Source organism: Gigantopelta aegis, chromosome 4 (assembly GCF_016097555.1).
Source record: "Gigantopelta aegis isolate Gae_Host chromosome 4, Gae_host_genome, whole genome shotgun sequence".
Classification (NCBI taxonomy): Eukaryota; Metazoa; Mollusca; class Gastropoda; order Neomphalida; family Peltospiridae; genus Gigantopelta; species Gigantopelta aegis.
In genome coordinates, this window is record NC_054702.1 from 77,965,733 (window position 1) to 78,096,996 (window position 131,264).

Here is a 131,264-nt window from a genome sequence, read left to right on the forward strand (position 1 = left end):
ATGTGTATGTGTTTTTGTGTGTGTAAGTATGTGTGTATGTAATAAAATGTGTGTGTATGTATGTATGTATGTATGTGTGTGTGTGTGTGTATGTAATAAACTGTGTGTATGTATGTGTGTGTGTGTGTGTGCATGTAATACACTGTGTATGTGTGTGTGTCTGGATGTGTGTATTTGTGTGTGTGTGTGTGCGCGCGTGTGTGTGCGCGCGTGGTGTGTGTGTGTATGTATGTATGTATGTGTGTGTGCGTGTGTTTAAGTATAGATATTCATATTATAAACAAGACCATGTATTTAATATGTAATTTTAGCCGCTAGAAAGGCTCTGGTAGGAAATTATTACAATATCAAAACACCCAGCATAGTTAATATAATTTACCGTTAGAAATTACTACTAGGTGTAATACTTGTGTCTCAAATAACAAATAGCATCATCGATCATTAATACTCCTGCATGTTACGTATTACAACGATTTTAAAATAATTTATCCGACTGCATCACGAACGTATGTTTTTTCACCTTTCAAAAGTTCAAGTGTTGAGGCTTGACAGCGTTTTTAAATGTCCTCATAATTTCACATAGAAATACACTGATTTTCACAGGAAAATTATAAAAAAGTGTTGGCGTATTGAGCAAACAGAAGTTTTGAAGCCACTTATAGTATATTTTTATTGTTAATATTATATCCACTTTCAGACACATATGAACCGTGTGCCCGGGGCCTGGGATAAGGGTGGGGCTGGGGAATGGGGCCTGTGCTCCCCACTTCAGGACAAAAATGTATGTTTTTTGTTTGTTCTGTAAATACAAATACAAATGTGTCTTGTGCCTAGAGATTGAGGCCCTCTCACTAGAGAATGTGCCCCCTCAATATAACTCTGCTAAAGACCTTTACTATAGGTTTGCAAACAAAACGTACGTATGTGGCCCCTCCGATCCATCGTATTAAAATGTTTCAGTTGCCACATTTCTTAAACAGTTTTCAACAGTAGGGCACACGTCTGCCAATAATGACCATAAACTAGCTGGATTGATATGCAAACATGTGGCATGGACAAAATTTGGTTGTTTAACGACACCACAAGAGCAATTTATTTACTAATCAATGGCTATTAGATATCAAACATTGATAATTGTGACACGTAGTCATCAGAAGAAACCCACTATAATTTTTCCATTAGCAGCAAGGGATCTTTTAAATACATTTCCCCAACAGACATAATAGCACCTATCACGGCCTTTACTACATCAGTCGACAGTAGTACACTTCACTGCAGATAATGACCATACACTAACTGGATTGATATGCAAACATGTGGCATGGAGAAAGTTTGTTTAGTTTAACAACACCACTAGAGCAACTGATTTATTAATCATTGGCTATTGGATGTCAAACATTGGTAATTGTGACAAGTAGTCTTCAGAGGAAACACTCCACAACTTTTCCATTACCAGCAATGAATCTTTTATATACATTTTCACATATACAGGGCTGCACATATCACGACCTTTGATATATCAATAGTGGGGAACTGGTTGGGACGGGGGAAAACAGTCAGAGAATGGACCCATCGACGGGATTCGATCCTTCGACCCAAGTACATCAGGGGACTTCTCTACCAGCTGAGCTAAGCTAGACTCTACCCTGTGACATGGAAAGTATATAAATATAGTAGAGAATCCCCTAAACGTATATTTATTATCATTAATGCTTTCGTTTTTTTAAATATTATTTTTATTATTATAATTTTTTTTTTTTTTTTAAATTCTGCAATACGACCAAACCCGAGTAGAGCGGCGTTTTCGTTATGCGGTTTGTCGCACCGACTTGTTGCATGCGATTTGTCGTGAGAAATAGGACATGTTCTAATCGGTACGACTCCGACACAACTTGTGGTTCTTAAAGTACGATTCGATGCATGCGACTAATCACACAATGAGAACGCCCCTTTAGGTTACGTGTACATACATGAAGACATTCGACAACTTCGTGTATGTGTACTACACAGAACACAAACAATTTACAATCTAGATTTGCTTTTCTTCATCATCATCATCATCATCATCATCATCATCATCATTTCCTGTCATGCCTAGTGGCATTTAGGGCAGCGACGAAGTTCCTCCACGCCAGTCTATCCCTTGCCAATCTCTCCTTCATCTCTATGGCCTCAGATTACAGTTATCTTCCTATTTGGTTGTCCAAAATCTGGCAATTTGTCCGCGCAAGTAGTCTGCTGTTTGACTGTGATTATGGCAACTATTTGACTGAAGTGACAGGGGAGAGCATGTAGTTTGTAAACATGTGTAACTTGTTGACATTGAAGACTTGTTTGTGGTAATTCCGGCCCATGCAAAAGTAGTGCTTTTTGTGTAAAATGGGTCTACTCCGGCCTGGTTTAGAGGGTGTGTCTGTTTAAACCAATATGCTGGGAGAAAGAGCTGGACAACAGGGGTTGTCCTTTTCAGGGTATGTGTCCCCCAGGCAGGCAAAGGTACATACAAAAATCCACGGGCCTGCTGATATTAATAAAAAATTATAGCCACTAAGACTATATAGAAACATATAGCGAAATTAATTGTGGTCCGAGGCCTGATATTTCCACTGTTCGGCGCCATGTTGTTTTCGGACGTCCTCTCTTTCTTTTCCCTTCAGGGGTCCAGCGCACTGCAGTTCTAAAGAGTGATTAATTGTATTTCAGTTCTGTCACACCCTTCAATTAATAAAATTATATGATAAACTTTTATTATGACGATTTTAATAAATACATATATTCTAATTGTTGACCCCCCCCCCCCCCTCACACACACACTGAATTAAATTTTACTTACAATTAAGTTAATAACTTAAAAGTACAGGTATTGTACAGGGCTCTTAAAGGGACATTCCTGAGTTTCCTGCATTGTAAGATGTTTCCGACTAATAAAATATTTCTACGATTGAACTTACATATTAAATATATTTTTTTGTTTAGAATATCAGTGTCTGTATATTCAATGTGTTTCTGGTCATCTTACTATTTGTAAGAAGCCCAAACTGGATTTTGTCTTCAAATAATTTCGTACGTACGAAAATATTATTTTTAGGAAATAAAATGAAATGTAACCTAGTACAAATATTACAACGACCCAGAAACACGTTTAGTATACAACCACTAATATTTTATGCAGAAAAATGTATTTGATATGTAATTACAATCGTTAAAAAGTATCTGTTAATCGATAACATCTTAAAAATTGCAGAAAATTCAGGAATGTCCCTTTAACAATGCATGACAACTTAGTTACTATCCTTTTTTTAAATCTTAAAGTACTTCGTAAACACCATGTGTGTACTTCCCCGTATTATTCGACCAGACAGATTTAGTGTGACGACTGTAGCTATTGATCGTTTTCTGTTCTAGTTTATGGGTGTTTCTGTCTTGAATGCATGAGTGTGATTATTTACACCAGGACCCATCCCAGTGACATCTGACATAACAGGAGAATATATAAAATAGAAGAAGAAAAAAATAAATAACATCATTTGAAATGCATCAAGACATTTAGCTAATTCTGAATCCCTGCTGTTTGGACCTACGTAAGCACTCGGTTTCTTCCACGGGAGTAGTTAACTAACTTTACGACCTGTATCCAGCCAGGTGTTCCCACTGTAACAATGAACTTGCCTTTTAACGATACCTGTTGTATATCACATAAACTGTGAGAGAATAAACACTCGCTGCGCCCTACACCGATATGAGTTACTTGAGTAGCAGATTAACAGTTCCCGTGTGGCCGGCCGAACGCATATAACGGTGATTCTGCCAGACCCGAGCGATGTTCAGAGAACCGTCTCTCCGAGTTCTGTGTGATGACGAGACTCGCTCGGCTCTCTCCGAATCGCACAATGGAAGAAGGTCTTCAGTTCGTGAATGCCACTGACTGGGCGCATTGGCCAATCCTGGCGAAGAAATTATTGTCTCTCGGCTAATGAAGACAACTGGAAGACTACTGCTGCTGCTATAGTAGATATATGAATACTAAAACCTATCAGACAGATACTGAAGTGTTCAGTACCGCGTTTTCCACTCAATTGCATCTTAAGGTAAATATGGATTAACATTACACAAACACATTTGGAATTATTTCTCAGCTGAAGTTTGCGTTTGGATACAAGAACGTTGAATACAAGTTTATGACAATGGATTTTTTAAAGAAAAGTTTAATAATTTGATTAGTTTTTCTAAGAAAACTACGTAAAGTCATAACAAGAAACAACTTTGTGTACTACACATAGTATGTAGTATCCAAAAAATGAATATAAAATATTGATATTCACGGAAAATTATTTTACAATTTTGTTTACCACCCGGTAATATCATCTCGACTGGATTTATTATAGCTGGCTGGACTAAACATTCTTTGAATAATTCAAACAGCTGGTTGTAATGCTTCTCAAAGAACATCCGTTTCCTAATCAAGATTACATTTTAAAGGCCGCTTCGATCTTTCACACCTGGAGTAGAATCCATTTTATCTCAGATAATGTTACTTGGATTGCACCTACACATTATCACTGCGCAAACATCACCAGTCTGTTACTAACATTTTAAAGTTACAGTTTTCATCAGGAGTACATTGAAAGGAAAACATTGCTAACAACATAGAGGGTCAGAGTTTCACATTTTCGTGTTTTTACTTGCCTACACCACGGATATTGCTAAAGCCAAGGCACATGCACAGTAATGAGTTTAAACGATTGACCAAGAGAATACCTTTGTACAAGGCTGTGGTCCGAAATTTTAGTAATTGGTGGTGTGTCAAGGAAACATCAGAGAAGATGAAGACCTTTATTTTTAATTATTAATTAACTGTGTTCTGTTACACATGAACGGCGTTCTACTCTTAATGGAGACACAGCAAATTGGAAACCTACTATACAATTAAAATGGATAATTTATAGCTTAACAAAGTTCAAAAGTTAAAACAACAACAACAATAACAATTGTTGATTAAACCATGTGATTCATCGTACAGTTTCTGTTCAAAACATTCAAATATACCGGATACTTAAAGGTGTCACAATGAATTACGTAACACCACGTCCGATTCTGTACCAGTCCGTAAACACCTCATACCAAACAATAAACATGATTTTCTACAGTAACAGCACGGCTGGAGATTATAACGATACTTTGTTGCCCCATGACGCCACGGATGACGAAATCTGTAACGTGATGTCACTTCCGCACCGGGACTACACGCAGATCCCGGCGGTGACATTCATGATAGTAATCCTCTACGTCGCCATCATCGTTCTGGCCATCACCGGCAACTTCCTCGTCATCATGACGGTGTGGCGCAACAAACACATGCACACCGTCACCAACTACTACATCGTCAATCTGGCCATTTCTGATCTATTAGTGTCGTCCATTGTGATGCCGTTGAAGCTATTGGAGTACACGGCGCCGTGCCACTGGCACGTGTTCGGTAGTGACGCACTGTGTTCCGTCTTGTACTACCTCCTGCCCATCTTCGTCTTCGCCAGTGTGCTCACCTTGGTGGCTATATCTCTCGAGAGGTAAGTAGTTATAATTGTGTCCTTTTGTATATTTTCAGAATTACGCATCGTACAACATTCCTAGTTTGGCTGTTTTTTAAATTTGTTTTGTTGTTGTTGTTTTTTCTCCTATTATTAAAAGCAGACACGGCCAATAATAATAGCAAAACAACAACAACCCCCTAAAAAACCATAAATAATACACCCCGAGCCCCACAAAACCCCCGAACTCCTCCCACAAATATATAATTCCAATCTCTAAAAATCCCTTTATTATAAACCCTTGGATTGGTTAAATTCGTATCACGTGATGATAAAAACTGGCATTCATAGCACCATGAATCTCATTTTAGCACTATTTTTGGCTATATAGCCGGAACTACTTTATGAATTATGTCAACAAAGGAATCCCCGAGGAATTTCCGTGAGATTCTATTTTTAGACATCAAACAGTAATCGTCTGCCGTCAAACTTGTAAACATCTAAAAATCTTCACATATAAATTATACCATACAAAATAGGTCGCTTCAGACATTTTTTTATTAAAGGTTAAAAGTTATTGAAATTACTTACGTTACATGTTTATAGTGAATTCAAAATCCCACAGCTAAAAATCTATTTTGTCGATCCAAAAAAAGTGTATAATTCCAATGGAATTTGGTCTTTTACAAAAGCGATTTCAAAAACAAAATTCAGTCAGTTCATGCCAACCATTAGCAGTAACGCGCATTCAACGGCATTGTAGTATGACGTACACGGTACACAACACATAGCCACTGCGATCCAATCTTTAAACGACTCGGGTTTTGAAACTAGGCATATCATGTACATGTCGGGACACAGGAACGAAGCTTCAATTCGAAGCTACAACAGAGAATGTTCCACTTTCCAAAAATGAAACATCAGCATGGCACTGTCAAATGTCACGAATACTTGTGTCGCACCACTTGAAGTCACACATGCCAAAACCATCCTGTGTTGCCACTTCCACAATTACAAGGCCAGTAAACTCAGAAACTCGCGACACACCTGTTTCATCCATTTCCGGAAACATTGAAACCACTTTCTCCATGTCAAATCTATCAACACATGGAATTTTCACGCACTCAAATATTTTATAACTGTAATTTCAACGTCGTAATTGGTAAATCTGGACAGTAATCAAAAAATGGCGCCCATCCACAGTTCGTAGTTAAATATTCATACACCAACCGCTTCACATATAAATTATACCATACAAAATAGATCGCTTCAGACATTTTTATTACAGGTTAAAAGTTATTAAAATTACTTACGTTATATGTTTCTAGGGAATTCAAAATGTTTCTACTTGGTATTGATATTTAATGCAAAAAATTAATATGAATTGTATTAATGATTGTAACATTGTCATTCTCTCATTCGGCTATTGACGGAAAAAGCCGAAACTACCATAGGCATTCCGCTAATGTTGAGTATGAATTTCGTGTTAATAAAATAGTAAATAGTTGGAAAATAGAGTTCACTTTTTATTTTAAAGAGGTTTACATTAATGACATGGTTATGTGTTTAGAATTATAAGAATTGAACGTGAATATTTTTGAGTTTCATGCTAGTATGAAACGCAAAACCGCTTTACACACTTTAGTATGAATGGCTTCGCGCTAACGCGCTACGCCATTCATACACTGTCCCCCCCCCCCCCTCTAAGCTACTACCAGCACCCCTCCAAACAACAATAACAAAACCCCCACCAAACACACAAATGAGAACAACAAAAACAATGACAAACTTCCACCAATGCAAAAACAAACCAAACAACTATGCAATAAAAAAAGAAACAAATACAACACTACACCAAGCCGTGGTAAAGTACTAAAACAATGAGTACATATATTTCCTATTAACAGAGTGCACTACTAACAATGTTGGTGTTTTGTGTAGAAGCATTATAAAGAAAAATAATTTCATTATCGAACAGACAAACATGTTGTAATTGAGTGATACGAGACTAACCCTTGGCGTCGTTAGAACCAGATTAATGTGATTACAGAGTGCAATGCTGTTACAAAACCTCACACTGTTAATCAAATACAGACACTGTTACTTTGTTTCATTAACAGTTAAAAATCTGTTTCTAGAGACCAAATTACACAATTTATGACATAAAACGTCTTTAAGCAATTACATTACATAACTGTTTAATGTTTTGCTTTCTGGTGTGATAAAGCAAACACTTCGATAAAAATATCGTTTGAACGAGACTAATTCTACCATGATTGTGGCGAGGTGACGCTAAGGTACACCTCCCAACGAAACTGTAGAAATAAAAGAAATAAATGTTTTATTTAACGACGCTCTCAACACATTTTATTTACGGTTATATGGCGTCAGACATATGGTTAAGGACCACACAGATTTTGAGAGGAAACCCGCTGTCGCCACTACATAGGCTACTCTTTCCGATTAGCAGCAAGGGATCTTTTATTTGCACTTCCCACAGGCAGGATAGCACAAACCATGGCCTTTGTTGAACCAGTTATGGATCACTGGTCGGTGCAAGTGGTTTACACCTACCCATTGAGCCTTGCGGAGCACTTACTCAGGGTTTGGAGTCGGTATCTGGATTAAAAAGCCCATGCCTGGACTGGGATCCGAACCCAGTACCTACCAGCTTGTAGACCGATGGCCTAAACACTACGCCACCGAGGCCGGTATAAACTGTAGAAAGTACACCCTATATCAAGAGCAGTAACCTTGCCACCCACTCCACTACCACCCCAATACAAGTCCAGATGACATGATACACGTTGCCTCCACCGATTTACAACCACGGTTAGTTAGTTCTGTCATGTCTTTGATATTGTTAGGTCGGGATGGTAGGGTGTTGGTCACAGTCGGTGTTGTTGGTGTTGGTGGTCGTAGGTGACGATCGTCTAATTTGGACCCCAGCATTAACAAAAGCTATAATAATAATACAAGAATGATTACTTGTAGCCGTCTATGGGAAATTTCAGTACGGTAAAACTTGGTTTGTAGAATACTCGGAACCAAGCTGGGACTTGAAGAAAACAATATCTTTTTTCTGTTTTCAATTTTCTAAAACAAAACCCCAAACAATTAAACATTAAAAATTACAGTATAATGTTTTTATTTTCAGTTGCTTGGGCCAATATTTTCTTAAAGCAGAATTAAATGGATTAAATCGGACGTGCACGTCCGTTTGATATTTTATGTACGTCGATCAAGACTTGATTGAAATTTGAATAACTGTAAATGCAAACCGCTGATAATCGGTAGTTTGAAGCAGGTTTCCTCCCTAACATCGAGGACGAGACGTAGCCCAGTGGGTAAAGCGTTCGCTTGATGCACGGTCGATCTAGGATCGATCCCCGTCGGTGGACCCATTGGGCTATTTCTCGTTCCAGCCAGTGCTCCACAACTGGTGTAACAAAGGCTGTGGTATGTACTATCCTGTCAACCCATATCCGGAATTCCGAAATTAATGCCAAATATCCGGAATTTTTTCCAAATTCGCTATCATTATTTTTTTTGGAAGCGACCATTTCTGAATATATTTTAATTTAAATTTTCTGTATTTTGAAATCCCGAGTTTATGAAACAGTTTATCATTCTGCATTCTCCATTGTAACCTTTAACTGTTGAATTTTTATATTAACGTTGATCATCACATTGTTTATGCATTTACCATAGTTTGACACCCAATAGCCGATGTATTTTTCGTGCTTGGGTGTCGTTAAACATTCATTCATTCAATCATTCCATTGCAAACTGAACTTGGTATTATCGACTGTTTCGTGCTATTACTAAGACGTTTGTCTATTGGCTGTATTTGTCAACAGCCGACCAATGAAAATGTTTTTGATAATCGAAAAACTGAAGCCATGTATGAAATTTGTCTTACTTCTTATGTAGTTTATGTATTCATTCAAACACCATACAGTAATTACTACGGGACAAACATCAGTTCTATGGCGATGCGTGCAATTTCGCCACGGTGTGTAAAAACCTGAACATATAACAGAACACTTGCGATAGTACGAAAACAAAAGAAACGGATCCACAATTCTCTTCTTAAGTTCTTTTCGTATAGTTTCACGTGCAACATTTCACTAAACACTATTTGGCTACCAGTAATCAATGACAAATTCATGACATTAATATTAATTAATAAATATACCTACCGATCTTGTTTTATTCAAGTAAGTTAAACTATAAAAAGTTTAAATTTTTACACACCATTGTTAGATTTTGCCGCGACAAGTGGTACTCTAATAGTAAAGTAAGCGTAATGTAGAACGATACCAGTCTCAATGTGGGTACCAGACGTTTCGTCCCCGATTCAGTTAACCACAAATTAGTTCGACCCCACTGATGAAATAGTGCAAATGTGGCAATGTACCTACATAAAAATAACATTGGTCCCAAGTTTGTCACTTTATTACTAATCTGTAGGTGGGAGTGAAATTGTACTACACTATTTGCTAATAAAGTGGGTGGTTTTTTTGTAGGTTTTTTGGGTGATGATTTTTGATGTTTGGTCTCTCTCTCTCTCTCTCTCTCTCTCTCTCTCTCTCTCTCTCTCTCTCTCTCTCTCTGTGTGTGTGTGTGTGTGTGTGTGTGTGTGTGTGTGTGTGTGTGATAATGCTGTTAATTTGCTGTACTGGGTATAGTAACTTTATTTACACTGATGAATATATTTATCTTGTTTTGTAAACTAGGCAAGCCATAAGGTAGGGCTATGCTTAAAAAAGAAGTAGAAAAATTCTGCCACTTATATGGATTGATTTATACTTTTATTATTGAATACATAACATCCCAATAAATAATACAATGTTGTTGTAATGTATCTCTTTGGTTGTTGTTATTTTTTAAATATGTGAAATATGGCGCTGTTTAAATTATTTTTTATATTTTTGAAAATGGTGTTTTCGCGTACTTTAAACTATTGTTTTGAAAGGGGCGTTCACGCGTTTAAAAATGAAAATACCAGAAAATTCCGGAAAAATATTTCCATTAGGTTGGTCGCCCTGATATAAAAGATCCCTTGCTGTTAATCGAAAAGAGTAGCCCACGAAGTGGCGACAGCGGGTTTCTCTCTCAATATCTGTGTGGTTCTTAACCATATGTCCGACGCCATATAACCGTAAATAAAATGTGTTGTGTGCGTCGTTAAATAAAACATTTCCTTCTCTAACATCGACACTGGACAGTCAGGCCCCGGTGCTACGTGCTTGAACCGTAACTGGGTCAAATGACGGAAACAAAATTGTCATTATTCTGTTTGCTGTCACGAGATTCCTCAGTATAACATTGTCAGTTACAGTTGATAACGGGTGGCAGGGAAGATGATCTTGCAATCTTTAGCATTTACCATTGCCCGGAGACTCCTAGATCCAGACCTGTCAAGTGGTAATGGCGTGTCGTTGAAGCGCTTGGATAGCCCGTAAATCACGAACAGATTGGCATTAGTCTACTAGAATCCGTCCTAATCGATACACGATACAGCCTCTTTAAAAAGCCCGTAGCCTCTCGTCATCCCCATTTGTCAATGAACGTGGCTATACCACGAACAGACAGCGGCCCTTGTTGATATGAACGATAAGCAACGTGGAGCAAGATAATAAGAACTTGTACAAAAGGCGGACGAGAACTCCCTGAGGCATGGACATTACAGTGCCTTACCTGGAGGAAACCAGTCTAGAGAGGAAGGCTTATCACCCAGAAGCAGGCCCGTAAGAACATTATCTGGGGCGCAATATCTAGTGGACGGGAAAGTGCCGTGTGTGTGTGTGTGTGTGAGTGGGTGGGTGGGGTGGGGGCACAAGCCAGATTTTTACCACTGTTATATAAAGTAGGACAGAAAATAACCCGTACATTTTCGTCCTTACCCCACCTCCGCGGGTTTCCTCTAAAAAACATATGTTTGACGTCCAATAGCCGATGATAAGATAAAAAAATAAAATAAACTTTCTTTACCCCACCTCCCTAATACACACGGACCTGATAGGTTCCTAGTTCCTAGATAGGTGCGGGATACAGTCCAGTGTAAAAGCGCTCGTTCCAGCCAGTGCACCACGACTAGCTTATCAAAGGCTGTGGTTTGTGCTATCCTGTCTGTGGGATGGTGCATATAAAAGATCCCTTGCTGCTAACTGGAAAATAATCTCTAAGACTATGTCAGAATTACCCCATCTTTGACACCCAATAGCCGATGATTAATAAATCAATGTGTTCTAGTGGTGTCGTTAAACAAAACAGACTTTAACTTTTAACTATACGCGAAACATCATCTAATTCACCCAGACATGTTTCAAATCCTTCTTGTATACAGTGGGGTGGTGATGGTGGTGATGATGGTGGTGGAGAGACACGAAATAACCGATGTACACGTTACTTTATATCACCGACAAGTCGTAAAGATACGATATATCATTAAAAAAAAATACTAGGCACATAATGTAAGTTTATACTGTTAGTACAATTTTGTGATACGCTTTTGAGTACGGTGTCTTATTTTAATGAATACCTTTAAAACATGTTACGGGGGCGGATTAATGGGGGTTTTGCCAGTTGCACGGACCCCCCTCCCCGGCTAAATAAATCCCCAAACAACCCCACCACGTAGATCTAAATTACAAACATTTACATATTGTTTCGGAAACCCCTCTTACCTAAAGCATAATCCGCCCCTGATGTACTTTCCTTTTAAGCTCATTTAGGTTAAATATATTTTCTCAAATTTACGAGGTAATCATATCGTAATTACGTGTGTATGTTTAACAACACTGAACTTTGATTTATCAGATGAGATAGTTAACTGCGTCTGTCGTGCATGTCGTAATAAACACGACACTGCAAGCAGCTCGATACTGTTTTCATCTTATTATGTTTCACGACTTCCTAACTTGATACATATTTAAATAATAAAGGCCATAATTGCTTACGGCGTCAGTAATTCATAGAATCTTTTGTAAGCATGTAACACAGTTATTAAGCGTCTTGTAGAGTGGGAATTTACGCAAAGTCAGATTAAGCTTCGTATAGTGTAGTGTGACTGTGCAGAGGAAAAGACGACAAAGAGACTTCGTTTTATCGCAAAATATCGACCTTAATTTCACAGGCTAGGAAATCAGGTGAAATTTGTTTTGCGTGGCCGCACTCAATGCTATTCAAATGGTTGCTTTTAAGTTTATAAAGATTGCAACTCATTTTATTGTGCTAAAATCTTAGTTGAATGGACGAAGTTAGTGGCAATTTCAGAACTCCGAAGCACACTTAATTTGATTAAATTCGCAGATGTTTGGTCTATAAGTAAAACCCGTGATAGTTAAAAAAGACATATAAACGCACTCTCAAAAAAACCCCTCCAAATTAACAAAAACAAACAAAAAATTAAAGAAAACGACAACAACAAACAAACAAAATCAACAACACTAATAATAAAGAAAGACAAAAATAATGAAGAAAAAAAAGAAAAGAAAAAAAAAGAATGAAAGAAAGAAAAAAGCCAACCCAGCAAGCATGCAGCACTGAACATCCATATTAATGTGTGTACATGTTACAAAATGCTGGCCATCAATATGTTTGTATTGAGCGTGCACTTTGTCGTTGTTGTGACGTAAACGACGGGTTGTAGCTCACTTATAAAACTCTCAACAGAAGTGCGATAGGTCGCAGGGTCGATCGCCGTCTGTGGACTCGAGTTTCCCCCCAATCCAACAAATGCCCCACGACTAGTATATCAAAGGCTGTAGTATGTCCCGTCTTATCTGTGGGATAGTACATATAAAAGATCCCTTGCAGCTGTTACCGGCTCCGGTCGGACTGCTGGTGCTCCCATGCACCTGCCAGTGCAGGCGGTTCACCCTCCAACCCACCCCACTCCTTTCTTGTCCTGGACGGAGGAGCCGGCCGAGGCCGGTGCCTATGCCCAGAATAGGAGTGCGCTACAACAGCTTGCTCTGAATGAGCACGTTAATTCTCTTGACAGTTATTGGGAGGAGTAGTCCATGCGGCGGAAGCGGGTTTCCTCCATCTCTTTCGTTCTCTCTTTCGCCTAAGTGATACAATAATCATACGTCATAGCTATAGTTTAAAACTGAGCCGAGGCGTCATTAAACAAATATTTCTTTCCTGGTTGGAAAATTAAAACAATATCGGACATTTCTAGTCAGTTAAAAATTGATTAGCAACTACTGTTTCACGGTTTAACATTGTGTAGCGATCTCTGAAACTTGCGTAGATTGAACTGACGAACGAATGCTTAACACCCAGGCACCAAATCATCAGCTAATGAATGAATGATGGAATGAATGAATGAATGAATTAATAAATGAATGAATACATATTTAACTACACCCCAGCACAAAAGAACAAAGCGTATATTTGATATCAAAAGTAAGTATGGAAATGAATCAATGGTGCTAATATTATATCAGTAAAACTCTACAAGTTAACTTAATGTACGGCTGTTAGGATAGTGTCAAACAAGGTACATTGATGGGGAAAATATAAACACTGCTGCCTGTGTCGGTTGGATGACTTAATCAAATACAGATTTATTAACTTGAATGCTATGGATTTTGTTTCTTACTCCTCTACCCAACTCATATTGCGCCATTAATTGGTCAATATTGTTATGAGATATTTCAAAGAAGATGTTTCCTGCTTTCAGTCTCCAGACCTTCAAAGGGCGAGATATAGCCCAGTGGGCCCATTGGGCTATTTCTCACGACTGGTACATCAAAGGCCGTGGTATGTGCTATCCTGTCTATGGGATGGTGTACATAAACGATCCCTTGCTGCTAATCGAAAAGAGTAGCCAATGAAGTGGCGACAGCGGTTTTTCTCTCAATATATTTGTGTAGTCCTTAACCATATGTCGACGCCATATAACCGTAAATAAAATGTGTTGAGTGCGTCATTAAATAAAAACATTTTCTTCATTTCCTTCCAGTCCTTCAAACAAGTTACATCGATGGGAAAAATGAACACACATTAATGATTATTATTTGATAGATCATACACAGGGTGTATGTTTTTATGTAGTTTTCTATTTAACTGGTTCGTATATGAAAATAGAATGGTGAATGATTAATTGATTGATTGATTCAGATTGAATGGAATCCTGTGGAAATGACTTAATTAACGTTCTGTCTTTCTCGCTGCAGACAGTCGTTACGCTATTGTTACCGGCCTCGGTAGTGTCGGATATCGGATATTAAAGGCTGGTAGGTACAGGGTTCGTAGAGCGAGTTTTAACGACTCAGTGGGTAGGTGTAAGACCACCACACCCTCTTCTCTCTCACTAACCACTAACCCACTGTTCTTGACAGACAGCCCAGATAGCTGGAATGTGTGCCCAGGACAGCGTGCTTGAACCTTAATTGGCTTTAAGCATGAAAATAGATTTAAATGACATGAAATACGTTATTGTTACATTACACAAATACAAAGAACACGCAGTGTGATGGTTAGCTAACGAGAGGATATGATGGAAAATCCCGCTATAACGACATCTTTAAAGTGACAGGCCCTAGGTTTTAAACACTGCGGCGTGTTTCTCACTACTAGAGCCGTTTTGATAATTGAAATCCGACATCACGTATATTTTAGTGCTAGATTATCCATTTCCGTACTTCCGAAGTGTTTCTAGTTATCCTGGGTTTTCTAACAAGACGAAATGCATGTTTCATGTTTTTAAAAATGCACGTTCGTCTGAGAAATAACGATTATAGATATGAGCTCTAGTCTGTTTTAAGAGTATTTCTCCGTTGAAACTTACAGACTTTTGTTTCACTCCATTGTAAGTTTACTGAAATGTGCTACAGGTTTGTAGATTAACGAAAATTAATGTCCATTTCCACGGGTTGAAACTGAAGTCTACAACTTTAATTACTAGCTGTAATTGTATAACCTCAGTAAGAGATATTAACAACTGCACATTGACTATTTATTCATTCATTTTATTTACCAAAGCAAGTTGCTTAGTTTTGCATGTACATTCGATTTACCTTACAATGGCTACGTGAAATTCAGTATACAGTATGTTAATAATAAAGGTATAACAGCACATGCACAACTTAGAATAACATACTTAAGATGGACATAACTGTTTGTAAGAAATTAAAGATAGAGACAAATAGTTTTAGTTATTACATGGGTCAGAGCCGGTTTAAGGATCCGCGTGGCCTGTAGCACAAATAACAGCCGGGTTCCCTTCCCAGGATATATATTTTGCAGCCCTCTCAGGGAGAGGGGAAAAATAACCTAAGGAAAATAAATATACACATTACCGTGGGGCCCGTAGCACGTGCTACATGTGCTACTGGAATAAACCGGCTCTGTTAAGGGTGTAGAAAATTATAAAATAGACTATATAGAAATTAAAAAAAGAGGAATATCCTGAGTTAGCTTGCATTGTCTGACTAACAGAGACTTTTTGATGACTGAAATAATATATTAAATTTAGTTTCTTGTTTAGAATAGCAGTGTCTTTATAAACAAGGTCTTTGTTGCAAGTCTAATATTTGTAAAACAAATTAAATAATTTGATAACTATTGTTGCTAATCGAAAAGAACCAATTTAGAAACCACCAGTGTCCTTACAGACACTTTGCATGTATCACGAAGTGCATTGTGACGTTTAGATGTTGAATTTCATGATTCTTTCATATCCCAATATATCGTTTGTTGGTTTTCTATAATACAATTTCAAGCCTTGTACAGTTTAATTTGGATGTCAGTATATATTAAAAAGTAAAATGAAAAAGGCCTGTTACAAACATTAGCAGATGATCACAAAGACACTAGATCTACATACACTGGTATTCTAAACAACAACATGTATTTACTATGTAATTTCAGTCGTCTTAAAAGACTGTAAGACGGAAACATCTTACAATGGCTGCCAAATGAGAATAGTCCTTTAATAATGTCTTTAATTCAGTGAATCTACGTTCAAAATAGACCATATTACAACATTATGTAACACAGAGAAAAAGAAAATGTTCAAACTACAATATAAACAGCCATGCAGCAGCAATTATTTTGAATCAGGAAGTGGTTTTTGTATAACTGAATAAAGCAGGGGCTGGATGATTCGTTAATAAGACAAATTAGTTCTTGTTTGTACCCACGTCACGCCAACTGCGAGACGGAATCTGTTCGAGATTGATAACTTTATCAGCCGCTAATAGACTGTTGCCAATTATGTGTCATCAAACAACCTATTTTCGTAATATCGTAATAACGTGTACTAATTCCAGCGTCGTTATGAATTTCAATACACAAGCAGATCAACCACTTTTAGCAAAAAAAACTAGCCTTTTGAAGGTTATATAACAACAAAAACTCAACAAACTCCCCCCCCCAAAAAACCCCCCCAAAAAAACAAAAAACAAAAACAAACCCCAACAAAAAAATTCAATGCTTTTGAAAGTGACGCAGATTAATATAGTAGGCGGGTACGCAGCGACGAAACCCGAGATACCTGGCAAGAATAGATAGGAAAACGTGAACAAAGCCATTCAAAGAGATAATTAAAGACGTTTATAAAACCACAAATGCGCAATTAAAGTAGATCTCCGCCCCCAGGTCACGCTTAGCAAAGACGTAATATATAAGAGTATTAGAATATTATTTAAAACCACTATATAACTCACTAGGAACGTATTTTTAAAGGGCAGTTATCTCTTATGACATTCCAACTCCATGAACTCGGAAATATCGAACAGACGTTGAATATAGAATACTATACGAGTTTTCGCTAGATGTCATTTTTACGAAACGAGTGAACTTCCCAAACGTATCTGACCGAACGAAAGTGAGGTCAGATACGTTTGGGAAGTTCACGAGTTTCGTAAAAATTATATCTAGCGAAAACGAGTGTGGTATTTTATTTATTACCCTCCTTTAAATCACGCAAATTATGAAAAATAAATAAATCAATCAATCAATTTTGTAGCCTATTTCAAGACCGGATGTTGATTTGCATAACTAGCCGGTGCACGACTACGTACCGCCGCATTGAGAAATAGTTCGTTGTACTTCCGCTACTTCTCAGTGACGTTTTCAGGGGAGTGGTGTAGACGTACTTCCCCATAAATTTTCATCGGGTTTCATTTTTTTATTTAAAGAAAGCTGTAAGGTACATGCATCAATATATGGTTATTTTCATATTGGGTGAAAAATGGGTAAAACTAATGCATAATTCCATATTTTAACAAAACGCTCCCAAGAAACAAATGTTCCCGTTACCCCACTGGTTATGCTAATAATGATGTATTCACAAATCACAACTGACAATAACAATTTGTTGACCAAAAATCCAACCAATAAGAGAATAACAAGTGTTTTTGCAGTTAAAAAAGTGTAGCTTGCAAAAGCAGCTGAGTTCACGGGAAAACTAAGGTCGACGACAGTCACTTTTCGCGCCCTTGTTTTGGCTTTCTTTGTACACAAATATAGCATATCTTACCGTAATTTCACTTGAAATCCATATTTAGTAAAAGGTACAATTTTTCAGTCACAGAATTTTCTTCAAACACATTAGATTTTTTCCAGCATTCTTAAAAAGGAAACGTCATGTACCCAGTTTGTGGTTATTGTAAGGTGCAAAGTGACGTCATTGGAATTCTGACGTCATTCAAATTCAAAATTAGCTATATTATTACAATGCATCGCCACATTAAAATAAAAACTGGTCTACTAACCTTGACCCCTGTTAAATTTCTACAACAAGCAAACAACTCTGTTTACAGGTCGGTATATTTTACTTTTTCATAATTCTACAAAAAATATTAAGTTTAAGTTTAAAAAAATAAAAAACTACCTTTTGTCAAATATATCATATGAAAAAATTAACGTTGGATATGTTTCATTTATTGTGTACGAAGCCAAAACAAGGGTCCAAAAAGTGACTGTCGAAGACCTTAATAATGATGAATTCACAAATCACAACTGACAATAACAATTTGTAGACCAAAAATCCACATAATAAATAAAATGAATATGTTTAATTATTGTTCTATTCATTCTTTTATTTTTATTTTTTATTTAAAAATATTTCTCGCGCGGTCCAGTTTACATCAACTTTTAATGAATGACATTTGTAGTAAAAGTTGTGGATGTTACTGACCTTGACATTAATTATGAATGAAAAAAATAGTCCCGTTATGCTAATAAGGTCGCTGTCCAACCAATCGAAATTGACTCTGTTCCCTGTTGACAAATCAAAATACAGTTTGTATACGCACCTGGTGGTGCGTACAAAATTTGTACGACACCGCTATATCTTCACCAGGAGGGTAATAATTAGTTATACGTACGAGTTGTAGCATAGTGACGAAACAGTTGCGATACGTCATATGATCGATCACGCGTGCTCTACTCGACGTCACCCTTTCTTAGCACTGCTACACAACTAGTAATAGTGCTTTAAAGTCCTTGGGTGTCACTACACAGATGTCATCTGCCATTGAAACCCATGTTAAACTGCCCAACTTCAAGCGAAGATTGCCCATAGAACGGGTTCTCGTTGGCACAAACAACATACACCATTGCGAACATACATTATATAAGCATTTATTTTCACTCCAAAATTGAGAACATTTCCGTCTCAGTGTTTTGCTATATGACTGCATCTGGCTGTAGTACCGGTCCGAACAGGTGGTTCATTCACCGATTCACTCCGGCTGTCACTTGCGCTATATACCCATGTCCCAAAAGGTCGATGCACAATATTACAAAATAACATGGGCAAAATACAGCCAGAAGGCTTACCATTAAACATACATATTGTTTTAATTCTTCACCATTTCCTAGAAGTGAATATGTGAACCATAACATGTGTCACAATTAGGAACTACAGTAGACCATGATGAATGAACTCTCACCCGGAAGTGATCTGTGTAGTGAGACCTTGGTATGTACCGTCCTATCATGAGAGAGTGTATTTTGAAATAATGTTTGTTGCTTTTTTGTTAGAAGTAACATATATGGCGAAAGCGGATTTTCTAACTTAAGTGTCAAAATAAGCATATATACCCTTTATTTAAAATATAGTGAAGTGTCATTCAACAAAAACTACTTTCCCATCTATAGTTAATATTTAAAAAAATTAACTCTTCGCTTTCTGATTTCTGCGTGTTCGTGTGAATGCGCATGTGCACACGCATGAGTATTTGCTGTTTCCTAAATACATTTACTTCTAATAGAAATTATAGCGGATTTCCTCACTAAGACTGTGTCAAAATTATCAAATGTTTGACATCCAATAGCCGATGATTAATAAATCAATGTGCTCTAGTGGTGTCGTTAAAAAAAAATGTTGTTTTTCACTAACTGTTAACATGTATTACATTATGGTTTTGTTGTCTTTTTCATGAACGTAATATGCTAAATTCTGGAAAGGAGAGAGCGTACCTTTAAAAAAGCATTCCTTTTAAGATTTCTGAAACTATAGTAGGCTATATTATGTTGTAGTGAGAATGATAAAAAACATATTACCTGCCAAGCTATACTAGTATCTGGTACTTGTCATATTTGAAATCTCAAACTCTCTATATATAACTGGTTACTTGTCCAACACAGGGAAATAGCCATCAGATTTCGTAACACACATTTTGTAGAAACTGTGTCTTGCCGTTTATAATTTCAAAAATCGATACACAACAATGAGAACAAATAAATATATATATATATATATATAAAAAAGAAAGAAAAAAAAGAAAGAAAGAAAGAAAATAAAAGAAATAAAGAGAAAAGAAATAAAGCTCGCAGTATCAAATAGTTTTACCGTAATTATTTACTGCACGTTTTTGCATTTGATGGTACGGATGATTAATAAATATGTAAGTAAGCAAAAAACCAGAATAAACAAATAAACACAGGACTTGTAATAGGAAATCTGTCACACACACACACACACACACACACACACACACACACACACACACACACACACACACGTATATACGTATATATGTATGTATATATATGTATATATATTGCACAGCTATTTACATTGTGTTTTAATTCACCTCTTGAATTTTTACATTGATGTTGATATTTACTACATTTTTACATTTACCATAGTTTGACGCCCAATAGCCGATGCATTTCGTTAAAGTTTCAGCACGTGAAAATGGACACAAAGTTTAGTTAAAAAGACATTCCTGAGTTTGCTGCATTGTAAGATGTTTCCGACTAATGAAATATTTCTACGATTAAACTTACATATTAAATATATTTTCTTGTTTAGAATATCAATGTCTGTACATTCAATATATTTCTGGTTGTCTTAATATTTGTAAGGCGCCCAAACTTGTGTTGAAAAATAATTTCCTACGTACGAAAAAAAGAGAAAAGGAAATAAAATGAAATTTAACCTAGTACAAATATTAGAACGATCAGAAACACGTTTAATATACAGCCACTAATATTTTATGCAGAAACATATATTTGATATGTAATTACAATCGTTAAAAAGTCTCTGTTAGTCGATAACATCTTAAAAATTGCAGTTAATCTACAAACCTGTAACACATCTAGATACAGTTATAATAGAGTACAACTGAAGTATGTGTTGTTTAAACAGGGAAATGCTGTCTAAAAATACCTAGAGCTCATCTCGATAACTATTACTTCTCAGACGAACGGGCGTTTTTAAAATTATGAAAAATTCTTTTTCGGGTATTGCAAAAACCTGGATGGCCAGAATCACTGGAGGTGTACGAAAATTAATATAAAATATAAATAATTCTTATTTAAATTATACCCCTCCAAAAAACCCCAACAACAAAAACAACAACAACAAAAAACCCCAACAACCCCCCAACCCCCCCCAACCCCCCCAACCCCCCCCCCCCACCCCCCACCCCCCCCCCCCCAACTAAAACCCCATCAAACACCAGTGTTTGTGACTTTAAGCATTCATTCATTAATTTTTGATAGGAAGTAAAATAATGGCTTATGTTTAAAACATAGCAGGCCAATAGAAATGTGTCCTTCTAAGAAGAACTATGGCCTGCTGGAAATATGACAGTATGTGGTTTAGGATTGTGTTTGAAAAATTAGAATATCTGAGATGTATTTTGGAGAAGTATGGAATTAAAAAAATCAAAAAAATCTTGAGCTAAATAGCAGATCGATGAGATAATCGTCCGTGAATGTCTCTTGAAAAGTGACGTGTGATTTTTGGGTCGTTTTAGCAGATGAATTTCTATGTCACCTTCTAGGTCCAAAACAATGGACAGCTTTTCGCTTTTTACAGGCTGTTGTTTCGAGCCCTGAAATATATATTAGAGCGGATGAAAAAAAAAATTGTTTTGTTTAACGACACCACTAGAGCACATTGATTTATTAATCATCGGCATTGGATGTCAAACATATGGCCATTTTGACACAGTCACAGAGATGAAACCCGCTACATTTTTTCCATTAAAGGCAAGGGATCTTTTATATGCACCATCCCACAGACAGGATAGCACATACCACGATCTTTGATATACCAGTCGTGGTGCACTGGCTAGAGCGAGAAATAGCCCAATAGACCCACCGACGGGGATCGATCCTAGACAGACCGCGCATCAAGCGAGCGTCTTCCCACGTCCCGCCCTGTAGAACGGATGATGTGCAGATCGTATAGCTTACATTAATTGCATTGTCAGGTCTTGATCTATACAAAATCCACTCACAACCTTCTGTACAAAACAATCAAGTTTCTGTCTAAGCCCCTACCCATGCTACTGACAGTGTTCCATTTCCGACATCAATTCCAGTTTTAACATGCGACATTCAGACACGCTGATAGTTTGAAAATATTCAAGAAGGATTAACATTAAAATAACATCTCAAACCCCTGTGTAAAATGTTAAAATGTCACAAGCTTTGGAACAAATACCGGAATTGATTCTGTCAGTGACACACGACCAGTTAATGGTCTTGCGACTTCAATCATTGATCCAACACATTAACTTCCAATACCAATGGTAATGGAATCCTGTCGACCAGTACGTAATGTTCAGTTGCAAAGGTGGGTCTAATGTGGGTACCAGGGGACCCATCCCCCGAAATATATTCAAGTGACTTAACCAAAAAAAAAAAAAAGTCAGTGGATTTCCCTTTTCACGAGTTGGTCCATGTTACCTTTTCCTTTTATTACACCCGCCAAATATCGTGGATCCGCACCTGAGTTGGTATTATTCCGTGGATCCGCACCTGAGTTGGTATTATTCCGTGGATCCGCACCTGAGTTGGTATTATTCTTAAGCTTGTAGGTCTGTTTTAAACAATGTACTGAAACTATGTAGGTGTGAAAGCAATAGCGGATAAGGTACATGCCACAGTGAGACACACACGGACTGGGACGGTGCGTTGTACAGCAGGACGTTCACAGGTGGGAGATGCTGTCAAAACAACAACAGAGATTCATTTACTTCACAGGCCAGATAGGAAAAGAAAAAAATCAAAGTTTGTTTTGTTTAACGACACCACTAGACCATTTTCATTTTTTAATCATTGGCTATTGGGTGGGAAACATTTGGTAATTTTGACATATATTCTTAGAGAGAAACTCCGCTACATTTCTCCATTAGTAACAAGGGATCTTTTATATGCATCATACCACAGACAGGATAAATCATACCACGGACTTAAATATACCAGTCGTGGTGTCCTGACTGGAATGAGAAATAGCCCAATGGGCCCACCGACGGTGATCGATCCCAGACCGACAGAGGATCAAGCGAGAGCTTTACCACTGGACTACGTCCTGTCCCGAGTTAGGAAAAGGAACACCGGTCAAAGACGTGAGGTACTATTTTCACCTCGCGAGTTTTGTGTAATTTGCTTACGATTAGTCGCAAGAAACATACCGACCTTTTCAACTCGGTCACAAATAATCAATACGGATTAGGCGTTCTTAAAATTTACTCTAATTGTATGAAACAGATTATTACTACGCGTCTCATTGTAATGATGCACCTTTAATTAAGCATTTTGTTTTTAAACATAGGCAAGCTGAGCTGGGCAGGCCATAGTTAAACGTAAAACCATCATTAACGCTAAGAGCGTGTCTATGTACAAGACAGACCAATAATTATTTGCCATAGCCGTAACAAAACCCGTTATTACAAATATTTTAAAATTGGAATAAGAATAGAACTTAACTCCTGAAAACGCACATAGAAGCTTGGCCACACACACACACACACACACACACACACACATACAAATAAATAATAATTAAAAACATTTGTTTTGCGTAAAAGGTCAGGTTATATAACTAAAAGCCAAACAGAAGAGTGTTCTCAAGCCATTAGTAATAACGTCCACTAAAGTTTAAAAAGTGTCTTTGTTTTCTTTAACGACACCACTAGAACACATTTATGTATTAATCATCGGCTACTGGATGTCAAAGATTTGGTAATTTTGATCTATAGTCTTAGAGAGGAAACCCGCAACTTGTTTCCCCTTAGTAGCAAGGGATCTATTATATGCGCCATCCCACAGACAGGATAGCACATACCACGGCCTTTGATATACCAGTCATGGTGGACTGGCTAGAGCACAAAATAGCCCAATGGGCCCACATACACTAAATGCATCGACAGACGACATTATATTTAAAGGGACGGCCGTGAGGTTTCAGCCTTAGCAAGACTTCCTTTTATTCCCCCAACAAAATAAACACACATCCTTCTTTTTCTTCTTTTTTAAAAACACTATACTACCTTAATATGTTTTAAATATAAAGCCTTATACAAATAAATACATTAGGAATGACCTTTGACCAAATTATTTAAAATTTCGTTTGGCCGTTGAAAGAAATAATTCTTGTACGAAATTATATCAGACAAAATTCGATATTAAAATACTACAAAACATTATAATGTCCAGAAATGCATTGGTTATAGAGATAATCATATTCTAAGCAATAAAAAGTACGTAAATTGTAAGTGAAAATGGCAATAAACTCAGGATAGTCCCTTTAAAATAAATTCTACACATTGACATCAAATGAGAGCTAGCACTCGTTAAAGATTTTATGGACTTTAGTGTATGACTGTTTGAGACCTGGAGATTGACTCTACAGTTGTTCTAGTGTTTGCTTGACCACAAAGCGAGTTCTTGATGAACTCCATGTCTAAAAGAATGTTGCAATCGTAGGTGTGTTACTGGAACATTATCTGATGGCTGATTATGTTGTAATCGATCAGTTTAAGCAGGCGCGTGTGCAGGGGAGGGAGAGGTTTCTGGGGTCGAAACCCTTCCCTGCTGAGGCAAATGTTTTATGTGTTTTAATACATATTCCTGGGGAACATGTCTCGACCCCAGTATGAACTTCGCTCGCCACAGTTTAGACCCATCCCTACTAATATTCCTACTCACGCGCCCGTTAAGACCTTTTTATATATACCACACACACACACACACACACACACACGAGAGAGAGAGAGAGAGAGAGAGAGAGAGAGAGAGAGAGAGAGAGAGAGAGAGAGAGAGAGAGAGAGAGAGAGAGAGAGAGAGAGAGAGAGAGAGAGAGAGAGGCATATTCAAAATCGTATCTGTCTGAATCCTATATAAACGTTTAGAAAGCCATGACGTAATTATAAAATCAAAAAAACCAAGTACTCCACTTATCACACTACATGTATGGAAGTATTACAGCCATTACCCATTTGTTTAAATCACACCACCATTACATGGTTAAAACGTTAACCGTTAAATACACACCAGGGCCTTATATAATTTGTTAACTGTACATTATAGCGTGTTTATATCTCACAAAGCCACCAGCGAATACCGATTTCTATAAATATAATAGTGTACATTAATTATTTAATTTTGCTGTATTTGCTGTGTCATGTATCTGGTTACTCTGTTTTGAGTGGCTTTTAAAATACAAAAGTACAAGTCATAAGTCATAAGTCATAGTAATACATTATACGTATTGTTTCCCTAAAAGTGAGACGTTAATAAACTATATAGTGAATTGCAATGTACTGTATGCTCGAGTCGAGTTCTATCTTCAATATTGTATTCCTCTCTGTACAAATACAGGCGGTCTCAGACCACTATACAAACGAGCGACCTCTGGCGGTGAACATGTATTATGAGAATGAACTCGCTAGCACAAAAACAAGTTTGTCTGTTTTGAAGATTTAGGTGACTGTAAAGGTCACTGGGTACTTCATTTTGGTTTTGGAACAAAATGCTATTAATTTTTAATGATTTAAATTACTTCATATTACATCGATTCTTTAGTTCCCTGTAAATTGTGAGAGAGAAACGGTGATGGTGTTTAGAATCCTTCACCCTCTTGGTCTTTCTTTCTGTTTGCGTCGTGGTTAGGCCATCGGTCTACAGGCTGGTAGGTACTGGGTTCAGATCCCAGTCGAGGCATGGGATTTTTAATCCAGATACCGACTCCAAACCCTGAGTGAGTGCTCCGCAAGGCTCAATGGGTAGGTGTAAACCACTTGCACCGACCAGTGATCCATAGCTTGTTCAACAAGGGCCATTGTTTGTACTATCCTGCCTGTGGGAAGCGCAAATAAAAGATCCCTTTCTGCCTGTCGTAAAAAGAGTAGCCTATGAGGCGACAGCGGGTTTCCTCTAACACCACTGTCAGAATGACCATATGTTTGACGTCCAATAGCCGATGTTAAGATAAAAAATAAATGTGCTCTAGTGGCGTCGTTAAATAAAACAAACTTTACTCTTTTTTTTTCCTTTAATTTATTTAAAATTTTTATTCCCTTTGAATCCTATTAATGCTTATGCCTATTAAAATGACCAATGTCTTGTGAACATTTGAGGTCTATTATGACAGTCAATTTGCCAAATTAATTTTATCATGATTTTATTTTTTAAACTTTACTAAAGAAACTTAACTCTTCTTTTTTTTACTGTTTGGGGTCTAAGGGCGCCGCCACACGATACGATATCCTGATACGAAAATTGCATACCAACCGAACAAATAGTAATGCTGTCTTGTCACAATCAGTTATTCTTCCAGCTGTACAATCTCGTTCTAGCCAGTGCACCACAACTGGTATATCAAATGCCGTGGTATGTGCTATCCTGTCTGTGGGATGGTGCATATAAAACAAATCCCTTGCTATTAATGGAACAATATAGCGAGGTTTATCTAAATGTCAAAATTAGCAAATGTTTGACATCCATTAGCCGATGATTAATAAATTAATGTGCTCTAGTGTTGTTGTTAAACAAAACAAACTTTAACTTCTTGTACGAGGCACTCGTTTCGTGTGACGTTGCCTCAGAAATGAGCAGCTTGACCCCCAATTTTTTCTGATTCACTTTAAGGGTGACGGGTGGTAGTATTTATATCCGTCGCCGTTTATGTCGATAGGAGTTTTAGCCACACATGTTACTATTATCGGCTGTGGGATTTGATTTAGTAGTATACACCCTGAAATATAATTAACATTGACAGCGGCAAACATTAGTACACGACATTAGTACACGACCGCAAACACATTAGGTATGCAGACTCTGTTATTCAAAACGAAAATACATTTAATATGTGATTTTAATAGCCAAAAAAGCTTTATTAGTCGGAAAAATTACAATAACTACAAACTCAGTGCAGTCCCTTTAACAAATAAGTGTCTACAAGCCTCCTGCAACCAATAACAAGTCTATTTTTTTTAAAGTTTCAGGTGATTTGTTTGTTTGTTTTGTTTAACGACATTACTAGAGCACATTGATTAATAATCATCGGCTATTGGATTTCAAACATTTGGCCGTTTTTACATATAGTCTGGAACAGGAAACCCGTTACATTTTTTCATTAGTAGGAAGGGATCTTTTATATGCACCATCCCACAGACAGGATAGCACATACCTCGGCCTGTAAGGCACTGTAATTGGCCTACCGACGGGGATTGATCCCAGACCGACCGCGCATCAAGCGAGCGCTTTACCACTGCGCTACGTCCTACCCCAATATTTTAAATAGTTCCCAAATTATTTCTTGAACCATAGCACAACACATTTTTCAATTATTACATTATTTCCTGTTGCCTGCGGTTAGTGACATTCCATCTTTTTCGTTTGTTAAATACATGCAACAGAGTTATATATTTAACAACAAAATCTCACTACAAATTGTCATTAAAATAATCGGACCTTGTTAAAGTAAAAAACAAAACAAAAAACAAAACAATTTATAAAGCACCGCTGACGTTTTTATATCACCCCCAGAGTAAATTTGTCCCTTATAATAGATTGTTACTATTCTGTCCTGCTAACAAGTCTCAGTAACGAACAGACTTGCGGATTTATTGTAATCTCGGTGTGAAGTAGTTACCACTCTTGAGAGATCTTCACAGATGAAAAACGTAATTGAATTCTGAGTGAAAAGACGTTTCGAGAATAATTTCAAAACGTTAACTCTCGCTTAACAAAATACAGACAAACAAAACAACCAAGACCAACAACAAACAAACTAGAACCAAATAACCCCAAGAAATTTGAAAAAACTCAACAACAACAACCAAAAACATCAACAACAACAACAAACCAAACACCAGACAAACAAAAAACCTAAAAAAGGCCCAATAAACCCCTCAAAAACAACCAACAAAAAACCCTCCCAACCCCCCCCCAAAACAACAACAACAACAACAAAACAAAACAACAAAAAACAAAAACAAAACAAACAAAACAACAACAACAACCCCCAAACAAACCCAAAACAAAACTATAAAACAGAAAGCACACCCCTCACACTCCAGAAATAAAATCTCAACGCCAAACCACCATTTTTAATAATCCATTATGAAACGTACGATACAATAGAATGATAATATTTGTTTAAAGGGACACACCCTAGTTACGGCCAGTTGTTAACCATTACGGCGTTGTTTTTCGCTATTAAACCCATTTTGTTCACAAATAAAATTGCACTTAACTTACCGTTTATTATTTAGAATATACATTTCCATTCACCTGAAGTGTTTTTTGGTAATCCTGGTAATCCTGGTATTTGTAATACCACAAAATGCATTTTTCGTATTTCTGAAAAACGGACGCACGTTTGAGAAAAAACCGTTGAGCAGACAAGGTCTAATCTATTTTTAGACGGGATATTTCCATTTCAATGTCACAGACGTTGGTATACCACGTGACCGTTATCATTTTGGTTCGGTTTGTTTTCTCGTGCACGGTTCGCGCAATCAACATCCGATTTGTTGTTGTTCATTTGTCAGATTTTTCTTCACAGTTCGTGAACATTTTCAGTAACAATAAAGTTCAGACAAGTAAGTATCTCAATACAAAACGTTACAAACCCTTAAAACCAATAATTTTGCTAAGTCCTACGATATCTGGAGAGGGGATACAACCAGGACAGAACAGTTGGAACATGTCCAGGAGAGGTGAAAAGAACGCACCCCAAGTCTGTGAAATTTGTCGTGACGTAGGCATTGTTGTGCTTCGAGCGACATCTACCGGTGACATCAGAATACAAACTTTCAAAATTATTTCAAGCAATTGGGACATGGGGATTCCCATGGTATTTATCGATATAAAACCTGCTTTTTCACTCCATTTGATAAAAACGTGATCTAAGTGTGTTACAGGTTTGTAGATTAACCAAATTATAATTTATTTTCGCTGAATGGAACTAGGGTGTGCGGCTTTAATGTCATCTCAGGACATTTTAAACTACGGCTATTTGAATCTTATTTTTGCTGACATATTTAGAGGGACAGAAAAAGGAGACACTTTCTGGTCCTACTGGCCTGCTCTTCACTTAACAATTTTTTTCTTTTAAAAATTCTCAGACAACCAGCATTTGGAAAATAATTATTCCTTTCCTTATCCAAAACATCAGAGTTACGTATCTTTACTGTTACGTGTAAACTGCAGTTTAAGCTGCTACAAACAGCAGGACAACCACAAATACATAGGATTTACCCAAATTAATAATTTAATAATCAAAACCCAACTGTTGTGTAAGTTATCGGTAAAAAAATCGGCAACAGCTGAACATAATTTCCGCTTCCTAAAAAAATGTTATTGTCTTTAACAACGTGTGTAGTTTATAGATAATGGTACCAGAAGAATTCTGATAACAAACCAATTATTTATTTCTTCTGGTTTTTTTTCCAACTGAATCATGCATTTAGAAGACTATTACCGTGGGCGAAAACACCAGCTTAGTTTGCGAGTGAAATAAAGGTCCATATAATTAATGCCATTGCAGGTTGATGTACGAACTAAGATGAGTTAAACCATAAGTGATAAAAATAGTTTAATAAAATAAACAAAGAGAGAGAGAGTGAGAGAGAGAGAGAGAGAGAGAGAGAGAGAGAGAGAGAGAGAGAGAGAGAGAGAGAGAGAGAGAGAGAGAGAGAGAGAGAGAGAGAGAGAGAGAGGGTGAGAGGGTGTAGGGAGAGAGATAGCTTGGGGGAGAGAGAGAGAGAGAGAGAGAGAGAGAGAGAGAGAGAGAGAGAGAGAGAGAGAGAGAGAGAGAGAGAGAGAGAGAAGAAGAAGAGATATATGGAGAGAGAGAAAGGGGGGTGGAGGGAGAGAGATAGCTTGGAGAGAGAGAGAGAGAGAGAGAGAGAGAGAGAGAGAGAGAGAGAGAGAGAGAGAGAGAGAGAGAGACAGACAGACAGACAGACAGACAGACAGACACGTAGTAGCCAGCTGATAATACAATTAATGAAAAAACCCAGAACTAATGTTGGTGATACTAGGAACTAAAAGCCTACTCCATCACTTAGTACAACTAATGATGTTTTCCTGGTTGCTTTGTCTTTCTATACGTACACATAAGCCCGGAAAATGCACCGCTACAAAATGTAGAGACCGCACTACAAATGACAAGTAAGTCTGCGATTCAACAAGTTGTTTTCTGTTAATACAAAGTTACTTAGTATAATTACTATTAGTGTAACTCCACCATTAAGTTTTCTAAGTTCCCTCTCCATCTTATTACATCGTTTGCTAATGAAAAGCAAGCACAACTACAGTTGTGCCAGCATTGCCACCATTCGATATTGAAGCTTGTTTTAAAAGATATAATGTTAATTTTTTTCTTAGAGATGTCCCGTGTAAAAAGAACGCAAGTCCGTAGGAACCGAGGTTCCTAGTAAGTGTAGGACTATCGGACCTCGGTTGTTTAGGAGCCACCTAGACGATACCTCGTTTGTCATATAATTCTTCTAGGATTTGTATTCATATTAGACTTAAATTCCCGTTACACCAAACATTATCACAATACACAGTACCCATCAAATAAAACAGAATAACTTGGCATTACTAACGTTAAAAATCACTTCAGCAAATTCAAAAGCTATAAAATGACAATATTTTTGTGGACACCCTCTATTGCTCTTATGATCATTTATACAATAGCCCTCATTACAATCATACACCCAGTTGATTGCAACTAAAGCAACTATTTTCCAGCCAAACTTAATTTTACTTTTCTGTCTGTTTCTCATTCAATGGTATCTAATGGTAGGTTAAAATGTGACGGCCATTGCTTTTTCTAGCAAATCAGCGCTCCCCAAATTAGACACGATGGCAATAATCTACGTTCAGATACGTTCACATAAAAATAATCTAAACGAAAATACGACGAGCCTTCACACGTTAATTCAGTGTGCAGCTTTCGTGTATAAAAAGCGTCAATATTTGACAGCGTCTAACTAGCCAGCCTTGATTTATTTCCCGATCAAACGCCTTTGATGCGTGCAGTGTATGAAAACACGACCATCACCATTATTTAGACGACGTTCAAAATTAATACTTATTTGCCGTTCTTCTCTTTGTTTCGAGATCTACCAAAAGACATACAAGACATGCGTGACTGTCTCACTAATTTTCCATTCTTTAATCTGTAGTCATTTCATTTCAACTTATTTTCGTGCTTATATCCAGTTACAGTTCAAGCACGCTGTCCTGGGCACACACCTAAGCTATCTTGGCTGTCTGACTCGGATATTGAGTTAGTTATTATTTGTTAGTGAGAGAGAAGAGGGTGTAATGGTCTTACACCTACCCATTGAGTCGTTAAAACTTGCTCTAGGTCGGAACCGGTAGCCGGTAGCCGAATGCGAACCCAGTACCTACCAGCCTTATGTTCGATGGTTCAACCATTACACCAGCGAGGCTTACATCAATGCTGTCCCGCGTGGACTGTCCTCTCCAGTACTTTGTTGCGTTTTGGCTGATCGTGGCGAGTATTCCACCCAACTTTCATCCATCCTTTCTCCTGTGTTGGACGTACTATATACAATGAACAGGTTAGTACCTGCAACCAGAAAGTGCGTGCTTCACAACAACTTTGTTAGCAAAGCCTTCACATTGAGTTTTGCCTTGACCTTCTATCGCCTTGTCGCGAAGACGGATAATACGCATGCTAATAATATTACTGTGTTATTTACAATGTTGAGTACACGCACGGAATTGTATGATATGATGTTGAAAAAAAAAAAAAACAAAACAACCCAATCAAACAAAAAGACCCGGCAAAATAAAAATCACTGTTACATAAAACAGCACATACAAAAATGCTTCAAATGCACTAAGAAGAATCTTTATTTGTTAGTGTTCTCTTTCTCTCTCTCTCTCGCGCTCTCTCTCTCTCTCTCTCTCTCTCTCTCTCTCTCTCTCTCTCTCTCTCTCTCTCTCTCTCTCTCTCTCTCTCTCTCTCTCTCTCTCTCTCTCTCTCTATATATATATATATATATATATGTGTGTGTGTGCGTATGTGTGTGCGTGTGTGGGTGTGTGAATGTGAGTGTATTTGTGTGTGCGTGTGTGTGTGTGTGTATGTGTGTGTGTTTGTTCATATTAGACATAAATCCCCTTTGCACCAAACATTATCAAAATACCCAGTACCCATCAAATAAAACAAAATAACTTGGCATTACTAACGTTAAAATCACTGTGTGTGTGCGAGAGAGAGAGAGAGAGAGAGAGAGAGAGAGAGAGAGAGAGAGAGAGAGAGAGAGAGAGAGAGAGAGAGAGAGAGAGAGATTGTATTTATGTGTGTATATGTGTGTGGTGTATATATGTATATGTGGATTTGTTTGTTGTTATTGTGTGTGTGTGTGTGTGTGTGTGTGTGTGTGTGTGTGTGTGTGTGTGTGTGTGTGTGTATGTGTCGAAAGAGATTGAGGCAGAGACAAAACGATAGAGATAATATAGATCAAAAGACACAGAGGCAGTTTTGCATGTACTGTATTTTAATTTATATCTCCATTTTCATAGCCTATTCGTTACAACAGTTGTTTGTGATTTAAACAATTTGTTCTTGTTGGTTGGGGTTGAGAGGGGAGGTGGGGTTGGTGCCGAACAGTCTTAGAAGAAAACAACCGAAGAACAAGTTCTCATTTAGTCAAACCAGCAGAGTTATGGTTATAAATGAATTTGCATTGATGCGTCGACATGACTGATACCGAACATATTGCCACTCTGCACACACAATGTGTGTGGTGAGGTCTTGACCAATGTTTGCTCTTGACAATTCACACGACTTAGCACAAGATTGCGATCAATGTCATCATCATCGTCGTCTACCGCCGTGTATGTGCGTGTGAGGATGTCGTGTGGACACACCGAACATATACATACAGCAATCGATTGTCGATTGGCTAATTATTACATCTTTACACTAAGTGAAATTCGCTATCCTCTCACGCATTATAACAGGGTAAACACCGGACCTATACATTAAACATAATCCTGTTCCGTTACTGGTCAAACAATGCATCGACCAGAATGTTCATAGGGGTCTTGTAGATATTTGTGAATCTGCAAAACAAATTGATATTATAAGTTGTAGAAGCATCACGAGGGGTATATGGCTTTTTATGTACCCTCTGTTTGTTCTTTTACCCCGAGCCGAAGACGAGGGGTAAAAGAGCACACAGAGGGTACATAAAAAGCCATATACCCCGAGAGATGCTTCTACAACGAATTTATCTTGCCGATATGTTAAACCATATAGCCAAATAATCAAAATAACACCAGACAATAATTGTTAACAATTTATTAACGGAGCCGTACCACGCGGACGCGAACGAAACCACTTGCCAGTGACGAAAAATAGTTCCATCGATAAACGAGTTTTTAACTTCAAATGTTTGTAATACGAAATTGTCTGAAACAGATATTAATTAAAGGAAAAAACAAACAAAAAAACACAACTTTTTTTTTATCAGAAATGTATGTAGTAAAAAAATAAAAATATTAAAAACCCCACAAAAAAACCCCAACTGTTGCTAATCGCGCATTAATACAATAACACCACGACCGTAATTAGGTGGCCGAGTTCAACATTGCAGCTTTTAAAAGTATTGAAATAGTGTATTTTATAGTAAAAATAAAAATAAATTATGTATATTTGATTGATTATCAATGTTATTTATAATCTAATTATTGCTTTAGCATTAACTGGGGTGGCTGGAAACTGTTGGAAATTACAGACGGGGTATAAGAGAATTCGGCTCCGCCCACAGGGGTATAAGGGTTTGTCCAACGGCAAATAACAATGAGATTAAAGAATTTTACATGAAGGCGAGATAAGTATTTTTAAATGGTATATGTTTAATGTGTTGTAAATATTCATAACACGCTGTCGTAACAAACATATAGCCAATAAATATGTTATTTACTGAGAGCTGAGGTTATTGGTTAGTGACAAGGGAGCTTTCCAAGGGAGGACAGGAATTCTAAAGAGGGACGTCTTGGAACCCTAAAATTCATTAGTTTTTACCCTTTAATCCTCATAGTTTAAAGCACGATTATGCTTACGCGTGACATGAAGACCACGTTTAAACGTAAAGTCGAACATTGACAAGTTATTGATGTCATTTCAAATGTGTAATAATAAAAAATGGCATATTAATTTGAGGTGTGCAGGAACCTATGTGTCGTCACCTCCTTAAATCCTCTCCTGTGTGAAAATGGTTTAATGACATGATACCTCCCCATTGACATATGCCCTTTCTCAGGGAGAGAAGCCGCTACCGAAATGCTAACCCACCGTCATAAAGGCTGGTGTGTTACATGCTGGTCGCTTGAAGTTTATCCGTTTGTCCAATCTATACATGGATAACTGGACTAATTGTCATGATAGTTTCAGGTGATGTCCATATACAATAGCTACAGACTAACTGCTTCAGACCAGTAACTTTAATCTGATGTGGTCTTTCAGTTCTAACGAAAGATGCTTTGAACTCTAATGTTCCTTGGGTCCTCGCAGAAATTATCATTCGTATTTTAGTGACACTCCGCATATGGATCAAGCGCCGTAACAATGTGCTTGTATTCTGATACTGGTTAAAATCGAATTACTGGACAGATGGCAGACATGGCTGTATTTAATGCTGTTTTATAGCTAGGTGCACTTTGAACTTTTATTCCATGAGATGTTGTTTGTGTACAGATACATTTCCTAACGAAACGTCAGTTTAATTAACTGTTACCTCAATGTGGTTACATTACAATTTTATATCAAATAACATTTAAAACATCCAACTGCTAACCAAACTGCCATAGTCATCAAAAATCAATATATCCACCATTGACATTGGTGTCAGCGTGACTTCTGTATTACCCTTCATGGTATAATCAAGCTTTAAAAAATGTCACTTGAAAAGGGAGTATCCTTTATTAAAATCGCCACTGTTGCCTATGGACAAACAAAAATGGCACGCCAAGAGTGTTACTGTTAATTTAACCGAAATGCATAGGGTCATTACAAAATGGCATCAAATCCCAAATGCTAGCCCGATCATCTTTGCTGTGTGCCCTGGAAGTTTCTAATGGACAACTGTACTCATATCCATAATATGTCTCTTGATGCCGAATTAAAAACATTGGGAGTGAAAAACAACATGACATAAGATACAATATTTAATCTATTTTTGTTACTAGATAAAAAAAATTATTTATAAATGTAGAATGACAAACAATATTCCTAAAATGAAACATTTGAAACATACTTTGCAAGATAGATACATAATTGAGAGAAAAACAATATTGTAGTAAAAGCTTAAAAAACTAATTTGAAACAAAATGGGCTATGTACCATTGTCTGTTTAACTCAGTACAGACATTTTAATCATTGCTGTATCACTATATCACTCTTAGGTTACACAGGTTGAGCTGGATCCTGAATGACAATATTGTGTGTATGTGAGTGTGCGTGCATGTCTTGTTTTGTCCTGTTCGTGACTAAAATGATAAAATGTTCACAGGACCCCTGTTTTTTCTTACCTCCCATTGATTTTTCATTTAAAACGAAAAAACCCCAACAACTTTCTATTGAGCTTTCTTTATCATTTTCTACTTCTGAAGAATTTGTACTCTATGCATTTACACAACCAGCGATAGTTTTATTTCATTGGTAATTAATATCTGTATAGTCGAGGCATGGGATTTTTAATCCAAATACCGACTCCAAACCCTGAGTGAGTGCTCCGCAAGGCTCAATGGGTAGGTGTAAACCACTTGCACCGACCAGTGATCCATAACTGGGTCAACAAAGGCCATGGTTTGTGCTATCCTGCCTGTGGGAAGCGCAAATAAAAGATCCCTTGCTGCCTATCGGAAGAGTAGCCCATGTAGTGGCGACAGCGGGTTTCCTCTCAAAATCTGTGTGGTCCTGAACCATATGTCTGACGCCATATAACCGTAAATAAAATGTGTTGAGTGTGTCGTTAAATAAAACACTTCTTTCTTTCTTTTTTTAATATCTGTATACTGAATTGTATTCTTTCCTCTATTATTGTTATTGTTTTTGTATTGCATCTAGAGCTATTCCTCAAGTTACTCTAGAATTTATTGAAAACCTGTTATATGTAATATATCAAGGTCATGTTGACCGTCTGTCCTTTATATTCACCCTGGTTGGAGACAGGTCTTAATGTAACAGGGTTTGTGTGCTGTAAACTATTTATTTTTCCAACTCTAACATTTACACCCTTCTCTACACATGTGCCGACTACTTACAACCCAGAATTTATGACCATGCGCTATGAACAAACGCTTTCAAATATTTTATGCTACTTATCTTTTCATGCCTGATTTAACATCCGGCAAGATACTCCTTTCTGGAAAGCTATCATCTATAAAACAGGTATAATATGCTATAATTACGACTCTGAAGCTTTACTAAGATAGCGTGTTTCTCGCGAAAGGCTTGATGTCTACCGCATTTATCTACACAGATTACGCCAAATGCATCGAATGAGCGTGCAACTGCTTTACAATTATTCACTGCTGATTATGGGAAATGGTGAAATTAAGAGAGAGACCTAAGCCATACTGACCAGCACAACAGCCGGGAACATGTCTAGCAATTGGTGGCATTATCGGGGCTACACTTTAAATCGTCTTTATTTGCTAATCAATTCGGATGGATGACGTTTAATTACAGCGGCGACCTTGCCGGGCTGAGTTCGCCACGCTTGTCGTCCATGTTTATTAATGAAATGACCGTCTGGAAACGAGCGCATGGCCCGAACGGCAAACGATGATGATTCGTATCTTGTTCAAACGGGCAAACGACCATAAATGGTTTGGAAACGGGCAATGTATTCAGATAAAGGGTAGATTCCTGCGTTCAATTCAGTGTGTCACAGTCAGAAATGTAATAAGAGTTGGGTAATTTCATTTTCACCTAAACTTGAATTGTTTGCTTATATCCAAACACGACTCAAGCACGCTGAATTAACAATTAGTTGTTAGTGAGAGAACAGTCGATATGGTGGTCTCACACCTCACCATTGAGCTGTTAACTAGTTCTAGTTCCTACCAGTCTGAAAACCGGTTGCTGAAATACTACGCTACTGTTAGATCAGTTAAACGTCTCTCTCTCTCTCTCTCTCTCTCTCTCTCTCTCTCTCTCTCTCTCTCTCTCTCTCTCTCTCTCTCTCTCTCTCACTTTTCTTTGAGTTTATGTCTCGCTTTTTTCTCTCTCGCTCAAACACACCCACACACGCACGCACACACGCACGCACACCCACACACGCATACACATACACTCGCTGTAAACAAAGGGACATTATTGTTTCACTTGGGTATATGTACTGTATAGGGTAAATGTCAAGATCGTGTGATAAACATGTTACATATATTGTACTAAACAGAATTGTAGTTAAAAAAAAACCCCAACCAAACAATAACAACACTTTATAAGAATGCGGATTAAATGATTTACAAGTTAAACTAGTGTTAATTAGAAAACAATCTAAGCGAAGTACAACCTAAAATTACCACATAAACTTACGAGTCGTAGTTATGGTCACTGAACACTTTCGATGTTTTGATTGACAGCCGATTCTTCTTAGTGCGATAGAACGAGGATCTACCTGTTGTCAATCAAAATATCGATAGTGATGCAATAAACCTACCACGAATACATTTTTATTACCCATATGGGCTCAGATATACGGGGTAATATTTTTTCGATCTCTGCACAGTGTGCAGATTGCTTCTACAGTCACTGATTGGCTGGCTTTAAAAGGACAAGATTTGATTGGCAATTACATACTGCCGGGATTACTTTTTGTTCATTCACGATTCCATTCATCGGTCAAACTATTACTACGAACTTCAAATATTTTTTTACGATACGAACATTTACGGAATTAAAAATCAAAATATATGTACAAATGTTTAAAAATGTTTTTATTTTATTATTTTGACTGGGTTTTTTTTAACTATTCTTTGGTGGATACTGTTGGGTGTGCACCGGTAACGGCGCGTATGAATATATTGTTATGGCTGGTAGAGCTTGTTAGTTGTTACAGCAGCGAGAACGTAAATATACTTGTAAAATCGTTAAAGATTGACAATGGGTAATAAAGAGAATAACCAACTCACTACGAGGAATTACGGATTATCTGTCCCTCGTGAATTAATGCTGTAAAACCCTCGCCAGAGGCTCGGGTTTACAACATTAATTCACTCGGGACAGATAATCCGTAATTCCTCGTAGCTCGTTAGTTATTCTCTAAATACCTTGACTGACTTGTACCACGCCACTAAGTGATGTGTGACACGATAAGGAAGTTTCGCTCAGGTAGGCCCATTAGGCTATTTCTCGCTCCAGCCAGTGCACCACGATTGATACGTCAAAGGCCATGGTATGTGCTATCCTGTCTATGGGATGGTGCATATAAAAGATCCCATGCTGCTAATGAAGTGGCGACAGCGGGTTTCCTCCCTCAATATCTGTGTGGTCCTTAACCATATGTCCAACGCCATATAACCGTAAATAAAATGTGTTGAGTGCGTCGTTAAATAAAACATTTCCTTCTTTCCTTTAAGCTCAATAAGAGGTGGGATTTAAAAAGTGCGGTTATACAGATGTATTGCACACGTTTGCCAATGGATAAAAAATAACCTAAACGGAATACAGCTAAAAGAAAATAGTCATGAAGATACGCCAATCCATGGAGGAAGCCATTTTTCAGTTGACACGACTTTTGAAGAGTTTTTATATTCTAAAATAGAATCACAAACAAAATCTCCTGAAACAAATTCGATGTGCTACGATATTCTTTGCGTGGGTGACACAAGATGGTATCAGTATTAAACTCTAAATTTTGATATGGTGATTTCGTTGATGAAACCTTGTAGAGGCGTGTTATTTTGGTTATCATGCGTCGTCATCTGTTAATTACTAGTAGTATTCATAGTATCAGAAATAGCGACCAGCTAGCTTACGTAGGTGGTGTGATATAATGACACCATCACTTTATTCGCATTCCACATACTACCACAAGTCTGTCTGATGTGCGGATAAATGTCTTGGGAAAAAATTCCATCTTACACACAATATGCCATAATTAGTTAAGAGATGATTAAGTAGATAGTATTGATCTTTTGGAAATAGATACATCTAACGTGTAAACAGACACCATTACCCTGGATGAAACGAGAGGTTATAAATGTAATATGTACAATGTCCTGAGAACATTTTGAATGATCTGTTTTTAAAGATCACAAGAAAACTATGGTGGAAGAGGTATCGGACTGCTCCGACGTTTCAAAGCCATGTCTGGCAATTGCATTCACAGTAAACCTCCTGCTCTCAGAACGTTAGCTCGTCAGTCGTCGACACGATGTATGTGCATGTTAAATCACATAAGTAGTTTTTAATGATGACTGTAAACATGCTCGTCGGTATTTCAATACCAGTAGAAATGTTTTTAACAGAAACCGATCTGAGGCGAATAGACAACAGTTTGCGAGAAGTCGCACAACATATTATAGAATTAAAAGAATAGCTAATATATATACCAGTCCTAAGCAGCTTTCGAAAATGGTTGAGGATGTTAATAAAAAATAATAGGTTAACCTCAACGTTATGCATTGAAGACTTTAGAACATATTTTGAAATGTTTTTACTCATGCTACTGATAACGCTCCCAGTGAAGATTTTGTGATAGATCAAACTATTTATGTATCAGAACTAGACAAAGATATTACATTAGGAGAAGTGAGGAATGCAGTTAAAAGTCTGAAATGTGATACTAGTCCATGTTTAGACGGTGTATGGCAGAAGTCTTCAAGTTTAATGATGATATTTTTAATAGTATTTTATGTGATTTATTCAATGTCATATTTTCGTCAGGTTTTTACCCTGCAGAATGGTCGAAGTGTACAATTGTACCTGTACCCAAAAAGGGAAATATAAATGATGTAAGTAACTATCGAGGTATCGTATCTGTGAATGTTATAGCAAAGATATATTATGTTATACTAAAGGAACGTCTGGAATTATGGTCTGTGAAAACGAACCTACTTCAAACGAACAATTTGGATTTCAACCTGGTAAATCAACGACAGATTGTATTTTTATTTTACAAACTTTATTGTGCTTTTATCGGTTACACTAAGGCTTTTGATCGTATCAACAGGAACTATTTGTGGTTGAAACTGCAAAACTATCGTGCCAGTTACAAGATTGTTAGATCCATTAAAGCAATGTATGACAACGTACAACTGTTCGTTAAATATAATAAAACACTGTCACCAGTCATTTGTCGGTGTAAAACAGGGAGAACCACTGTCGCCAATTTTAGTTTTACTGTTTATTGATGATTTGGTCAGTTCTATGGATATCAGTGAAGCTGATCCTGTACAGTTTAGATATTTGACACGTTTTACCTTGTTGTATGCTGATCTTACTATTCTTATGTCGAAATCGGCCAAAGGCCTACACAATTTACTTAATGGCTTGAATAACTATTGTAACACGTGGCACCTTAGTGTTAACACCAACAAAACTAAAATAATAGTATTCAGTAACGGTCGATAGCCAAAACAGTTGCCTAACGTTTTCTGTAATGGTGTAAAAGTCGACATTGTTAATTCATTCTGCTACCATTGGTATTGATTTTCATTCTAATGACAGATGTTATCTAATGCAAAAGAAAATATCTGAACGTGGTTTACGATCTATGTTTAAGCTGTTTAACATTTTAAAAAACATTAACGTCAATATTGCTCACAAGAATGTTTTATTTGATTGTTATGTCGGATGAATACTTTCATATGGCTCTGAAGAAGTGTGGGGATTCCACAAAGCCCCTGATGTAGAGCGTGTGCATCTGAAATATTGTAAATGTCTTATCAGTTAAAAATATATAGTGAACTGGGCCGTTTGCCAATGTTTATTTGCATATATGAAAGAATGATTAAATATTGATTAAAGATAGTTCCGAATAGAAACTCCATTTTATATCATGTTTACAATATTTTAAGAGTAGACGCAAATAATAACATTTCATAAAACTGATTGAACTGGGCGTATGGTGATAAATGTCTGTTAGATAGTCTTGGTATATCAGATGTCTAGTGGAGTCAAGATCAAGAGTTGCCTTACTTACCTTATATTAAACAACGGATAATGGATCAATACTTACAAGAATGGAACGATCAACGTCATTTTATTTCTAAATTAAAACATTATAATAAGTTCAAACAAAGTTTTGAGTGTGAAAAATATTTATATTTTATTTCATCGCCACACTTAAAACGTTCACTAACCAGACTACGATTATCCTAACATAGTCTATTATGTGAAACGGGTCGATATCATAATATACCTAATGATCAGAGAGTTTTGTACATTATGTAATATGAAAGTTATAGAAGATGAATATCACTTTGTGTTAGTTTGCCCAACGTATAGAGATTTAAGACAACAGTATTTAAATAAGACTTACAATAGATGGCCAAATAGCCAAAAGTTATCGTTATAATTGGTTTCTTATCTGTCCTTCACAGCTTTATACTTTCATGTATTTTCTTCAACTAACCTTCTTACTGAGTCACTTTGTGTTTTTCATTGTATGTTTGCTATAAGTGTTATGTAATACTTTATGCAATAAACTTGTTCTTTATTCTTTATCAAACCGTCGTATAAATTTATCCACATCCATAGCACGAAAAAGACACATGAAGTTAAAGTTTGTTTTATTTAACGACATCACTAGAGTACATTCATTTATTAATAATTTGCTATTGGATGTCAAACACTTGGCAATTCTGGCAAGTAGTCCTCAGAGAAAACCGGCAACATTTTTCCAACAGCAGACTTAGGGATCTTATATATATGTATTCTCCCCACAGAGAGGATATAGCATATATCACAACCTTTGACATACCAGTCGTTGTGCACTGGTTGGGATGGGGGGAAAATCTATGGGTCCGCCGAAATGGTTCGATCCTATGACCCAAGCACCTCAGACGAGCAGTCTAACGACTGAGATAAATCCCGCTTGAAACCCCCCTCCCCCTACACACACACCCAAATTACAACAAAACAAAACAAAACGAAACAAACCAAAACAGAACAGAACCAAACCAAACCAAACCAAAACTACCCCACAAAACACCCCACAACCACCACCACCACCCTTCCCCCCGTCAAGAAAACAACAACAAAAATACCCCCCCCCCCCCCCCCCCCGAAAGAAACCCCAAACCCAACAAAACCTATCAGACATTGTCCCACTGAATTTACTTTTGTGAAAATCCCATTCCACATTGTATACAGTATTACTGATAGAACTATGGCTGACAATAAATGACAGTCTGGTAACTGGAGGTTTCTCGGGTTTGGTTACACCCGTAATGCGTGCTTCATTTCTCAGACCAAAAGGTATTAATACAAAAATAACGAAATATATTTGTATAAAACATATCGAACTTCCTCAAATTTCTCTTGTATCGCTAATTTGACGGATATCCAGACTGCAACAGGAAGCCATACAGCCACAGCAACTGATCCTAGACCCTACATTGATTAATATACTCGTATAATAATTATGAAACAACAGTATTCAAGACGACCACTGTTATTTCAGTGAACACGCACGGGGTGGCCAAAGTAGACCAAAAACAAGGGCCCGTGCTTATAAAACTTTTAGAGTCCAGACTCAATCTCTAATGACGTCACACGCATACAATTTGTATGGCATTGTCATGACATTACTGTCACAGACGCTATTAGAGTCTCGAGTCTAGACTCTAAAGGGTTTATAAGCACCAGGCAAGGTCTTAAAAATCAAATATCTTCAGTAGTTACAATTATACAGAAACAGGTCAGTGGTTAAGAACTAAGAATAATCTCTTCAGAAGCACCTGTTCAGTTGTAGTTTACTCCTGCTAAACTGAGTCTTTCCTTGAGGCAGTGTTAGTGTGAACCGGTCGCTTGTTCTTAAGTCAAAGTGTACTTTGAACAGGTATAGACATGAAATGTTATTTGTATTAAATAACATTTAGAAATGTTCACAAATATTTATGTACTGTGATCTTCAAATACACAAGCGGGAAGAGACGTAGCCCGTAGTAGTAAAGCGCTCGCCTCCCGTTTGCGAGCCTTAGAGTTATTTCTCGTTCCAGCCAGTGCCCCAAAACTGGTGTAATAAAGGCCGTGTTATGCACTATCTTGTCTATGGAATGCTGCATATAAAAGATTCCGTGCTGCTAATCGGAAAGAACAGGCCTCGGTGGTGTAGTGGTTAAGCCACCGGACATAACAGCTGGTAGGTACTGGGTTCGCATCCCGGTACCGGCTCCCACCTAGAGCGAGTTTAACGACTAAATGTGTAGGTGTAAGGCCACTACACCGACTTCTCTTTCACTAATCGCTAACAAACTAACCATTAACTCACTGGCATGGATAGACAGCCCAGATAGCTGATGTGTGTGCGCCCAGGACGGCGTGCTTGAACCGTAATTGGATATAAGCACGAAAATAGGTAGAAACAAACAATCGGATCCGGGTCTATTACTGACAATTGATTTTGAAAAAGCCTTTGATACAGTAGAGTGGGAGTTCATTGATAAATCACTTCAATCTTTTAATTTTGGACATTCTTTCCGTAAATGGATAAACTTATTTTTTCAGGATATCTATAGTGCAAATATAAATTTTGGTTATATTTCTGATTTCTTCAAATGTGAACGGGGTGTAGACAGGGTGACCCTATTTCTCCTTATTTGTTCCTTGTACATGTCGAATTATTGTTCCTTGCGGTAAAACGAAATGAACACATTGAAGGCATACGCATAAATAACCAAAAATGTACACCATATTTCAATACGCAGACGATACAAACTTTACTTTAGATGGATCAGGAAGAGCGTTAACAGAACTATTAAAAAGGCTTGAAAATGTTGCCCAATGTTCTGGACTTAAGCGTAATACAGATAAGAGTGTGGCCATTTGGTTTGGCGCAAAGATAGGTTGAAATCAAAAACTTTGTCCTCACTTACCGCTGCATTGGTCAAAATAACCATTTAAAATTCTCGGAATAATGTTTTCGACAGATCTATGTCAAATGTTCTCTCTCAATTTTGAAAAACAGCTATCAAAAACAAGAAGAATACTATGATTAAATCTCAAATTCTTCCTCTCTTTACACATTTATTCGTCGCTCGTCCTGATCCAGATAAATCGTTTCTCAAGAAATTAAATACACTACTTTATAAATTTATCTGGAACGGTAAGAGGGACAGAATGAATGATTATACAAATGGCGGGCTCAAAATTATAGACCCGTTATCTTTTTGTAAATATATGAAAGTATTGTGGATACAATGACTATTAATTTCAGATGGATTGTGGCAAAAACTAACAGAAACGTTATTGTTAGAATTTGGGGGTAAAAATGTATTTACATTCCAAAAAGATCAAGTAGTTAAAGTTTCAAAATGGATTTCAAATTTATTTTGGAAAGATGTCTTATCTGATTTCGCAATGGCAAAAACAAATGGTTTTCAGAGCAAAACACAAATTATTCAAACATCCCTCCCAAATCAATCGAATTAATTGGTACAACAAAGGCCTAAAAATATAAAAGATATTTTTTCCCCAAACGGGGAAATTCAAAATGTTATATCGCTACAATTTTTTTAAATTTAAATGATAATTATTTGCTTTATTTCAGATTAATTAACTACATTCCAAAACACCTGTTACATAGAGTAAGAGGACAGAAAATAAAATTTGATACCCTAGATGATGATTCTTTAGTAACAAGACTACAAAAAAATAAAAATTGTAAAGTCATATATAATTTATATGTGAATAAAATTCAGTCATCCATGTTTTTAACTAGAGCTGCAAATGGTCACAAAAACTTAATAATGACATTACTGAAACATTTCTGTCTCATTGTTTTGAAATGACTCGAAAAACCATAATAGATATTAAAACTCGGAATTTCCAGTTCAAACTTATGCATCGCATTCTGACAAAAAAATACTTACCTACAGAAATGTGGTATACGAATTTATGTACTTTTTGCAGTGAAGAAGCTGAGTCATTAGAACATTTATTTTTTCATTGCTCTCTTTCTCAAAGTTTTGGCAACAATTCAAAACGTGATTTAAAGATAAAACAGGTTTGATTGTAAATCTTAATATAATCGATATATTACTTGGGAATCCTTTACAGAGTATTTTATTAAGCCACATCATTGTCTTATGTAAAAACATACATATATAGTTGTAAATATGCCAATCGAAATCCTAAATTTTCTGAAGCTACAACTATAATAAAACATAATAGAAATATTGAAAAATATATTTATGCAAATAATGACCATTTCACAAACAAGTGGGATATATTGGCCATATAGATAGTTAGTACTTATGATCTTTCAAAAATACGGTGCTATATTATGACAAAACCAACCAAATATACAGGTGAATGTAAAGTACACAGTTGAGAAACCTATCAGCCGACAACAACGCTAGGGATTATTTATTTATTTACTTATTTTCATTGTCATATTTTTTTTTCTTTCATTTATTCGTTGTTTTTTTCATTATTATTAATTTTTTATTTTTTTATTTTTTTTATTAATGTTATTTTTATTTTTTTTTATTTTTTTTTAATTCCATCTATTACTTCTTCTCTCCTTTTTTGTGGTAACGTTTATTAATATCATAACATATTATTTGTATTATTATATAACGTGTATCCTATAACATTAATGTGAGGTAGTGATACCAGGGCCCCCAACCCTGGCATTACCGTATTTCTTTTCTGGGGACAATAAACGTTTGAATCCCCCCCCCCCCCCAAAAAAAAAAACCCCAACGAAAAACCCAACAATCGGAAAGAGTAGCTCATAGCGCGGTGGCAGCGGGTTTCCCCCTTGTCTGTGTCGTCCGTAACCATATAACCGTCATTAAAATGGGTTGATTGTGTCGTAAAATAAAAACATTCTTTCTTCAAACACACAAGCTGGATGCCGCTCAGTGCTCGAGTGGACTCAATAGGTCGCGGCCTAATAACCGATATGTCTTACACACTCGTTGGCGAGAACGTCATTAGTTATTTACGGTAACACACACCAATAACATACACATGTATATTATCGATGAAAAGACACACAGCTGGCTACTCCTAGGTGACGACTTGGTCGCCACAACCATACCATCCAATGAAAAAAGCACGATCGAAATTAATTGATTTGTGACGTATAAGTTAATTTGAAACTAATTAGTCTGTGACGCATACGTTAGTTAGCGCAAGGGCTGTACATCCTGTGTATATTGTTCGTATTACCATGTTGAAACTTTTAGAAACAAATAATCACTATATGTGCTAAAATGTCAGAATAGTTCTAATTGGCTTTACCATGTTAAAAAATTACTTTTATCACTAAGTTTTGGAGATGTTTGGTATAATCAGCATTTCGGTAGTACTAAGATATTTTTAAAAAGTGTAAACATACGTTTAACTTTAGTGAAGAGAGAGACACTATGCTAGAAACCTCTCCTAGATATAATGTATGTTCAAAACAGAAAATAATTATGTCATATTGGTAAATATCTTAAAAATGCATTATGTTTGCGTTCTCAACATATTTAATTGTCTATCCTGCAATTATGCACCACTTGTCAAATGTTATTAATTTGTATATTAAATGTATGTCTATGAGCCGGAAGGCTTAAAGCTAATAAACTATACTATACTATGCATACGTCTTAGTTAAAAAAAGACGTTTACATTTATTTTAAACGTGGTTTTTGAGGATATGTTAAGAGAATGCTACATTCGTGTCCGTTAGATACCATTATATCTCACAAGTCTTTTTTTAAATTTATATTTATATAATTGTTTTTTTAAACAGATAGAACAGTACATTAAAACACACGCACGCACACACATAGGCAAATAGAGAACGAACGAGAAACAGAGAGAGAGAGAGAGAGAGAGAGAGAGAGAGAGAGAGAGAGAGAGAGAGAGAGAGAGAGAGAGAGAGCAAGAAAAAGTTCCTGTTCCCAAACAAAATTATCCCATATCAACTGCAAATCGTCTCATAATGTTTATAAGCCACCAACAATTTCCTGAAAAAGACTTTCACCTGTCTTCACTTCCATCAATCACACACACACACACACACACACACACACACACACACACACACACACACACACCATGTGGTACATGCACAGGAACGTTTTCCAGTGAATATATCATACAAAATTAAAATCTATTTTCTATAACAAAGTAACATTCTGCATCTGCCCGTAAGGATAACTGTTTTTCTTCACCCCCTTAATAACACCATATTTTTCTTCTCCTGGGGACACTATATCTCACAAGTCTTTTTTTAAATTTATATTTATATAATTGTTTTTTCAAACAGATAGAACAGTACATTAAAACACACGCACGCACACACACAGGCAAATAGAGAACGAATGAGAAACAGAGAGAGAGAGAGAGAGAGAGAGAGAGAGAGAGAGAGAGAGAGAGAGAGAGAGAGAGAGAGAGAGAGAGAGAGAGAGAGCAAGAAAAAGTTCCTGTTCCCAAACAAAATTATCCCATATCAACTGCAAATCGTCTCATAATGTTTATAAGCCACCAACAAACAATTTCCTGAAAAAGACTTTAACCTGTCTTCACTTTCATCAACCACACACACACACACACACACACACACACACACACACACCATGTGGTACATGCACAGGAACGTTTTCCAGCGAATATATCATACAAAATTAAAATCCATTTTCTATAACAAAGTAACATTCTGCATCTGCCCGTAAGGATAACTGTTTTTCTTCACCCCCTTAATAACACCATATTTTTCTTCTCCTGGGGACACTGTTGGAAATTACTAAGGAAAGTATACATCCACTTCCACGGCCCTGCCAAACACTCCTTGTAATTATGTTAGGTTTACTCTTCTGCGCTAAACTTTTTAATCAGGTTTTCCACCTCATCCGAATCGTAAGTGCGACTGATTTGTCTGTGCATTACATTTGAGTAAGTTACATTGCATTTGGGTGCAATTAACTTAACACGTCGTGTCGCCTTATTCAATTATCAACATGGACATAAACCAAACACTACTCTCAACAAACTAATAGCATAGTCGGCCGTGGGGTTTTCATGGGGACACAGATTGATTTTAACACTCAAATGAAGATACCGGTCGTTTAATCATGACGTAGCTGAAGTTGATAAGAAAAGTTTTGACGACCAAAAAACCCGGCTTGGTTACTTAGTGGATTTAAACCTTTCAAAGTTTTGTACCGCAGCGCCACGTAATTTTATGTTATTTCAACTTATTTTTTCGTGCTTATATCCAATTACGGTTCAAGCACGCTGTCCTGGGCACACATCTCAGCTATATGGTCTGTCTGTCCAGGACAGTGGGTTAGTTGTTAGTTGGTTAGTGGTTAGTGACAGAAAAGAGGTTGCAGTGGCCTTACACCTATCCAATGAGACCTTAAAAACTCGCTCTGGGTTGGAGCCGGTACCGAGCTGCGAACCCTGTACCTACCGGCCTGTAGCCGGTGGCCACGTAATGAGGTGGCTGTGACGATCCGCTCCCATAAATCACTGTGAGGTGATTTGTTCAAAAGAGCCCTCCCAGCACAATATATTATGAACAACAAAAGAAACGCAAATATTTAGCTTTCTTTAATTTGGGACCGGCCTCGGTGGCGTCGTGGTTAGGCCATCGGTTTACAGGCTGGTAGGTACTGGGTTCGGACCCCAGTCCAGGCATGGGAATTTTAATCCAGATACCGACTCCAAACCCTGAGTGAGTGCTACGCAAGGCTCAATGGGTAGGTGTAAAACCACTTGCACCGACCAGTGATCCATAACTGGTTCAACAAAGGCCATGGTTTGTGCTATTCTGCCTGTGGGAAGCGCAAATAAAAGATCCCTTGCTGCCTGTCGTAAAAAGAGTAGCCTATGTGGCGACAGCGGGTTTCCTCTTAAAAACAGTGTCAGAATGACCATATGTTTGACGTCCAATAGCCGATGATAAGATAAATAATAAATGTGCTCTAGTGGCGTCGTTAAATAAAACAAACTTTACTTTTTTTTTTTTTTTTTTATTTAAAATTTTTATTCCCTTTGAATCCTATTAATGCTTATGCCTATTAAAATGACCAATGTCTTGTGAACATTTGAGGTCTATTATGACAGTCATTTTGCCAAATTAATTTTATCATGATTTTATTTTTTAACTCGCGTTCTTTTCTTGTTTACTCAGAAAAGTTTAATATACATTCCTAAGTCCGTTTTCCACTTAGTTAAGCAATATTCGACTTCATAATTATGTTCTGTTTCGTCTGTGGGAAAGTGGATATAAAAAATACAACATTTTTGCTAGTCGATACGAAAATTTCATGTGACACAGACGGTTTCCTTCCTATAAGTCAATTCATACTTTAATTGCCGACCTCATGCGCAACTGAAATTAAAAAAATTATTAGGTAAATTAAAAAGCGTTGAACAAACGCGCACTAAAATTTAATATGCACTATATTGACTGAAACATTGAGGATTAGTTTTGAACAGGAGGAGAACTGGGCGAGTCAACTACTCGCCGACAAGAGTCGGCGGTGAAGTAGAAATCTAGCTTTAACTAAACTAAACTGTCCTTGTCAGCCAACCATGTAGGTAGGTGAGCTGTTTGATTTGGGAGCCGATAGGATGATGATGATGATGATGATGAGATCATTATCATCGTCATCATCATTACCGTCGTCGTCGTCGTCGTCGTCGTCCCAATCATCATTACTTCGTTATTCCGTCCGAGAACTCATCCAACTAGAAATACGCGACTTTCTTGGTCTGCGTCACCAGTTGAGGCTAACTGGTTTCCGTTCTGATGCTCGATTTACGGCAATTATGATCTGGATCTCGGTTGAGTCTTGGTATTTCGTCTTGACACGACGTTCAACACACATCAGTTAGATTTTGTCTGAACTAGAAATTAAATTAGCCTACTTCAGATCAAATCTGATTATTTAGTATTCCAATACCAACTCAACCATCAAATCCTTCAGAATGTTTTATAATGCGCTATTCGAAGGTCATGTGTTTACTGACCCAGAACCCGATCCCGTGTGCTTATAAAATAAGGTTAGATGCTTATACGAGTACGAGAACGGAAATCGACAAGGCGGAACAGTTATAACAAAACCCTTACCTCTCTGTTATTATCATCAACATCGTCATTATCATACATGCGATAAATACTGACATTGAAACAAGAGTTAGCCGAGCAGTATATTGTTCACCTTAAAACTACATTCCCTGGAATATTTTTATTACTTAAGCATATAGAACAGAAAATCCAATTATGTTTGGTGCATATATGACGCCGCACTCCGCATTGGTTTCACTACGCTGGCTTATCCAGGTCAAAAACAAAGCGTTTGACGGGCTCGTACCGATCTCGGTTTTCATTGGCTTATCACAAGTATAGAATTCCCCCAACAAGAGATCACGTGAGATTTCGCAATTTTTGAACAAATTTTACTGTCTTGATTGAGGGGTCGTCTCATATCTCCAAAACATATTTATATCCATAGAGGTATGGTACAACGCCTTTCCAGGGGTCGGTGAGTGGGGGATTTGCCTTGAAATTTTGACAGTGGCCAACTGTTGGCACACGCTTTACATTAAGGGTAATTACGTAACGCTCTAGGGGTAGAGGAAGAGGGTACTGTGTTCGATTTACGTAACATTTTCCAAGACTATATGTTATTTTTATTCATTACTTAGACCTAAAAAGGTGTTTTTTGGAAATTCGCGGTCAGTCTAGGATCGATCCCCATCGGCGGGTATACAAAAATACCATGGTATGTGATATCCTGTCTGTGGGATGGTACATATAAACGATCCCTTGCTAAAAACAAAATGTACCGGGTTTCTATGGCGCGTGTGCAGGGATTTCAGCGGGGTTGGGGTTATAGACTGTGTTGAGCGAAGTTTATATGAGGCCATGCTCCCCCCAAAAATACATTTCAATTTTTTTAAGCTAGGGCAAGTAAGGGTTTCGACCTCCGATACCCCCCCCCCCCCCACCCGCACATGCACCCGATTCCTCTCTAAGATTATATGTCAAAATTACCAAATGTTAGACATCCAACAGCAGATGGAAGGAAGGATAGAATATGTTTTATTTAACGACGCACTCACCACATTTTATTTACGGTTGTATGGGGTCGGATGATTATTAAATCAATATGCTTTATCTTTGATGTCTTACCTAGACGAGCCAACGCGGGTATATACTGCCTGTTACAGAGAGATCTAATAGATATACAGTTAGGAGAGATGTTTGGACAATCGTGTTTCATTCAGTTACGGGTATTATAGAATCCCCGTGACAATACGACTGTCGATAATACGTTGTCAAGATCAAACCGGTTTTAACTAAAGACTCTAGTACCGAACGTTCTTCGTACAGCGCAAGATTTCTCTTTTAATTTTTTGAGACGAACCCTACAATTTGAAATCGGCAAACGCACGTGTTAACTGAAAATGACAACAGGCTGTCGTTTGTGCTTTGCCGAGCTATGGCGGCATAGGCGACGAATCAAGCGTATACGTTTGACGATATCCGTTCATAGCGAACACACACGACATTTTTAAAAGTGCATTTGAGCTTGTATTTCACATTTGTACATGATGTTATAATATGGTAACCAGAGAATGTAACTTTAAATAATGTTTTGTTTTGTTTTCGTTTTTTGTTTGTTTAAATTGTGGTGGGTTTTTTCCCCTTGCAAAGTCGATGGGTGTTTACGATGTCGTTTATGTTGTAGACAAGACATGATTCCTGATTCTACATCTAACAGCCGTTAACGACAATCTGCTTTAAGAACATTTTAACACAATACGAAAGCTTTGTACCAAATGCCATTCTAGTGGTTGATAATTTAGAATTTATCTGAAGAGACAGTTTAACGACCATGCCAATCTCTAGGTGTTTAACGGCGTCCAACTGCCGCGGATCAGCTCATCGTTTCAGTTCAATGCAATAAATATAAAACGAAACCCATCTTAGTGAGCACCTGGGTTAATAGGACAGACCTTTTTATTACAGTACACTGGATGCAGCAGAATATTATTTACAGCCGGGTCGAGACCCGCGGCATACGAGAGGCATATTTTACACTGATCAATACACGATGACACTGGGACGAAGTAGCGATAATATGAATTCAGATTTTGAGTGGCTGTGCTGTTACATTTCCTTGAGATATAATTAGAATAGAAAGAAGTGTTTTATTTAACGACGCACTCAACACATTTTATTTACGGTTATATGGCGTCAGACATATGGTTAAGGACCACACATATTTTTTTAGAGAAAACCCGCTGTCGCCACATAGGCTACTCTTTTACGACAGGCAGCAAGGGATCTTTTATTTGCGCTTCCCACAGGCAGGATAGCACAAACCATGGCCTTTGTTGAACCAGTTATGGATCACTGGTCGGTGCAAGTGGTTTACACCTACCCATTGAGCCTTGCGGAGCACTCACTCAGGGTTTGGAGTCAGTATCTGGATTAAAAATTCCATGCCTCGACTGGGATCCGAACCCAGTACCTACCAGCCTGTAGACCGATGGCCTGCCACGACGCCACCGAGGCCGGTATAATTAGAATAATTCCATCTTGTCGATCGCACTAAATATGTCCACACACAGAGATTGTGTGTGTGTGTGTGTGTGTGTGTGTGTGTGTGTGTTTGAGAGAGAGAGAGAGAGAGAGAGAGAGAGAGAGAGAGAGAGAGAGAGAGAGAGAGAGAGAGAAATATTATTTTCTTATACAACGACAAATAGGAAATCCCTACGATGTAACTAACACGCAACAAAGGCAGTACAAATACATCATGTACATTAATACATTCTTTATAATATAGACACGGTGGTTAATGACCTGTTACAAATTGTGTAATAATGATGTAAGTTGTGGGTGCAATGAAACAGTATAAACAGTATAATCCATATAGATGCTAGCATCTTGGTGATACATTTTATTTGTGTCATAACATATAACCGAGGTTCAAGTATGTATCCTGGACACACAGTTGAGCTTTTTAGATTGTGTTTCATGATAGTATGAGATAGAAAACATTCTACCCCACCACACATTCACATTTTATACCGAATACACTTTCCCACAGACAGGATAACACATACCACGGCCTTTGAAATACCAGTCAAGATGGTTGTCCACTGAAGTACTAAACAAATCCAGCATTACTAACGTATACTAGTGCTGAACGTTGGTCTATTCCATTAGTAGAAAGGGGTATTTTATAAGCATAATCCCACAGACAGGATAACACATACCACGACCTTTGAAATACCAGTCAAGATGGTCGTCCATCGAAGTACTAAATAAATCCAGCATTACTAACGTATACTGGTGCTGAACGTTGGTATATTTTCTATTTGCATATGTTCATTAAAGGGACATTACCCCGAGTTTGCTGCACTTTTTAAGATGTAATCAACTAACAAAGACTTTTTAACGATTGTAACTTCATATCAAATATATTTTTCTGCATAAAATATTAATGGCTGTATATTAAACGTGTTTCTGATCGTTCTAATATTTGTACTAGGTTAAATTTCACCTTATTTCCTAAAATATCGTGTTTTCGTACGTACGAATTATTTGAAGACAAAATCCAGTTTGGGCTTCTTACAAATATTAAGACGACCAGAAATACATTGAATATACAGACACTGATGTTCTAAACAAGAAACTATATTAAATTTTAATATGTAAATTTAATCGTAGAAATATTTTATTAGTCTGAAACATCTTACAATGCAGAACACTCAGGAATGTCCCTTTAAAGCAATATTTTCGTATAGGCAATTTTTAGACAAGGCACTAGATAGAGATTCGTGGAATCAACCACTATTTTGCCAAATGCTCATTCGACTCTGCACTGGGCAGAAATACGGCCCTGACCATGTATTACGGTTTTGTAGTTCAGATTTAAAATGGTAAGTTACGAATAATAAAAACTGGAGCATTGGGTTATTCACGGTGACGTCTATTTTCTCACAATCACAGCCGCGCCAGGTTTTAGTCTTGCGACTCGATAAATAAATACGGGGTAATGACCACACTGATCGCTATGTGTGACGCGTTGTATGTGCCGCTAGTGAGATGGAACTAACGGTGGATGTGCTCACTTCGACTCTTCATTAAATGTGTTTGAACGTAATGAAAAATCAAGTCTCGCAGATGATCCTCAACACGAGATATTTCGCTGAGGAAATCTTCTTCCGTAAATGTGTCAAATTAGAAACGAGGTCTTTCCTTAGAAACCAAATATCCGACCAGACGACAAGCTACGAATAGTTTACATACACTTGCGAAGGGTAGTCGTTATCAGAACGAAAATGGTTATTACTGGAACTGTACTAGTATGTATGCAGCCATGATGTCATTATAACCACACGGGTGAAACACAATGGTTATTGCAGGAACTAGATGTATGCAGCCATGGTTTCATTATAACCACACGGGTGAAACAATGGTTATTGCAGGAACTATATGTATGCAGCCATGGTTTCATTATAACCACACGGGTGAAACAATGGTTATTGCAGGAACTAGATGTATGCAGCCATGGTTTCATTATAACCACACGGGTGAAACAATGGTTATTGCAGGAACTATATGTATGCAGCCATGGTTTCACTATAACCACACGGGTGAAACAATGGTTATTGCAGGAACCCATATGTATGCAGCCATGGTTTCACTATAACCACACGGGTGAAACAATGGTTATTACTGGAACTGTACTAGTATGTATGCAGCCATGATTTCATTATAACCACACGGGTGAAACAATGGTTATTGCAGGAACTAGATGTATGCAGCCATGGTTTCATTATAACCACACGGGTGAAACAATGGTTATTGCAGGAACTATATGTATGCAGCCATGGTTTCACTATAACCACACGGGTGAAACAATGGTTATTGCAGGAACCCATATGTATGCAGCCATGGTTTCACTATAACCACACGGGTGAAACAATGGTTATTGCAGGAACTAGATGTATGCAGCCATGGTTTCATTATAACCAAACGGGTGAAACAATGGTTATTGCTGGAACTATATGTATGCAACCATGGTTTCATTATAACCAAACGGGTGAAACAATGGTTATTGCTGGAACTATATGTATGCAGCCATGGTTTCATTATAACCACACGGGTGAAACAAAACCCGTTAATATTTTATTTGGCTGTGACCGAATTGCTTCACAATTTCACATTAACAAATAAGATATTTATTTAGATCAATTGAAATTAGAATAATTAAAATAATAACTGTTGAGATTATCTGGTGTGAATTTTGGATGGAAATGAAGTTTCTTTTTAATATATTAATTTCATTACATACTTTCATTTCAGTATTTATTTCTTCTTCTTCCTTTTTTTTTAGTTTTTGTTGTTACAAGACTTACTGAAAATAACATATTATTGGTGTTCCATCATGGCTCGGCTCATTAGATTATGATACCTCGCAGGGTTACCTTCGATAAGCAAGACCAACGTATTTTGTTGACAAATTGCAATAAGTGGCCAAATAGTCTGTTACCTTATTTACAGATCTTGTTTCCTATTTCTAGCAACCATTCATTTACAGACCTAATAGTGATAATCTCCTCCGTCTGTCCTTCCACCGGGGGACCTCCGGCCAGTTCGACTAATTGCCATTTCTGATAGAATCTTGCACGGCGTGAAGTCCGGGAGACAGCGCATTAAGTCATAACAATGAAAATAAGACGTAATACGTCACGCTATTGGAATTCATTACAGAGACAGAAATAAGGACGAACCTTATTACTTTATGTGGAAAGGGGAACAAAACACAAAGAGAAAACCTCCCCATCATATCACAACGAAAACTTTATAAAATTTAAAACTATTGTGTACTATTTATCTGTTAAAAGTACAGTGAGCCTCTCCTGCCTTCTGAACCGGAAGTATGGTCTACACAATGGTTGGTGCGCCGTCGGTGACGATGTAACAGAACAACATCTTGATGTACGGTCATGTACGGTCACTTAATCGGTTGTGTACAGCTCTTCTACTGATTGGCCGTAACTCTTGGATGTATTGGGATGTTAAACTTGTCATTTCCAAATGATTCCATATATGAACCTGCTTGATATTGACGATTTGTTAACGTAACGTTAGGTGTCGACTACCTAAACATGGGCGATCCATAGTATCCCTAAACTGTCGAGAACATCTCCGCAGACACTGCATAGTGTTCTCATGAATACCAATGGACACCAAGCTGAGTAGCCACAACGTTTGTGCCATTCTAACCTCAGTCATACCCATCGTTCGAAGAAGTTCATTTTCTTGGAGGCGTGGCATCACACTGACGAAGATCAGGTACCAACAAAAGTATTTTTCTGAGTGATGAGAATCCATACAGTATTTTTAGAATCCAATGATAAGAAAAATTATGTCAAACAGGAGCACGTGACCAAGAATGCTAGTCATGCAACATGAATAGCTCGTGCTACTGACAGGACATCGCTGGAATATAGAACGGAGTGATTACACATTCATTTACTGGAACTGTTATGACCAGATTTCAAGTAAATTATATTCTATATGCAGTTATTTGGTGCACAGGAACTTTTTTCCGCGAGTATATATATTAGTACTAAGATGAAATTAACAGCACCCACGCAAGCATGCAAAAACCAAAACGTGACAAGATTTGCAGTTAAGGTTTATAAATAGAAAAGGTGTAATTGTACCCTAGGGGACCAAGAACCCCAATTCGTTTCTAATGAACGGTTCTGGTCACTATAATGGAGGACTGTCGCTCACTCGCAAGTGTTTTTTAAGCCATATATCACTTTATTATTTGCCAGATCCTATAATTTTGAACTGAGTAATGAGTGAGTGAGATACAGTGGCACGGGATCATATTCAAATAAAGTACGCTCATTTTAAGCACAGACTTTGACTTTAGGCAAAGGTTTATTTAGTCCAAGACGAGGAAACGGCGGAAAATAGCGAGGAAGAAAGAAAGACTGCAACTGCTAAAAAAAGGTTTCTAGAAGTTTAATCCACAAAACCACAAAAGTTGAAGTGATATGAAGAAATATAACAGTCATCAGTTGCATATGAAGTAGAGGCCGCAGGTTTCCTCTCTCATTATCTGTGGGTCCTTAACCATATGTTTGACGCAATATAACCATAATTATAAATGTTATAAGTGCGTCGTTAAAATATTTCGTTGTTTTTTTCTTCTTTCGCCGTTATTGCTGCCTCTTAATTGATAACACATTGATATATGGATACAGTGACATTTTCCCCTCGTGTGTTAACTGCTTTGCTTTTTTTGTTTCTGTTTTATGTTTGTATAACAACCACTTGCGTTCAAATATCATTTGAAATACATCACTGCAGTAAGAGGTTTACGTAATTTCACCGCCTGCCCATACAAATCGATAGAAAGCCAGTCTCTGTTCCAGTGTTTTACTATCATCAGTTCCAAGCTGACTTGCAAAGTAAAATAAATTTGTACATTATATATTATTAGCATTGTGTATATCAAAGACAGTGGTATGTGCTGTCCTGTCTATGGAAAGTGCATATGCTAATTGGCGCAAATAGCCCCTACTGCGATTGTAGCGGATTTCACTTAGATAAAATGTTTCAAAAAGCATTTGGGTCCATGCTTATATCAATTTAATGTTCAAGCACGCTATCCTGGGTACACATTTCAGCTGTTTTGTCTTCGAGTCGAGGACAAGGGTTAATGCTTAGTTATTAGTGGTCAGTGAGACAGACGTCAGTGTAGGGGTTTTATACATCACCAATGAGTCGTTACCTGGATACGAACCAACACCGGCCAGTGTTTGGGTCGACTGCGTCACCACTGTGCACAGTGCCACAAAGATCATCTGGCCTACTACGTTTAGCCAGCCGGTTTTCGTTAACCATTTACAAACTGTTTTGACTGGTTCTCAAAGTGGTCATTAGTTTAATGTGTAGCGACAAAACCAATCTATCTAGAAAGTGTTAGCGGAAAACGGCTGACTGAACTTACTACTGTTACAAATGCCACTGTGCCTGTGATAATTTTTTTTTACAAGTGCCACTGTGTCTAAAATATGATAGCTCCAAATTAAACAATGTAATTGGGGTGTCATTTAAAATTTTCTTTCTACATGTTTTCATATCTACCTGTAGATGTGCCTCTTAATCTTAACTGTTGTGTTTGATTCTACTGTTCGTTGGCCTACCGAATGGCAGCAAGAAATATGTTATACCCACTTTTCCACATATAGGACAGCACATGCCACGACATTTGATATACCAGTCGTATGACATTAGTTGCGGCAATAATAACACCAATAGGTAATACAGAGGGTATCGATCCAACGAGCCGTTGTACCTCAGGCAAACGCTCTACCACTGAGCTGCATCCCGTTGTTGTTTCGCCCTGGATGACAAAACTTTAATTTAAATTCTGTTCGACAGTTGCATACTGATCAGTTTTTGCTTTTCCAGTTTGCAGAATTCGTCCGTGTCAAAACTGTTTCCTTTCAATTTCCGTTCCCTGACAGACAAGCGGATAGTCTGGAGGACCAAGGACAAATCGACTGGCACAACATGTCACACTCAATATTAGTCCTGCCATTGCCCGGCAGACACTCTGCCTTCTCGGATGGAAATTCCGTATGTAGATTCTGATGACTGCCTTGTCGTGCAGTGAAAAGACTAAATGCGAACTCTAAGGGACGCAAGTGGCTCTGACAGGTGATTCGGTGGCAAGCCAGTCGAAGAATTGTCAGTGATTAAGGTTTATTCCAGCACCCTAGGGCGTGTTAACAGACAAGTGGCGGCACCGCGGTTAGACATAAGAAACTGTTGTGGGTATAAGTATTTTTTATTCATACAGGGAATCGGCTACATTCACTGTCCATTTATTAGTCCCCTAGTGGTCCAACCGGAGAGGACTATAGGTTTCCACCGGCCTCGGTGGCGCAGTGGTTAAGCCATCGGACTACAGGCTGGTAGGTACAGGGTTCGCAGCCCGGTACCGGCTCCAACCCAGAGCGAGTTCTTAAGGGCTCAATGGGTAGGTGTAAGGCCATTACACCCTCTTCTCTCTCACTAACCACTAACCAACTAACAACTAACCCACTGTCCTGGACAGACATCACAGATAGCTGAGATGTGTGCCCAGGACAGCGTGCTTGAACCTTAATTGGATATAAGACGAAAATAAGTTGAAATCAATCAATCTATAGGTTTCGTCTCCGTCCTTCTGTCTGTCTGTCTGTCCGGTCTAACCGAAGGGGACTATATGTTTCGTCTCCGCCCTTCTGTCTGTCCGGTCTAACCGAAGGGGATAGATAGGATTCGTCTCCGCCCTTGTCCGTCTGTCCGGTCTAACCGATGGGGACTATAGGTTTCGTCTCCGCCCGTGTCTGTCTGTCCGGTTTAGTCGAAGGGGACTATAGGTTTCGTATCCGCCCTTGCCTGTCTGTCTGTCTGTCCGGTTTAATCGAAGGGGACTATAGGTTTCGTCTCCGCTCTTTTCCGTCTGTCCGGTTTAATCGAAGGGGACTATAGGTTTCGTCTCCGCCCGTGTCTGTCTGTCCGGTCTAACCGAAGGGGACTATAGGTTTCGTCTCCGCCATTGTCTGTCTGTCCGGTTTAATCGAAGGGGACTATAGGTTTAGTCTCCGCTCTTGTCCGTCTGTCCGGTTTAATCGAAGTGGACTATAGGTTTCGTCTCCGCCCTTGTCTGTCTGTCCGATTTAATCGAAGGGGTCTTATAGGTCTTATAGGTCTCGTCTCCATCCGTCTGTCCCGCATATATTTTTCAGGACTTGTTCTCTCTCAATAGCTCAAGATATTGCGCTGAAATTTTGTGTATAGTATTATGGTATACTGTTACAGATCTAGTTTGACATTCAAGGAGATTTACCCATTGCCACAGAGTTATGGCCCTTAAACTTAGGATACACAAATTTGTTCGGCCCAGTAGCAGACATGTATTGCTTAGGCAGGACTCTCAGAATGGTTGTTTCCATCAGTAAACGATGTTGAACTGTTGTTTGGAAAGATCGCAGCTTTAACCCAATTTTTACATTCCGTGTGAACAAAGAAGTAAAAGAACAGAAAAATGGCTTTCTGGGAAACGTCAGCTGCATCGATCTCATTATAGAAGATGAGCGACCATAAAGGTGTTCTAACAATATGCACAATTCTATCTCATTTGACTAGAAGCTGTGATTAATAATAAAGTCTATGACCTGATTCAGTCGTTTTAAATTCTTCACAATTTTTAGCTGAAAAGAGTTACAAATTGAAACACTCTTCTCAGGGTGTAATCCGATCGAATGTTACAAATCGTTACCAGACGTGAAGTAGTCAGAAAGCAGTCTTGAACCAATCGATGTAGCAGCATTTGCACCCAAACCAGCTGGTGTGTAACACCCCCGCATCCATCACACAAACCATTATGTATTAACCCTCGTTTAACAAATCCCACTTTATTTAACAAGCCTTAGGAAATTTGTAGAAATTCAATAATCGTACAGATGCCCCGTCCATTATCGGTACGAAAACTTGGTTAGCATAGTTTAACAATTACGTCCATTGTCGAGTAGGTTTATAGTCTTACCGTTAACCATGTTTGAGACACAACTACCAATACATCAAACCGCCTACAAGCGAATAGACCGCGGATGGTTCTTCTTAAATCATATTATGGTATGCGAGTTCTACTTGTTTATCCATGTCTGCATGTGGGTAGGTACTGGGTTCGCAGCCCGGTACCGGCTCCCACCAAGAGCGAGTTTTTATGACCACTACACCGACCTCTCTCTCACTAACCACTAACAACTAACCCACTGTCATGGACAGACAGCCCAGACAGCTGAGGTGTGCGCCCAGGATAGCGTGCTTGAACCTTAATTAGATAAAAACCCGAAAATAAGTTGAAATGAAATTAATGTGAGTAACATCTTCCACAAGGTACACGATGTTTACAAGCAATGCACGCATATTTGTTTCCATTCAAATGTGAAGAAAGTGATCAAATGGCTTAGCCTGGTTGCTTCACAAAATCATTACGATGTTTACAGTTTTACAGTTATATTAACGAATAAAGAAAGGAAAGGAATATTTGTTTAACGTCACCTCAGCATAGTTCAACCTACGGCTGTTTGATGAATAATAATAAGATATGATCCTTTCGATGTTTGGTCTAGAGTATTTACAACATAAGCAACCTGCTGTCATCATGGAAGCTACGCTTAAAGAACAGAAATAAAGATATGTTATGTACACTTTATCACAGATAGGACGGCACATAACACGGCTTTTTGGACGAAAAAACACACCAGATTCACAACGAGATATCGATCGTAACTCGGACGTTCCATCAATGTTAAAGTTAAAGTTTGGTTTGTTTAAAGACACCACTGGAGCACATGGATTAATTAATCATCGGCTATTGGATGGCAAACATTTGGTAATTCTGACTCGTAGTCATCAGAGGAAACCCGCTACATTTATTTTTTCTAATGCAGCAAACCGGCCTCGGTGGCGTCGTGGTTAGGCCATCGGTCTACAGGCTGGTAGGTACTGGGTTCGGATCCCAGTCGAGGCATAATCCAGATACCGACTCCAAACCCTGAGTGAGTGCTCCGCGTGGCTCAATGGGTAGGTGTAAACCACTTGCACCGACCAGTGATCCATAACTGGTTCAACAAAGGCCATGGTTTGTGCTATCCTGCCTGTGGGAAGCGCAAATAAAAAATCCCTTGCTGCTAATCGGAAAGAGTAGCCCATGTAGTGGCGACAGCGGGTTTCCTCTCAAAATCTGTGTGGTTCTTAACCATATGTCTGACGCCATATAACCGTAAATAAAATGTGTTGTTGCGTGCGTCGTTAAATAAAACATTTCTTTCTCTCTTTCTAATGCAGCAAGGGATCTTTTATATGCACTTTCCCACAGACAGGAAAACACATACAACGGGCTTTGTCCAGTTGTGGTGCACTAGTTGGAACGGGAAAAACCCCAATCAGTTGAATGGATCCACCGAGGTGGTTCGATCCTGCGACGCAAGCACCTCAAGCGAGCACTCAACCGACTGAGCTAAATCCCGCCCCATGGAATCAGTAATGCCAAATAAGCATCCTATTAAGAAGAAACCGTCCGTGAAAAGTACATCTGTACCGAATAAACACTCCGAACATATAAAAGTTTAACCCTGGGCTTTTTTTCCAGTACATGTTTGAACTCGTACCTACGACGATCTTGCCTGAACCCTAAGTAGATAATTACGTGTAAATGAGAGCACCAACCCAGCAAGACACCTCCATTATTGATGTAAAATTCAAAAGTAATGTAAATAACGGTACCCTATCCAGCAACACACTGCCATTATTGATGAAATATTCCAAGATAATGAAAACTAAAAAGACAAAGATGAAAAATCAAAATGAAAACCGATTTCTCCGTAATGTAGCTAATGGACATTGATAACCTATATAATGAGGGCAGATCCATCTAACAGCTCAACAAATTTCGCCAAATTACGCAGTGCAGTTCAGAGTAAACAGGTAGAGAGCCTTGCATCTCCATTATAAGACAATGAAATCATCCTCAGGGATGGACGCAAACATGATTAGTGTACTTTAACCTTATCAGGTCAAAGTGACGCAGATAGGAAATCTTTAAGATTTCATATTAATTTGACTGACACCGCTGTTATATGAGGTACTATAATAAAACAACGGATGTTTCCGCAACCTATTCCATTCTTTAGGTGTTCCCACGATCATAAACAAGATAGGTTTACCCATGCTCAAAATTAAAAGTAATGTTACAGATAAACACAGCCTGAAACGTAATAATTAACATGAAAGGGTGTGCGCCATATACTAGACATGAAACAAGCACAGAACAACGACGACGACAACTAAACAACAGCAATATACTGAATTTGATATGTTCTTCTAGGCATCGAAGTCCGATAATCACTAAATAACTTGACTCAAATGATTCAAAACAAAGTACTCGATGTAAAACGGACTCGAATCTTTAGCCTGATAATTTACATGAACATCAGTTTATGAAAGTCTTTCCTTAAGTTAAAGTTTGTTTTGTTTAACGACACTACTAGATCACACTGAATTTTAATCATCGGCTATTTGATGTATAACATTTGGTAATTTTGACATTAGTCTTAGAGAGTTAACCCGCTACATTTTCCCATTAGTAGCAAGGAATCCTTTATATGCACCATCCCACAGACAGGATAGCACACACCACGACCTTTGCTATAACAGTCGTGGTGCACTGGCTGAAATGAAAAATAGCCCAGGGGGCCCACCGACTTGGATCGATCCCAAACCGACCGCGCACCAAGCGAGCGCTTTACCACTGGGCTACATCCCGTCCTCTTTCCTTAAGATTACACAGTTCGACAAGATAGCAAAGAAGAAACAACTGATGAATCCTTTATACATATGGACACTGAAAATTATTGATATTAAACCGGCCTCGGTGGGGTAGTGATTAAGTCATCGGACTTAAGGCTGGTAGGTACTGGGTTCGCCTCTGTGGATAGACGTAAAGCCACTATATACCGACTTCTCTCTCACTAATAACTAACGACTGATCTTCTGTCCTGGACATACAGTCAAAATAGCCGAGGTGTGTCCCAAGGACAATAATCTTGAACCGTAACTGGATCTACTAGTAGGCACGAAATTAACTATAACTGAAATAAACTAAAACATTTCTTTCGATACTATGTTTTTCTTTATTAATGATGTTATGCAAACCGTTAATATATTTAATAGTCACTGATGTAATGAAGGAATAAACTGTTGGACATATTTCATCCGATACATCTATCTATGTCATTGAACTACACGTGACCGTCTAATATAGGTAAATGTTTGAACTTACTTGTACTCAAGACCTACATTCTCATAAGTATAACAGTACAATCCCCATTAACACTAATATCGCCTTAGTGTCTAATGGATGTCGACCACTGATGGACTTCAGATGACGCGAATCCTATGATCAATGTCTAATCCTCGTCTTCCTCTCAAACTAATGCACAATCTGCAAGGTAAACGACTGATGTCGTACATTACTTCTACACTAGACGTTTAACAACTGTCGTAAAGCGTGATTGGCGTACGATTAATTGATGATTTACCTTGCTACCTGTGGCAAAGGTGAAATGGGAAACTGTGGTAATGTGATGCTATTTTGGGTCCATATTCAAACAGTGTTACTTTTGCACGTGCATGTTACCCGATTTGCAAGTCTTCCGTTCTGTACATCCAGGTCACCCAGTTTTCATGTGCAAATCGGTAGTTGTATGCATAAATGGCAACATGTTTAACCATTCATGTACACTTCAGGCGAAGGGAGCAGCCTTGGAGAATATTGCACATCGGAAAAAACACAGACGGAAACACACTTGCACATAAAATGATCGACAATTAGTCAAATGTTAAACCGTTATAACCAAACAGGAAACCACACCCTGGTCAACTTCTGGCCTATGTTCAGCCAGCGAACGTTTCGCTAACATTCGCGAACTATTTGATTGGTTCCCGACGTGGCCATTTGGTTTGACGTGAAGCGCATAAACCAGTCAGCCGACGTTTTTCTGCTCGGTCTGGCTGAACGAAGCCCAGTTAATTTTCAGTAGGGCGAGTGATCGCTGGATTTCGCTAGACTGTCCCCCTCCCCAAGATAAATGTAACAGGAGAGTGATAGAAGACGATGGAATGAATGAATGAATGTTTAACGACACCTCAGCACGAAAAATACATCGGCTAATGGGTGTCAAACTATGGTAAATGCAAAAACAATGTGATGATCAACATCAGTATAAAAATTCAAGTTAAATTAAAACACAGTGTAAAGAACTGTGCAAAAATACAAATATCACAGATAGAGGTGAGCTCACCAGGATACAGAAGACGATGGTACCAATCAAATGGTTCGCGAGCACTCGACCTCCTGAGCATGGTACAGGTAACCACCCTGCAACAGGTTAGTAAGCTCTGATGGCGACACTTTCACGACAGATTCCAACCCACGGCTAGGACTGTTGCCTTTGGAGTGAGCTGATTATTCTCAGTGGTAGCCTTATGAACCGATTTTTCACCAGTGGCCTAGGATCCTGGAACACATGCGTTGTTCTTGAGGTATAAACCCACCCCGGTTGCCACAGCAACGATCAAGGAATGAAACTTTCATAAACTCTTTCTACGTCCAATAGTGACGTATTTTCGTTCTGCCGCCACTTTTGTAATGTGACCAATGCAACCTATCCTGCACCACACTTATATCAATGTCACCTGATTTGAATCCCTCTGAAAACGTCTGCGCCAATGTTGTCATTGGTGTTGTTGCAAGTATTTGTTCCACTGAAAGCATGCGTATAGAACTATTTTAAATAAGATTTAATATATATATAAGGGTTATTTGTAATTTTTAGATTCGGCAAAGCTGATCGAAATTCGAAATAAAACGGGACTTCTCGTGTCAATTAATTACTAGAACATTTGGTCTAGTCTTTATCCAACCGCCATAATGGCAACAAATAAGAAGCTCTGGAGTCATAGTATAACCTTAGAAGGCCTTTCCAACCGCCATAATGGCAACAAATAAGAAGCTCTGGAGTCATAGTATAACCTTAGAAGGCCTTTCCAACCGCCATAATGGCAACAAATAAGAAGCTCTGGAGTCATAGTATAACCTTAGAAGGCCTTTCCAACCATCATGATGGCAAGAAATAAGAAGCTCTGGAGTCATAGTATAACCTTAGAAGGCCTTTCGCAAAGAGAATTTGGTAAAGTGAAAACAAAAATCTTTGGAAAGTTGAACAAACACGTCGTGTTATTAAGACAGCCGAAGATATCACTGAATTTACTGTCCCCCAAAACCTTATGAGCTCACAAAATGATATACTTGCCTAAAAACAAGGATGTTTGAACTGCTAGAAGAATTTGACAAAAGCAAGACGAAAATAAGTCACTATTGGACATAGAAAGAGTGTATGCAAGTTTCACACCTAGGCTTATTGCTATGGCAGCCGGGGTGGATTTATGCCCCAATAACAACGCATGCGTCCCAGGAGTCTAGGCCATTGGGGAGAAATTGGTTCATAAGTTTAGCAATCTGATTAAAATTAGCTCTACTGATCTACCAGTAGATCTAACAGCATTGCATGGACTCCCATGTCCAGGTGACATTTCGTCCATAAATAATAATTTAATAATTTAAATATCGAACAATGATACTTCGCCTTTTATAACGTTATTCGGGAAAATGTTTTCAAATTATTTTCAAATCACTGGCATGATTTTGTAAGTAAGGTTTTGATTGGTCGAATGAAAGGTCAACTGGACATGAGCTCCAACGGGGTGCTGTTAGATCCACAGGTAATAGTATTTAACCAGTGGAGATAATTTTAATTATATTGTAAGTTTAGGAGCATGATGATGTTTTGAAGTCGAAGGAGTTGAAATTGCCAAGCCTTAAAGGAATGCTAAATCAAGGCTTTTGGACTGGTGTGCATATTCAACGATACATAATGCACATAATTGCTTAATATCAACAAGTATAATCGTATAGTTAATTAATAAAACGGTTAAATGTGACGGCTATTATATATAACAGGCGCAGCCATTTTGTACCATCCCAGTCAATACGCCCTCTGGCGAGCTGGTGGTTACGTAATACTTAACGTGTCACGTCAGGAATTAGTCTTCGAACTGAAGAAACAAAACATACCTGATTTTTGCGGATGCATCGCAATGTTCTGTAATAATATTCATCCCAGTAACACAGCAACGTGCATATGACAATATGTGGTTTATTTTTCAATACAAAATAAACCACCATTGTCAAAGTGTTGAAATAACTATATTATATTTTGTATATAAATTAACCCACGTACTGAAATAATAGTCGGGGTGTTTTCTTGCTTAATTGGTCTTTTCTTTCCGTGGCCTGTACCTGTGGTTCTTGATTGGCAGGTGTATATTTAGACGGTCCCTAGACACTGTGTCTAGACACATTAAAAAGACGTGCCTCTTTTACGAAGATCACAGGGTATTGTGTGATAACCTCAAATCGTAATGGACTTTACCAGCTTTATTACTGTAAGTAATTCTGTAAAACCCTGGATTAAGTAGACTTTCCCATCTAAAATCACAAAACTGACCAATTACGTAGTCCCAGAAAAAAGAAAATTATCACTTGGGTGTCGTGAGTGGTAGTTTTTGCTCGAACGTATCCTACCAATAGGCCTAATAATATGCTCTCTTTTTTTTTGGATTTAAAAAAACCCCCAAAAACTATAACTCCATTTCGTTATATTGATGCAAATTGAAATATATTTAGTTAAATAGATTATTATACTATCAAGTCATTTATGTTGTTTTACAAGTCAGGTTGTTGAAAGCGAAGTGCCTTGTCGTAAATTAGAGCATTTGTTTACACTGTGCATAATAGAGAAGTTGGACCTGAGCTGACGTCACTTCGCCCCAAGCTATACCACCGGACGTCACAAAAACTAAACAAAATGGCTGCCCCCAGTTAGCAGGAATAATCACGGTTTTTTATTAATTCTAAAATTACGCGTTTTTCATTTGTTAAAGTGTCAGTATGTCTTGGTGGTCCGGGTATGCATCTTTCCAACACATAAGGCTCTTGTTGGAGTTTAGTCTACCTTTAACAGAAGGAAAAAAAATATGTTATTATAATTAAATGACAGCAAATTTTAATGACAGAGTTGAAACATTGTCATATTAAGATTAATTGATCATAAGATCATAACTTGTTTACGTCCTGTCAACGTATAACACGATCTCATTTCCTACCTCACATTTACTGTCAGTCATCGTGTTCGTGATGTTCACTCCATGTAGTGTTATTAAAGAGGACTGTTCGAGAGGGTCACCGATCGAGAGAGAGAATAAACCCATTAGCGCCTCCTACTAATAAAACAGCAAATAATCTTTTAAATGCACTTTGCCACTGGCAAAACGACAGATATCATGGTCTTTGACGTAGGAATCGGTGGGCACTGGTTGAGAGGGAGAAAAAAAACCCCGAACCCATCGAAAGCAAACCGCTCTGCCTCTGAAATACAAAGTTTGTTTTGTTTAAAGTTTGTTTTGTTTAACGACACCACTAGAGCACATTGATTTCTTAATCATCGGCTATTGGATTTCAAACATTTGGTAATTTGACATATTGTCTTAGAGAGGAAACCCGCTACATTAGTAGCAAGGGATATTTTATATGCACCATCCCACAGCCAGGATAGCACATACCACGGTCTTTGATATACCAGTCGTGGTGCACCGACTGGAACGAGAAATAGGCCAATAGGCCCACCGACGGGGACCGATCCCAGACCGACCGCGCATCAAGCGAGCGCTTTACCACTGGGCTACGTCCCGCTTCCCACTGAGATACATACCACGCTTTGTTCAAAAGACTCTTCATTAAATTATTTGGTTAGCTGATTGAAATTTGGATTTAACTTAATATCAGTTTGAAGACAAATTCATCATGCTGCTAATTATTTTTTAAGATCCAGCTTAAACACTAAACCAGAAAAAAAATAGCACCACTGCATTCATCCATCAAGCCTTATAGACCTTTTTGTTATTCTAAAAAATTACACCATTAAATTTTCTCCTCATCAATGCAAGACCTTTATCTGTATTATGTCACGAACGCAAAGACATGACAAGATAAAAACCCGATCCCTCGGTGTTCTGTTCCACGATTCCGTGCTGCGCCGTGAACATGTGAGTAACTGAATTAACTATGACGTGGACTGAGCCACTAAGATGTTCCTGAATATTGCCGTCATCGTAGAAATCCACCGGGAACATCTGCTGTGAGACCAGTGGCGTGTTTCGGAAGCCGAGCGACCGCCAGATATTCGATTGGTACTGTCGTCTTCTATCACATCACCATTGCTGTGCCGTTAGCCACCAAAAACCAGTCTTGCGAGCGAATGCGATCGCTCGCTGTCCTGGACATTCGTCAGAAAAACAAATTCAGTCAGAAAAAATAAGGGACGTTCCAAACATTACCATCCCCAACCATGTGGCATACAATTGCTTTATATAATTTCATTTCAACTTATGTTTATGCTTATATCCAATTGAGATTCAAGCCCGCTGTCCTGGGCTTTAAATACACACTACAAAAAAAATACTATTGCATCATATTATGGTGTTATTTTCATTAAGGTCTCACTACACAGTTCACTTCAGGGTGAGAGTTCATTCATCCACTATAGTTCCTAATTATGACATATGTTGTGGTTCACATATTCACTCCTACGAATTGGGGAATACTTAAAACAATGTGTATGTTTAATGGTAAGCTTTCTGGCTGTATTTTGCTCATGTTTATTTTGTAATATTGTGTATTGACCTTTTGAAACATGGATGCATAACGGAAGAGACAGCCGGAGTGAATCGGTTAATGAACGACTTGTTCGGACCGGTACTACAGCCAGATGTGGCCATATAGAAAAAAATCAAACGGATATGTTCTCAATTTTGGAGTGAAAATAAATGCTTTTTATATAATGTATGTTCGCAATGGTGTATGCTGTTAGTGCCAACGAGAACCCGTTCTATTGGCAGTCTTCATTTGAAGTTGGGCAATTTAAGATGGATTTCAATGGCAGATGACATCTGTGTAGTGAGACCTAAGCAAACCAATGGCCGTTGGTCGCCAAGATACTTGGGTATGGCGTGACTTATCGTCATCAGTGCATATATACAGATCTTCATATTCGTGCTTTCATTTTTGTGTTGACATGAGTGAATTATGCGCAAAAATGTATTTATCGTCTTGAGACCTATTTAGGTCAGGTGTCAATTTTGAAATGTTCAGCAACTTTAAATGCAGCTGTGGTTGACGTCATACGCAGAAGGCTTTATCGTCAATTTTGTTTTGCATAGATGACACTAAAGCTTTTAAAAAAAATATACTTTGCCTGTTTGTGATGACTTCCTGAAACGAAGAAAGTCAAAATAGATAGCACTTTATTATATAACATTTAGTGAAATATCTTAAAATATCAGTGAAATAAAGTGTTATCAGTATTCCACTCTAAAATGTGTTATCATCACTGTAGAAAGTGTTATCTTCACTGTAAGAAAGCCGGAACTATTTTGCTGCTGGCATTTTAAAAATAAAAGTAAATTGCCAAAAGTTATATAATAAATAGAAAATTTCATGTTTTTTGTGAAATATGATTTATATCTCATTTCGTGAAGTTTGCAATCATATCACACTCTTTAATATAAATCATATTCTCTATATATCAAATAGAGTCTCGTCGGGCTATAGTTCAACTTTATAAAGAACACTGAATACCCTTGTGGGGAGTTGTGGGTCAGAACGTACTATCGCAAATCTTCGCTTATCATATCAGTAAATTCATGTAATATGATTTGAACTAATGCCAATGTACCGAACACAAATGTAAACTAAAACTTGCAAATAATTAGAAGCAAAAATATTGATTATGCTGTCTACTATTTAAAGTATTGTTTTAGGCCATACATTTATGACAATGACACTAGGAAAAATAACTTTATATCTATACCACCTATTTTCGTAAATCCAATTCTTGAGCAGTGTACATTTTGATGGATCGATTACGGACCGGATCTAGCTCGTTTTAAAAATGGTCTTGTTCCTCCCCACCCCACTATAATGTGTGACACCCCACACACACATACACACAAGCACACACAAGCACACTTTCCATATATCGTTCTTATGAACTTGCGTGCTGGATCTAGTCAAGTCGATAAAACATTCGCCTAAGGTCTTTGGATCGAAGATCGAATCATCTCGGTGGACATATTCTCTGATTAGGTTTCCCTCGTTCCAACTAGTGCCACACGACCGGCCGTGGTATGTGCTATCATGTCTGTAGAAATTAGCATATAAATGATACTTTGCTGGAAATGGAAAAATAAATGTAGATGTTATCCCCTGAAAACTACATAACCAAATGTGTAACATCCAACATCCAATGCGCTCTGGTAGTGTCGTTAAACAAAACAAACCGGAACTATTACACGTTTGCATAGTCTCACGTCCTTTAGGCTCTAGTTTTGTGATTCTGAATGGGTATTTAAATGTTTGTTGTTGTTTTTATAAATAAAACTGATATTTATATAACATTTAATGAGTGTGGCATCTCCCGTTTACCGGTAATCTGTGTACACGGAAATGGGGTATCACATTGCATTTAAGAGACTTGTGTAATGTTTTTGTTAACAACGTCCCTTTTCGCAGAACCCCCCCCCCCCCCCCCCCCGCAATAAGAACAGATTTGTTTTTACTCATTAATTATTTGACAGTGCATCTGTAACAAGGAAGTGCCACATATATAATTAGAGGAAATTATCTACAAAGAGAACAAACACCAAGTGTATAGTTTCTCTAAAAGAGACATATTTCCTGCAACACGCTCAGTGTGGCTTCGTCAAGATTGGGTTAGCTTTCCTTGGATGGAACTCGCTGAACAACTTGGCAAGGATGAAAGGAAGGTGTATCTGTTATATGTCTGACGAGAAAATGAAGTTGCTAATGTATACACAAACACCTAGCATTGCATAGCAAACCGTCGAAAATATACATGCGTCCGTGTGGTATTTAAGTAGCACCATGCTGTAGTTTTCAGGTGGACGCAGTGTGCTAGCAGATGGCAGCGTCTCTCGATGTTTATGAATGATGAACGAGCATAAGCGTACGATACAGGGGGTAGAGGTGGGGTGCGGGAGAGAGCAAATCATCAAATTCGGGCTAAACTTAGCTGGCCTGAAATCTTTTCACCATGTATTTCCATCATTCTACCCTCAATATTAGTTGTAATCCATGTAAAAATACATAGTGATTCGTTTGCAATCATAATTTAGCTGTTTGGCAGTATTGCTAATACGAATAAATGTTGTTATCCAGATTCCGGCATTTTCGTTGAATTCAGGCAAAAACCATCTCCCCCCCCCCCCCCCCCCCCCCCCCCCCCCCCCCCCCCCAACAAAATTGGGAGCCCGTACGCCTATGTGAACGAGGGTTGTAATATGGAAATTATGGTAGTGTTTTAGTCCATCTTATAGATCCATTTTCCTCATATAAATTATAAGAACATTTAAAGGGACAGGCCCAAGTTTTTAAACACTAAGACATATTTTTCACTATTAGAGTCGTTTATGATCACTGAAATCAAACATTACTTATATTTTATTGTTTAGATTATCCATTTCCGAATAACCGAATTTTTTCTGGTCATCCTGGTGTTTCTAATACCACAAAATGCTTTTTTTATTTTTTTTAAACGTACGTGCGTCTGAGAAGTAACGGTTATGGGAGTCGAGTTTTAGTCCATTTTTAACGGTATTTGACCGTTTCAACTTCACAGACTTTTGTTTCACTCTCTTGCAATGTTATTCAAGTGTTTTGCAGGTTTGTAACTTAACCAAACTTAGTGTCCAATTTTACGCGTTGAAACTAGGATCTGCACCTATAAACTGAACAGTTTTTAGTTTAGAATAAGCGGTGTTATGCATCCGGTGTGGTTTTGGTTGTCCTAATGTTCATGGAACCTCAAACATTTGCTACAGACCTCGGATCGAAACCATTTTTATCTGAAATACATAGGTCAAGACTGAACAGGAGTTTACCAAATATACTGATAGAACGTGACAGTTACTGCAACCCAAAGCTCTAGTGTAAAGTAGTTAACCGTGTTACTGACATTCAATTTCACATCACTGACATTCAATTTCACATTACTGGCATTCAGTTTCACATTACTGGCATTCAGTTTCACATTACTGGCATTCAGTTTCACATTACTGGCATTCAGTTCCACACAAAAAAGAAAGGAATGCATCTTTAAGGGAAACTTTTGCACATGTATTGTGCTCTAAATTATATTGCTTACGTTTAAACACCATTGACCCTTTAGCACCTCCGTACCAAAAATATTTGTTTGTTTGCACATTGATTAATTAATCATCGGCTATTGGATGTCAAATATTTGATAAATCCGACTCGTAGTCATCAGAGGAAACCCGCTACATTTTTGCTATTGCAGCAAGGGATCTTTTATATGCACTTTTCTACAGACAGGAAAAACACATACCACGGCCTTTGATCAGTTGTGGTGCACTGGTTGGAAGGGGGAAAAATCCAATCAGTTGAATGGATCCACCGAGGTGGTTCGATCCTGTGACGCAAGCACTTCAAGCGAGCACTCAACCGACTGAGCTAAATCCCGCCTCCAGTTCCATACAAGACTGACATGTGACTCCACCTCCGGTTTGAACCAGCAAAAAAACTAAAAATAATTAAAAATAAAGAAACATAATAAAAAATTAAAACATTTTAAAAAGGGAGTAAAGAAAAGAAAAACAACATCGTTAAACTTTGATTGATGATAATGAGGAAATTTATCATTTTAACCACGGTAACAAGAATTAATGAAAATTTAGTAGCAATTCTTCCATTAAATAGAGAGTGACAAGAATTAATGTGATCTTGGCTGCAATTCGTCTATTTTCTGTTTATCGGCAGGAGTTTGAATTTCAGCTGTTGTAATTTAGTCTTCGAGTACATTATACCACAGTACGCCTGCAATTTTAATGCTCATTACAGTTGAACAAGCCAGATTATAGAGAAGCTAGTTTTTATAACATGTTGTTGGTATCCGGTCTTTCCGTTTGTAAAATATCATCGACAGACTGATCCGCTTCACAGTCTGCAAGTTGTTATCCGATTAATGATGCAATTTCAAATCCTATTTTATCTCTCATCTGGAAGGGTACAACAAAGTTAAATATCTCAAGAAAATGTCATGAGACTGGAAGGAGCGCGTAAGGTTTAAACCGGGCTCTGTGTGATATTAGAATGGGTACAGAAAGTTAAAATTGTCATAAATCGATGTTTAATGGCACACCAGCAGGAAAATTACTTCAGATATTGGGTGTCTAAAAGGTAAATACATGAATGAATCAAATTGTCGCGTTTTATATATGCATACGAATACACAAAGTATTTTTGCAAGCTATTAGAATGGAAGTAACACATTTTAATATTTATCTTTGTGATTTGTGAGTGGTATATGGTTTTCTTTATGTCTGGTCAAAGAAATTGGTGTAATAAAGTTAAAGTTTCTTTTGTTTAACGACACCACTAGAACACATTGATTTATTATTAATCGACTATTGGATGTTAAACATTTGATAATTTTGACATATAGTCTTAGAGAGAAGACCGGCTACATTATTCCATTAGTAACAAGAGATCTTTTATATGCACCATCCTACAGACAGGATAGCACATAGCACGGCCTTTGATATACCAGTCGTGGTGCACTGGCTGGAACGAGAAATAGCCCAATGTGGCCACTGACTGGGTGCAATAAGTTCATTTGGACCAAGAACATCAGAAACACGTTGGATTTGGCGCAAATGATAGTTTAAGGAAACAATTGTAAGAAATGTGTAATTTTATTGGGAAATTAGCTGTAATGGCCGAAATGATCTTACAATGACTAATAATTAGGGTCAGAGCTTTTCAATGGACATAAAACCAAATTATGTAATCGACTGATAAGTGGATATTGGGGGTGGGGGTGGGGGTGGGGGTGGGGGTGGATGGGGGTGGGGGGAGCTGACTTCTATTAACTCATTTCCGATGTGAAAACCCCTAATGTTACATATAGTATTGTCATGAACCTGATGACAATGGTATTCAGCCACTCGCTGCTATAAAGGTCATTCAGTGCATTTTGTGATTACGTTGGTTGGTACTATAACCAGAATGGGTATGTATCACATAACTAGTACATAACATGTGTCATTGTAGTAGTTGTACTTGATACTGACGACGTAATTAGAACACATGTCTGAATAGGTTCTCAAGTTAAAAGACCATTTTTATCAAGGATTTTTTTTTTTTTTTTTTTTTGACTATAATGATTTTATCATCTGGTCTATGGGTCTGGCCAATGGAAGTTTCTGGATACCTACCATAATCAATACCCACTCATCTCAGTTTGGTTTTAAAAATGTTATAGATGGTGATACAAAACGTAAATAAATAGTTGGGTGACAACCGAGACAGTTATGCTAGACTACCAACTGTCACGACGGGGTTGGCCAACTCGCCGATCTCTCGACTTCTACGACTGTCCAGTTGCTAGTCTGAGCGATCTTACAACTCGATTTTCGTCGTATACAACTCCTACGACCGATTAGTTGTTAATCGGAACGCACAAATCGTAAGTTGGAAGTGGGGGAATTACAACGCAGAACTGTCGAGTTGGTCAACTCCGTTGTGATAGTTGATAGTATGAGCCAAACATTAGTGGCGAGATAATCGTTTGTCTAGTCAATCGTCATTTGGACGAAAATATCTCGTGGGAAGAAACAGAAACATGTAACCTTCATTGTAAAATCGTTATTAGTTTTGTATTTAAAATAAAATAAGACATTGCCTATTAAACAGGATGGGCGGGCTCGTTTGACGAACATAATCGGAACGTCCTAAATTGTAAAGCCCTTGTAAATAAATAAATAATTTTAAAAAGAAAGAAATTTTTTTTAGAAAGAAAACAGCGGTGTAATGTGTTTACACATAAATATATTTTTAAATTTGTAATCAAGGCATTAACCAGTTTTGTTTTATTCATAGTACAATATGCTCGTTAAATTCTTTCGTTTCTGGACTTGAAGTTTTGTAAGCACAGATTATTTCTCAATTAATGTTGGCGAAGAAGGGTAATGTGAAATACTATTGTAGGTATTTTAAATTTTACGTTACAGTTTATATTGTAATGTCATCATGGAACAATTCATACACATTTTATATTCCAGTAAACGAACGAAAACCCCCCAAACCGTTACCATTTTCCAACTCGTATCTCTAAACAAGGTTGAGTCGAAGGGGGATTTTAATAAGGTCATGGCTGTTCCTGGAACTGCCCAGTCTATTTGGTAATTAAACTAAAATCTTTTCCTGCAGATCTATCATATACATAATGAATAATTAAACTGATTAACTAATGACAATATAGATGTCGTCTTCTCTATTAATTAGTCCCCCCAGGGGCGGGATTTTACTCAGTCAATTGAGTGCTCGCTTGAGGTGCTTGCGTCGCAGGATCGATGGATCCATTCAACTGATTGGATTTTCTCGTTCCAACCAGTTCATCACAATGTGCTTTCCTGTATGTGGGAAAGTGAATATAAAAGAACCCTTGCTACATTAGGACTACGAGTCAGAATTACCAAATGTTTGACATTCAATAGCCAATGATTAATTAATCAATGTGCTCTAGTGGTGTCGTTAAAAAAAAGAAGTTAATTAGCCCACCCACTTTAGGGATAGTTTTGAACCAGAGCCCACATATCTACTAACTGTCGTTTTGTTTAATTACATGTCCCAACAAATAATCAAGTAATGATTACAGTTGAGATACTGGTCTAGATTGACACACCGGTTCCCGCCGATTCCAGTGACGGTCGACTCGTCTGCCAGAGTCAATTCTTATGGGCACAGCGACAGGTCGATGCAAGAACACTTCCGCTGTAATTGTTTTTATCCAAGGACAATCCAGTGCTCATTTATCTAACCACTAACGACACAACACGACAAAGCACGAGATATTAAAAACCTAAGTTATTGAGTTAACTCCCTCTTGACAGCTTTGACAAGTTGATGACTATGCCTTTCTATTGCCGTTTAGACTTCCTTCTGGTTTCTCCCTCTGTAGAGCTGAAATTCTAATTGTGTTGCTAAGTATATATTAATTAAAAAAATGTTTTGTTTAACGACACCACTAAAGCACATTGATTTATTAATCATCGGCTATTGGATGTCAAACATTTTGTAATTTTAACATATAGTCTTAGAGAGGAAACCCGATACATTTTTGTTCATTAGTAGCAAGTTTTTTTTTTATATGCATCATCCCTCAGACAGGAGAGCACATACCACGGCCTTTGATATACAAGTTGTGATACCATAGCTGGAACGAGAAATAGTCCAATGGGCCTACCGACGGGGATCGATCCGAAACCAACTGCGCACCAAGCGAGCGTTTAGCTATCGGGCTATGTCCCTCCCCATATATGGCAGAGACTCTTACTAATGAAAACATGGAAGTTCGCAATCTTAACCCATACAATGGCAATCCCATGGGTATTGACATTAATAACAGAAAGGTGAAGGTCACGGTCTTGAACATGGTGGTGAAAATCCGAAACCAGTGGTTTCGACCCTGGTGATGGAATTTCAAAGTTCATTGTCTTGACTGTGGAGATGGCATCCCAAGGATCATGGCTTTGATAATTGTTGTAGAAATCCGAAGGTCGTGTTATTTCCATGTTATTCCTGTTATTTCTAGTAATAAAATAATCTTTAATAATAAAATATAAAAACACAGTGTCGGCATGCATTCAGTTATTCAGTGCGATGGAGATGTAAACAACAATGTCATGTTTGAGTGTACGTGCGTCTGTGAGTGAGTGTACGTGTGTCTGTGTGTATGAGTGTACGTACGTGTGTGTATCTCTGTGTGTTTCTCTCTCTCTCTCTCTCTCTCTCTCTCTCTCTCTCTCTCTCTCTCTCTCTCTCTCTCTCTCTCTCTCTCTCTCTCTCTCTCTCTCTCTCTCTCTCTCTGTGTGTGTCTCTTTCTTTCTCTATCTGGCGCCCCTGCGCGTGCTGTAACCTCACCGTGGTGTAGGGGTGTAACATTCTCTTTGGGAATGGCCAATACAGCACAGATTGAGGTTTGGAGTGGAATTCGGTGTCCGTAAAGTTCTGTGATATTTGTGTTTGTATTTTTGGCGCAGTTCTTTACGCTGTTTTTGTTTGAACCTTGAATTTTTATATTGATGTTGATCATCACTTTATTTATTTGCATTACCATAGTTTGACACCCAATAGCCGATGTATTTTTCGTGCTGGGGTGTCGTTAAACATTCATTCATTCATTCATTCATTCTATCCGATGCCATATAACCGTAAATAAAATGTGTTGAGTGCCGTTAAATAAAACATTTCCTTCCTTCCTCTGTGTGTGTGTGTGTGATTTGTAGTGTTTGTGTAACTGCATGTGTATGTATGTGCATTGGGCAATTAGAAAACGCTATTATTATGTTTTAATTTGATGGGTTTGTAAAACATAACGTATATGTAATCATTACAAAACCATATATGCAGATTTGTTCATCTCTCTCTCTCTCTCTCTCTCTCTCTCTCTCTCTCTCTCTCTCTCTCTCTTTGGCTTTCTCTACTGGTGTGTATGTGTGTGCGTGTGTGCGTCTGTATGCGTGCGTGTGCGTGTCTGTGTATGTGTGCATGCATGCGTATGTGAGAATATATATATCAAGGGGTACTACCAATTGATTATAATCAAAATAAGCCCATAATTTTACGGTGATTTTTAACAGCCCTATAAGACAAACTCGAGCCATTATTTCTGTTCTCTAACCCATGTAATAAATTCCATGCAGTGCACGTGTCAGACGATTTACACGTGCTGGGGTTAATCAAAGAGTTACTTACTCAACCCCACAGTAAACCGTTTGCTCCCAGGGTGACTGTCATAACACGCATATATTGTTTACTGCATGCAGCACTACCATTTGGTGGCACAAGAGGAGTAGCAATCCACGAACATCAAGGAGATACAAGTAAGAACATATTCCTAATGTTTGAAGTTCGTTCTCGTGCTCGGTCCCTGGGCATGGGAGAATCAGTACTAATATTACACTAATATGCTCTTAGGAATCACACTTCCAACAATAACAGATATTTTTTTCAACCAAGCATAACTGAAAACCTGCAAATTCCTAACAGATGCGAGATAATGATTTAAGATGAGGCCAATTAGTTGAGCGGTAATTCGGTGTGTCCTAAGGATTCCAGTGGTCAAGAGATCATCCGAACTCAGAAGCTCCAACTAAACAGCAAAGCATATCTTCACTCTTCGCCCCCAGGGACGGCATGCTTGCTTTCTCTCGTAAACAGCCCTTTTTACTGGCCATTTAAGTCGTAGAGGCATTGACCTAAGTTATAATGGCATGTAAAATAAATCTGGCTATTACATTTTGTTTTTACGATTAACTTACATATTACTTACAATTTCATACTTAAAATTATTTATATTGGGCCGTGCAAAATACGTTTGGCTATTACATTTTTTAATGGTTAAATTACATATTACTTACAATTTCATACTTAAAACTATATATATTGAGGCCGTGCAAAACAGGTTTCGCTATTATATTTTTTAATGGAATGAATGAATGAATGAATGAATGAATGAATGAATGTTTAACGACACCCCAGCACGAAAAATACATCGGCTATTGGGTGTCAAACTATGGTAATGCAAATAAATAAAGTGATGATCAACATCAATATAAAAATTCAAGGTTTAAACAAAAACAGTGTAAAGAACTGTGCAAAAATACAAATACAAATATCACAGAATTTTACGGACACCGAATTTTACTCTAAACTTCAATTTGTGCTGTATTGGCCATTCTCAAAGAGAATGTTACACCCCTGCACCACGGTGAGGTTACAGCACACGCAGGGGATTTTTTAATGGTTAAATTAACTTACATATTACTTACAATTTCATACTTAACGTTATTTATATTGGGCCGTACAAAATACGTTTGGCTATTACATTTTCTTAACGTTAAATTACACATTACTTACAATCTCATACTTAAAACTATATACAAATGTATATTAGGCCGTGCGAAATCGGTTTGGCTATTATATTTTTTACCGTTAAATTACACATTACTTACAATTCCATACTTAACATTATATTAGGCCGTGCAAATAAGTTTGGTCGTTAAATGTTTTACCGTTCAAATATACATTACTTACAATTTCATACTTAACATTATTTATATTAAGCCGTTCAATAAACATTAAATTTTGGCTATTACCTTTTGTTACCTTTAAATTACAATTTACTAACAATTTTATATTTAAAATTATATATTTTAATAGGTAATAGGTTTCTGGTTTTCTTGATGTTTTCAGTAGCTGCAAATGCATTGTATCCAAAACAAAAAGGTCTGTACCTCGAAAACAAGGTCTGTTAAGTTCATAAAGAACCACCTGGTATCAATCGAGCTAAATGTTTTGTTTCTCGTTACGATAACAATCTAATTTAGTGCATGTCGATACTATATACTTGGATTTATTTCATAATAATATCATGACTTTTCTATATAACTGACATTCTCGTAGAGATATACGGACAGGTATACGGTAATGCTAATTTCCCCCCATTTAATTATACAAAGAGAATCAGATTGTGGTTGCTGTCTGAATACAAAACAGGAGCTAAACCATGTGCAGAACAACATGTTGAAGATTCTTCAAAAGGAAGGAAGGAAATGTTTTATTTAACGACGCACTCAACACATTTTATTTACGGTCATATGGCGTCGGACATATGGTTAAGGACCACACATATATTGAGAGAGGAAACCCGCTGTCGTCACTTAATGGGCTACTCTTTTCGATTAGCAGCAAAGAATATTTTATATGCACCATCCTGCAGACAGGATAGTACATATCACGGCCTTTGTTACACCAGTTGTGGAGCACTGGCTGGAACGAGAAATAGCCAATGGGCCCACCGACGGGAATCGATCATAGATCGATCGCACATCAGGCGAGCGCTGTACCACTGAGCTACGTCCCGCCCAATTCTTCAAATGGATGAAATATTTAAATGATCGACGTCCAAAAAGTATGACAGATGAGAATGATACATGGAAGCAAACATATAATAATAATAATAATATAAACAAAACTAGATAAATCCAAACAGTATTTCCCAAAAACATTTATGCCCAATAAATACCAAAATTTCAAAGGTAACACCAAAAATGCAAAGAAAACATTAACATAATTTTGATATTATAAATGATACCCGTAATTTAGTTTCATCTTGCTTAAAGTTTATTAAAAGCTATAAAAGTTAAAGTTTGTTTTAGGATAATGTCAACACTAGAATTCATTGATTTGATTAATCATCGGCTATTGGATGTCAAACATTTGGTAATTGTGACACGTAGTCATCAGAGGAAACCCGCTACATTTTTCCTAATGCAGAAAGGGATCTTTTATATGCACTTTCCCACCGACAGGAACACACATACCACGGCCTTCGGCCAGTTCTGATGCACTGGTTGTAATGAGAGAAAAAACCCAGTTAGTTGAATAGATCCACCAAGGTTGTTCGATCCTGCGACGCAAGCACCTCAAGCGAGCACTCAACCGCCCCTTAAAACCCATAAGACGGACTTCAAAATAGTTTTATTCCAGCGGACAATCTTTACGATTTGTTACATTTTTAAAATCGGTAACATTTCTGTACGACTTTATTGAAAAGGAAAATGGTCGTTAAAGACGTGTGTGTGTGTGTGTGTGTTTTGTGTCATGGAGAATAACATTCTTCTGTTGACAAAAGACTGAACAATGACGACCATTTTGAACATGAATTGAACTGCCTTGCACTTTTGACACCGATCTACAGTTCCTGTCATTACTTTGTTTTGTTGTTGAACGTGTATGCAAATGAGTGTGTCGTTCCCATGCTAAGCGTGACCATACAGTGTCAGTGGCAAGTGTGTATGTCAAGAACATATGTAGTTATTAATAGCGACATCAATACCACATTCAGTTTGAGATGTTTGTCTTTGTATGCTGAACTCTATTTGGTCATCCAGTGGATGCATTTGATTGGCGTTTACCGGCCTCGGTGGCATCGTGGTAGGCCATCGGTCTACAGGCTGGTAGATACTGGGTTCGGATCCCAGTCGAGGCATGGGATTTTTAATCCAGATACCGACTCCAAACCCTGAGTGAGTGCTCCGCAAGGCTCAATGGGTAGGTGTAAACCACTTGCACCGACCAGTGATCCAAAACTGGTTCAACAAAGGCCATTGTTTGTGCTATCCTGCCTGTGGGAAGCGCAAATAAAAGATCCCTTGCTGCCTGTCGTAAAAAGAGTAGCCTATGTGGCGACAGCGGGTTTCCTCTAAAAAAAATCTGTGTGGTCCTTAACCATATGTCTGACGCCATATAACCGTAATTAAAATGTGTTGAGTGCGTCGTTAAATAAAACACTTCTTTCTTTCTTTCGAGCCTCGTCCCAACTCAATTATCGTTTCCAGAACAGCTCTTACAGTTTGATAATTAATAATTCAATCAGAATCGTGTAACAATAAAAAGTTGTTACCTGAAATAAAACGAAAAACGTAAACAATAGTAACTTTATCTGTCGCCGAAGAAGTCATACAATAATAATTATGGCTTGAAGCCGGTGTCTTTATTTTTAGACGCAGCACCAATTTTGTTTAGCATTGTCCATCAACAAATCTTCTACTGAAGAAGATAAACAATTTTATTTTTTATTCCTGCGGTGAATGTCTACATTTAGTTACCATTGTCAAAAACAATACACAACGCCTTATAAAAGATTGCAGGATTTTCCTGGTCTTTATGGCGAACTGAAAACTTTAACCATTTTAAAATGTGTATCATATTGGCTTCAAACGTTTAGCTATTAACTTCATAATATACACGCCACCTTCCAACAGTTTTTATGAGTCAACGTCCAGCCAGTATAGGCGAACCATTCAACCCCTTATTTCCCCAAATTTAGTATGAAAAACATTTGCTTAGTTTAACAACGTCACTAGATCACATTTATTTATTAATCATCGGCTATTGGATGTCAAACATTTGGTAATTCTGACATATAGTGTTAGAGAGGAAACCAACTACCTTTTTTATATTAGTAGCAAGGAGTCTTTTGTATGCACCATTCTACAGACAAGATAGCACATACCACGACCTTTGATGTACCAGTCGTGGTGTACTGGCTGAAACGAGAAATAGCCCAGTGAGCCCACCGACGGGAATCGACCCTAGACCGACAGGGCAGAAGGCGGGTGCTTTACCACTGGGCTACGTTCCACCCATCTAAACTATTAATAACAAACGTTGTGTTCCTTAACGATTCAGCAGGGTTATCCGTGGATTTTTTCTTCGTCCAATACATCGAAATAACCACGCTAACATGTTCCGTACTTAATATGGATTTTCAATACATGTCTAATACCGATACGTCTTATCAGGAAATCTTGCTAACTGCTTCTGCAATTAGGTATAAAAGTGAAAACATGTTATTTGGAACATCTCAACAACAAACTAAACCATGGTTTAATGTCGAACAGAGTTCAAGGTTCGGAATCTCCAGTTGATAGACAGAAAGAAAAAAAGAAATGTTTTATTTAACGACGCACTCAACACATTTTATTTACGGTTATATGGCGTCAGACATATGGTTAAGGACCACACAGATTTTGAGAGGAAACCCGCTGTCGCCACTACATGGGCTACTCTTTCCGATTAGCAGCAAGGGATCTTTTATTTGCGCTTCCCAAACCGTGGCCTTTGTGGAACCAGTTATGGATCACTGTGTTGAAAATGGGCAGAATTTTGAAAATAGCAATTAGTAAAAAGGTTAATAGAATAATTAAAAAATATATATATAAGTCAAAAATAAAAAGAATTGACTGCTCGGCCGAATATTTATATAATTTGGAGCATTTTAGAAGGACAGTCCAAAAATAAATAAGAGAAAGAAGAGAGGATCGGACTATTTAATAATATTTAAAAAAAAGAAGTAATTTCGACATAAAATTTTGAACGAAGGTCTAAATGTTTAAAGTCCGATCTATATGTCCATGTGAGTGGTCTCGTTAAGGCCGTTAGGGTGTGGAGGTTGGCCTACGGCGAACTGATGAGCGGAACCGGCAAAGGCGGGGATGAAGTGCTTCCATCTCTGGTCGGCGAGGATGGTTATAACACTCCGGTAGTCGTTGCCGAAAAGGGCCTTGATGGATGGTGTGGCTATCCATCTCTCTAACTAGGACCGCTTGTCGGTAGACTCCTTCTCGGCGCTGAGTTAGTACCAACCCCGTCTTGCCAGCTGTAGACTTGATGGTGTGTAGCTCGTAAGCGCTTCCACCAGGCAGTTGTTTCAGCTCTGGTTCCACTAGTCCGCCCATCAGTGATGCCTGGATCCGAGGTGTCCCCCTGCACGAACTTCAGGAAGCCGGACCTGATTTTCCCGATCTGAACTTTCCAGACGGCTTCCGTGTCAGAGGGGGACGGTGCCTGTGAAGGTGGAGGCCTTGCCTTGTCAGGCTGGTCGCTCGCCTGAGCGACGGCCTTCCTCTTCGCAACAGCTCCTGCCCGGACCGCCGCCTTCCGAACTGGCAAGACTGGTGACAGTGGCCAGTTACGTGTGGGCGGTGGCGTAGAGGGAGATGGAGGTCCGTCTGTGGGCGTCTCGCACATCGGCGACAGCGTCCAGCTTCGTCGAGAGTTAGCTTGGAAGTGGATTACCCTGAAACTGCATCTCTGAGCATCTGTATGCCCCCGAACCCCTCTACAAATCTGGCTCCCTTTGGCAGCTCGGCTCATTTGACTTCGACAAACTCAAATTGCCCTTTTTAGAATTTTGTGACACCCCTTTACAAAATCCTAGATCCGCTTCTGTCTAAATTATATTGAAGAGGTATTCTTAAGTTCATCGCTCACAAACGTTCATTTTCATGGCTCGTACATTAACACGACAACCTTTCCTACCGGCTAAACCATCCTCATGTCGTGTTGACGAATACAGCATATCTGTCATCCATGTTACTAAGTGGTCTATGGAGGTTCAGATTGCGAACTCTCGTTTTTTTCAATCATGGATTAGGTCTAAAGACATTAACTACATTGCTGTCGTCCATAGCTGGTGGTCTGCAAATGTAATTGCCTTCAGCTTAAGATTGGCTCTGCAGTAGGAATTGTTCGTGTCCGAGGAAATTGAAATTTGACAGTTTATGGTGGCAACTCAGATTAGATTGAAATCCGCGGCTGTAATCAAGTCCCCTTTACACATGTAAATACCGAGTGAATCGAGCGTCAAGGACCTGCTGGCCGACAAACACGCAGTTTATTTCATTGTGTTTGTTCGCGAGAATGAGAGTGTCTAGCTTTACACAACCTATCACCGATAATCATGTGTTTTCGTAGTTTGAATACCGAATGCAAAATAAAAAAATACAGCTGGAAACATTATTCTATAGAAATTGCAATCGCTAAAAAAGGCTAGTGCATCATGAAAACATTTTATAAAATTGTTTACCATGGTCATACAGTTCATTGCTCATGCAGTGCGATATGTGTAGTTCGCATGACAGATTACGCCTGATTCCCATAAAATGTACATCGATTTGCAAATAGCTGCATATCCACACAGATGAATGACAGTTTTTATGGGAACATCTACGGCGATCTGTGTGGTGTTGTGGCGATCTACGCGGGTTACAGCGATCTATGGTGGGTTGCAGCGATCTATGGTGGGTTACAGCGATCTGCGACGATCTGCGGCTATCTACGGCAAACTACGGCGATCTACGGCTATCTACGGTGAACTGCAGATATTTACCATGATCTGCGACTATCTACGCCTATCCCGGACGATCTTCGGCGATCTACGGTTATCTACGGCTATCTACGGCAATCTACGGCGACCTCTGGCGATCTGCAGCTATCTACGGCGATATGCGGCTATTTACGGCGATATGCGACTATCTACGACGATCTACGACAATTTATGGCGAACTACGGCTATCTACAGCAAACTGTAGAAATCTAAAGCGATCTGCGGCTATCCACGGCGAACTGAAGCAATCTACGGCAATCTGTTGCGATCCGCGGCTATTTTTTGACAATCTGTAGCAATCTGTAAAAAAATGTGGCATGTTACAGACTTTATGGGAACCAGGCTTTACCCGTAAGCTTTTAGTTTCTTTTATTTCGGGTTCAAGCATACTGTCCTAGGCCCGTAAATCAGCAGCCTGCTTAGGGCAGGTGTTGTTTGGTTTGTGTAAAAGTAAACCTGCAGCCGCCAGGTTGGGTTGCCTTTAACAATTTGCAACAAGGAGTCTTCTGTATGCGTTTAATTTTCCATATACACATAGTACAGCCTTTATAAATACGCTGTATTACAGTATACGGATGCTTAACCGTACAACTTCAAACCAAAGTACTACCAGTCAAACTGTTGGTTAACTTGTGAACAAGGATAAATGACGTTCAAACGTGGTATATTGTATCTGTTATGATTAAAATGGCATACGCCATAATTAGGGAGAAAATCAAAAGCATAAACAAGAGTTAATTTCTTTCAAGAGTACTACGAGAACATCCTTGATATATAAATGCTGTTGCTAGCTACTTGTATTTTAACAAGGACACAAGCTGGGACTAGAAGCATTTCCGTGTCTGCTGGATGTTTAAAGGCGTTTCGTTTTCAATGTGTTGACACAATTATCAAAGGTCGTCTGAGCACATTACAGATTACGTGACCAGGCAAACCTTTCTCAACAATATTCCCCCTTTAAAGTGTCATAGACCGAATTCTTCAAGGGGATCGGCGGGAAGATGGAAACAAAAGGCAGGCGTCCTTGGACCGTTAGCGTATGTACGCAAATGGCGTGATTGATGACTTGCGATAAGATATGATTGTGGCCATTGCTGCTGATGATGCTGTTATATGGCATCATATGGAATATGAAAGCCTGGTCATGTAATATGTTTAAACTATATAGTTTCTGGTACAGAATATCAGAATGTCAATCAGATTAAACGTCGACAGTTCGTCAGCTCTTGCTCATCTTCAATATCATTATTGTTTTAATCTAGCTTTTAAGTGTGTATTCTTTTCGTGCATTAATACATGAAAACGACGATGTAATATATATATATATATATATATATATATATATATATATATATATATATATATATATATATTATATATATATTAAAGGAATTATCTTGATTTTTCATCCGTAGCAAGACTTCTTTTGGTTTCCCGCGAAAAAATAAGCATACATCTTGCTCTTTCCTGTTTCTTTTAAACACTGTCTTCCCTTGATATGTTTTAACCTTTGGCCGAATTATTTCAAATTTCCTTTGACTTTTGGAAGAAATAATAAATGTGTAGGTATTAACTTATTTTAAACAAAAATCGATATTGAGACACTAAACAACATTATTATGTCGAGAAATGTCATGGTTATAGACATCGATATTCATATTTAAATAAGAAAATGCAATTGAATTGAAGTGTTAATAATGTACAAATATGTTATGTGTCGAAAATCTTTCTACAAACTCAGGATAGGTCCTTTAAAACACTGGGTTTAATTTATTGGTTGTGTTTTTAAATAAAATCCCCACTTGAATTAAGGACAATGCTTGAGCATGATGATATTAGAACAATACGTTTGTCTATCAGTACAATATTTATAATAAATCAACTTCTATTGATTTCTTATTGTCCAAAAGAACAAATTCCAATAATAACTGATTACAACATTCTTATTCTCATTTTATGATTACATACACAAACATATATTCCGACAGCCTACTGAACCACAAAGGGAGGGCTATGTTAATCAAACTAAATGTCCTCCACAACAACAGTCGATGTCCGAAAACACGAAAACGAAAACAACACACAAAACAAAATCGCGTTAATCTACGTAACCCATTTTGGCCTCATAATTGTCTGCGGGACTTAAAAATTTAGTTCTGCAGCAAAACCCACGCTTTCACCTTTATAAACTCGGCCGTGCAATTGCAAAGTGTTTAAGGACCATAATCACATAAACGTTCCTACTTTATTAATTTATATATCTAGGAAACTATGATTACGGCTGTTATTTGCACCATTAACCCAAAGGTTTTGCCTCCTGGACCCTTTCACTCATAAATCAAGACCTCTGTAATTGCTATTGCGCCAATAAAAGTAGCTACACCGTCTATATTGGCCGTTTGAAGTACTTAGACATTTGTTAACCGTTTTGTAGTCGTTCTATCAGAGAGGTACAGCCGTAGCGAGTGCGTATATTTGGCCGTCATGTTTTAATGGTGAAGGACTTTAAAAGATAAAAATGATGTATTCCTACTGATAATAAGCGACATAACCCACTTTCCAATTTGAGTAGAAGATTAAACCGCATCCCGTTTGAATAAGTAACATGAATATTTTTGTAATATGGTTTGGGCAGCATACATAATGTTACACGGTAGGTGCATTTCAATCCATTATGGCTACAATCCATATTGCCTACACCCATACATCATTAACAAGCATACCAATGAAGAAATCATGCCAAGCATTAATCGTTTTTAAACACTGTAGCCATGCCTATAAAGAAAACACTATCTGCTTCGATGGTGTCGTGGTTATGCCATCGGACATAAGGCTGTTAGGTACTGAGTTCGCAGCCCGGTACCGCCTCTCACCTAGAGCCAGCTTTAACAACTAACGACTAACCCATTGTCCTGGACAGACAGCCGAGATAGCTGATGTATGTGTGCCCAGGACAGAGTGCTTGAACCTTAATTGGATATAAGCACGAAAATAAGTTGAAATCAATGAATGAATAAGGCAGGATTAAACAGACCTTTGATAAAGTTAAAGTTTGGTTTGTTTCACGACACTGCTAGATCACACTGATGAATTAATCACCGGCTGAAGGATGCAGTTGTATGTAACACGTAGTCTTCAAGATGGGAAAATGTAGCGGGTTTCCTCCCTAGGACGATACGTCAAAATTACCATCTGTTTGACATCCAGTAGCAGATTGTTAATAGATCAGTGTGCTCCGGTGGTGTCGTTAAACAAAATGAACGTTCTTTTTAACAAATGTGTGAATACATCATACAGTCGGTGCAGTGGAATAAACCGACTACTTTATTAACTGGCTATACACACATGCCTACAAACCCACTTCCCGAATCCTGCTTCACTTTATTAACTGGCTATACACCTGCTTCACTTTATTAACTGGCTATACACACATGCCTACAAACCCACTTCCCGAATTCTGCTTCACCTACGGAAATACAAATATGGCAACGAGGTTATCATGATTAATTTAAATTTGGTTAACGTAACCTGCCGAGACCGAACACGGCGATGATAGAGGTTTCCTCAAACTAACAAACATTTGTGATAGGTAATCGTATAGTCAATAATAACTTAGCATTAACAGACCGCACCTGTTCACATGACATGTGTATGGATGTTTTAATATAGTAATATATATTAGCATTTTTTAAAACCAGAAAACTCTTTATGAACGCACTACGTACAAACAATATAATAAAATCATATAAAAAATTAAAGGGACATTCCTGAGTTTGATGCAATTTTTAATATGTTATCGACTAACAGAGACTTTCTAACGATTGTAATTACATATTGTCACGGGGATCCTAAAATACCCATCACTGAATAAAACACGATTATCCAAATATATCTTCTAACTGTATATCTATTAGATCTCTCTGTATCAGGCAGTCTAATACCCGAGTGGATCAGAGAAAAGATCTTATATAGATATATATATATGTAGCACGTTTAGTTCAATAGAAAACACAACAAAACACAATACACTTTGGAATCTGTATTAACACTACGCTGACAAATGTACTTGCCGCAGTAGTTAATGAACAACAACAATATAATAACAACCCAGAACTAATCACTTAATTAGTTAATCACTAGGTGTCTAGTTTACACAATATTCTAATCACTTCACGGTAATACAACCCACACAAGTGTGATAATTGAGAAACGCTGCCAGGGGAACTTTATTAATAAAGGAATTACAACTCTATTCCTAACTGGTTAATTTTTAATTAACCCTTAACTACTCATTCAGTAACCTTGTAATACAGAATTAATACTGGTACATATCACAATAAAGACAATAACCTACAGTTTACCTAGGTCCTCTAGGATGACTGGCTAAGCTTTAATACTTTTAGAACAGTGAAGCCTACAATTTACTTCGTCAGATTACCGGAGACACTGTCTAAATAATATTGGTATAATACAGTATTAAAATATTTAAAGTCACATCAATCACATCAAGGTTATACAACAGAGCAGAAAAATATATTTACCACGTCCGGACTGAACTTATATAGATCGTTCAGTGGACGACGTCCGTTCCCCTGGATACTTCCAATGTTTCTCCTCGATATATCTAAAATCCTATCTATTTATTCAAAAATCTCAGAGACAGCGAATATCGCCTGGGGGCACAACGCGGTACCTCACCTATCATGTGATATTTCCACAACTCACAGAGTCGGTATATTTTCTTAGATGGTCAGACTTACTGTCGCCAGTTCGCCAGAAATACCCCGGTCATAAACCGCACTACCGGAGTTATTACGTAACTACTGGCCACATGGCCTCCACAACTAGTCTGGGTGTGTATTGGAACGCAGCTCTACCACGTCGCGCGGGGGTATTACGTAACCAAGCTGCCCACGGCCCTCTAAAACAATTAACATCGCCACAGGCGAAAAGATAAGAGCATGTTCCGTCACACATATCAACTATATTTTTCTGCATAAAATATTAGTGGCTGTATATTAAACGTGTTTTTGATCGTTCTAATATTTATACTAGGTTAAATTTCATTTTATTTCCTAAAATATTGTTTATTCGTACGTACGAAATTATTTGAAGACAAAATCCAGTTTGGGCTTCTTACAAATATAAAGACGACCAAAAACAAATTGAATATACAGACACGGATATTCTAAAAAAGAAAATATATTTAATATGCAAGTTTAATCGAAGAAATATTTTATTAGTCGGAAACATCTTACAATGCAGCAAACTCAGGAATGTCCCTTTAACAGAAAAATAGATGTTTATAGATAGATATATCATGCGACAGGCAGACATACAAGCTGACAGATGGATTGATGGATAGATGAATGGATGGATGAATACGTTCCATGTCATCCAGCTCTTCAGAGCTGATTAGTTGAAAGTCGTAATAATATATCCTTTCATGTTTGTTGAAAAATATTTACATCTTACAGATTTCAAGCTAATAGAGTCGCGTATTTCATTTGCTAGTATTAGATAAACATTCTTGACTTTGTTAGACGGACATCTGTATTGATTTTTCATGTTTCACATCCGATGCCTTCAATCACATATAATGCCAAACCATTGTTATTTTTTTTCTTTTCTTCTTTGTTTATTTTTTTATATTTATTATCTTATTTTATTATTTGTTGGGGTTTTTTTGGGGGGTTTTTGCTTTATTGTTCTTTTGCAGGAAGGCAGGAAGCCCGACATATTCGTGGTAGTTTTATATTCAATTTATCTCATTGTTTGTTTTTTTGTCAAATTTTTTACGAATGTCAAGACAGTTCTGTTCTTCAAAAATGCTACATACGGATGACATGTCATGAATAGAACTCACAGCCGCTAGCAAAAAAGTGAACGTTAACCTGATAGACAATCCAGCAACAATTATGACAGAGTCTCCCGCCGGTAACCATTATAAACAAGCAGACGATGTTGTAAGGGAATCGTTAACGTGTTGTAAAATATACAAAGCGTTTTCTGAACCGAGGGCGATAAATTAGTGAGCAAATGGAGTTTTGATAACACGAAGCTGGCGTACAGCCACTCTGCTTACGTGATTAATGAAACCGGAAAGAGTCGCCTACAGTCTAATATATCAGTGAGTAGCACAAATGGCTTAGATAGCATCTTGTATTGGGTGGGAGTAAGGCTTGTCTACACATAACATCCACATGGAAGGGATGGCAGTTCTTAAGTGGATGTTTCGTCCTTGGTACCTGCGCATTGGAGTATGTACATAACAGTGTATATGCTATATGCAACCGTGTATGAATTAATACGAATAATTATTTTATGTGTATACGCATACATGTGTGTATAGGTAGGTCGTGTTTGTGCGTACGTGTGTGTTTTAACCCCTCCCTTCCTCACGAAATGTTAATACATTGCTTGTTATTCGCGTGTCTGTTTTTCTCAGTGTAAAGAAATTATTCTGATTTATTCCTCTACACTATTTTTGGTTTTCATATGAGCGTTGAGGTTAAGTACAAAGTGGAGAGTATCGCCACTATTTGTGACATTTTAATGAGGTATTTCGAATCTTTTTGTTTTTCGCTCACATCATGCCTTAAGGATACCATTTTATTTCTTCTAATGCTACCTGCTTTCCTCTTTTTGTCAATTTAATACTTTGAGATGGAATCCATTGTTGCTTCTTCCATGTTTCATAGACCTGTAGGTGCTCTGTTAAAAGTTCTGCCGCTTCCTGCTCAGGGCCAGTTTCCAATTGGGCTTTATCCGTTGTTACTCTTCGTTGCTCATTAGACAGAACGTGGTCCTATCACATTCACCTTGCACGGGATCCTCGCTAATTTATACCCTCGAGGCGTTCGGCTTCTTCTTAACACAGTCAGTTCGCAAAACTAGATGTCATCTATTCAACTACATATCAAAATATTATGTTCTCTGCCATTTTTTAAAATTATAATGTCAGGGATTCGCTTGATTTTGTGGTTATATCCAGTTACGTCCAGGACAGTGTGTTATTATAATGCCAGGGATTCGCTTGATTTTATGGTGATATCCAGTTATGTCCAGGACAGTGGGTTATTATAATGCCAGGGATTCGCTTGATTTTGTGGTTATATCCAGATACGTCCAGGACAGTGGGTTATTAGTTAATTGTAGTTTTTTGGTGGGTTTTTTAGTTAGTGGGGTCAATATAGTGGCCTTAAACATACCAATTTAAGCCGTTAAGACTTACTTTGGGTGGGAGAGAACCCATCATTTACCAGCCTTAAATCTCATGCCTTAACCACTGATGAGTTGTAAAACTGAAAGCAAGTAACGGAATTGAACTTGAACTACACTTGCTCAGTGGGTTGTGCTCTCTTATATGTTGAACCTGACTCTGCGATTGGAACCAACCCACACCAACCACAAGTTAATGTCGTCACCGCTACTACATCGATTCCGGTTGTGAACTGTTTTAAGGAGTAACCTAGCCTTCTAATACCTCTTAGATGGATATTTGTAAAAGTGTAGTTAAAGTGTAAACACAGACAGCATTGTATTTGCTTCAATCGAAGACAACAATCACACAGCTAAAAGAAGGAGAAACTCTAAACAGAACAAAGAAACAAAGAACTAAGTGAGTCTGAGGCGGATAGATTCTCTTTGACTCTGCGAAACGCTTCCTGTTGGTAAATCACGCACCTCCGCCGTGTCTGCATCATGTTTGAAGAGCTACATGGCCTGAAACGTTGCAATAACGATTTTTTAAAAACGTTTTGGTATGGCAAGAATCGCGTGAAAATGTATCTTTTCTTCACAGACTAAGACAAAAAAGCAACAGTCTTTTATGTCATATAATTTCCTTTTCCATACGCATATCTGGTCAACGCTATCTATTGGCGCTATCATCTTTCACAAAGACGTTCACTGGTGCTATTGAACTTGTTGAGGTTTGTATTCAGTGTTTGTAAATATTAACACTGTAAGGATCTAAATGATGCGTTATATATGATTGATCATTTAGAGTGGCGATTTTTTTTTTTTTTTTTTAAATTTTACCTGAAGTGTGGGAAAGTTGTTACCTAACAGAACTTCCTTTATTAACCGGGGTGGGCGGGATTTAACTCAGTCGGTTGAGTGCTCGCCTGAGGTGCTTGAGTCGCAGGATCGAACCACCTCGGTGGACTCATTCAACTGATTGGGTTTTTCTCTCTTTCCAACCAGTACACCACAACTGGTTAAAGGCCGTGGTAAGTGATTTCTTGTCTGTGGGAAAGTGCATATAAAAGATCCCTTGCTGGTAATGGCAAAATGAAGGGGTTTCCTCCGATGACCACGAATCAGAATTACCAAATGATTGACATCCAATAGCTGATGATTAATTAATATGCTCTAGTGATGTCGTTAAACAAAACAAACTTTAACTTTAACATTGATGGAACGTCCGCGTTACGATCGATCTTTCGTTGTGAAGCTGGTGTGTTTTTTCGTCCAAAAAGCCGAGTTATGTGCCGTCCTATCTGTGATTAAGTGTACATAACATATCTTTATTTCTGTTCTATAAGCGTAGCTGCCATGATGACAGCAGGCTGCTTATGTTGTAAATACTCTAGACCAAACATCGAAAGGATCATATTATTCATCAAATAGCCGTAGGTTGAACTATGCTGAGGTGACGTTAAACAAATATTCCTTTCCTTTCTTTATTCGTTAATATAACTGTAAAACTGTAAACATCGTAATGCAGTTACAAACTCAGACTGCATAGTATGTACATGCGTCATTACATTTTCCAATGATCTTGGAATAATCCATTCTGTGAGTGTTTTATGGTTACAACCTGATGTACACGTGTAGAATCTCAACGATTCGAGACAAGGGTATCAAGAAAATAAATAACCCTAGATTTTATTAATTTTCCTCACGCAATTGCGTTTAATTCACCGCATCTTCAAATAGGTTTCGCCCGCCAAATTACTGAAGTCCGGAAATTGGGTCGTAAGCGTTGTTACAAAAGTGGTGAGCTGGTAATAAAAGGTAATTTCCCGACTCTCGTAAAACGCTTTATAACATTTACCTTTCTTTCGCAATATCTGTTCGTCTGGCTGTTAAATGTTTGTCTGATATGCACACTGCACACTGCAGAATTGCACACCAGGCAGTGTAATGGATGCTATAAATTTAGCTAAGAGCAGTGGCGTGGTTTAAATTGAAAGTTGAAATTTGTTTTGTGTAACGACAGAACTAGAACATGTTTCTTTATTAATCATCGGCTATTGGATGTCATACATTTGGTAATTTTTGACAAGAACTCTTAAAGGAAGCCTGCTACAGTGTTGGTTTAAATTGATACCTTTTCCAGATATAATCGTCAGTCTCCTAAAACAAATGAATGAAAAACAAACTGAATAAAAGAAAAGGGAATGGTAGAAAGAGCGTCTTAGACTCGGTGGCGTAGCGGTGAGAGGTGGATGGGGAGTTTGTGCCACCCATCAAACCATTTTTTGGGTTGTTGTTTACGGTATTAATATCTTACATACACACATGCATATCCATTTAAAAGTTCAGGCATGTTGATCCTGGACACAACCTCTGAGTTGTTGACCAGTTTAAATGGAATACCAAATAATGGGCAGCGGGCTACTTACACAGTTGGTTTCATTAACCATTTAAGTTATTGAGGTGTTACGGAAAACATAACTTTAAGTTAGGCAGAAAGCCGTAAGTTAGTTGCGCTGAAGGTTTTTGCATTGGGAGTAGGTGAGATTATTTCTTGTGAATCTTGGCAGTTGCAAAAACAACAACACAACAACAATAACAACAACAAATAGTCTTGATCATCAGCTGATTGTCTGCGTTTCCGATGTTAAGACTGACTGTCTGTAACGTTTTCTTCTCGTTGTAAGTATCAAAAGAGAATAACTAGTTAATGACGTCGGATATCTACTTTATCTTATGAAGGTAAGAATTGGATTTCTCATTCGGCCTGAACAGGATAAAGCAGATATCCTGACAACATTAACTAGTTATTATCTTTATCCTGCAGACCATAAAACGTAAGGGAAAAACTATTATTTCTGTTATTTCAGCCAAAATGTACGATGACCTAGAGGTCAAATGAGCGATTTTGTAATGTAGCTATGCGTGTGACGTCGCATGAATAATGTCAGAAGTCATATCCTGCTATTATACGGATATGACTTTGCTTTATCCATCATCATATTCTGTCAACAGAAACGGTGGTTGCAGGATAAAACGTTTTATTCTGGTTCGAGCGTACTGAGCGCTGCCGATGGATTGAATTGACGTTTTCCTCGTGGGTCCTTCCATCATGGCCTGGTACTTCGGCGTAATATTACGACACGTCAGAACCCAGAGGAAAGTTTCATTCGCATGCTATAACGATGTTGACCGTCGCGTGTTTGTGATGAGCGAGCACCAGAGCTGCAATGAGAGCTCATTCTGGACTTGCGGAACACTTCGTGTAGCTATACATGATGCATCCGTCATTGGACTTGTATACACCAGGTAGACGCCCCTAACGATCGTTCCCATCTTCTGTCCAAATACAATGAACTCCATGGGACCCGAAACAGATGAATTGCTCGAATACAAGGGACAGAACCAAAACGAGGGATGGATCTGAATGTAAAAAGAAAAAACTCTGCAATGTCAAGCCTCCATTGGCCATGCGTCTTTGATACAGGTAAAAATAGATTAATAGAGTTAAGTGATTAAAATCGGTACCGGCTTCGGTGGCATCGTGGTTAGGCCATCGGTCTACAGGCAGGTAGGTACTGGGTGCGGATCCCAGTCGAAGCATGGGATTTTTAATCCAGATACCGACTCCAAACCCCGAGTGAGTGCTCCGGAAGGCTCATTGGGTAGGTGTAAACCACTTGCACCGACCAGTGATCCATAACTGTTCAACAAAGGCCATGGTTTGCCTGTGGGAAGCGCAAATAAAAGATCCCTTGCTGCCTGTTGTAAAAGAGTAGCATATGTGGCGACAGCGGGTTTCCTCTAAAAAAACAGTGTCAGAATGACCATATGTTTGACGTCCAATAGCCGATGATAAGATAAAAAAATCAATGTGCTCTAGTGGCATCGTTAAATAAAACACACTACTTTTTTTGATTAAAATCGCCTGTGGTAAGAGTATTCCATATGCTTTCTTAAACCTCTCAAAGATACGGCGATGCTACTTGAACAGTGCCAGACAAGACGCCCAGCGATCAAGGAATGCGTAGAACGCAAGTATGTAGCTAACAGATGTAAAATGTGAGTAATGCGGTGTAATGAAGGATTCAGATCAAAATAAATGGCCTCGCTGCTCCTGGCCACTTACCGCGAGACAAGAGACAGGTACATTTCTTTATAGCTGCACTTTCATCGCCAACCATTTTATGTAGCGACCCAGATCATCGTCAAGACATATCTGTGTTATAATTCTATATTTAGACCATATGTCGCAAAGAAATGTGTGAGTGACTACCAGCCTCGGTGGCGCAGTGGTTAAGTCATTGAACTATATGCTGGTAGGTACAGGGTTCGCAGCCCAGTATCGACTTCAAGCCCAGAGTTCTTAAGGGCTCTATGGGTAGGTGTACGGCCACTACACCCTTTTCTGTCTCAGTAACCACTAACCAACTAACAACAAACCCACTGTCTTGTACAGACAGCGCATATAGCGGATGTGTGTACCCAGGACAACGTGCTTGAACCTTAATTGGATATAAGCACGAAAATAAGTTGAAATGAAATGAAGTGAAATGTGACTGGTTGATTTATTGCCGCCAGGGATCGCGGCTGATGTAAGATGTCCGTAGGATGTCTCTCTGTGGGATGTCTTTCTACTAATATTTAAGCTAATGGTTTGCGTGACGGCAGCGGCTTTCGAGACGATAAAAGATCCGCTATTGAATCCTGCTCTTTTGGCAATAAGTGAACTACGCAAAGTATTCTCCAGATATTTGATAACATTTCTTTATTGCGAGCACATAATAACTCCACAGATTATCACGCGTGTATAACATTACTTTTAACAAAATGTTGCGCTGGGTGTTTGTTCAGCCTCGTGGTCCCATGACAGCGACACGTTAATCCATGTAAAGAGTAACTCTTGACCGATGTAGTGGCATCGTCCACGGTGCAATTACAGAGTGATGAATAAGGCTGTAACTTTTTCAACAAGCTCATATTCTTCATAACACACAAAGCGTCAGCAGGCCAGCTGTGGATTTCCAATAAACTCATTAACATATCTTAATGCCTCAGTTGGTTTCAGGTACTCCTGTACTTTAAGTCTGTAAAATCAGTGGTGGGCGTATCTTACCCCACCGTGAAAGGTCGAGACAAGACAGGATTTGTACAACATTCATTTATGTTTTGTAGCCTTGCCAAGTGCAGTACTTGACTTGACTAGGAGTTTAACGTGTCCATATACCTCTATGGTTTCGAATACGCCTATCCCGAGTCCGGCCTCCGATAAAATCGGGGGTCTGACTCGGGACAGGAATGAAGTGTAGTACTGTATCGAATACTGCCGACCTGCCATGTATTGAACCTTGTAACAACACTGGTGTAAAAGTGCTTCAATAAATGCCATCATGATTATCAAAATATCCACTGAACTTTCTTCTTATGCAAACATACGCCTTGTGTTTATTTTCTAGAGTGGAGGATCTAATCCATGGTTGGAACACATGTGATTCATTAGTGCATATTAAAACGCCCCTTGAACTAGATGTTTTGTGCAGAGCTACGAACTTAACGTGCTAATGGTTTTTTCACATTGGTGAGCTATGAAAAGTGACTTGCGGTTATAAAATATTGTTATAATTCCCTGTGCTTCAATTGAACTAATTGAGTATATCTGATACGGTTTTACTAAAAGAATTGCAGGATGCCACTGAAATTTGCATCTCTAAAAATGGCTTCTAAAAGCATCAACTGCATATCGTCTGTGGGATTCAGTTTGGTGGAATACATTGTTGTTTATATCAGTTGGAATTGTCGTCTAAATAAAAATATATGCAAAAGTGATTAATTATTTGTGTAAAAGTGACTGGTAGAAAGTTATTATTCTTGGATTAGCACATACAAATTAACAATTGAACAGTAAACGAAGGTCATCACCAACATCTGTATTGTATAATTATTTATGATGTCTTTTCTTATTATAGACATGTCTTCCAGACATACCCTCAAACACAGTCAATAATAAAGTGCAGCAACAACGTTAAATACGTACATTTTGTTAACATTTCAACTCATTTTCAATGTTTATATTTATATTTATACATATACTAGAACACCTAAATTTTGTTTTGGTTTATTTTGGCAGGCCACTTTGAAAAATGTCAAAACAATGACAAATAAAACAATAACACAAGGTTTGTAATTTGATACATTACAAACATTCCCAATCACCTATTTGGAACATATTGACATATTAATCATCGGCTATTGGATATAAAACATTTGATAATTCTGATATATAGTCTAAGAGAGGAAACAGGCCACATTATGTTTCGTTAGAAGCAAGATATCTGTTATATGCACCATGTCACGGACAGTATAACACACATCACGGCCTTTGATGATGACGATGATAACTAGTTTAACGTGCCCATATACCACTAGGGTTTCGAACACGCCCATCCCGAGTCCGACCTCCGATAAGATCGGTGGCCTGACTCGGGGGGGGGGGGGGGGGGGGGGGGGGGGGGTTGAAAATGGGCAGAATTTTGAAAATAGCAATTAGTAAAAAAGTTAATAGAATAAATAAAAAAAATAAAAAGGTTACAAGCCAAAAATAAAAAGAATTGACTGCTCGGCCGAATATTTATATAATTTGGAGCATTTTATAAGGACAGTCCAAAATTAAATAAGAGAAAGAAGAGAGGATCGGACTATTTAATAATATTTAAAAATAAAGAAGTAATTTCGACATAAAATTTTGAACGCAGATCTAAAAGTTTAAAGTCCGATCGATATGTCCACGCGAGTGGCCTCGTTAAGGCCGTTTGGGTGCACAGCTTAAAGGGACGAGATGGGTTGCATCCCGTCATGAAAACCCCTAGATTGAAAGTCGATATACGTTGAAGGTGTAGTGCTGTGCTGAAATACAGATCTTGAGAAGCCGGATCCGTCTGAATGAGAGATAGTATCAGACTAGGGTATAGTCCAGTCGACATGGTTTGGTATAGTGGTGCGGACGGGCCCGACTCCGGAGGATATGAGATGGTATCACAATAAAACAAAAGTAAAGTCTAGAAAAGAGTAGTAGGGGCCGACCCCGCTTCCTATTTGTTCTTAGAGTGGGGCGGTCAATCTTCCAGTGCTGCTAGGACAGGCTCGGACATGTAAAGACTAAACGCGAACAACCGTGGCGTTCTGCAGAATAGCCGTCATACGAGTCACGACAGTCAGACGGAGAAATGACGTGGAGGCAAGGAATCTCGCTATAAAAGAATCCAACTGGTGGTGCAGGCTGTCGAAACGAGAAGCGTTCCAGTGTTCAATCAGTTCCAATGGCCGCATACATCCCAGTACAAAACTTCATTTCGCTGACAAAAACAACGAAACGAAGGACCCCCCAAATCGAGCACACGAAAGCACGTGCAGTGTGCACACGCGAAACAAACACGTCTTACCGCGTGGAGCTCCAGACTGGGAATGTCACGGCCTTTGATATGTCCGTGGTGGTGCACTAGCTGGAACAAGAAATGGCTCAAATCAGCCAACCGATGTGGATCGATCCTAAACTTTCCGATTATCAGGTGAGCGCTTTACCAGTGCAGCAAGTGCAGGGACTCTGCTAGTGATGTGTGTTGGTCCCCTCTACCTGAATGAAAATAAACATTGAAAAACAATTTTAAAAAACAACAACAACAAAAACAAAACAGGTGCAAAATCAACCTCATACCTAGCACATGATATTAACGTGTTCTACTTGGTTCATTAACGATATGACCAAGTTAGGCCAAGGTGCTGGCTGCCGACACGATCAACACAAAATTGCAATTGGTATTTTGCTATCTTTTGTAGCTGAGCAGAAACGGTCGTCAATCTATAGCTTAATATATATCTCGAGTCAACTGACAGCTTCCATTCAAGCGGGTATAAAACGATTTAGCATTGCTGGCTTCAGTTTGATTTGTTTTGCTTGTCAACGACTCCTCTGGGTACAGTTCGTCACTTTGCTTAATGAGATCATTCAGGCTGTGATGTTTTAATTTGTCACGCAGTGCCATTGGTTTTATAACGTGCACGTTGTGAGCGGGGCATCTCTTTGGAGCTGGATATAGGGGTACAGTGATTTCTTTAATAATCTTTGGGTACTTATATCTTCAGTGGATAAGGGATACATTACCAAGTGAGTTATGTCTGCTGTAAACGTAGTTCCAGACCAGTGGATGCTCTGTTCACAACACTTCCCCTAAAATTAAAATTACTTCTGATATTAGCTAATATTTTGTCATCAGTTCATTAAGGCCTGCGTGCATTAGGCTCTGTTCGAAATGTGTATGCTGTTGTTTTGTGCCGAAGAACCTCGGGTTCAAGGCTGAAATAAAGAATTGAATTGAAAAAGTATGAGGAGAATGCATGTCGCGACATGGCTTAACCCTGTGAATACGCGACACATACTCAGGTGAAAAAGTTAGTTTGTTTTGTTTAATGACCCCACTAGAGCCCATTGGTTGATTGGATGTCAAACATTTGGTGATTTAGACATATAGGGCCGAATTTAAGAAGTTTGTTTGTCTTAAACACGGTTGTTTAAGCATTGTAAATGTATTTAGTTACACGCGGGTAAGTCCAAAAAGCCTTTTTAAGGGATTTGTAAATTCGGCCCATAGTCTTAGAGAAGAAACCCGCTACATGTTTCCATTAGTATCAAGGGATCTTTCATATGCACCACCCCTCAGACTAAATAACACATACCACGCCTTTCATATACCAGTTGTGATGCACTGGCTGGAACGAGAAATTGCCCAATTGGTCCACCGACGGGAATCGATCCTAGACCGACAACTTATCAAACGAGCTCCTTACCACTGGGCTGACCCATCCAGTACCCCACGACTGGTACAAGTAAATCAAATGTCATGATATGTACTGCCCTGTCTAAAAGAAAGTGCACATAAAAAAGACTTTGCTTCTTAACGGTGCGTGTAGCCTATGTAGTGGCTGCGGGTTCTCATTTCTTTTCTATCTGTCTGTCTGTCTGTCTCTGAGTCTGTCTCTCTGTCTCTGTCTGTCTTCTCTCTCTCTCTCTCTCTCTCTCTCTCTCTCTCTCTCTCTCTCTCTCTCTCTCTCTCTCTCTCTCTCTCTCAATCATTTGTTGAAACAGTCGGTTGACTGCTCGCATGGGGTGCTTGCGTCGCAGGATCGAACCACCTTGGTACATTCATTCAACTAATAATTTTTCTCTCGTTCCAACGAGTGCACCACAATTGGTTAACGGTCGCGGTATGTGATTTCCTGTCTGTGGAAAAGTGCATATAAAAAGTCCCTTTCTGCATTAGAAAAATGTAGTAGGTTATCCCTGATGACTACCTGTCAGAGTTACCAAATGTTTGACATCCAATAACCGATGATTAAGTAACCAATGTTCTCTAGTGGTGTCGTTAAACAAAACAAACTTTAACTTTAACTTTTGTATTGCAATAACCATACGATACTCACCAAATAATCGTAGTTTAATAGTTATAGGTATTTGTGTATTACACAAACATTATCAAACTGATTGCTGAGTCGACTGAGAAATAATGTCTCTGAGCACTAAATTTCATTAAATTTTACTGGTGAAAGACCGTGGTATGTGCTTTCCTGTCTGTGAGGAAGTGCATATAAAAGAACCCTATCTGCTAATGGAAAAATGTAGCGGGATTCTCCTGATGACTACGAGTCAAAATTACAAAATTTTAACATCCAATAGCCGATGATTAATTAATCAATGTGCCCTAGTGGTGTCGTTGAACAACAAAAAAACAACTTTCATTCATTTTTTTTTTTGGTATAAACATAAAATGGATCGTGGGTAGGCTGGTAAACGTGGTTCTACCCAGAAGCCACACGTCGTCGGTGACGTTAGCGACGATGGAGCATCTCGATTTCAGTGTCTCGACACGGTCTGTGAAAACCTCATGCTATTATTAATCAATGTCAGCGAAAGTTTAGTTTAAAAATAAAGGTATTAGTCGATCAATAACGAGCTTTAAGCTCCGAATCGGCTTTCACTGACACGTAGATCGACGGGACGACTTAAAGTTTTTTGGTTTCACACATGTTAAGCCTATTGAGTCGATTCCCATGGCTTCTGTCCACATTTAGGGTTTTTTAGATACAGATACAGATCAATATTATAACACCATTTACTCAAGTCACACTATAAAGACAAGTTTTTCAGTGTTAAAGTTTTAACTATTGTAAAATACAGTCACGTATTGCAGGTTGTTTTTCTTTCCCCTTTTTTCATACTTTAAAGATGCTACCTCAAAGTTGCATAATGGCCGTTTATTAACTTTTGTTTTGAATGTAATCATTATACCTTCAACTATATGCTCATACCAATTACAACTACACAATTTAATTTACTAGCCGAGAAAGAAAACGTTAATTCCAGAATAGAGGACATCTGGTGGAACCGGGCGCGTTCAGTTGAAGCGAACACTTCGTAATGTTTACAATGTGTAAGTCTGAAGACATGGTTTTCATAGTACTATATATAACACAAACCAGTGAAATAGGACGTCTCTTCTCAGTGTTAATATCAGTTTTTATATGTCGTAAATTAGCGAAAACATATCGAAGAATGGCGTACAACGCTACGGAAATTAAAGTGGATGATGCATTCTTATTTGTTAAGTATAAATAAAAATGTATACTTGACGTTGTAGCTTTAATAAAACCATTTAACATGGACTGCATTCAGCGCATAGGCTTTGTCTGTTTGATATATTAATTTAACGTTGTGAGCAAACACTAGTTTAGCGAACATTCCTTAATACCAAGCAGTGCTCGCATCATTTGAACACCTGGTTGCGCTTCCTTGTTTATGATCTGATTCAGCCCCACACACACCGACCCACTCAAAAACCAAACCAAAACAAACAAACAACAAACAAACAAAACAAACAAACACCACTTCCAAAAATTCATTAATTTAAAGCGAAAATTTCGATTGTTGATGTTATTATTTAATCAGTTAGAATAAACCACCCAGACTATTTATGAATGAACGACACCCCAGCACGAAAAATACATCGGCTATTGGGTGTCAAACTATGGTAATGCAAACAAATAAGGGGATTATCAACATCAATATAAAAATTCAAGATTTAGATAAAAACAGTGTAAAGAACTGTGCAAAAATACAAATATCACAGATAGATACTGACTTTTACTCAAAACTTCAATTTGTGCTGTATTGGCCATTCTTAAAGAGAATGTTACACCCCTGCACCACGATGAGGTTACAGCACTCGCAGGGGAGACTATTTATCTGTCCTGCGAAGCCAGATCCTAATTATTAAACGATTTGGTCAGATATATATAATTACTAGAACACACATTACTGATTAAGTATGGCTGTTTTAGCTATTCAATCAATGTTGATAATGTGGATATATGGGTGGATATATGGATGGGTGATTGGATGGGTTTGTGGCTGGATGGATGGGTGATTGGATGGGTTTGTGGCTGGATGGATGGATGGATGAATGGATGGACCAAAGGACAGGCAGACGGATATTTTTATCCATTAGTAAACACTTGAGGTGCACCAAGACATCGTATTATCAAATGTTGGTTGTGTTAGGTTAGTGTCATGGATTTCTACAATATGTTCAAAGCGTGCGATTGTTACCTAACCCTGCGTTAATTATGCATTTATAAGAGAACAAAACCCCAAATATATGGTGTGCTGTGTAAATTCCTCATACAACTGCAATCAGCCGGTATTTTGGAACACGTCGATTCAATGTTTTTGACAGAGGTGGAATAGGCCAGACTTTTACTGCTACTGAAGTAAATGGAACTGTTTGAAAATAGTGTGACACTGTGTTTGATAACATCCCAGCACAGACAGAATCTAATAATACGATGTCTTTGATGTACAAATGCTTTCTTTTGAACAACTACGAAATTGGCTTAATTTTCAGCCACAGTATACACTGAACAAACGTTTTTTCCCAGCCAATTATTCCATCCGTTTTCCTGTGAACTGTTTTAATGAATGAGGCAAAAGGATTGCACATGCTGTATAAATGGGTTCCAGCAATATAAATGGACATCCACTTTATCTCAAGATGAAGGGGGCTTGTTAACATAAAGTTATCAAAATACCAAATTACAAGTTTAAAGTGAAGCTACAATAATAATTTCTTTCAAGGACTTTTTATACTATTTTTGAAACTACTTTAGAAACCAAAATTGTCGTATATCCCAGATGACGTTAAACAAAATTCTTTATTTTTCACGAGATATAAATTATATATACATGTAATAAACATAAATATAAACTGAGTTAAGATACTTAAATATCAAAGTTTAAACTGAATCGAGTTAAATTAGAACACGACATAGGTGCAATACTCGTAAATAAGTTGAAATAATACCAGTAGACATGAACTAATTAGTTACGAGCCACTGCATTCATTTATTAGTGAAATACAAAGACCTGCCTGAACATTTAGTGGGTTTTTGTTTAGAAAACATGACGTCGGTAAATCTTTGGTCTAGACAACTGTTTATAGTCTGGTGGACCGTGCACGCAATCAAAGTTGATTGATGTAATCTGCGTGTAAAAGTACCACTGCTTTTAATGGACTGCACCTGCAGTAACAAGGACCATCTGAAATGGCGTGACGTCAGTGCTGAATTAGACTGTGGTAACAATACCCGTCTCAGCTTCTTCGGAATCTGCCCTGGACATCTGTTTGGTTTAACGAGGTAGGGTACCCACTACAGGCGTGTTTGGACCACACCACTATAGCTGAGCTTGTTCCTTCTCCTCGTTTCATCACACAGTTTCCAGGTTTAACAAGCTAAAAGCTGTGATGTTTAGAATATTTTAATATTTAGAGATTCAGAATGGATCATCCAGGTGTATTCAATACCTATGGCGCTCCTTTCTTTGCTTTCGGTTAGCCTATCTGCTCTCGTTACAAATGCCTTGTTAAGCCAAATTGCCAGTCTGTTGTGAAATGTCACACAGTTCTCGATTTGTACATTTATAAATTCCTCTATAGATCCCATGATACTTGTACTGATGTGATTATTTGGGAGACGTGATTATACCAGGTCCAAGTTCAGCAAGTCGTTGTTTTGCTAAATGGTTGCAAATTATTTTTACTGGTTCCCGATGTGGTCATTCGATTTAATGTTTAGCGTGAAAAACAGTCTAGCAAACGTTAGTGACAATTACTGGCTGAACTTACTACAAAAACAAGTACAGGTATCCGGGTCCTGGCTGGACTGTCGAGTGATTCGTTTACTAAGAGTATTAGTAAAAGCCTTAAACAGAAAGAGTCAAACATATATGCAATATAACTGCACCACCACCACCACCATAATGCAATCTCTGTAAACCCAAGAGACGTTTACACCTATCTATGTGGATTCCTAGAAGACTATCCTACCAAGTGGTACCTTTTACTGGTGAAACAATTTTCATATTAAATTCATCAGAAACTTTGGCAGCCAAAACCCGATGATTGACCAAATTTGTACAAAATTCGTTAATAAAAATATAAGGAATGATAATCTTCTGTAGATTTTGTTTCATCCATGATCGATATTGTAAATCGTCTAAATTCGACGAAAAATATTTTTAAGTACGCGAAGATGTATATTCTCAATTCTAACATACATAACATACATAATGTCATAAAGATCGTTTAGCTTTGCGATTTACTGTGTTACTTATTTACAACATGTCCATTACTGTTTGGGTTTATTTGAGGTAGTATCTATTTGTTAAAGGTGGAGGAAAGACTTCGTTAACACAATGTGACGTCTACGGCGGTTAAAAATACAATATCGTACAATTGTTGATTTTTTACCTTCTTATGTGCTCAACAAAAATGAAGATTAGAGTTGTTACGTGATGACATTTGATGACATTCGTTAATAACGCAGACGCGAGAGTTTATTAATAGTTTATTTCTGTTTGTGTTTTGCATTACCAAGCGAGATTATAAACAGCGCAGGCGTGACGCTTTAAATGGCCTAATTACAATCTGTGAATAACTGCGGGTCTGAAAAGTCTGAGCGGAAGATTTTAACAAGTCTGTCTAATTAACTGAACTAAATACAGGAAGCAGCTAGTCTGGTCTTTGACATTAAGTATATATATTTAAAGAGACAGACGGATACACAAACACACAATGTAATATATATATATATATATATATATATATATATATATATATATATATATATATATATATACACACACACACAAACACACATACATATATACACACAAATACACACACACACACACACACACACACACACACACACATACACACACACACACACACAATGTATCATGCCATTGACAATTTCATCAGTTTAATTAGTCATTGTGCCACAGTGGTGTCGTTAAACAAAACAAACATCAACTGTTCCCTGTCTCTTCCCTACACATCAAATATTCATACACCTTTCAGTTTAAAAAGGATCCCAATAATCATGAGCAACTTTGCGAATTTATCAGAAAATTTCAAGTCAATATCAAATTTCAGTTAGTTAAACAACAAAAATTGCCCTACATCACCAGACGCCAGAAGACTTTCGAATTAGATTCTTAGGGAAGTAGTAATACAAAATATTATCTAAATTCAACTAATTCGCACTTTGGACATTGAAGAAACGACAGCTTAAATGTTGCTTTGACTACAAATAGTATACTAAAGGCCATAGTATGTACTGTCCTGTCTTTGGGGAAGTGCATGTAAAGGATCCCTTCCTGCTTATGAAAAAATGTATCGGGTTTCCTCTTTAATATATTTGTAAGAATTACCATATCTTTGATATCCAACAGTCGATGATTAATTAATCAATGTGATCTAATGGTGTCGTTAAACAAAACAAACTTTAACTTTTAACAAGTTTGACTGTAAATATAACAATGTTTTGTTTGATGTTTTACAGGTACTACGCCATCGTGCACCCGCTATCGGACTGTAAATATAACAATGTTTTGTTTGATGTTTTACAGGTACTACGCCATCGTGCACCCGCTATCGGACTGTAAATATAATAGTGTTTTGTTTGATGTTTTACAGGTACTACGCCATCGTGCACCCGCTATCGGACTGTAAATATAACAATAGTTTGTTTGATGTGTTACAGGTACTACGCCATCGTGCACCCGCTATCGGACTGTAAATATAACAATAGTTTGTTTGATGTTTTACAGGTATTACGCCATCGTGCACCCGCTATCGGACTGTAAATATAACAAAAGTTTGTTTGATGTTTTACAGGTACTACGCCATCGTGCACCCGCTATCGGACTGTAAATATAACAAGAGTTTGTTTGATGTTTTACAGGTACTACGCCATCGTGCACCCGCTATCGGACTGTAAACATAACAAGAGTTTGTTTGATGTTTTACAGGTACTACGCCATCGTGCACCCGCTATCAGACTGTAAATATAACCATAGTTTGTTTGATGTTTTACAGGTACTACGCCATCGTGTACCCGCTATCGGACTGTAAATACAAAAGTGTTTTGTTTCATGTTTTACAGGTACTACGCCATCGTGTACCCGCTATCGGACTGTAAATACAACAGTGTTTTGTTTCATGTTTTACAGGTACTACGCCATCGTGCACCCGCTATCAGACTGTAAATATAACCATAGTTTGTTTGATGTTTTACAGGTACTACGCCATCGTGTACCCGCTATCGGACTGTAAATACAAAAGTGTTTTGTTTCATGTTTTACAGGTACTACGCCATCGTGTACCCGCTATTGGACTGTAAATACAACAGTGTTTTGTTTCATGTTTTACAGGTACTACGCCATCGTGTACCCGCTATTGGACTGTAAATATAACAGTGTTTTGTTTCATGTTTTACAGGTACTACGCCATCGTGTACCCGCTATCGGCAATGAAACTGAACAGCAAGAGCCGGACACGCAAGATCATCGCCGTGACCTGGATCATCCCCATCATTCTGGCGTCCCCGTACACCTACTGCCGCAGCTACGCCTTCGACATCAACAGCGACCTAGGCCAGATCTCACGACAGATCTGCAACGACCGCTTCGACGAGATTGACGTGGCGATATACGGCGAGGAGGCGTTCGGCTCCGGCCAGTTCCGGCGAGGTTTCTTCATTTTCCTCTTCCTCGCAGTCTACGTCATCCCGATGACGCTCATCCTAGTCACGTGCATCAAGATCGCCGTGTGCCTTCTTCAGCCAATCAGCTTTAAGCGATCGCCCGTTCTAGGTCGGAAAGACGCGTCGCGGCGGAAGCACGAAGAAAATAAACGGAAGGTAACAATTACATTTATTATTGAACAGGCAGACATGGACCTGGGTTGTTGAGTTGTACCTTCAGGCTTTGCTTTTCCATTTCTTAATTACATATATCGATATGCATTGTAATTTAGCCTACATACTCGTAAATGGCAAAACAGGCCCGTAGCCGTAAGAGCAATGTTGACGAAATTGTACCATTTTTTGTCCTACTCTATATAGATAAAGAAAAACACCTGGGTTATCCCCCCCCCCCCCCCCCCCCCCCCCCGCTAGAAACTGTGCCACCCTCCGTTAGAGATCATGCCCTCCCAATGCAGATGTCGTTCCTACGGGCCTGCGAAGTTGTATACAGTTTAATACAAAATCGAATAGATCCATTTTCGATTGGCATCCCTACACTCCACGGGCCTAAACCTCAGTGTCATAGTGAGAAGCAAATGGATATAATATGTACGAGGGTGGATCAGATATGCTTCAGCTTTGTTATTCGCTCTCTGTAGAGTTATTCCTTTTTGCCTTCCAAAAAACGCCTCAACGGCATCAATAACCTCATTGTTACTCACAAAACCTAGTCAAGGCAGGTCTATTTTGAGTTTAGAGAACCGACAAAAGCCCGAGGGTGCTAGGTCAGGAGAGTAAGGTACCTAAGGAAGCAGTTCAAACTCACATTCTTCAGCTGTAGACACCACCAGTTATGAGGTGTGCACATGTGCATTGTCCTGAAGCAGAAGCAGCCCTGCTCAGAGCTTTCATCGACGTTTTTCTTTCACCCCAAAGGGTTAGAAATATGCTTAACAGTTACTCGACTATCAGACAAAAAACATGCGGTGGACAGCCTCAAACTGAGTTTCAGTAGTGACATAATTAGGACAACCTGGGCCCGTGCTTATGAACTTTTTAGAGTCCAGACTCAATCTCTAATGACGTCACACACTTATAATTTGTATGGCGTTGTCATGACATTAGTGTCTCAGACTCTATTAGTCTCGAGTCTAGACTCTACAAGCACCAGGCCTGATCGTGATTGGTATGCAATTATCACTTATGCTTATCCTTCCACACGTAAATTCAGTAACCCATTTCTGAACAGCTGAATATAATGGGCAATCATTACTGTGTGTTGTTTTCACGTCTTCATTAAAGTTAAACTTAAAAAATTTGTTTTGTTTAACGACACCACTAGACCACATCGATTTATTATTCATCGGCTGTTGGATGTCAAACATTTAGTAATTCTGAAATATAGTCTACAGTTTCCATTAGTAGCAAGGGATATTTTATATGTACCACCCCACATGCAGCATAGCACATACAACATCAGGTGAGCGCTTTACCACTGTGCTACGTCCCGCCCCTGTCTTCATTAATCTTCTTTGGTGACTTCCTCTTTTTATGTAGGCACTTGATAACCGCTTGTTTCGCTTGTTCTCCATTGTGTTTATTTCTCTGATGCTGTCGAATTTTAAAGTAGATTTCTCAAAAACCTATAAAATTACTAAACTGTAAAGTTATGTGCTTACTTCCAAGAGATGATAGTTTTTATAACCGCGTTCAAACCATAAGTGATAGAAAACAGTAAATGTTAGGCCACGAACGTTTTGATCCCCTCGTAAATACGAATCACTTCTAGTTATAGACAAATAACCAAGTGTGAAATCAGAGCACACACGTATAAAACTTCGTTTGAAGTGCACATATTACTAAACTCCAAGACAACAACAGTTGGTAACATTTACATAGACGTGGCTTTATTTTCACTTTGTGTTCAGTGAAAATAAAAGGATGATCAATAGAAATTCCATTTGGCCCAAATTGAAAATATATTTGTTAAAAAAAAACCGATCAAACAGACGCCATGTTTAATGTCTAAAAGACAAAATATTGTTATTTTGTTTTTAATTCATACTTACCGCCGAAATTAACACGCAGAAATCCGACCACTGAATGTGAAATTAAAACCATATATTTTGTATGTATGGGGGTGGATACGTGGGTGGGACACGGGGGTCATGCGGGCCACCGGAGCCCTGAGAGTGAACCCATTAGTGGGTTGGCCTCCCCCAATCTAAAATCCAGTATGCTGAACACAGATATCTATCTATATATCTGTCTGTCTGTCTGTCTGTCTCTATCTCTATCTCTCTGTCTCTGTCTCTCTCTCTCTCTCTCTCTCTCTCTCTCTCTCTCTCTCTCTCTCTCTCTCTCTCTCTCTCTCTCTCTCTCTCTGTCTCTGTCTCTCTCTCTCTCTCTCTGTCTCTCTCTCTCTCTCTCTCTCTCTCTCTCTCCCTCTCTCTCTCTCTCTCTCTCTGATATGTATACTGAGGTGAATCTAGAACTCAAATTTTACACGATTAGCATTAACATTAATGGATCTATTTAATCTAATAGATTTTTTTCTGTTCGCTAAATATTTATTTAAATATTTTCAACAAGGATTTCTACTCCATTTGAATATCTACTTTGATTGAAACCCATGTATCAAAATATATACAGACTGGAGATTCAGTTTTACTTAAATGTCGTTTTACAAAACAGCATATTCTTATTAAAACTGCTTTATTGGAATCTACATTTCTCCTACTCCTACATTTGTTTGTTTAGGTGGGTTTTTTTTTGGTGTTTTGTGTGTGTGTGTGTGTGTGTGTGTGTGTGTGTGTGTGTGTGTGTGTGTGTGTGTTTGTTTATTTGTTTGTTGTTGTTTTTTCTCTACAAATGTATGATATCGTCACAACGACTATGTGGTTAAATGGCAAATTCTAACAGATTTGATAAACACGTATCACGAACAGTCACTAGACCATTTCTTATCCTCCCTGTGACAGGCTTAATTAAACAATTTGTACGCACTATGCCGTATGGCATTTTGTCTACACTAATATTAAGTGTTAAATCAATCTCTTAGCATTCGCCTAAAGTACATTTACTGCAAAGTAGAGCGTACGTCTGAGATGAGGATCGATACTCGTTAGTGGAACCATCAAGCTGATTTTCATTGCATCCAGTACTCTATTGGATTTTTATAAATTATTATTATTATTATTATTATTATTATTATTATTATTTGTTTTGCAATATCCATCACTAGAAGTAGTATTAATTAAATTAAAGTTTAAAATTCAGAAGATCCAATGGCACTGTCCATTAAAATATTTCGGTACACTCACCAACTCTCCCCCCCCCCCCACCCCATCTCTAAATAAGATCTGTTGAATAACCAAGAGGTGAAACACGCGACTCCATTTTGACACCCTAGTACGAAAACTGCGGCTATGGCTTGTCAACATTTAAAAAATATATCAATGAATTGATGATCAACATTAATATAAAATTCAAAAGTTAAATTAAAACAAACACGTGACTCTATCTTGACCATCAACATTACATCAATATAGAAACTTGACTCTATCTTGACAATTAAATAACCATCAACAGAGACACGTGACTCTATCTTAATCATTAAATAACCATCAACAGACGTGACTCCATCTTGACCATTAAATAACCATCAACAGAGACACGTGACTCCATCTTAATCATTAAATAACCATCAACAGAGACACGTGACTCCATCTTGATCATTAAATAACCATCAACAGAGACACGTGACTCCATCTTGACCATTAAATAACCATCAACAGAGACACGTGACTCCATCTTGACCATTAAATAACCATCAACAGAGACACGTGACTCCATCTTGACCATTAAATAACCATTAACAGATACACGTGACTCCCTGACCATTAAATAACCGGTCACGTGACTCCATCTTGACCATAGAATATCCATCAACAGAGACACGTGACTCCCTGACCATTAAATAACCATCAACGGTCACGTGACTCCACCTTGACCATTAAATATCCATCAACAGAGACACGTGACTCCCTGACCATTAAATAACCATCAACGGTCACGTGACTCCATCTTGACCATTGAATATCCATCAACAGAGACACGTGACTTCCTGACCATTAAATAACCATCAACAGAGACACGTCACACCATCTTGACCATTATATAACCATCAACAGAGACATGTGATGCCAGCCTCGGTGGTGTCCTGGTTAAGCCATCGGACTGGTAGGTATTGGGTTCGCAGCCCGGTACTGGCTTGCACCTAAAGCGAGTTTTAACGACTCAGTGGGTAGTTGTAGGAGCACTACACTGTCTTTTCTCTCACTAACCACTAACAGCTAACCACTAACCCACTACCGTGGACAGACGGCCCAGATAACAGGTGTGTGCCCAGAACAACGTGGTTGAACCGTAATGGGATATCAGCACGAAAATAAGTAAAAATGAATGAATGAATGACACGTGATTTCATTTTGACTCCACCTTTTACTGGTTTATTACAGGTTGCCCGGATGGTGATCGTGATTGCCGTAGCGTTCATCGTGTCGTGGTCGCCGCAGTACCTGGTGAGCATCATCAGCCAGATCCAGTCGATACACGGGGACACGTTCCTCCGCGAGGGCAACTTCCTCTTCACCATGCTCATGACGCACCTGTGCGGCTTCCTCAACAGCTGCATCAACCCCTTCGTCTACACGGTCATGAGCGAGAAGTTCCGCCGCAGCTTCAAGCAGATCCTTGGTGCGATATTCTGTTGCTGTTGGACTCGCAACATATTCCGGTACCGCGACAGTTTCAGAGACAGTAGGTCATGCCCTTACACGACCACCATACGTCAGAGTCTTGAGGACATCGGGGAAGGGATGGACGTTCCCATGAACGACGTGCCGTCTTCCGGCGGAAGTAGCAACGAGGGATCTAATTCGAACCGGGTCCATCGCATATTTTCCAAGAACACAGATGAGATGTCGCATATATTAAGCAAATCGAAACAAAAACGTAACGACCATGGCAGGAGGCATAACAAAATGTCTTCCAAGTCGAACAAACGTTACGAAATAATGCTGAAATGCATGAAAAAGAAAACCAATGACATTATTTCCAGCTCAAAGCGCGAGGAAAATATTAAAATGCAGGTGAAATACACATTGCCGCCAGTTGAGAATAAAATTGCCATTTTAGACAATGCTGAATCGTATGGTGGCGATTCTTTAGCAGAGGTGTTAAACTGCCAGGAAATTGTGAACGACATCTGCTCGGAGAGCGACGGGTCGGAGAGAGGCATAAGAATATCGTCAGACCAGATTGACGCAATCAGGAAGGAACACGAGAGTTCGCTCGGAGAGCCTGTCAGTGAGGATGATAAACGTTTCACAATCGTGTCCAACGGACACATCAGAAACGGAAATTGTGTTCAGCTCTAATCGACGAAACGTTGCACACATTCCGTCCGCGAAAGGAAGTAGAATCGTCTCAAATGGACATCTGTCGTCTCCACCCTTGCTGAGTTTGGGTTATTTTTGTTCTTCTCGCGAGCGTTGCTGTGAGCTGATGAAACAGATGTTCAATGAGTACAGCGACGGAACTAAAATAGATGTCGGACATGCTGAACAGTGGTTGAATGCCAATTATCATTGCTTACATGTCTGTGTTCGTACACTGATGATGGTGTACTAAGAGTACGTGTTCGTGTACGCGCGTCACTCCCTGACAACCGCAAATATGATGCATTTCGTTGGACAGGTTTAAGGCTCTGAATGTCGTATAACGGCGACTTTGAGCACTAAATGATGAGAGAAAAACTGTTCAGGAAGGATCCATGTGATCATGAATTGAGGCTTCACGCTCAAGATCGTCTCTCGAAAAGTCTGGTTCAGAAACGGCGTCCTTCCTACCTATTCCCGTGGAATGTCGTGTGTTCTGCCTTGTCGTGTTAATAATTTAAATGTTTTGTTCAAACAAAAAATATTGTTTTTCTCTCAAGAAACGACTGAACCAAATCGATTTTAATATAACTTTCTCACATAATTGAAATAGAACGTCAATAGGTGTACATTTTGTTGGGATTCTTTGTAACATATTAAAATGACGTAAGCAGTGCTGGCCAGTGACGTATTGAACATATCATGTTGTATACCCACGCCCTAATGCCGGGCTTTTATTTTCTGTCTGTGATATAGCTTGTGTTTAGTGTTACAGTTATTGTGTAATTTCTCTTAGAAACACGTGAAACAATAAATTTATGCTCTATGTCCTTATACTGGTTTTTTAAAATATAATTTTCCTTAATATTGCTACACGTTGCAGAGAGGGGGTAGACGCATTGTGTGAAATGTTTGTAATATTCCAGCTTTCCCTTTCTCTAAAATGGCAATATTATTATACAAATATTTTAAATTGTGTAATTAAAATATGCTCATATACTCACATGAACATATTTTAATTACACATTTTAAAATATTTGTGCTCAATATTTTGTCTTCTGCGCAATTCGCTGGTTTGACTGAATATCTTCTTAATGCATGGTCTAAAGAGAAAAACCAATTAAGTCAATTTATTTAATTTTTTCGACAAGAAGTCGTGACACCGTCGTTTTGGCTAATGCCAAATCGTACTGTAATTTCACGGCACATCCATTTTTAGTACATGGTACAATTTATTTATAATTTGAAACAATTTTTTTCGAACATAGTTAGATGCTTTCCAAAATCAGCGACCAAAATATTTCCTATGGCAGAAAAAAAGGCTAGCAATTTTATAGTAAAACATGTACTGCGCTTAAAAGACGGATGCGTTACAGACGAATTTATTATTACCCAAGGGAAATGCGGAGTTGCGTCATTAGGAAGTATTTCAGGCCGTCTTTGATTTGAGCGAGTCACAAAGTTGACATGCTAGAGCTGGTTTAAAAGGGGAAAAAAAATACCCCCCCCCCCCCCAGTTACATGAGTTCTTAGAGGTATATTATGATACAAGTGCCCAAACACCGGAGCACATCATTCAGTTTCGCCCATCATACATCACTCTTTGACAAGAAACCTGGCGGCATCCTGTGGACTTAAAAGAGAAACGTTTGGGACCGGCGACGTCCATTCGGAGAAAAGCAGACTTCCAGGTGAGAACAGGGCCCCGTTCCAAGAAGCGATCTTAGCGCTACGATTATCTTATATGCATACCTACCTTATTTGCTTAAGGTGATCTTAGGGTTAAGATCGCTTCGTGGAACGGGGCCCAAGACTGGAAGTCTGAGCATGGCTTTGAAATCGCAGAAGAAGAAGAAGAGGAATAATAATAATAATAAGAAGAAGAAGAAGAAGAAGAAGAAGAAATTATGATAATGTGTTCACCCATAATGTGATATGGAAATAACTTCTTCATATTTAGCAAAGATCGTTTGATGTTTTACTAATATAAAAGAAAATACAAAATTCTAATTGTAAATGATGAAAAAAATCATTTGACCTATATCCGTCAAATATATAATATCAAAATAACACAGTACGATATGTGATATGTATTGTGTACGAAGCCAAACCGATGAAGTCACGATATTTTGCCACAGACATTAGTTTTCCACAATGAAGGATGATATTTGCTTTAGTAAAGCTTCGCAAATTAAAGAGGTTTGGCGCCAAACTATGCCGCTCGATTGGTTTTGCGGTTATTATCACTTTCGCGGCAACTGTTGTACGGTGTGGACTGATGGGTAAGAAATATCTAAAATGCAAAATGTTTTTAAATTGACAGGTTTGGCATATCACCCACTTTTCGTTTGTCCAGTACGTAGTAACCTGGCCAGTTTAGTAAATCCCCATAAATGAATGAAGGAAGGAGATGTTTTGTTTAACGACGCACTCCAACACATTTTATTTTCGGTTATATGGCGTCGGACATATGGTTAAGGACCACACAGATATTAAGAGAGGAAACCCGCTGTCTCCACTTCATGGGCTACTATTTTTGAATTGCAGCAATGGATATGTTATATGCACCATCCCACAGACAGGATAGTACATACCGTGGCCTTTGTTACACCAGTTGTGGAGCACTGACTGGAACGAGAAATAGCTCAATGGGCCTCCATAAATTAAGAACGCATTCTAAAACACCTGTCATCTATACACTGTTTTTACAGTCCACATAATTTTAATAATGTTAATTTTAATTAAATAATCATATTCATATGTTTACCTTTGTTTGACAACTAATAACCGATGCGTATTTTGTGCTGGGGTGTCGTTAAACAATCTTCCTTTTTTTCTTAAATTCACTTGTGAATGATCGAGCATAAAAGCAGTCGTCTGCTACAACGTACTGCCATGAGGTGTCCATTCATGATGCAAGTCACAATTTGTAATCTATTCACTGCGTGGTGACATTCTCACTATAATATTTTCAACTTCATTACTTCGTCCTTAGCAAATGCTGTATAATTGAATCACATTATTTGGTCCTTAGCAAATGATCAGTAGTAGTGATTGTTTAAGCAGGTTTACAACCCCTGCAATTAAGAAAATGTCCACAGCTAAAAAAACAAATGGAATGTAGTCCGCAGCAAAAAGTGCCGTGGCGTTGCCAATTGCCGTGGGCAATTGCAGGGGTTGGGTTTATTACCTCATTGCACACCGAACGTGACACATGCAGTTTGACACATTTTATTACATTATTTGTCCTCTATTTGCCCTTCGAGTCTGATCCATTAGGACAAACGTCTGCACCAGAAACACCGTACGCCCATACATAGTCGTGTTTTAACAACGTGATCCACTGCAAAGATTATTGCTAATGAAAAGCAACAACGTCCATACTTAAATTCGATTATGGTTTGGGACATATCAGTTCCTAGCGAAACGAATTAACGTAACGAATTGTCTTCTACAAATTGGCGACGGCACGTAGCTCAGTGGTACAGCGCTCGCTTGATGCGCGGTCGTTCTGGGATCGATCCCCGTCGGTGGATCCATTGGGCTATTTCTCGTTCCAGTCAGTGCTCCATAACTGGTGTAGCAAAGACCGTGGTATGTACTATCCTGTCTGTGGGATGGTGCATATAAAAGATCCCTTGCTGCTAATCGAAAAGAGTAGCCCATGAAGTGGCGACAGCGGGTTTCCTCTCTCATTATCTGCGTGGTCCTTAACAATATGTCCGACGCCATATAACCGTAAATAAAATGTGATGAGTGTGTCGTTAAATAAAACATTTCCATTTCCATTTCTACAAACTGATTAAAGGAGCACATTTCTGTGAAAACAAAGTACAGTACCTCTGGTTCACATATATACGTGTCTTGCTTGTAACACTGACATCCTACTCAATCGTCAAGATTTGTGACCATTCATAACACTTCAACAGTTGCGCGCTCGCGAACAAATTGACTGGTACCATCGTCTTCTATTGTAATACATTCATCTAAGGTTAGTTGAAAAACCCAGTCTAGCGACCGACCACGATCGCTTGTTCACCTGAACAGGTCACTGATCACCAACACAAACATTTAACCGTCTCCGAAAAACGTGTGTAGTGGTGAAGTATTAAACGAATTTATAGGTGACTGGTTATACGCTCAACTATGTATTTCACATGAATTAGATGTGAAGAATTGACTATTTGTAGCAACCCCCCCCCCCCAGTTTTAAACAGAAATAAAATAGAATGTTTTAAGAAGGTGAAGTACCTTTAACAGCAGTTAGTTTAAAAGTTGTATGGATTTTACGCTGAAATAAAAGAACACTTGATACTGTAAACCAAATTTCAGTCAGGCTATTTCTCGTTCCAGCTAGTGCACCACGACTGGTATATAACAGGCCGTGGTATGTGCTATCCTGTATGTGGGATGGTGCATATAAAAGATCCCTGGCTACTAATGAAATTATGAAGCGGGTTTTCTCTTTGAGACTATAATATGTCGAAATTACCAAATGTTTGACATCCAATAGCCGATGATTAAGAAACTAAACTTCTCTAGAATTGACGTTAAGCAAAGCAAACTTTAATTTTTACACATTCCAGTCACTGTTAGCATCGTAGTGTCTGAATAAAGTACACACATATATTGTGGAATTGAATGTCAGTAACGTGAGGTTGAATGTCAGTAATGTGAGGTTGAATGTCAGTAATGTGAGGATGAATGTCAGTAATGTGAGGTTGAATGTCAGTAATGTGAGGATGAATGTCAGTAACACGGTTGACTTCCTGACATAAAAATTAGGGTTTTGCTTGCAGTCACTGTTTCCTGTTAATGTTGGTGCGAACCCTGTTTTTCTGTTCATCAATATATTTGTATAACGACATCCCAGCACCTCGTTTAATAATCTTATATGTCCTTGAGGAAACCTTCCATCTGTATTAATCAAATGCTAACTGCACTGGAATTAAAAAAAAAAATAATAATAATCATAATAAAAAATAAAATAACGCAGTTGATTTTTATTTTAAACCTGACATTATCAGCACATTATGATCGTTAGCAACAAGATGCAGATGCAACTCTTCGCTGTAATCCCACAAAAAGGAACAAGATCCTTTCATAGCTTTATTGTATGCAAACCCAAACCAATTATTTATAATTATATTCCCATGTTCGTTTTATGTAGATATACTTATGTGAATAGTTTTACTCTGTCATCTTGTTAAAAAGTGTGAATTGTTGTATTATATATTGTTCCTCATATGCCGTGGATTACGGCCTGAGAGAAATAAATGTTCAGTTCAGTTCAGTTCAGTTCAGACAGGTCAATAACACCAGCAGCTAAAAGCCTTATCTAACATGATAAGGGAACACGGGCGACCTCTAATATGCTCACTGATTATGAGCTCAGTCTCCATAAAGCGATTACATTTTTACGACTGTACAACATGCGACTGTTACTAAGTCGGTCTGTTCGATAACGCCTTCAAAAAATAAGGAATTGGGCAATCGATGATGATGATAAAAATTAATATCCTCTCGGCTCGTAATAAGCAGCATGATAAAGATTTTTTAGAAAGTGTTCACAATATTAATTTGACTCAAGGACGCATTGTTACATTTTTTGTTTGTTACAAAATCTGGGTAGGTCATCTGGTGGAAAAGCATCTATGTAGAGGATTAATTGTTACAATATAAAGCCTCAGCTTAAAACAAAACTAAAATGCTATTATTTTGTTTTGTTGATTTTTTTTACTGAACAAGAAAATATGTTATGTTTAAAACTCTGTTATAGTGTATGCTGCGGGAGAAATATGCGGTTCAATATTTTCAGATTTTAAGGTCACTCATGAAAGACGAAGTGTTTTATTAATATTTCATAAAGGAAATTTGAACTGACCAAGAATGGTCAGCTCTTTGTTTCACATACTCGCTGACAACGCCTGTCTTCATATCATTACAGATAATTGATGTTTTGCTTTAACAACGGGGTGGGGGTTGTTTTTGCTGAAAAGTTAAAAATTAAATGATTTTGCATTGTTGATCTGGCAGGCGTGAGTTCGTGTGTTTAATCTTTAATGCTTCTGGAGAGAGAGAGAGAGAGAGAGAGAGAGAGAGAGAGAGAGAGAGAGAGAGAGAGAGAGAGAGAGAGAGAGAGAGAGAGAGAGAGAGAGAGAGAGAGAGAGAGAGAGAGAGAGCATTGTGGTAGCCATATTTTTATATTGGGGAGTACCTACATTGGTGGGGGCAACCACACTGTCTATGAGCTGTGTTATGGGGCGACAGGAAAACAAAAGTGATGGGGAAAAACCTGTGTGATTGGTTACGGCTCCACCGTCTGGCTAAGAGAGAGAGAGAGAGAGAGAGAGAGAGAGAGAGAGAGAGAGAGAGAGAGAGAGAGAGAGAGAGAGAGAGAGAGAGAGAGAGAGAGAGAGAGAGAGAGAGAGAGAGAGGGGGGAAGAGAGAGAGGGAGGGGGTAGAAAAAGAGAAAATAAAGAAGAAGAATGTAATTTAAAAAATTTGAGATAAACTAGACGAGTTTAATCAATACGGCTAGCTAACAGTACTTTTCTCTCTCGTTGACGTGTTTAGAAAATTAGAGATAAAATACTGGACCCCGCTGATCACACAGCTGTCAGTCGGAAAGACAGCCTTGACTTCGTGAACACGTAATCAGGCCTATTCTATTACCCAATCTGCTCCCTTGAGAGAATTCGGTTTTTTTTTTACAATCACAAATATTTTATGCCTTTAAATGTGATCTCTAAATAGTCCCCCGTTACTTTACTTTCACTGCAAACATGCCCCACCCTCACCCATTCATTTCAAAATAGAGAAACTGATTCAGGTATTTCTTAAGAAGAAAGAAGGAAAGAAACACTTGTTTAATTTGTTTAATTTGTTTCCCTTATTCATATATATAAATGTAGGGCGTTTTTCTTCTTCTTCTTCTTCTTTTTTTTTTTGGGGTTGGGGGTTGGGGGTGTTGTGGGGGGGGGGGGTGGTTTGGTTTTTTTGGGGGGGTTGTGGGTTTTTTTGTTTATTTCATGATTGGTAACATTAGGTGATACAACATTAATCAAGAGCAAGAAAAGTTAAAGTTTGTTTTGTTGAATGAGACCACCAGAGCACATTGATGTATTACTCATCGGCTACTGGATGTCAAACATTTGATAATTTTGACACATAACCTTAGATTTTTCCATTTGTAGTAATGGGTCTTTTTATATGCACAACCCCACAGACAGGATAGCAAATACCACGGCCTTTGGTAAACCAGTCGTAGTGTACTGGCTGGAACGAGAAATAGCCCAATGGGCCACTGGCAGGGATCGACCACTGACCGACCGCGCATTAGGCGAGCGCTTTACCACTGAGATATGTCCCTGGCCCCCAACCCAACCCCAATAGTAGGAAGTCATATTCTTTTCAGTTATTTGTTTTTGGAAAATACATTTTCATTTAATATTGATTTTTAAATGCTATGTGTTAAACATTTGCTCATCATCAATGTCTGTACTTACAATTTATTTAAAAAGTATATAGACCTATTAGTTACTGCAAGTCTGTCACGGTTTTGTTTCATTTGCGATTTTAATCCGACTATCGTATTACACGCCTCCACAACTAATTACTAGTAATCGCGCAAATGTGTGATAATAATAGTGTTATGCCACCTCGGCGCAAAGATGTCACGGTACAATTACCAACAATTGACAAGGTATTTTTTTTTTACGAGAATTCTGAGTATTCCGATATCACGATGTGCAGCATAATATACTGAATAACATAACAAACGGGAACATTTTAATTTCAATATTTTTTAATAATACCAACAATTCGGTGAACAAAGAAAAGAAAATGGTCCTGAAAAATCTGCAAGCCATTGATTTTTAATAGACGCAAAACTAATGGGATTCAAAGTTCAAATAATGAAAAATAACATTAAAGAAAACGAAATGAATATTCGCGTTTTTTATGTTGTTATTAGGCTTATTTTCAACTGGATTTGGCTATGCCTGTTTCACACCTGTACAACACTAACCTACGGAAAGTGTGATTTTCAAATAAATTGTACGGTGATTTCTGAGACGATGTCGAGAAGGCGTACGTATTCGAAGAGATAACTCTATACATGATTAGGTAACTAAACTCATATGTTACTGAAGATATATCTAAAACATCACAGGAGATATTAATCTACTAGTATATCATACCAGAGTTATATAGAAAACAATATTGGATTCTGTATGATAATCGGCCCTAATAGTTTGTCTACGTGAAATCATGTGTGATCACAGTACAGTGCAAGTTGCAGGTTAACTCAAGTGCGAACTCTCCTTTAAATATCTCAAATTAAATACAATCACTGGACTTCCTGGAATGCGAGTGCGCGAGTGCGAATAATTTTTACATGCTCATATACCACTAGAGTTTCGAGCAATTCCGTCCCGGGGCCTGTCTCTGGATAGCCAGGGGCTTGTCTCGGGACAGAAAAAAAATAAGCGGACAATTTTGAAATTTACATCGAAAAATTAAATAGTGGGCCTTTAAAATTTTTAAAATAGCAATTAGTAAAAAAGTTAATAGAATTTTAAAAAAGTTACAAGCCAAAAATAAAAAGAATTGACTGCTCGGTCGAATATTTATATAATTTGGAGCATTTTAGAAGGACAGTCCAAAAATAAATAAGAGAAAGAAGAGAGGATCGGACTATTTAATAATATTAAAAAAAGAAAGTAATTTCGACATAAACTTTTGAACGAAGGTCTAAAAGTTTTAAAGTCCGATCTATATGTCCACGTGAGTGGCCTCGTTATGGCCGTTAGGGTGCACAACTTGTAGGGACGAGATGGGTTGCATCCCGTCAAGAAAATCCCTAGATTGACAGTCAATAGACGTTGAAGGTGTAGTGCTGTGCTGAAATACAGATCTTGAGAAGCCGGATCCGTCTGAACGAGAGAGAGAATCAGACTAGGGTATAATCCAGTCGTCATGGGTTGGTATAGTGGTGCGGACGGGTCCGACTCCGGAGGATACGAGATGGTATCACAATAAAACAAAGTAAAGTCTAGAAAAAGAGTAGTAGGGGCCGACCCCGCTTCCTATTTCTTCTTAGAGTGGGGCGGTCAATCTTCCAGTGCTGCTAGGACAGGCTCGGACATGTAGAGACTAAACGCGAAGAACCGTGGCGTTCTGCAGAATGGCCGTCATATGAGTCACGAAAAATACAAGTCAACATAGTCAGACGGAGAAATGACGTGGAGGCAAGGAATCTCGCTAAAAAAGAATCCAACCTGGTGGTGCAGACTGTCGAAACGAGAAGCGTTCCAGCATTCATTCAGTTCCAATGGCCGCATACATCCCAGTAGAAAACTTCACATCGTTGACAAAAACAACAACAGTGAAGGATCCCCAAGTCGAGCCGCGAAAGCACGTGCAGTGTGCACAAACACGTCTTACCGCGACGAGCTGCAGACTGGGAATGTCCTGGAATGCAACATCGCGACCTCATCGTCCACTTCAAACGGTCCTTTCCCCGCCCTTCTTCAAAGACATAGTCACTCGCGAAATCAGAAGTTATGCCCAAGGTAGACGTACCTGAACCTTAATTGGATATAGGCACGTCAACAGCGTACCAAGATCAGCCTCAAGTTCAGCCAGCAAACGTTTCGCTAACGTTCGCAAACTATTTGATTGGTTCTCAGCGTGGCCATTTGGTTTACTGTGAAGCGCATAAACCAGTCTAGCGGACGTTTTCCCGCTCGGTCGTCCAGTAGAGATGGCCTCAGACCACAATTAATTTCGCTATATGTTTCTATATAGCCTTAGTGGCTATAACATTTTTATTAATATCAGCAGGCCCGTGAAGTTTTGTATGTACCTTTGCCTGCATGGGGGACACATACCCTGAAAAGGACAACCCCTGTTGTCCAGCTCTTTTTCCCAGCATATTGGTTTAAACAGACACACCCTCTAAACCAGGCCGGAGTACACCCCATTTTACACAAAAAGCACTACTTTTGCATGGGGCCGGAATTACCACAAACAAGTCTTCAATGTCAACAAGTTACACATGTTTACAAACTACATGCTATCCCCTGTCACTTCAGTCAAACAGTTGCCACTTCATAGCTGTCTGCCATGAAATAATCACAGTCAAACAGCAGACTACTTGCGCGGTCAAACTCCGGATTTTCGACAACCAAATGGGAAGATAACTGTAATCTGAGGCCTATCAGTCCATTTTTTCCCCTAAAAACTGGCCCACACTAATGCATTCCAATGATATACATATTAAAGCAATGCTCGGTAAGTATCGGTATGTCACCTTTAAACTGAGAGTATACAGAGGCTGTGTTTAAAACACCTACCACAGTGCCTTGCCATGGCCAATTTTAGCAATGGAAACTTGAGGGGACACCAACTTCAAAATGTAATAACTTTATATCAAATTTTGGAATTTCTTCATACCATGAGCAGCTATTTTTTCTTCTACATATGTTCTATCTGCACAGTGTTGTCTTGGAAGATTTTGAAATATTTAAAGAAAAAAAAAATCAATCATTAGATTTTACTCATTTTTAATTAAATATTAAACTTAAATTTAAATTTTTGAAAAACAAAAAAATCTAAAAACTGTAAAATTTTGCATTTTAGATATGATGAAGTGGAGGCTTAGTAAAGATATGGGTGACTGAATTCATGATACATTATTAGAAATGTGTCAGAGGGATGGTGAAAGTCACAAAATTGGGGCCATTTGCAACAAATGTTTACACACTAATTTCAGGGAAAATTAGACATGATAGGCCTCATATTCAATTTTGACCTGCTGTATTTACTTAATCTACTTCATTTACTGTATTAGACATGTAGCCACTTTGTAAAAGGCAAAACAGTCCATATAAATGCATATTAATATGAATATGCCCTACAGATATTACATAGGTATACACCATAATATTTTTGTTGTTGACGACAACTTTGAAAATGAAGATTTTGTTACAAAATGCTGATATAAATCCTACCAAGAGGTACTTGCACCATATTTTTCAGTTTCCAGTGATAACTGTTAACAAGTGTAGTCATGTGCCAGTGTCTGGGATACCTCAGTGTAGTATTTCTTGATTGGAAGGATGTTTGTAGTAATGACCACTGAATATGCATTATGGATTATTCTGCCATATGTATTACAAGTCAAATGTTAAAATTTTTGGCACATTTTCTGCAATAAACTTGACAAGTATACCAGCATCTGATTACTGAACACAATAAATACATTCAGACAGCATAGAATATTAGCCTATTAGATTTTCTAGGATAAAAGACCATTTTTGAAAATGACTGAAGTGTGTAATTTACATAAATGTAGGTGAAATGTATTATTAGAGTACTTAATCTTGTTAAAAACTGTTTACTATTTATTTAAAGTGTTTAATTACATTTAGTAGTGATATATTCATTATATTTAGATCTTCTGTCCAATTGCAATAATTGAGAAACTCATTAAAATTCAATATGTAAAAAAAATTAAAATCTCAATATTGACTAACAAAATCCAACTTTTGCTCTTTTTTACCAAATTATTAGCTCAAAAACTGTTAAAAAAATATTGCAACAAACTGTAGTAACATCAGAGGTCATTTTATGCTATTTTGGAGGATACTGAAATTTAAAAGTTGAAAATTTTAATTTTAATTTTTAATAAATTCAAAAAAAAAAAGTTTTTTAATTTAATAAAATATTTAGAAAATAAATAAATTAGTTTTCATATTCCTTGTGGTATGCACAAATCAGTCTGTGTAATTTCACCTCTCTGGTTATAATACTTTCATCAGAATCAAGCATTTAACCGGTGTAATGTGTGAACTATATCAGGCCTCAGACCACAATTAATTTCGCTATATGTTTCTATATATAGCCTTAGGGGCTATAACATTTTTATTAATATCAGCAGGCCCGTGAAGTTTTGTTGTACCTTTGCCTGCATGGGGGACACATACCCTGAAAAAGGACAACCCCTGTTGTCCAGCTCTTTCTCCCAGCATATTGGTTTAAACAGACACACCCTCTAAACCAGGCCGGAGTACACCCATTTTACACAAAAAGCACTACTTTTGCATGGGCCGGAATTACCACAAACAAGTCTTCAATGTCAACAAGTTACACATGTTTACAAACTACATGCTATCCCCTGTCACTTCAGTCAAACAGTTGCCACTTCATAGCTGTCTGCCATGAAATAATCACAGTCAAACAGCAGACTACTTGCGCGGTCAAACTTCCGGATTTTCGACAACCAAATGGGAAGATAACTGTAATCTGAGGCCAGATTTGACCCGTGATCTTCCTGCTGTTGACATGTTGGCCATCTGACCTGTCTGTAACGTATCATTAGTCTAGTGACCATTGACTCCTTACTAGCGGCTCTTTCTCACCAACTTGATGTTAATTCAGGCCAGTAGGTACCACAAGATGCACTTTGTTTGTCCTATATAATTTTTTACTGAAAAAAAAAAGTGCAAATATTGTTTATTCATTATACAGTTAAAGAGGTCAAAATACAGACTGTCAAAATGAACATAAAATGTTCACAAAACATTGATGATTTTAATACACACAAAAGCTAATGACATTGAAAGTGAATAATGTTAAAAAAATTAAATGAAAGTAAAGTAATATTTGCGTTTCGTGTGTTGTTCGGTATATTAATATCGAGGTATCAATGGCTGACTCTGTACTGAAAACTGTAAAGTAATAAATACTAGTAACGTTTTATGAATTAATTGTATAACATTTATTTCAGGACTATGTGAATAGAGTGGGGTGTGGGGGCCTGAACGTTGTTGTTTGTTTTGTCCTACTCTATATGAATAAAGTTTAAAATGTGGCTTGTGCCCCCTCCTTCTAGAGACTGTCGCCCCCTACTAGAGATTGTGACCCCCTCCGCGTCCAACTCAAGATATCGTTCCTACGGGCCTGAAGTTTGAGTTTTCGAAGGCCGTTATTACTAGTTGTTTAGCAACAATTCGGCCGGAACCGTCGCTTCAGTTCGAGAAATCGAAGCTTTCGAGACACCGAAGGTTGAGTTATCGAATTATGGCTCTCTCTCTCTCTCTCTCTCTCTCTCTCTCTCTCTCTCTCTCTCTCTCTCTCTCTCTCTCTCTCTCTCTCTCCATACATACATGCATACATACATACATACATACATACATGCATACACACACACACACACACACACACACACACACACACACACACATACATACACACACACATACATATCTTTATACTGCATTCAGTGCAGTTTTTGTTAATAACAGTCTTTTCTTCTAAATATCACAAGCAGACAAGCTTATGGTTTGATAGGTCTAATCATTGCAGCTGTTGCATGGCAGACAACCAGACAAACAATTAGTTGTAATCGTCAAGAGTCAATACGATTAACATTGAATGTCTATCATTTCTCCTGCTGTATTAAAATGTACTCTCCTAGCAGGGCCAGCTAAAGGTCACCTTGACCACTTCTAGTAACATATAAATCCTGCGAGACATCCCTTAATGGTAAATAATTATCTGTACTGTTATCGTCTTCAAACTAAATATGAAAAGGAAGGTATTGAACAAATGAAATCATCGTACAACGCTTAATTGGTAATTGACGTTTTCGCGTTTTCTCTTAACCTTATAAATAAATGATCTAATCTTACCTCCACATCTCAACATCATTTCTATGTAACTACAATTTTGGTTTAAATAATATCTATTATCGCCATACAAAATAAGCGGTGTAGAGACTGACCGACAGACAAGAGTCTATGCTAAAATTTCTCTCTGCACTGTAACACAACTATGAGAGCCAGGTCGATTGATCTATGTCGGAGATCCAAGAAGGTTTGATAATTGATTCTTATGTCAAAATATTTCACATCTGCAACTCTTCCTTGCCTAAACGTTTACTGGGGATTTGCATACTTTTAATGGCAAGTCAAAGTGAAATGTTTGTCGATCTGCTGATACCTAAAAACAATAGTTCACATGACAGACAACACATTTTAGTTATAAGGGAGATTAAACTCTTAAAAATGTTTTTCATCATACTTAACATCCAAGCGTTCCATTTTGATTTGCTAAATTTTCATAGTTGGTCAGTTCGACCTATATTGTCATGGTCAAATGAAGGTACATGTAATTCTGAATACATAATAAGCATTGAAATTACACAAGCCATTGGTTCTTGTAGACCTCAGTAAGCATGGGTACCACTTTTTATCAAACCATGCCCCAAAATGTGGACATAACCCATTCCTAAATATCTCCTCCTTTGGTTAAATTATCGATATGTGGAAGACCGATGTTACGAATACAATTGTGATATGTTTTTGTGCATACCATTATTATATGTTTTTGTGTGTTGCCGAGGATGGCAACATTTTAAGTTGGGAAATGTATAGGATAGTGAAATATATATAGTGTATCATGTTTTATATGCTGAAGGTCAGGATTTGCATGCTTCATATGGTGGTGGAAATGCACAATCATTGTTTTATTTACTGCATGTATAGTTCCTCCCTTTCTATAAAAAGAACACAATCAACTACTCTCTAAAGACTTACATTATTATGTCTGGAAGGCTGGTGCCAGAGGGGACAGCTTTCATGGTCATGTGACATGACAATATGTGGAAAAGGGCCAACGTTTTTTGCTCTTGGGGTGAATCTCACACAAGGCATTTCACTCTGGACACCGAGCAATCAACACCTAGTTACTCTAGCCATCTTAAGGTAAGCATTTTTTACATTTAGTTACAATGAAGTACATTTGCTATTTATGAATCAAGCTATTGATAAAAAAAATTATAAGATTAAATGCATAGTTATAGTATTTTATATAGTTGGCTTGTCTCCCCAAACGTTTATTAACGATTATTAAGTAATAATTTTATTTCCTGTTAGTTGCCATAATATTTGAAAAAGGAAGAACAAAGATGTCATAAGGTTCCATATCATGATGTATCATAATTATCAACATTTGCTTGCACTATATAGTTTGGGAGCTTTTATTTGACATTAAATATGTTGGCGCGATTTTATTAAATATGTTAGTTCAAAATAGATTAACCGCTGCTTTAGATTAATATAAAAATAGCAATTTATATTAACTCTTGTTGAGAGGGAATCTTAAAAAGATCATCAGGATAATATTAAAGTAAAAATGCACTTCTAATAACAGATTGACAGTTCTTATTACGTGTTTAGAAATAATCTATTTTGTATTATTAACTTGTTGCATTAGTGTCGGCCAAAGTTATATGGGTTGAGGATGATTACAAATGTCTTATTCGTGTTACTTCTTCTTGAAGCCATGGTTTAATGATATTGTGGAAGAGTGTTGATATTAATGAGTATGTGTATTTGGTTTGATAGCTGGAGCTTGGTTACTAATGCTATTTATCTGATTAGCCTACACTTTTGTTGAACATGTATTTATATAACTGTTTTCTATTTTGCTGAATATTAGGGCTATACCTGTGGACTATAACTACCGGATCTTGTATAATGATTTATAGATCCTGGGGATACATTATCCTATATGGGAACCCCAGTGATTTACTTATATTTCTTTAACCCTATTATTAAAGCTCTTCAGATCCTGAACCTCATCTTTGTTATTTATAGTTATACTTATTTATTATATTCATATTTGGGGGTGAAGGGAATCAATCTGCTCCCCCTGGACATATAATAACTACCCCCTTACAGATCTGCCACTGAAATTTTAACCAGAAAGCACCCGTACTAGATGTGTAATGGATATATCTAGAAACCAGAGTAATAATATATTAAATATTGGTCAATATTTGTTGAAAGAATTCAAAGAACCAATAATGTGTGTAATTTACAGCATATTATATATTCAGAAACAATTACCTTCATTTGACTTTGAACATGTAGGTCGAATTAGCCAATTACGGAAACACAGAAAATCCAAATAAAACCCATGGCTGCTAAGCGTCATGAAAAATATGTGTAAATTGTTTAATTTCCATTATAAGTGAAATTTGGTGTATGTCACGTGGTCTGTTGTTTTTGAGTAGCAGCAGATCAAACAAATTTGACTTTGACTTGCCATTAAAAGTATGCAAATTGCCAATTAATGTGCAGGTTTAGGGAAGTAAGAGTTTCAGATAGATCTGAAATCTACAGATATTTTTACATAAGAATCAATGTTCAAACCTTCCTGAATCTCAGACAAAGATAAATAGACCTGGTTCCGTACTTCATCGTTACACTAACCGTGGAGAAGGCGTCACAAGTTTTGAACGTTAATGGCAATATTAACATATCTTTTTGAAATTAGCTACCCTGTCCATAGGGTATTGTAGAGTGACGTGTCACGGGAAGTAAAATCATATGGATCTATTTTCTAAAGTATTAAAGGTGCTATCTACATATTAGATAGCATAAAATAATTTCGACTGTT

General features: G+C 38.0%; 1 protein-coding gene across 1 annotated transcript; it reads left to right on the forward strand.

Annotated features, from left to right (window-relative positions):
• Positions 1 to 5,166: 5,166 nt before the first annotated feature.
• Positions 5,167 to 115,624, forward strand: LOC121372291 (allatostatin-A receptor-like). Its single transcript, XM_041498583.1, has 3 exons — positions 5,167 to 5,567; positions 109,107 to 109,527; positions 113,874 to 115,624. Exons 1-3 carry the CDS (start codon positions 5,221 to 5,223, stop codon positions 114,792 to 114,794), a joined length of 1,689 nt encoding a protein of 562 aa, XP_041354517.1. The 5' UTR covers positions 5,167 to 5,220; the 3' UTR covers positions 114,795 to 115,624.
• The last annotated feature ends 15,640 nt before the right edge of the window (positions 115,625 to 131,264 follow it).

Excerpts from the sequence above, each read along its gene's own strand:
- LOC121372291 (XM_041498583.1), top strand. The coding sequence starts at position 5,221 with ATGTCACTTCCGCACCGGGACTACACGCAGATCCCGGCGGTGACATTC. Across the intron at positions 5,568-109,106 it reads GTGGCTATATCTCTCGAGAG|GTACTACGCCATCGTGTACC; the intron begins GTAAGTAGTTAT and ends CATGTTTTACAG. Across the intron at positions 109,528-113,873 it reads ACGAAGAAAATAAACGGAAG|GTTGCCCGGATGGTGATCGT; the intron begins GTAACAATTACA and ends GGTTTATTACAG.